The 144,179-nt window shown below is 42.9% G+C and overlaps 1 protein-coding gene across 2 annotated transcripts; it reads right to left on the bottom strand.

The window, feature by feature from the left end:
- Nucleotides 1-1,006: 1,006 nt before the first annotated feature.
- On the bottom strand, nt 1,007-108,526 carry TMA16 (translation machinery associated 16 homolog). Of its 2 annotated transcripts, none has more exons than XM_056561362.1 (7): nt 73,954-74,018; nt 58,454-58,563; nt 56,849-56,886; nt 49,883-49,967; nt 46,915-47,063; nt 24,516-24,558; nt 1,007-2,400 (listed from the first exon to the last, which is right to left on the bottom strand). In XM_056561362.1, the coding sequence occupies exons 1-7, from the start codon at nt 73,987-73,989 to the stop codon at nt 2,229-2,231; spliced, it is 633 nt and encodes a 210-aa protein (XP_056417337.1). In that variant the 5' UTR covers nt 73,990-74,018; the 3' UTR covers nt 1,007-2,228. The 2 variants fall into 2 exon arrangements, with proteins under 2 accessions (XP_056417337.1, XP_056417348.1); XM_056561373.1 differs by lacking the exon at nt 73,954-74,018 and adding an exon at nt 108,415-108,526 and having other exon boundaries at nt 1,009-2,400.
- Nucleotides 108,527-144,179: the final 35,653 nt, after the last annotated feature.

Here is a 144,179-nt window from a genome sequence, read left to right on the forward strand (position 1 = left end):
TACTCAGGATGTAGTTCGCAGTCTGTGCTTAGCATATATTTAAAGCATAATTCACATTGATATTGCATTTGAATACAATGACCACAGCATATATACCGGACACAGATTACACTAGCATAGCGTTTCCAATTATATGGCAATATTACGCTTTTCTATTCACATACTCAAGACGTAGTTCACACTGCTGATATCCATTGCGAATGCTGTCTTGTCAACCGTAGAGACTCTTCTTCATAGGGATGAATCTTGATATAATGCAACAGTAACGGAGCCCCATGATAAGTGGTGATACTTAAACCCTTAAAAACCACGGACGTAAATGTACGTCCTGGTGCGGCGGTACTTAACGCACCAGGACGTACATTTAAGCCCTGTGTATGACCGCGAGCATCGGAGATGTTATACAAAAAGTTTTTTAGATTTTTTTTTAAGCAGTACAAAAATATAATAGTATCTAGCCATGGGTATCATTTAAATCGTATTGACCCACAGAATAAAGAACACGTCATTATTACCGTTAAGTGTATAGTGTGAAATCAAAACCCTCCAAAATGTGCAAAATTGTGGTTTTCGTTTAAATTTCTTCCCTAAAAAAATAATTTTTGGGGTTCGCCGTACATTTTATGGTAAAATGAGAGGTTTCATTACAAACTACAATTGGTCACGCAAAAAACAAGCCCTTATATGGGTCTGTAGATGGAAATATAAAAGAGTTATGGATTTTTGAAGGCGAGGAGGAAAAAACAAAAAAGCAAAAATAAAACTGGCCTGGTCCTTAAGGTTAAAATGGCCTTGGTCCTTAAGGGGTTAAGGTGTGAACTTGTGTTGAGCCATATATATCTTACATTTGAAGTATCCATAGACTTTGGTATCACGAGATGGATGCATTGCTGTATAATTGAAAGATGGCTACCCCATGGCGACCCTTTCTGAATATTTTTTAAAGTTTTGCTATTTTTTCTTGACATATCATTGTTACTTTTATATTAGTATATTAAAAGCTACGTTTTAAAGGTTCCCTGTACATTCCCTATTTTTCTATTATATAATGTGCGCTGCAATTTACTGTGTGTACTGCAGCACACTGCAAACATTGAAAACAATGTTGCACGCATTGCTTTTGGAGCTCATTTTAACATGTTCTGTGCACCAAAATGACTCAAGAAAAATGATGTCTAAACACAGTCAAAGGATAGGTTTAAACACTGTATTTTAAATAGTATTTTAGGCAAAATAATGAAAAATCTCCTGTTTTTGGCTAAAAATACTGACCAAAATACTAAATGTGGACCCAGCTTAGGCTGCTTTCACACTATAAATTCATCCGTTTTAAAGACATGTTATAATGTTCCGTTATGAAAACCCTTAAAATCGTCCGTTACAAAATCCCTTACAGTGCATGCACTATTTCTCCCGTTACTTTCTCCCGTCACAAAATAACACCCGTTAATAATGGGCTATGACGGGTTAAAACGGATAATGTTAAAATCCCATAGAGTATAATGAGATTTTGTAACAGCCGTTTAACAGACGTTTTTAATGGTTTTATTGAAGGGTTATTATAACGGATCTTTAAAAAAGGCATTTATATAGTGTGAAAGCAGCCTTAAAAGTTAACATCAATAATAACAAAGTTCACAGACAACATATAGGTGATAATTAAAATAGAGTAATATATATTTATATATATTTCCTCTAAATTTCTGATTTATTTAGAGCACAGCATTTCCAACTTACTCCGTCAACAGTAACAGCACTTTTGGAGATGGATGTTGACGATATAACGTAAAGTTTGCCTTGATTTAAACATATGTCGGCAAGAGAAAACCACAACCACACAAATCCTTTTAAAATTCCTGCAGTGTCCTCGACTCAAGACACAAATTAATCCCAGCACATGAAGTGGAGCTAATTCTTATTAATATATTCTCACTTCACTTAATCATCTCACTTGAGACGCAGAGCTGTAGTCCTCAGCATTTCTAAACACAAAAATATCAAATATGTTTTCTTCATATCTCTGGCGTGAACAGCTCTCACCAATGTGAATTATTAACATGAAACAAGCTTGCGAAGACGACACTTATGAATTTCATTCTGCTAGGAATCATAGTTATGTAAGTTGTTCCAAATCAAAAGCAAGTTTCTTTATAGCAGAGTACGGCATCGCTGTCTGGGTTACTAGGTTCCTTTTGTTTTAGGTAAATTTAGCAGTCTCTTGGAACAATTCACTGGCTTTCATTGTCCTCAGACTCAGAAGACCTGTCTTTATCTTCCATTTTCTCTTCATCTTCAACCTCTTCTGCTGAAATGTCTTTCTTAATTTTAGGCAGCGAGTCACTGACTGCAAATTTGCGCATTTTAATATTTGGCAGCTTCTTCAGATCCAAATCCCATTCTCTGAAAATGAACAGCAAGAGGGGAAAAAACAGAAAATAGACATTTGTTAATTTATCAGAACTGCACAGATTTACCCTGAGGAATGCTAAAAAATGGTGCAATCAATCAAAAACACCTTTGATGCTGAAAACTGTACAGTAAAACGCACTAGAACAATGGTTGATAAATCATATGACGCAGAAGGGCAAAGCTCCAATCTTCACCACTACAGTTTATATTTTGCATTAGCATTAAAACAAAAGGCAGTGAAACCTAAGCTATATTTTGTCTTAAAATTCATGTGTCACATGAAATGCAGTATGTAAACCGGAGTTTTTTAGGCGTATTTCATAGGCTAAGGTATTAACATCTATTGCAGCCCCGTGGCATAGAGGACCCTGGGCCATGCCTCTCTGGCTGTCCCCCACTATTGAAAAAGTTTATCTTAAAGGAAATAAAGCAAGAAAATCTTACAAGAAGGCTATGTCTGGAATATAGATGTTAATACCTTACACATTGTGTGGCTGGTTTAGCAACTTAATCTCACTTAAATGAGCTACTGACTTGCATATAGACTATACAACAGTTATAACATTAACCCCATCCTGCACTAGGATGTCGATCGTGAGAAATGGCTGCTATGAGCAGCTAATGCCATGATCAAAGTTCATTGCGCGATGTAAAATATATAATTACTTGGGCTGGTGGATTTGGGGACTGATTAGGACCTCCACGGGGTAATCGCCGGATCCTGACCAGCTAGGATGACGGCAGGAGGTAACTCATACTCTACTTTGCCATCCGTTCAGTACTCCAGTGCTCCAGAAATACAGGAAGCCATGGCAGCCTGTATAGGTGGAGTGCCGACAACACTGATCAATGCTATGCAATTAAAAGATTGCATGTAATAGTCCCCCATGAGGATTAAAAAATAATGGAAAAAATTGTAAATAACTTAATAAATATGAATGAGCCCCTCCTCCCCTAATAAAGTTTAAAATAACCACATTTTCTAATCAAATAAAAATAAATATACGGTAATTGTACGTGTCATCATCACATGCAGAAATATTCCTACTATTTAAATATGATGTTAGTGAAACCACACCGTGAATGGCTTAAATGTAATAAAATATCAGAATTGCTGGATTTTGGTCAATTCATATACCAGAACATAATTAATAAAAACAAGCGATCAAAACATTCTATCAAAACAAAAATCAAAGTGAAAAAAAAAACATAGCTTACAAAGAAAAGTAAGCATGCATATGGCCCTGTATATGGAAAAATTTAAGAGCTATAGTGGACAGATTAGGACAATTTTAAGTATACTCATGTTCTTACAAAAAGTTTTATTGTTGTAATAATTCTGACCTACAGAATAAAGAGAACATGTAATTTTGACCATAAAGTGCACTACATAGGAACAATCCCCCTCAAAAGATACAATTTTTTTTCAATTTTTACCTCACAAATACATTTATATTGGTTTTTCCGTAGATTTTGTGATAGAATGAATAATGTCATTACAAAAGTACAATTGGTCTTGCATAAAACAAGCCCTCAAATGAGTCTGTAGGTGGAAAATGTAAAGCTTCATGGATTTTTTAAAAACAAAACGTAACATTGAAAACTGGCCAAAACCAAGGTAAGGTGACACTTATCAATGGTATCAGGCAATAAGTGAAATGCCAATTCTTGAAGTTAATAAGGCATATTGACTCTGACAAAAAAAAAAATGAAAAAAATGGGACAAAAAAAAATGAAAAAATGGATAGTGCAGCTCACAATTAATTGCCAGTTGTACACCTATACCTTAGCTGGTAAAGATAAATCCATAAAAAACTATCATAAACCATAAACCTTAACCATAAACCTCAAGGATAACACCAGGGTTACTGGCACATGATATATAATAAAAGAGACCGTGCTTCAATTACGGTAAGAATTAATTTATTACAACAATATAGTAAAATATAAAATGTGAGTCCTGTTACAGGGCCCTTGTGGCAGGATTTATCAAATAATCATTAAAAACTATTTAAATAATAATATAATATTAAGAACAAGTTAGGCGATCCAATGATGGTAAAAAGGTCATAGAATAGGATTTCCCCTGTATGAAGTACTGGCAGATGTCTAATGCAGTTATGGACACATTACCTGCAAGTTCAGACGCTGGCATGTAGGATCTGTTAAGGCTGTGCGTTTTTGGAAATGATGGTGCACGATGTGTGCGTTAGCTAATGCTGCTACAACAGGCCTAGGAATTCTGTGCGTAGGAGCGCTGGCAAGCACTGCTGCGGCTGGTATTAAAGCAAGGACCCTGTATTACCGGGGGTGGATGAAGCTCCGGCAGATGAAACTGTGTCAGTTGCGGCAGAGTCTGTGACAAAGGCTTGGGCTTGCGTTGTTGTTCCAGCAGCAGTAAATCTGGTTGGTACAGCACTTGGGAAAATGGATGCAGCATGCACATCAGGTATGGAGGATCCTCGTGATTTCAGCATCTGACGTTGGCAGTGATCTCAGAATCGCCAGATGAAGTTCAAATACATGGATAGCTGGACCACACTGGATGCTAGATGAAGTGGTGGTAGCAGTGCGGCTGTATTAATAATTCTAGACGCGTTTCAGGGTACTGACATGTATTAATTGACCCTTTCCTCAGTAGATCCTCCATACCTGCTGTGCATGCTACATCCATTTTCCCAAGTGCTGTAGCCAGCGCTCCTACGCACAGAGGAGGAGATTTATCAAAATCTGTGCAAAGGAAAAGTTACCCAGTTGACCATAGCAACCAATCAGATTGCTTTTTTTCATTTTGCAGAGGCCTTGTTAAAAACTAAAGAAGCAATATGATTGGTTGCTATGGACAACTGGGCAACGTTTCCTCTGTCCAGGTTTTGATAAATCTACCCTAAAGTTCCTAGACCTGTTGCAGCAGCACTAGCTAACGCACACATGGTGCACTATCGTTTCCAAAAACGCCCAGCCTTAACAGATCCTACATGCTGAACTTGCAGGTAATGTGTGTCCATAACGGCATTAGACATCTGCCCTTACTTTATACAGGGGAAACCCCATTATGCCCTTTTTTCCCATCATTGGATCGCCTAACTCACTGGATTGAATTGTAGCAGTGTGTATTATATTGTTCTTAATATTATATTGTGCTTTAAATTGTTATAAATTATTATTTGATAAATCCTGCCACAAGGGCCCTGTGACAGGACTCACATTTTATATTGTGCTATATTGTTTTAATAAATCAATTCTTAATTGAAGCAAAGTCTCTTTTATTATATATCATCATGTGCCAGTAACCCTCGTATTATCTTTGATTTTTATGGAAATTTACTACTGAAAATGCACTAGAAATCTGGCCGCAGTGGATGACGCTGTACAGCTTCAGCACCCCAAGGGGCACCTGATCCCGGTCTCCGCAACTTGTCCCCGTCCAATTGGCTGGGTTGACCGTAAGAGTGGTGGAGCAGGGAGTCTTGGCCAGTGTGAACTGATCCTGAATAAACTCTAAATGGCGCATGGCAGAAAAAAAAAAAAAAAAAAGCTTATTCTACCAAGGACCAACCTGCCATACCAGGGGTACTCAACTACATTTAGTAGGGGTTCACTTATCCAGGTCTGCTATCCGGTGAAGGTCCGAGCTAAACGCTAAGACCTGGTTCACACCTAGCGGCCGCAGTGCCATGCAAGCAACAGGCACTGCTTGTTGTAGAACATTATTAGTACTCTAATAATAAGTCATAATTGTTTCCCAACTGCAACACACTGTGCTCCTGGTATAATACTGCCACATGCCATAACCCTGAATATAATACTGCCACATGCTGTGTACATAAATAGAATGCTGTAAGACACCGTGCCCCTGATATAATCCATCTACACACCGAGCCCGAGTATAATACTGCCCCACACTGTGCCCCTAAATATATTACTACCACATTCTGTGCTCCTGAGTATAATACTGCCACATGCTGAGCCCCCTAATATTATTGCCACTGTACCCTGAACTGAATTATACCAATGTGTCCCTTATAACAACGAATGAGGTGTCTGTGCCCCCTCAATGAATGATGCAGATTATGCCTGCCCCCCATATGGACTTTGCCACAATGCCTTCTCACCCATATGAACTGTGCTAGTTTTCACCCCCATATAAAGTGTGCCACTATACCTGCCCCCCCCCACATATGAACTGTGCCACTATGCCTGCCACCCCCCTCATATGAACTGTGCAACTATGCCTGCCACCCCACCCATGAACTGTTCCTCTATGTCTACTCCCCATATGAACTGTGCCACTATGAGCTGTTCCCCATATGATAGAAGAAAAATAGAAAAGCTCAACTATCACTGAATACCACTGATAAGACCGAGCAAGCTAACCTAGTATTTATACCCAAGGTGAAAAGGAAAACCAATAGAAAATTTAAATATTGGCTGCTGAAGAAAGAACCAGTTCTGAAATGTGTCAAGCCATTATAAGCTATGCCACCAGTACATCTCTACAGTTATACAGTCATGGCCCCCTTACATTTTTCTAGAAAATGAAGTATTTCTCACAGAAAAGGATTGCAGTAACACATGTTTTGCTATAAACATATTTATTCCCTTTGTGTGAATTGGAGCTAAACCAAAAAAGGGACGAGGAAAAACAAATTGGACATGTCACACCAAACTCCAAAAATGGACTGGATAAAATTGCCATCCTTTACTTAATATTGCACACCCTTTGGAGAAAATAACTGAACTCAATCGCTTCCTATAACCATCAATAAGCTTCTTACACCTCTCAGCCGGAATGTTGGACCACTCTTCCTTTGCAAACTGCTCCAGTACTCTCTATGGCTGCATTCACATCTCGTTTTTGCAATACGGTTCCTGTATCCGGTTTCAGTGTAAAAACCGTATGGAACTGTATTGCAAATCGTATGTATAGATTGAAAACCATTTGCCAAAACGTAGCATCCGGATGTGTAACTTTTACACCATTTTCGGTTTTATCAGTTTTTTTTCCCGTACACAAAACCAGAGTCTACTACGGTTTTATGTCCGGGTGAAAAACCGGATACAACCAGTATAAGTTTTTTTTTAAAATGGTGGTCAATGGGAACCGTACAGAACCGTATGTGCGTACGGTTCCATCCGGTTTGCACAATACGGTTTTGCAGTTTGCACATGCGCAGTGCACGCTGAAAGTTCTTCCCACAAAAAGAACAAAAAGAACTTTAATTAAGGACAAACAAAACCGTATCAGTTTTTTTTTCAAAAAACATATCAAACTGTTGCAACTGGACATCCGTTTTCAAACTGAATACAGTTTAAAAGCGTACAGAGGTATATACGGTTGTACACGGTTGTATATGGTCAAGTCCGGTTTTGAGACACACTTGCGGGAACCGCATTGCAAAAACAAGATGTGAATGCAGCCTTATTAGAGGGCCCCTTTATCAAACAGTAATTTTAAAGGGGTACTCAGGCCCTAAGACATCTTTTACCCGATCCAAAGGATAGGGGATAAGATGTCTGACCATGGAAGTCCCGCTGCTGGGGACCCTCGCCGCGGTGCCAGCTCAGAATCTGCCGTGTGACGACCACGACACCGGAGTATCGTGATGTCACGACTCCGGCCCCTGTGACATCATGCCCCGCCCCCGCTATGCAAGTCTATGGGAGGGGGCAGGTCTATAGATAGGGGATAAGATGTCTTAGGGCCAGAGTACCCCTTTAAGATCTCTCCACAGGTGTTCAATGGGATTTAGATCTGGACTCATTGCTGGCTACTTCAGCACTCTGCAGCACTTTGTTACCATCCATTTCTGGGTGCTTTTTGAGATATGTTGGAAGACCCAAGATCTCGGACGTAACCTAGCTTTCTGACACTGGGTTGTACAGTGCGACCCAAAATCCATTGGTAATCCTCAGATTTCATGATGCCTTGCACACATTCAAGGCACCCAGTGCCAGAGGCAGCAAAACAACCCCAAAATATAATTGAACCTCCACCATATTTCACTTTAGGTACTGTGTTCTTTTCTTCATAGGCCTCATTCTGTTTTCGGTAAACAGTAGAATGATGTCCTTTACCAAAAAGCTCTATCTTGGTCTCATCTGTCCACAAGACGTTTCCCAGAAAGATTTTGGCTTACTCAAGTTCATTTTGGCACAATGTAGTCTTGCATTTTTATGTCTCTGTGTCAGCAGTGGGGTCCTTCTGGGTCTCCTGCCATATCGTTTCATTTCATTTAAATGTTGATGGATAGTTCGCGCTGACACTGATGCTCCCTGAGCCTGCAGGACAGCTTGAATAACTTTGGAACGTGTTTGGGGCTACTTATCCACCATCTGGACTATCCTGTGTTGACACCTTTCATCAATTTTTCTCTTCCGTCCACACCCAGGGAGATTAGCTACAGTGCCATGGGTTGCAAACTTTTTGTTAATGTTGAGCACTGTGGACAAAGGAAAATCTAGATCTCTGGAGATGGACTTGTAACCTTGAGATTGTTGATATTTTTCCACAATTTTGGTTCTTCCTCAGACAGTTCTCTTCTCCTTTTCCTGTTGTCCATGCTTAGTGTGGCACACACAGACATACAATGCAAAGACTAAGTGAACTTCTCTCCTTTTATCTGCTGTCAGGTGTGATTATTTTTTTTATATTGCCCACACCTGTTACTTGCCCCAGGTGAGATTAAAGGAGCATCACATGCTTGAAACATGTTTTCCACAATTTTGAAAGGGTGCCAGACCATTTTTGGAGTTTGGTGTGACATTATGTCAAATTAGCTTTTTTTCCTCCCTTTTTTTGGTTTAGTTCCAATACACAGAAAGGGAATAAACGTGTGTATAGCAAAACATGTGTTACTGCAATCCTTTTGTGTGAGAAATACTTCATTTTCTAGAAAAATGTCAGGGGTGCCAACATTTACGGCCATGACTGTATTTAACCCCTTATCTAAAGTGACATGCCCCCCCCCATTTCAGAAAAAAATTGCAAATGTGACTCCTTCTGTTCTGAGCATTGTAGTGTGCCTGCAGTGCACTTGATGTCCACACATGGGGTATTTCCATACTCAGAAGAGATGGGGTTACACATTTTGGGGGATATTTTCTCTTGTAAAAATAAAAATTTTGGGGAAAACCAGCATTTTAGTGAAAAAAAAAAAATAACCATTTACACATCCAACTTTAACAAACATTGGTCAAACACCTGTGGAGTGTTAAGGCTCCCTGTACCACTTGTTACGTTCCTTGAGGGGTATAGTTTCCAAAATAGTATGCCATGTGTTTTTTTTTTTTTGTTTTTTTTTGCTGTTCTGGCACCATAGGGGCTTCCTAAATGCAACATGCCCCCCAAAAACCATTTCAGCAAAATTCACTCTCCAAAATCCCATTGTCGCTCCTTCCCTTCTGAGCCCTCTAGTGCACCCACAGAGCCCTTTATATACACATGAGGTATTTCCTTACTCAAGAGAAATTGGGTTACAAATTTTAGGGAGATCTCTCTCCTTTTACCCCTGGTAAAAATTCAAAAACTGGGTCTACAAGAACATGCCAGTGTAAATAATGAAGATTTTTTTATTTTCTCCTTCACTTTGCTGCTATTCCTGTGAAACACCTAAGGCTAGGTTCACACTGCAGAATCTCTGGGCAGAAAGTTTCCGCATGGAGATTCCGAGTGCTGCCAGCATCTGGCGGGTGAGTCATACCCAGTATCATTTACTCTGCAAGCTGTTCTCTCATTATCAGAGTCGGACTTTGCTCCATAGTCACGGTATTATACAGACAAATTGTGTCCTAGCACTTAATTTAGAGTGATCAAATTATCAGCAAATTATTTGTGCTTTCCTGTGGATACGGCTGTTTAAAGAAATTTTCAGTTTGATCTTTACTACTGTTATATCTAGTAGACTATTCTTTACTATTACAGACATTACATGTCTTTCATGGTTCTCCACAGTGGACTTTATCCTTTTCACTACTGAAACATATTGAGATATACTTGTGCCTTTTTTTTTAGCATTTATTTTATTCCATTTTATCATGCCTTATAATTTGTCATGTTAAGGGGTGGCCTCACAAGGGCCCTGTGACTCACCTATTATTGTAATTTTATTCTATGTGCTTTTCTAATATAATACATTCATAATTATATTGTAGGTGGGATCCATTTATTTTTATAGACCTTGAGCGCCAACATTTCCGTTTTCTATTGTTCACCATATGAACTCCCATCATGCAGACAGAAGAGCAAGATGGGAGCTGTAGTTTTGAAACAACTGTAGAGATAAATGTTGTGAAAGACTTGTAAAATACTCCTCTGTCCCAGGTCTCAGTGCTGCTCCACTGCTCTGGCCTCTTCTAGTTAGGCCTATCCAGAGCAGATGATGAAGGCAGCGCTAATCGTGCTGCCTGCATCATAGGGGAAGCGCTGGCCGGGCAGGGAGCAGAGTGTTCCCTCGCTCCGGCAGTGCACAGCTATTCATTTGTATCTGTGTCTTAAAGACACCGATACATATGAATTCTGGGACAGCGGATGCCACCTCTGGTGGGTTCCCTGAACCGGCCGGAGGTCCGGATTATTGGCATTGCGGTCCGCCAGTTCAGTACCGCTGTGCTATACAAGGTACATAATAGAAATCTTGTTTTAACCCCCCTATAGCCCCAATATTTAAAATGGCTTGCACTTTACACAAACATTTTTTAGACATATTCTCAGACTGTGCAGAGACATCCAGAAAAGAGAATATTTAACATTACATTTAGCAGTAAGGGGATCACTGGAGATTTTAGAAAGTACGATCAGTGCAAGGTGTAGGGTGCAGCAGTCAGATCATATAGGATTATAAGAAGAGAGAGTTAGCAAAGAGATTAGATAAAACATTCCAGCAGTTCAACCATAAAAGTGGAGATTACAGATGGTTTGGGAGTTAGCGTCAGATGTGGAAAGGGAATCATTTTTTTTTACAGAAGTGAAAGAAATAAGTGAAGTGAAAGAAATAAAGAGGTTAAATCTTTTAGTCAGGTTAGTACTGATTGCTAGGGAGAGAGAAAAAGGAAGTGGGGAGAAAGACACCTGGAGACTTGTTCTGTTTTTGGGTTAAATGCAAAAAAATAAAATAAAATAAATAAAATAAAAAGTACAGGAGGTAAGAAGACAATCTAATCTACCTGAAACTGGACGATAACATTTAAAACATCAAATATAAACTAACTTTTAAATAGTTGTCCAAGTCTTCAGCAAGTGAGCTCTATGATAGGCACTTGCATTTGAAGGCTAAGAATGAAGGTAAAAGTACCAAAGAATTATTTTGGATTATTAGATATTGTGGACATCAGAGGGGTAAAATACCGTAGGCTTGTTTAGCAGGGTGAAAGGCTAAATTGAACATTTTCAGAAAAACTTGAAATACCTGAAATCTGCTGCCATATTTTATTTTCTCTTGTTCTCTTGCAAGGAAAAATGTGATGCCCTGTAGAGACCATTAACGAAAAATATGCTTTTTTCCTTCCTTTCAATGTCAATTCTAAAGCAATGTACTTGTATATGACCTTAAGATCAGTAAAAAAAAAATATTTCATGTCAGAGGTTTTATGTGTTTACAATGCTTACGGTCTGATGACATTTATTTATTGAAAATTTATTGAAGCACTGACCAATTTTAAAGATTTCATGTTTTCTTGTATACAAATTATAAAAAAAATAAAGGAACAAACAAGTGCCTTCAAATGTATAGTTGAAAAAGAAGAGGAAAAGACCAATGGTTGGAGGGTAAATTGAATACACAAACAATAAACCACTAGGGGTGGTCAAAAAAACCTTTGGTTCCCAACCATTTAGGAAAATTACCGTATTTATCGGGGTATACCACGCACCGGCCTATAACACGCACCCTCATTTTACCAAGGATATTTGGGTAAAAAAAGTTTTTTACCCAAATATCCATGATAAAATGAGGGTGCGTGTGTGCGCATGTATACCCCGATATACCCCCAGGAAAGGCAGGGGGAGAGAGGCCGTCGCCGCCCGCTTCTCTCCCCCTGCCTTTCCTGGGGTCTAGAGCCCTGCTGCCGGCCCTTCTCACCCCCTGGTTATCGGCGCCGCTGCCCGTTCTGTCCCCCTGACTATCGGTGCCGGCGCCGATAGCCAGGGGGAGAGAAGCGGCGCCGACAGCCAGGGGGAGAGAAGGGGCAGCGGCACCCATTGCCGGCCCCGTTGCCTCCCCCCATCCCCGGTGGCATAATTACCTGAGTCGGGTCCGCGCTGCTCCAGGCCTCCGTCGTGCATCCCCAGCGTCGTTGCTATGCACGGCGCGGCGCTCTGACGTCATGCGCCGCGCCGTTCAGCGCATAGCAATGACGCCGGGGACGCACGACGGAGGCCTGGAGCAGCACGGACCCGACTCAGGTAATTATGCCACCGGGGATGGGGGGAGGCAACGGGGCAGCGGCGCCGGCAATGGGTGCCGCTGCCCCTTCTCTCCCCCTGGCTGTCGGCGCCGCTTCTCTCTCCCTGGCTATCGGCGCCGGCACCGATAGTCAGGGGGACAGAACGGGCAGCGGCGCCGATAACCAGGGGGTGAAAAGGGCCGACAGCAGCGCTCTAGACCCCAGGAAAGGCAGGGGGAGAGAAGCGGGCAGCGACGGCCTCTCTCCCCCTGCCTTTCCTGGGGGTGTATCGGCGTATAACACGCACACAGACTTTAGGCTAAAAATTTTAGCCTAAAAAGTGCGTGTTATACGCCAATAAATACGGTATATATAAAACTATTTACAGGACTTTAATATAAGGGTCCAAAAAGTGCACAAAATCATGCAAAAAATTAGGAAGAACACACACATTTAAAACCACTGTGTGCTATTAACCACCATGATGGTTGAAATAGTGGGCTCAACTGGCTCCATAATTACTGGTTGTATGTAGAGGACATCTCTGCAGTAACGTCCCTTCCCTACTTTTGGTATTGCACACAGCTAATTGAAACAAGAAAATGCCCCCCCTCAATGTTTCACCACCTAAGTGGCTTTGTCAAGAGGCATGTGGGCAATGAGGTCCAAAAACTCTGATAATGTCATTAGTATCTAAAACCAATCTAATCAGGTACCCATAATCCATTGTAGGATTCACACCAATAATCCTACTGTATTGCATGAATGGCATCTAGAGTCCAATTGCGATCCTACACTGCACTTACCTATCTGAGAATACCACGTCTATTTACCTCATTTGTGTCAGCACCAGATATCCAGTGATTACGTCAGATGAAAACAATGCCCAGGGCAAGCTGCGCAAAGGTGTTGATAACCACTCGGCATTCGGCTAGACTGTGCGCATGAGTCAATGAACGATAAGCGATCACTGCTGCACGAGTGCTGCACATGGCTGCTGTAGACTTAATGGTAGGAACTGAATAATATATAAGCAGCAATTGTGGTTACTATAAAAATATAAGGTATATTTGCAAGATGCTTTTTGTAGATCATAATTGGAGAGCATTATTATAATCTTGGCATCATGGGTAGATTGATATATAGGGGGAGATTCATCAAAAACTGTGCAAAGGAAAAGTTGCCCAGTTGCCCATAACAACCAATCAGATCACTTCTTTCATTTTGCAGAGGCCTTGTTAAAAATGAAAGAAGCAAGCTGATTGGTTGCTATGGGCAACTGGGCGACTTTTCCTGTGCACTGGTTTTGATAAATCTCCCCCACAGTCTCTGAAAATTAGGGTCGGCAGCAGAAGAAACAAAAAAGGAACTTATTCCAAGCGCCAGATCCCTCGAGATAGTCAGTCTAACAAAGTAGACCAATTTCCATAGAAGATAACATTTATTCCAAGCATAGATCAACGCGTTTCAGACCCGAAACGGGCCCTTCATCAGGACAGAATGCTTATACTAAAACAGTGAAACACAGGCAATAAATAGCTGTGGAGGGGTTTAGCACACAGCAGTTGTGTCAATTTAAAATTAGCATATTCACCAAGCACTGTTAGGTAAATGACTTAACTATCACAGAGTTTAAAATACATTAAAAACAACATATTCTTTAAAGAAACAGATAATTCTTACTTGCACTGATGTTATTTGAACAGGTAAAATACAATTCTTTGTAAATCTGATGAAAATTTGTTAAAGTATTAAGACTGTTTGTTAAAACAAGCGTATCTCCTCATGCACTTAGTAAAACACCGTAGGTGATACCCAAGTTCCGGTGGAAGCTAATAAAATATCGGTATGTACCTCTTCATTCATTGAAAAAATATGGACTGAACATTCCATAGTATTACAAGTAGTATAGGAGAACGTACCTACATTAACTGAAGTCACAGTTGGTGGACCGTGACTAAACTGGGCAATATATGTATAAGGGGAATGCGCTTTATTGCGGAGCATTCGGTGTTAGTAGCAGAGAGCAGGGGGGCGGAGCTACGGCGCAGCTGTGAATTAAACAGCGGGACGAAACAAGGAGATATATAAGGCCGTGCATGCTCGTCTTATGGAGCGCACATGAATATATTGGCCGAGACCATCCTCAATAATCACTGGCATATACTGGCCAATGATAACTTTCTCAAAGATATAGTACCCAACAAGCCCTGTTTAACATTCCGTAGAGCTCCAACTTTAAAAAACATATTAGCCCCAAGTCAAATAATACCTCATAAAGCTATGCCCCATAGCAGTGCAAAACCTGGAAGTTTTTGTTGTGGTAATAAACGATGTTTATGTTGCCATGAAATCAGATCCAAATGCAGTTCCTTTAAATCTACAGCCACTGGGGAAACTTTCCCAATCAAATATCATCTGAACGGTGAATCTGAATATGTTATATATCTAATTCAATGCTGTTGCGGACTCCAGTATGTCGGTCGAACTACTCAAAAATTAAGGAGCCGAGTAAACAAACATCGTTTTAATATTAAAACCAAAATATATGCTCCCTGGTCTCTCAAGACGTATCACTATTACTCACCCTGACGTTACTTCTAACTACTATTCCATAACTCCTTTTTGATTTTGTCCCCCCAAGTAGGTCCAATAGATTTGAACATCTTAAAAGGTTGGAGGTCTATTGGATCTACAAGGTTAACACATTACAACCTCTCGGTCTGAACGAAATTTCGGAGACCATTATAATTTGATACATTGTTTTTTTTGGTTTTCACATAACAATTCTTATATGTGTGTATTTATGGCACTTCTTTGCATTAATTTTATTAGTATTTAATTTTTTCGGGTTACCTCCAGAATTGATGTAATCATAGTTTTCAATTTTTATTTCTGATAAGATATTTGATTTTATCGAGTATGTATGGCAATGTAATTATCCATTTTTCTCTGTTCTTATTATTTTGGTTCCCTTCCCCTTTTCTCCTTTCCCCCCCCTTTTTTTTCCCCCTCCACCCTGTTTTTACTTTCTTGTTTTCCCTCTACTTCCCCCCTCCCTCTCTTTCTTCCTTCCTTTCTCCTCTTTCCCCCCTATTTTTCTTCCTAATTATTTTCCCATCGCTATCCCTTTTCATTTCACTTTCCTTTTGTGACACACTCTACAACCACCTGTACTAGACTATTCAATAGCTCCATAAATTATTATTCTTCTCACTCCCAAATTAGTAAGATTCATCTAGGCATACGGGGATACAGTGTTATATACACTGAAGTCATCACATAGTGAGTTAATGGCCCCGCCCATTTTTCACCTCTGCCACAGCATTATAGCGCTTGGAAACGAGCGCTTATGCTGGGATGGTCTCGGCCAATATATTCATGTGCACTCCATAAGACGAGCATGCACGGCATTATATATCTCCTTGTTTCATCCCGCTGTTTAATTCACAGCGGCGCCGTAGCTCCGCCCCCCTGCTCTCTGCTACTAACACCGAATGCTCCGCAATAAAGCGCATTCCCCTTATACATATATTGCCCAGTTTAGTCACGGTCCACCAACTGTGACTTCAGTTAATGTAGGTACGTTCCCCCTTTTTTCTTTCCCATTCACATAGCATAGCACAGAGCAGTGCCTTAGTCCCGCCCCTTTTGCCCTCCGCCACCACTGTATAGCGCTCCATACCACAGTCTGATTTCATATATAATACATATAACTTTTTAAATTATAACCATCCTATACTACTTGTAATACTATGGAATGTTCAGTCCACATTTTTTCAATGAATGAATGAAGAGGTACATACCAATATTTTATTAGCTTCCACCGGAACTTGGGCATCACCTACGGTGTTTTATTAAGTGCATGAGGAGATACGCTTGTTTTAACAAACACTCTTAATACTTTAACAAATTTTCATCAGATTTACAAAGAATTGTATTTTACCTGTTCAAATAACATCAGTGCAAGTAAGAATTATCTGTTTCTTTAAAGAATATGTTGTTTTTTATGTATTTTAAACTCTGTGATAGTTACGTCATTTACCTAACAGTGCTTGGTGAATATGCTAATTTTAAATTGACACAACTGCTGTGTGCTAAACCCCTCCACAGCTATTTATTGCCTGTGTTTCACTGTTTTAGTATAAGCATTCTGTCCTGATGAAGGGCCCGTTTCGGGTCTGAAACGCGTTGATCTATGCTTGGAATAAATGTTATCTTCTATGGAAATTGGTCTACTTTGTTAGACTGACTATCTCGAGGGATCTGGCGCTTGGAATAAGTTCCTTTTTTGTTTCTTCTGCCGCCTACACTAATACCGGACCAGACGCTGCCTGGGATCGGGGGAATCAAGCTGCAGGATCCCATTTTATGATATATGTGATATTAAATGTTGCGCTCTGAGCACAACACCACAGGGTGAGTGTTTATACCAGCATCTCTCTACCTGTTCCTAACGTACTTCACCAGGGGCGCTATTGTGTTCCTTTTTTTCTCTGAAAATTAGGGTCGGCTGTGTAAAAACTTCCATGTTAATTAATACAAAGCATGATGGTAATTATATTTAGTATTAGTGTTAGCAGGTATGTAGGATTCAATGAACGTAAAACCTTCATTGAGTCCTTTAGGACTCAGACTTTGTAACTTGTAAATCCATCTTGCCTCGGTGTGCAGCAACAACTTATTCAGGTCTCCTTTCATGGGACCCAGTTTACATTTAATAAATCCCCAGAATTGTAACTGGGATAAGTCTTCATTGTGGATTTCCCACATATGTCTGGCTAATGGTGTATCGCCTTTATTCTTGATCATGCCGAGATGCTTAGATATTCTTCTGCGAAATTGCTGGATGGTTTTCCCAAAATCTATTTTATGACAACTACATTACGTAATATATACCAGTGGTTCTCAATCTTTTTGGCGACTGTACCCCAAAGGCTGAAAGTATGTCCACGGGTACCTCTCGCGCGGAATTTTCACACGAGGGGTACCCACAGACAAAAGGCATGTGCCTACCTTTAAATTAATGTGATACTTAATCCCCTTTTGGCCATTATTCCCCCTCCCTCTGATCCCCTTTTGCCATTATTTCCCCCTCCCTCTTAATCCCCTTGTGCCATTATTATCTGATATGGCAAAAGGGAATAAGAGGGAGGGGGGGGGGGAATGATAGCACAAGGGGATTAAGATGGAGGGGGAATAATAGCACAAGGGGATTAAGATGGTAGGGGGGGGGGCGGGATAATCAACCCCAACCTCCATATTAATCCCCTTGTGCCATTATTAACCGATATGGCAAAAGGGGATCAGAAGAAGGCACAAGGAGATTAAGATGGAGGGGGGGGGGGGGGGGGGGGGAAATGGTGCAAGAAGATCAGAGGGAGGGAGGAATAATGGCACAAGAGATTAATCCCCTTGTGCCAATATTCCCCCCTCCATCTTAATCCCCTTGTGCTATTATTATCAGATATGGCAAAAGGGAATCAGAGGGAGAGGGGAATAATGGCACAAGGGGATTAATATGGAGGGGGGATAATCATCACCCCCTCCATATTAATCCCTTTGTGCCATTATACCACTCTCCCTCTGATCCCCTTTTGCCACACAAAAATACAACATGATTTTGGTGTAGCAGTGGTCCAACACTTTCTTTGCACCAGAGGCACACAATAAACTGAGCCCAATTATTTTATTCTATCACTATTACAATTTTTGCTCACTCATAATTACTTTTATGTTTGATAGGCACTTTTATTTTCAGAGAAGAGGCACAGCAATGGGCATGGCGTGTGCACCAAACTATGCGTTCTTCCTAATTTTTGCATTATTTTGTGCAATTTTTGGACCCTTATCATAAAGTTCTGTAAATAGTTTTACATATAATTTTTCTAAATGGTTGGGAACCAAAGTTTTTTTTTTTTTTTTTTTTTACCACCCCTGGTGGTTTATTATTGTGGATTCAAAACGTATAGTAATCCCTTAATGACCAGACCTACAAGGGCCATAATGGGCATTGTTGCTTCAAACAACTTCTCTCCAACTTCTAACCCCTTCACTGCTGCTGTTTCTTTCTGTTTACACTTGCAAATACAGTGATCAGTACTCCTTCCCAAAAATCATAACGTCTTTAATTTTGCACCTACAGACCCATATGAGGGCTTGCTTTTTGCTTCACCAATTGTACTTTGTAATGACATCAATCATTTCATAACAAAATCTATGCTAATTATGAAATATTAAAACGTAACCCCACACCTAAATATAGTTCTAAATTACAAACCCTGTTAAGGTCCTATGTCAAAAAGGAATCATCAGCAATAAAACAGCTTGCAAACTGTTCCCTAAACATCCAAAATTCCCCTGTTGGTATTTCTTGCCAAAAGTGCATAAGGCTCTGGATTCCCCCCCCGCGGACGCCTCATTGTGTCCGGGGTGGGATCTATTATGGAGCCAATATCAAAATATATTGACTGGCTACTTCAGCCTTTACTGAAAGATGCACTGGTAAGAGATACCAACGACTTCCTCAATAGAATTCAAGATTGTACGTGGAAGGAGGGGTACCTCCTTGCCATGATCGATATCGAAAGCTTATACACCAATATTCCACAGATCCTCAGTATTCAGTGTATCCGTAACATCTTAGCCCTCTCCAACAAGAGTTCTACCTGCATTGACTTTATCTGTGACGCCCTCACCCTCATCCTGACCAGTAATTCATTCCAATTTGATCAGGTTTGGTATAAACAGATTAGCGCGGTGGCCATGGGGACTCCCGTGGCCTGTACCCTTGCTAATCTGTTTGTCGCGGTTTTTGAGAAAAATTATGTGTTTTCCGCGTCTAATCTGTACCGTAAATTGATCATAAATTATCATAGATTTGTTGATGATGTATTCATCATATGGCAGGGTCTGAGTGAGGGCTTCACATAATTTGTCAATCACATCAACAAGCATGAATTTAAAGTTCACATATAAAACCAGTATTGTGGAGCTGGAATTCTTGGATGTTATGATGAGACCAGAAAATGGCAAATTGACCACTAGGTGTTTCAGGAAAACGACTGCAGGGAATGCCCTTTTGCACTTCCAAAGTTATCATCCAACCCATGTAAAGACAGCTGTTCCGTATGGACAATTTTTGCGATTACGGCGGATTAACAGCTCGGATGATACCTTTGTTAGTCAAGCCAAAGATTTAGCCAACCGCTTGGCCTTAAGAGGTTACCCAAAAGAAGTAATCAATACAGCATTTGTTAAAGCAGCGAAGAAAAACAGGGAACTTTTGTTAAAAGGCAGTGCCAATAAAAAGAGAGCTAGAAGATATCCCCAGTATGATACGGGGGGCTCTGTGGAGGAGGAGGTCAGTTCGAATCAATTCTCTTTTGTGTTCCATTTCAGTCCGATGTCGAACACTATCAGGAAAGCCATAAATGACAACTGGTCTCTCCTCCAGAGAGACCCTCTATTGACAGAAGCAACAAGAGAGAAACCAGTCATAGCCTTCAGAAAAGTACAGAATTTAGGCAACTTACTTACAAAAAGTGGGTTTATGTCAAATAAAAATAAAGGCATCGACTGGCTGGGGAGTACAGCCCCAGCAGGTAATCATTGTTGTGGTAGCTGTAATTGGTGTCCTTTTCTAAAAAAAAGGCAAAAACTATACAATTGAAGGACAAGAGGTGGTAGTTAAAGAACTGATCACCTGTCGCACAGATCATGTAATCTAAGCAATTGAGTGTGTAAGTGGCCGCTTCTATATAGGAAGCACTATACGGTCTATGCACACTCTATTCCGTGAACACATGAGATCTATTAAAACATTGAAAGGATGCCCAAGATTAATAGAACACGTTAATAAAGAGCAAGGAGGAAATACCTCTGTGTTAAAATTCTTTGGCGTTGAGAAGATTCATTCTGTTGTCAGGGGAGATAGGAGAAAGTGTCTGCTGCAGAAAGAGGCCAGCTGGATTCTGCGCATGCGTGCGCAGGGCCCGGACGGGATGAACGACAAGGTGGATTTAAGCATTTTTATATAACGGATCTAATATATCAGTCTGAATTCATTGTGGTTTTGTATGTTTTTAACCATTTTTTATTATTGTGCATAAGGATTTCACATAATTCACATAAGGATATTATTGGACAGGTGCATGGTTACCTACATACGCCCACTGACGTCATGTGCAGGTGTATTTATACCTCCACTGACAACAGTGGAGGAGTGGCCTGAAGAAGTGTGCCCAGCGCACAAAATAGCTATAGCTCTCCTGGCATCCCTCTCCCCGATGCTGTAACCTGCCGATGCTTGAATAAACTACACAGCTTTCCACAGTGGCGAGTGCCATCGTGTTTTCTTCATCTTTGTAGACTCATATGAGGGCTTGCTTTTTGCATCACCAATTGTACTTTGTAATGACATCAATCATTTCATAACATAGCAGATTTTTTTTTTAATTTTCGGTTTTGCTATGTTGTAACTTTTGGGGGCTTACATTTCTACACAGTGCAATTTCCGGTAAAAATTACACAGAGGCCCTCATTTACTATTGCAAACCCGACATGTATTGTCGGGTTGTGCGCCAGATTCTGTCGCATTGTGCCAGAAATTCTGTCTGCGCCAGATTTTGCGCTAGATTTTGCGCCAGCATTGAAAAAACCCCAACTAACTCTGCATTTTGCTACAAAAACCCGAAAAAGGGATGTGACCGCTGGGGAAAGGGGCGTGGTCTCCAAAAAGGGGTGTGTTCCCGACATTTTCACAAAAACCCAACATATTTACTAAGGTTTCCACATAAAAAGTGGTGGATTTGAGCTGAGGAAAACCCTACAGATCAGAGCATGTGTAAAAAAAGCAAAGTGTAGGGAAAGTGGAAAATGTAGGGAAACCTTAGTAAATACCGTGGAAAATAAATTGTAGGGAATTAAAACCCACAAAGAAACCTACACTCCACTCCACTGAGGGCCAATATCTTTATTCTGTACAGTCACAAGGATACCCAATTTATATAGGTTTTATTTTATTTTACTACAAAAAAAAAATGCACCAAAATTAGTATGTTTAAAATTGTCATCTTCTGACCCCTATACGGGGCTATATAAGTGCTCATTTTTTGATTTGCAGTTTTTATCAGTACCATTTTTATTTTGATGGGACTTTCTGATTGCTTTTTTTTTATTATAGTTTTTATGGTATATGAAGGGATCAAAGATGCACAGTTTTGGACTTTTTTTTTTACATGTAAGCCATCGACCGTGCAGATTAACTACCCTTATATTTTAATAGTTCGGACATTTACGCTGGCAGTGATACCACATAAGATTATGTTTATTATTGATTACATTATTTTATTTAAAAAATGTGAATAAGGGGATGATTCAAACTTTTATTAAGAAAGGGTTTAATTAACTTTTATTAAATGGGCACTGTCACCAACTTTATTTTTTGATATGTTGTAGTACTTATGTATGTTTTCATTAAAATGGTTTAATTTACATTTAAAAACTGGCCACTAGGGGTCACCCTCCTAGTGGCCGGCTGCAGCCTGGCGTGATGTCACGCCTGAAAAAGGACTGATTTTGGTCTGGCAATCAGTCCTTTTTCAGTTAGGCTGCACTCGCTCCCTGCCTGTCAATCAGACAGGCGGGAGCGAGCGCATTGGCTCCCCGGCCACTGGCTGGGAGGCCACTCCTCCAGCACATCACCGCCGCCTCGTCGCCGCTGCTGTCCCTGCACGCCCACTGCTGGACTCTGCAGTAACTGTAAGTGTAATGAGGGAACAGGGTATGCGGGAGGGGGGGGTTGTGATGGAGGGAACGAGGTATGCGGGGGGGGGGGTTGTGATGGAGGGAACGGGGTATGGCGCGCGGGGGGGGATTTGACGGAGGGAACGGGCTAGCGCTGTAGCGCCGCTTGTAACTAACTAATAGTTTATCTACACAGGGTGCCTCCAGCTGTTTCAATACTACAACTCCTAGCATGCCCTGACAGCCAATAGATGTCAGGGCAAGCTGGGAGTTGTAGTGGTGAAACAGCTGGAGGCACCCTGTGTACATGAACTAAGGGCAGAAGTCCCCCCAGCAGGCATCAGTGACGTGGTGCCTGCTGGGAAGTCTGCCTGGTGGTGAGCACACTACCAGGCAGAAAAAAAGTTATTTTTAATATAGTAACATAAAAATTAAAAGCAGGGAGGGGGTTAGGGATAGATTGGCAATAGGCAGGGATCGAAAAAAAAAAAAATAGGATGGTGGGAGCCACCCTTAAACTTTTTTTAAGTCCCTATAGGGGGCTATACCATGCAGTCTTTTGATTGTACGCACTGTTCAATGCAATGCCATAGCATGTGTTATTGGTGCTCTGCTGCTCCAGCCTGCATGGCTGGCTGGGAGCAGCAAAAGACCGAAAGGACGCGAGGAGGCAGGTAACGGCCCTCTCGCCGTCCACTCAGCTGATCGAGACCCGCGATGTCACCGCGGATGTCCTGATCATCTCCACTGAGCTTATTGGCACCGTTAACCATTTTAAACGGTGCAATCAACTTTGATTGCAGCGTCTAAAGGGTTAATGCCGGGCATCGGCCAGACTGGCAGTGTCGGCATTAACCGTGGGTCCTGGATGCTCATAGCAATCAGGACCCACTGGGTTTAAAGCGTTCTCCGCTTGAGAGAATGGTTTAAACCCTGGTAATGGGACAAGGGCGTACAGGTATACCCTTGGTCCTTAAGTACCAGGACACAAGGGCGTACCTGTATGCCCTTTGTCCTGGATGGGTTAAAGGAGTACTGTAGTGTTTTTGTTATAATCCCATTGTGCCCGGGCTGCAAAAAGGAAAAAAAATAAACTAACTCCCCTTTCGTTGTGCCGATATAGCTCTTCTGTCCCAGTCTACTTTCTGCGTCTCCGTGCACTGAACATCACACTGCGGTCAGCATATCGCTGGCCGCAGCGATGTCCCGCCTCGGCCAGTGACAGGCTGAGCACACTGCTGCCCTGGCCGGTTACATGACACTGTGCTCAACATATCACCGGCCGAGGTGGGACATTGATGCGGCCGGCGATACACTGATCGCAATGTGACGTTCTGTGCACCTGGAAGCAGGAAGAAGACCAGGACCGAAAAGTTCTATATCGGCACAACGGGGGGGCCTAGTGTAGGGGGGACGGTGATGGAAGGTGAAAGTTTTTTTTGTTTTTTTCCCCTTTTTTCAGCCCGGGCACAATGGGATCATTTATAAAAAGAAAAACGAACAGACAAAAAAAAAAATCGCTACACCACTAGTTTAAGTCGTTAAAGCAAGAGCAGTTAGAAGAGCTGCGGACCGCACTCAACTGTTGTGACACCAAAATATGTCACTTGCATTAAGTCTATGGGAGCGGGCATGGTATCACAAGGGGGGCGGGGCCGTAATTGCACAAACTGCTGGCCCCTGAATTGTGAGTCATCAGGCAAGGAGCAAACTCTCAGACATCTTATCCCCTCTCCTTGGATAAGAGGTCTAGGGGCGGAGTACCCCTTTAAATACATTACTTGACAATTTACATAATACATTAAATGCATTACTTGACAATGTATTATTTTTCTCAACAGTTTTGTGCAATTTTCTAGTTTACCATTTTGTTTCTCTTTCCAGGAGATCCATAACTGACACTTATCTCCTGTTTATGATAGCATAATCTTATCCAAGAGGAAGCGTTTGTTCCAAGGTATCAAGGAGAAACTTACCTAAAGGTTTTCAAGTGTTTTGTATTCGCAATGTCTGGTATCTCTGAAAAATAGCAAAGCCAAATACAGTTTTATGCAGCAGTGTTTGTTAAAGAAAACATATCAGTTTTAGTCCTTACATAATTTTTCTTTTAAGCTATACAAAGATATGCAAAGCCCATTTTAGGGGTTGCTAACTGCACCCCCCCCCCCCTTTAACAAAAATGTAATCTCTTAGTTTTCATACAACAAAAATCTATCATTACATTCACAGCATTACCTCACTAAATCAGTTTCTAAGCCAGAATACACACAGTGGAAATTATAAAATGAATATCTCATAGTCCTATCGACCAGCAATCACTATGGTGACGCTTTTTCCATTTACACAGCCAAGTGATGAGAAAAAAGATTCTAAGTTGTTTATGCAATATCCTATAACAATAATGCCTTAAAACAGAGAAAATAAAAAACTCATCTAGAAAAGGAATATCATAAAATTTAAAGGATATGCTAACTTTTGTGACAGCTTTTTTTAATTGATTCAAGAAAGTTTTAAAATAACCTGATAAAAACATTTCTTTGCAACCAGAGGAATTATTTGCAGCATCTACTTCAGCTATGTGCAGAAAAGCAATTAAAAAGAAAATTATAAAAGGATTTGGGAGCAGTTTTAAAGGGAACCAATCAGCATATTTTAGCATATATAACGCTTGGCAATGCGTTATATATGTTAAAATCATTATCCTCACCATCCCCGGGGGACATTTGTGCCCCCAGAGATGGTGAAGATATTAAGTTATAAAGTCCCGGCCGCCTGGCAAGTATTCCCCTGGGCGGGGACTTACACTTACCAGCTCCGTTTGCTGGGGCTGTGGCCCCGCCCTGACAGCTTTAATGACTGTTCGCGTCATTACTCTACTCCCTAAGCAGACGGGGCAGAGCGGTGATGTGAGCAGTCATCCAAGCCAAAGGGGGTGGGGCAACTGCACCACTATTCCTCTATACAGGTTTAGCTAACTTCCCCCCATGACCCTAAACATACAAGCTACAATCAAATGGTTTAGATAGGAGCACGTTAATCTCCTAAAATGGCCCAGTCAAAGCCCAAAGCTGTCACTTAAAATAGGCTTGTGAAGCTGCGCAGACAGCACTAGGTATTCACAAGCCTATTCTAGACATACCTGTATGGATAAGTTAGGCTTCTGTATACTTCAAATTAAGTAAAAAAGGGTCCCGGCTCCCGTCTGGTCCGGAGCCACACCGCCTCTCTTCTTATATTGTGCAGTTGCCATGTGCGCAGCAGAACTACTCAGAGCCGCCACAGGCAGGTATGTCAATCAACTGTGTGACGTAGCCAGAGAGAGATGGTGCGGCCCCGCCACTCCGACTGTTGGCCAGACTCCTGAAAGAATTATAAAGCAGTTATTTGTACACATACAGAAGCCTAATTTATCTGTACAAGTATGCCTAGAGTAGGCTTGTGAAAACATAACACACTGGCCCTTATTTACTAAGAGTGTTGTGTAGGTTTCTTAGTGCGTTCTAATTCCCTACAATTTATTTTCCACCGTATTTACTAAGGTTTCCCTACATTTTGCACTTTTCCCTACACTTTGCTTTTTTTTTTACACATGCTCTGATCTGTAGGGTTTTCCTCAGCTCAAATCCGCCACATTTTCTGTGGAAACCTTAGTAAATATGTAGTTTTTTTTTTTTTTTGTGTGTGAAAATGTTGGGAACATGCCCTTTTTTGGAGACCACACCCCTTTTCCCGGCAGCCACGCCCCCTTTTTCTGGCGCAATGCAACAAAATCTGGCGCACAACCCGACAAAACATGTCGGGTTTGCAATAGTAAATGAGGGCCTATGTATGTACAGCTTCACAAGCCTTTGCTAGATGACCGTTTCATTTTACGTTTAGACCACTAATAGACTCTGCCTATCTTCTAAACCATTTTTAGTCTATACAGCAAAGCTGCTAAATTTAGTGGGTGCGCCGTTTTTTTTTTGTGTGATAAATGGAATATTTCCAGACTTGTTAATGTCTAAAATCTGCATGAAATAAATTCTTATTTTTACTTTTAGTGGTGACTGCTTTCCAATACAACACAGGTCTAAGAAGTCAAAACAAAATATGAAAGGCAAGGAGGAAAAGTGCCGGTGCTACTAAGATTGTAAACCATGTTTTAGTCTAGTAGAGCAAGCGAGGGGAAAGCATGCAGAGATTACCTTCAATCCTGAAGGCATAAAAGATTACAATGTTAGAACAAGGGTATCACACAAAATTTTTTATCTTTTTTATGGTTTGTTGGATAAATAAAATGAATATATGTGGCAGGATTTCAATTAGGGGCATTATTTAGATCTGAATATCGTCTAACACTTATAATCAATTACAGTGGTCCCTCAAGTTACAATATTAATTGGTTCCAGGATGGCCATTGTATGTTGAAGCCATTGTATGTTGAGCCCATAACTCTATGGAAACCTGGTAATTGGTTCTGAAGCCCCCAAAATGTCATCCAAAAATAGGAAAAGGTGGGAATTAAAGAAAAATAAGTAGATAACTAATATAGATAAAGCAAATCCTTACATATAAAAGTAAGAAAGATCTGCTGGAAGCTGTAATCACAGTCTAGGTCAGTGTTTCCTAACCAGGGTACCTCCAGCTGTTGCAAAACTACAACTCCCTGCATGCCCGGACAGCCGTTGGCTGTCCGGGCATGCTGGGAGTTGTAGTTTTGCAACAGCTGGAGGCACCCTGGTTGGGAAACAATGGTTTATGTAGAGGACAGGAGCTTCTTCAGGGTCCTATACAGTACACACACAGTGTCCCAAATGGAGCCGCCCTTCCTTGGTGTCCAAAAGAGCAGCTAACCCTGGCACATGTAAGGAGTAGTACAGAACTGTTAGTTCCTCCCTGTACTGTAGGGGGCGCTACCAGACAGCCAGTCCATGCTTGCACTTCAGTAATAGAGGCGATTTACCAGTAAAAAGCCCATTCTGATTGGTCAAATCCTCCAGCCGTGACACGTTTCACAGATCTGGACTGTTTGTAGCATTGTATGTTGAGTCTGGTTTCAAGTTACGATGGTCCAGAAAAAAACATTGTATGTTGAAACTATTGTATGTTGAGGGATCACTGTATACAATATGTCCTTAATACTGCTCATATATAAGTCAGAAACATAGACTGTGTCAGCAGATAAGAACCATTTGGCCCATCTAGTCTGCCCAATAATCTGAATCCTATGAATAGTCCCTGGCCCTATCTTATATGAAGGATCGCCTTATGCTTATCCCATGCATGTTTAAACTCCTTCACTGTATTTGCAGCGACCACTTCTGCAGGAAGGCTATTCCATGCATCCACTACTCTCTCAGTAAAGTAATACTTCCCAATATTACTTTTAAACCTTTGCCCCTCTAATTTAACTAAGTATTCAGTATTAAGAGCAAATAACATTTCTATATGCCCAATGCTTTATGAAATAATAGTATTTTTCATCATTTTAAAATATATTCAATGCGAGACATTTTTTTTCTTTTAAATCACAGACAACTTATTGTACAGCGTCAGCAAATGAGCTGAGAAACAAAACAAAGCATCTAAGCGAGATCCCTGAAGTGAGATTTTGTAGACGAGAGCTTACATTAAAGATTCTCTTCTGGGTTATATTGGCTTTTTTAGCTGAAAGCAGATGGATGACTACATTAACAAGACTTCATGAAAGGTCAGGATTGGATAACATATTTTGTGAGTCATTTTCTTTCTACGCTCACACACTGGGTGGAATTCCATTAAACTAAAGCAGAATGTGTTTTGTGCTTTACAGAGTGAAAAGGTATGGATTTATCTATAAAGTAATAAGGTCTCTAGTTCAGAGATATTTATTGCAACAACTGTAGGACTGTTATTAACAAAAAAACGTGTAACATAAAAAGCTTAACATAACCTGGACACTGTTATAATATGAAATATAAATTGAAGTGTACCTGGCAGATCTCACAAAAAATAAATAATGTTACTCAGGCCCTACTCCTGACTACGTACATCTACCGTATTTATCGGCGTATAACGTGCACTTTTTAGGCTAAATTTTTTAGCCTAAAGTCTACCTGCGTGTTATACGCCGATAAGCCGCTGCAGTTCAATGATTTAAAGCGGGCGCTTTAAATCAATGAACTGCAGCGGCTTTGCAGGTGCAGAGACCTGCCGTCGCTGCCGGCTTCTCTGCCCCTGCCTGTCCTGGGGTCTAGAGCCCTGCTGCCGGCCCTACTCTCCCCCTGGCTATCGGTGCCGCTGCCCGTTCTCTCCCCCTGACTATCGGTGCCGCTGCCCCATTGCCGGCGCCGATAGCCAGGGGGAGAGAAGCGGCGCCGGCAATGGGGCAGCGGCGCCGACAGACAGGGGGAGAGAAGGGGCAGCAGCACCCATTGCCGGCTCTGCTGCCCCGTTGCCTCCCCCTTCCCCGGTTGTATAATTACCTGTTGCCGGGGTCGGGTCCGCGCTGCTTTAGGCCTCCGGTGTGCGTCCCATGCGTCGTTGCTATGCACTGCATGGCGCGGCACAATGATGTCACTCATCATTGCGCCGCGCCGTGCAGTGCATAGCAACGACGCAGGGGACGCACACCGGAGGCCTGAAGCAGTGCGGACCCAACCCCGGCAACAGGTAATTATACAATCGGGGATGGGGGAGGCAACAGGGCAGCGGCGCCGGCAATGGGTGCCGTTGCCCCTTCTCTCCCCCTGGCTATCGGCGCCGCTGCCCCATTGCCGCTTCTCTTCCCCTGGCTATCGGCGCCGGCAATGGGGCGCCGGCACCGATAGTCAGGGTAAGAGAACAGGCAGTGGCGCAGATAGCCAGCGGGAGAGAAGCGGCAGCAGCAGGGCTCTAGACCCCAGGAAAGGCAGGGGGAGAGAAGCATGCAGCGAGGGCCTCTCTCCCCCTGCCTTTCCTGGGGGTGTATCGGGGTATACGCATGCAAACACACGCACCCTCATTTTACCAAGGATATTTGGGTAAAAAACTTTTTTTACCCAAATATCCTTGGTAAAATGAGGGTGCGTGTTATAGGCCGGTGCGTGATATACCCCGATAAATACGGTAATTATTATGCCTATGTCACCTATATTTATTATAAAATACCTCTTTTCATTAGCTCACAGTGTTAGAAATCCTCTCAGGGGAAGGGAGCGTGTCCTTCCCTAGTGGTGGTGGGAGGTGATTGGGGTGTCTACAACCTTGTCCATGAGTTATCTCTTGTCCATGACTCATGGACAGGCTGATGCAGCTGCAGGACTGGTTAGTATCCCAGTAGTTACGGAGATCCCTAGTGGTGGGATTGTCAGGTGCCATTTTCTTTATTAAATATTAAAACAACCATATTACAAAAGATCTTTACATTTTCATTAGTAACAACATATAAAAAGGTTTTTAGATCTGACAATGCCCATTTAATATAAAACTGATTTTTGTATTAATACATATGAATTTAAAGGGGTACTACCGTGCTGACAACTTATCCCCTATCTAAAGGATAGGGGATAAGTTGCCCGATCGCACGGGGTCCCGCCGCTGGGGACCCCCGCGATCTCGCACACAGCACCCCGCTCTCATCAGGCCCCGGAGCGAACATTGCTCCGGGTCTGAGGACTGCCGATCACGTGGCCGGAGTATCGTGATGTCACGGCTCCGCCCCCATGTGACATCACGCTCCGCCCCCTCAATGTAGGTCTATGGCAAGGGGCGGGACAGCGGTCTCGCCCCTGCCATAGACTTGCATTGAGGGGGCAGAGCGTGACGTCACAGGGGGAGGGGGGGGGGGGCGGAGCTGTGACGTCACGATCACTGGCCCCGTCATCAGACCGGGAGGGATGTTCGCCCCGGGGCCTGATGAGAGCGGGGTGCTGTGTGCGAGATAGCGGGGGTCCCCAGCGGCGGGACCCCGTGCGATCAGGCAACTTATCCCCTATCCTTTAGATCGGGGATAAGTTGTCAGCACGGTAGTACCCCTTTAAGTTCGGTAATTAAATATACTGTATAGCAATAAAAATAGACTTCTCAGTGGTGAACTACACCACTTTGGTTGCCTGCTGAATGTAATGGCAAAGTATAGGATGTTGTGTTTACGGACACTGATTTATGCCTTTTTTTTATTTCATTGTCCATTTATCAAGTTCTTATTCTACAGATTTATGAACTAGTCTTCATAGGACACATTTCAATTAAAATGCATATACTACAAAGGGTTATTAGCACAGATTGCAAAACCAAAATTATACAAACAATAGAAAGGACAGTCTGACCTGAGAAATGGCAAAACAAGAATATCGTTAAACGGCTGCACATATGCTGTGTAACAATTGTACTCCATGTGCACAAACTAGAATTGCCAAAAAATGAATACAAAAATAAAAAAACAGATGGAAAATAATCTGGATAGTTATCAGTCAGAAAGATAATACTATAACATTAGGATTTAGCTAAAAAGAGGGAGAATGCATAGAAATGTACTATGAGCCATTGTGACAAATAATGTGTGCGCCATCACACAGCACAACAAGGATGAGAAATATTTTCTTATGCAAGCAGAACAATTACAAATTTTCCGCTTTACTAAGCCAGTCTGACTTTGGATCGTTAGATCAAACCAACAAAAAAAAAAAAAAAATAATAGATCCATTGTTATAAATCCCTTCCCCTCCATGATCAATGTGCTAAGGAAAATAAGAAAAAAAATATATAGATAGGTAGTTTTATGTAAAATAATTTCCGACGTGACTAAAACTCTAAGGAATGTGTTAGGCATATGTTGCTAAAGCTATCTATAGACATATTTTCCTAGTCTGTAACTTATCATTAGTTGGACACTTCATCTTTTTAATGGCCTGTGCATAAACCAGATATTATTTAAAGGGGTACTCTGGGACCTAAACCCATAGCCCATCCTTGCCCTCTCATCAACCTATAAATGACTAAATATCATTCATTAGCTATACATAGCAGTTTTCCTACTTTGGTTGTCAGTTACATGCATTAAGTGAGGCAATTACATCCTCCAGCCATCCACATTGTCTTTGTCCAAATCTCTCTCTGAAAGCAGCCCCCACCCTCCTGAGAGAGACAGACCATGTGGTTTCTGTTCTGCACTGATAAGTCATGTTCCCTTTAGTGCGGAGAACTGGGAGATGTGTATGATCTCAGCCAATCACACACTTTCCTCCTCTCTGCTCACAGAGCAGGAGGGTGGGGGCTGATCTCAGAGAGGGAGCTGAAAATTTAGCATTTTTTCTAACTTTGAAGCTCTCTGCTTGTAAGGAAAATAGACATTCCAAATAAATTATATATTGATTCACAAATACAATATGTCTACTTTATATTTGCATCATAAAGTTGACATGTTTTTACTTTTGGAAGACATCAGAGGGCTTCAAAGTTCAGCAGCAATTTTCCAATTTTTCACAAAATGTTCTAAATCGAAATTTTTCAGGGACCAGTTCAGTTTTGAAGTGGATTTGAAGGGCCTTCCAATTAGAAATACCCGATAAATGACCCCATTATAAAAACTGCACCCCTCAAAGTATCCAAAATGACATTCAGTAAGTTTGTTAACCCTTTAGGTGTTTAACAGGAATAGCAGCAAAGTGAAGGAGAAAATTCAAAATCGTCATTTTTTACACTCGCATGTTCTTGTAGACCCAGTTTTTTAATTTTTTACAAGTGGTAATAGGAGAAAAAGCCCCCCAAAATTTGTAACCCAATTTCTCTCGATTAAGGAAATACCTCATATGTATATGTCAAGTGTTCGGCGGGCGCAGTAGAGCGCTCAGAAGGGAAGGAGCGACAATGGGATTTTGGAGAGTGAATTTTGCAGAAATGGTTTTTGGGGGGCATGTCACCTTTAGGAAGCCCCTGTGGTGCCAGAACAGCAGAAAAACTCCCACATGGCATACCATTTTGGAAACTACACCCCTCAAGGCACGTAACAAGGAGTCCAGCGAGCCTTAACACCTCACAGGTGTTTGACGACTTTTCATTAAAATCGGATGTGTAAATGAAAAAAAAAAATTTTTTTTCACAAAAGTGCAGTTTTTTCCCCAAATTTAGCATTTTTACAAAAGGTAATGGGAGAAAATGCCCCCCAAAATTTGTAACCCCATCTCTTCTGAGTATGGAAATACCCCATGTTAGGACGTAAAATGCTCTGCTGGCGCACTACAATGCTCAGAAGAGAAGGGCTTTTGGAAGGGCTTTTCGTTTGGAATGGTAGTCAGGGGCCATGTGCGTTTACAAAGCCAGAACAGAACAGTGGACCCCCCCATATGTGACCCCATTTTGGAAACTACACCCCTCACAGAATTTAATAAGGGGTGCAGTGAGTGTTTACACCCCACTGGCGTTTGACAGATCTTTGGAACAGTGGGCTGTGCAAATGAAAAATTTACTTTTTCATTTTTACAGACCACTGTTTCAAAAATCTGTCAGACACCTGTGGGGCGTAAATGCTCACTGCACCACTTAATACATTACATGAGGGGTGTAGTTCCCAAAATGGGGTCACATGTGGGTATTTATGTTTTTGCGTTTATGTCAGAACCGCTGTAAAATCAGCCACCCCTGTGCAAATCACCAATTTAGGCCTCAAATGTACATGGTGCACTCTCACTCCTGAGCCTTGTTGTGCACCCACAGAGCATTTTACGCCCACATATGGGGTATTTCTGTACATTGCGTTACAAAATTGCGTTACTAATTTTGGGGGTCTTTTTTTCCTATTACTGCTTGTGAAAACAAAAAGTATGCGGCGCCACCAGCATGTTAGTGTAAAAAAAAAGATTTTTTTTTTTTTTTTACACTAACAGGCTGGTGTAGCCCCCAACTTTTCCTTTTCATAAGGGGTAAATGGAGAAAAAGCCCCCCAAAATTTGTAGTGCAATTTCTCCCGAGTACGGAAATACCCCATATGTGGCCCTAAACTGTTTCCTTGAAATACGACAGGGCTCTGAAGTGAGAGAGCTCCATGCGCATTTGAGGACTAAATTAGGGACTGCATAGGGGTGGACATAGGGGTATTCTGCACCAGTGATTCCCAAACAGGGTGCCTCCAGCTGTTGCTAAACTCCCAGCATGCCTGGACAGTCAGTGGCTGTCCAGAAATGCTGGGAGTTGTTTTGGAACAGCTGGAGGCTCCGTTTTGGAAACACTGCCGCACGATACGTTTTTCATTTTTATTGGGGGGGGGGGGGGGGGGACACAGTGTAAGGGGGTGTATATGTAGTGCTTTACTCTTTATTATGTGTTAGTGTAGTGTTGTGTTTTTAGGGTACATTCGCACTGGCGGGTTACGTTGAGTTTCCCGCTAGGAGTTTGCGCTGTGGCGAAAAATTTACCGCAGCCCAAACCTTGAAGCAGGAAACTTACTGTAAACCTGCCTGTGTGAATGTACCCTCTATGTTCTCATGGGGGGGGGGGGGGCAAACCTCCAGCTGTTTCAAACTACAACTCCCAGCATGTACTGACTGAGGAGTTGTACTTGTGCAATAGCTGGAGGCACACTGGTTGGAAAACCTTCAGTTCTGTTACCTAACTCAGTATTTTCCAACAAGTGTGCCTCCAGCTCTTGCAAAACTACAACTCCCAGCATGTACTGATCGCTGAAGGGCATGCTGGGAGATGTAGTTATGCAATAGCTGGAGGTACGCAACTACAACTCCCAGCATGCAGAGACAGCTGTTTGCTGTTTGGGCATGCTGGGATTTGCAGTTTTGCAACATCTGGAGGGCTACAGTTTATAGACCACTGCCCAGTGATCTCCAAACTGTGACCCTCCAGATATTGCAAAACTACAAATCCCAGCATGCTCAGACAGCAAAGAGCTGTTTGGGCAAGCTAGGAGTTGTAGTTTTGCAAGATCTGGAGGGAAACAGTTTAGAGACCACTGTATAGTGGTCTCAAACTGCAGTCCTCCAGCTGTTGCAAAACTACATATTCCAGCATGCCAAACAGCTGTCTGGGCATGCTGGGAGTTGTAGCTGTATAATGGTCTCAGACTGTAACCCCCCAGATGTTGCTAGGCAACTTACCGGCTTCTGTCAGATCCAGGGAGCCGTCCTCTTCTGCCGCCTGCCGAATAGGAGGGGTGGCACCCCTGCCACCTCACTCCTATCGCTTCAGGGGGATCGTGGGTGTCTTAGACAACCGCGATCCCCCTTATATTCCGGGTCACCATAGACCCGTAATGACCTGGAATCGGAGCAAATCGCAAGTGTGAATTCACTTGCGATTTGCGCCAATCGCCGACATGGGGGGGGGTCTGATGACCCCCCCTAGGCATTTGCGCGGGGTGCCTGCTGATTGATATCAGCAGTCACCCCGGTCCGGTCCCTGCCCGGCACGCGGCGGGGACCGAAATTCCCATGGGCGTATGGATACGCCCTTCGTCCCCAACAGGTTACATTTCCTTACACAATTTTTTTTTTGGGGGGGGGGTTACCATACATTACAATGTACAACTGACCACGCAAAAAACAAGCCCTCATATGGGTCTGTAAATGGAAATATAAATGAGTTATGGATTTTAGAAGGATAGGAGTAAAAAAAGGAAAACAAATATAATTGGTTGTGTCCGTTTTCAAATCAACTGGTGCCAGAAAGGTAAAAAGATTTGTAAATTAATTCTATTAAAAAATCTTTATCCTTCCAGTACTTATTAGCAGCTGTATGCTAGAGGAAATTCTTTTCTTTTTGAATTTCTTTTTTGTCTTGTCCACAGTGCTCTCTGCTGAAACCTGACACCTGTATCAGGAATCCCCATTGCAAACCTATGCTGCTCTGGACAGTTCCTGGCAGGGACAGAGGTGTCAGCAGAGAGCACTGTGGACAAGACAAAAAAGATATTCAAAAAGCAAAGAATTTCCTCTGTAGCATACTGGAAGGATAAAGATTTTTTAATAGAAGTAATTTACAAATCTAAAATATTGTGTAGAGGAAGGTGTCCTGGCACTGTTAATGATCCACTGTATCGCGCAGTGTGTCTCCTGCTGACAGGCAGGAGACCCGAAGCCCAAATTATATGCAACAAGTGTCTGTGGTGCTACATGATGGCAGGTGAAGTTCAAACACAACAGCAGCAGAAGAAAATGTTCATCGCAGCACTCACCTCGGACACCAGGAATATTGTGCAGAAAAGATCTTTATTTCATCTTTCCGAAGTAAGATACAAAGGCAGGGAGGAGGAGATGTACAGGTGCGGGTGGACTGCAACCGCTGGGCGACTGTCCGTTATCGCGACTTAGCGATTCGTCAGGCCCCGATGAACATTTTCTTCTGCTGCTGTTGTAATTTACAAATCTGTTTAACTTTCTGGCACCGGTCGATTTAAAAAATAAAAAATTTCCACTGGAGTACACCTTTAACCCCCTAAGGACTCAGGGCGTAGTATTTGTCTCACTTAGAATGCTCTTCTCCCAGCTCATTCTAGTGATCAGTTGGGGTCTGAACACTCTGACCCCAAACAATCAACTCTTGACATGTTTCCACAACATATGAAATTATAGTAGTGGAGGAATGTACACCATTTATGCCTATTGGGCACAATCCTATAATGCAGGAATTTTATAAGCTGGAGGGATTTGGAGTATAGGAGAAGGAAGAGATAAAAACAATCATTTAACTCACAATGTTTACAGACGTTTTCAACCATTAAATGTACATGTTGTTAACAAAAACTTTTCATACAATGTAGATAATACTAGAGATGCACCGAAAGGGAAATTTTGGGGCGAAACCGAAAATTTTGACTGTGCTTGGCTGAAAACGAAAATACATTGCCCCACCCCTTTTAAATATAGTTTTTGCTATATTTTAAAACTTTTTGGGGATGTGATGTGACCAAAATCAGCAATTTTTGTGTTTGAGATTTTTTTTTGTGTTACGCCGTTCACAGTGCAGGATCAGAAACATAATAAATTAATAGTTGGGACAAATATGCACGTGGCGATACCAAATGTGTTTATTTTTTTCATATTTTTTATTTGGTAAATGGGAAAAGGAGGGTGATTTAAACTTTCAATATGGAAGGCGTTATTGGGTGTTTTCTAAACTTTATTATTATTATTATTATTATTTTTTAAACACTTTATTAGTCCCTTTAGGAGACTTTTAGAAGGAACCATTAGATTCCTCATACAGATCAATGGTGTTCCATAGAACTCCATTGATCTGTGTGACCTGTGCTCATTTGGTTGAGCCTGCTTAGCCAGGCTCCATCAAATGAAAAGCCACAGACCCCAGGGAAGCAGAGGTAAGCCCTCCGGCTACCGGCTAAAGGGGCATTTTTTGTCCATTTCAGTGCAGCACTAGATAGCACTATTACAGTGCCTTGCAAAAGTATTCACCCCCTTGAATTTTTCCTATGTTGGTGCCTCACAAACTGGAATTAACATGGATTGTTTGAGGATTTTGAGCATTTAATTTACAGAACATATCCACAACTTTGAAGATATTTTTATTTTATTTATTGTGAAGCAAACAACAAATAGGACAAAATAACAGAAAAAGTCAATGTGCATAACTATTCACCCCCTAAAGTCAATACTTTGTAGAGCTACCTTTTGCGGCAATCACCGCTCCAAGTCGCTTTGGATAAGTCGCTATAAGCTTGCCACATCTTACCACTGGGATTTTTGCCCATTCCTCCTTGTAAAACTGATCCAGTTCCTTCAAGTTGGATGGTTTGCACTTGTAAACCATAATCTTTAAGTCTGACCACAGATCTGGGCTTTGACTAGGCCATTCCAACACATTTACATGTTTCCCCTTAAATCACTCAAGTGTTGCTTTAGCAGTGTGTTTGGGATCATTGTTCTGCTGGAAGGTGAACCTCTGTCCTAGCCTCAAATCATGAACAGAGTGGTACAGGTTTTGCTCAAGAATATCCCTGTATTTAGCACCATCCATCTTTCCCAGTCCCGGCTGCTGAAAAACATGGATGGTGTTCTTTGGGTGATGTGTTGGGCTTGCACCAGACATAGCGTTTTCTTTGATGTCAGAAAAGTTAAATTTCAGTCTCATCAGAGCAGAGCACCTTCGCCCATACATTTTGGGAGTCTCCCCATGCCTTTTCGCAAACTCACAACCTGCTTTTTTGTTTTTAGCTGAAAGTAATGGCTTTCTTCTGACCACTCTGCCATAAAGCCCAACTCTACGGAGTGTACGGCTTCTTGTCGTCCTATGTACAGATACTCCAGTCTCTGCTGTGGAACTCTACAGCTCCTCGAGGGTTACCTCAGGTACCTGTGCTGCCTCTCTGATTAATGCTCTCCTTGCCCGGTCCGTGAGTTTTGGTGGACGGTCGTCTCTTGGCAGGTTTGCTGTTGTGCTATACTCTTTCTATTTGGTTATGCTAGATTTGATGGTGCTCCAGGGGATCATCAAAGATTTGGATTTTTTTTATTTTTTTATAACCTACCCTGACTTGTACTTCTCAACAACATTGTCCCTTACTTGTTTGGAGGGTTCCTTGGTCTTCATGACAGTGTTTGGTTACTGAAGCCTCTTGTTTAGGTGTTGAAGCCTCTGGGGCATTTCACATGACAGATCATGTGACACTTAGATTGCACACAGGTGGACATCAATTCACTAATTATGTGATTTCTGAAGGTAATTGGGTGCACCAGAGCTTTTTATGGGCTTCCTAACAACGGGGGTGAATACATACGCACGTACATACGTTTTATTTATATATATGTCTCATTTCCCTTCACCAACTTAGACTATTGTGTTCGGACAGATCACATAAAATTCAGATTAACAAAACATTGAACTTAAGGCTATAGTGTAGCAAAATACAAAAAAAGTAAATTTTTTATATTTTTGGGGGGAAAAATGCTGTCTCTGCAGCTATTGCCTGTGTGTCTCTTTGAGAAGACCAAATACAGGAAGTGAGGGCAGGACAAGCAGGGCCCTGTGCAGGCTCCTGTCTTGTCAATCATCCTGCTGTGTGAGCAGGGAGCGTGTTATAGAGCCTCACTGCACAGAATCCTGCTTGTCCTGAGTACAGGGAGCCCTGCTTGCCCTCAACGCGCAGAGCCCTGCTTGCCCTCACCGCGCAGAGCCCTGCCTGTCCTCAGCGCGCAGAGCCCTGCCTGTCCTCAGCGCGCAGAGCCCTGCCTGTCCTCAGCGCGCAGAGCTCTGCCTGTCCTCAGCGCGCAGAGCCCTGCCTGTCCTCAGCGCGCAGAGCCCTGCCTGTCCTCAGCGCGCAGAGCCCTGCCTGTCCTCAGCGCGCAGAGCCCTGCCTGTCCTCAGCGCGCAGCGCCCTGCCTGTCCTCAGCGCGCAGCGCCCTGCCTGTCCTCAGCGCGCAGCGCCCTGCCTGTCCTCAGCGCGCAGAGCCCTGCCTGTCCTCAGCGCGCAGAGCCCTGCCTGTCCTCAGCGCGCAGAGCCCTGCCTGTCCTCAGCGCGCAGAGCCCTGCCTGTCCTCAGCGCGCAGAGCCCTGCCTGTCCTCAGCGCGCAGAGCCCTGCCTGTCCTCAGCGCGCAGAGCCCTGCCTGTCCTCAGCGCGCAGAGCCCTGCCTGTCCTCAGCGCGCAGAGCCCTGCCTGTCCTCAGCGCGCAGAGCCCTGCCTGTCCTCAGCGCGCAGAGCCCTGCCTGTCCTCAGCGCGCAGAGCCCTGCCTGTCCTCAGCGCGCAGAGCCCTGCCTGTCCTCAGCGCGCAGAGCCCTGCCTGTCCTCAGCGCGCAGAGCCCTGCCTGTCCTCAGCGCGCAGAGCCCTGCCTGTCCTCAGCGCGCAGAGCCCTGCCTGTCCTCAGCGCGCAGAGCCCTGCCTGTCCTCAGCGCGCAGAGCCCTGCCTGTCCTCAGCGCGCAGAGCCCTGCCTGTCCTCAGCGCGCAGAGCCCTGCTTGTCCACAGTGTACAGAGCCCTGCTTGTCCTTAGCGCTAGTTTTGTCTAACGACGGGCACACTTTAAAGAAAGAAAAGTGTGTGTCCCTCAGGAAGTCTTTTACCGTATTTGCAGATAAGACGTCTCGAAAATTTGGGTACGCAAATTAGATCTGTTGTTGAAGTTCTGTGGATCTCAATGAAAGTTAGCAGAAGATACAGAACAATATCATGGTAGAAAACTAAAAAAAATGAATAAAACTAAAGGCAGGTGGTGATTTGCCATCATGGGTGGGGGGGGGGGGGGGGGGGTAATTGGAAGGATTTAAAAAAATTATCAAGCTCAAGACAGGTACTCCTGAAGATTCAACTTCCCATCATGCCATTGGTGTGTTCTCTAGGCTGTTATGGGAACATTGGGTAGAGGCAAAATTACCTACTGTGAGAGAGATAGCAGATAACGTGACTTTGTTAATCAGGTTATAACTACATAAACAAAGGAATGCTTTGAGTAAATATGAAAGAATATGGGAAACTTGAAACAATATTTAGCCATCATATTCCTAATATGGAATAACTGACATGCTATTTCCATTGTGTGTGCCGGATTGGCGAATGGACCAGTAGAAGGGGGTAGGGTTGAGTGTAAAAGTTACTGGTGTAATATTAATGCAATGCTGTATAAGTAACAAAACTTTTCAATAAAAGTTATGCTTACAATAAAAGAAAAGTTATATTTCTTTACATAATTAAGAAATATATATATTTCACTGCTTAATATCATAAAAGGATAAAAAAAAAGAGAATAAAAACTTTAACAAAAAGGTCTGGATGAATAGAGTAAATACCATATACAAGGTAACTGTAGCTCAAAACTCTTCTTCTACAATGCTTGAATAAATGCAAACAAAGGATAGAGTACTTAAATAATAAACTAGGAAAAAGCCACTGATCTTATACTATATGTAAAATGTACAAACTGTCCTCTCTTAGATCATCTAAAAAAATAAGATTTGACCTTCTTCCACATAAAAGTCTGGCACGTGGGCAATTTCTGATGCTCATCTGGTCCCCACTGATCTCCTCTTCCTGGGCTCTCTGTACATTGAGACTAAAAAATGTTGTGTAGCATTTTCCTTACATACAATGGGCAATAACTAAAGAATAACTGATGTGGAGAAGGATAATGTTACTCATGTAGTGCTTTCATATCTCAAGACTATATATTTATTCAAATTCAATTCACTGTACAAGTATAAATACATGGGTAACTAGCTAGATGTTTTTCTGTTAACCTGTAAAAAAAAAAAAAAAAAATTAAATTAAAAAAAAACACTTCATTTATATAGTATGAGGGAAAAAAACTCAATAAAAATAGTGATAGAGAGGAAGGCAAAACAAGCACCCTGTTGGGTAGGGCAAAAAAACATCCACATGCATTCAGTAAATGAACAATCAGCTACAGTCTACTGTCTTACTGCATTTAGGATATGTACATTTAAAATATATCTGCATCTATATAACTATATACAGTCACCGCCATAAATGTTGGCACCCCTGAATTTTTTCAAGAAAATGAAGTATTTCTCACAGAAAAAGGATTGCAGTAACACATGTTTTGCTATACACATGTTTATTCCCTTTGTGTGTATTGGGACTAAACCAGAAAAGGGAAGAAAAAAAGAAAACTGGACATAATGTCACATCAAATTTAAGATCTCTCCACAGGTGATCAATGGGATTTAGATCTGGACTCATTGCTGCCCACTTCAGAACTCTCCAGCACTTTGTTGCCATCCATTTCTGGGTGCTTTTTGACGTATGTTTGGGGTCATTGTCCTGCTGGAAGACCCAAGATCTCGGACGCAAACCCAGCTTTCTGACAGTGGCCTGTACAGTGCAACCCAAAATCCATTGGTAATCCTCAGATTTCCTGATGTCTTGCACACATTCAAGGCACCCAGTGCCAGAGGCAGTAAAACAACCCCAAAACATCATTGAACCTCCACCATATGTCACTGCAGGTACTGTGTTCTTTCCTTTGTAGGCCACATTCCATTATCGGTAAACAGTAGAATGATGTGCTTTACCAAAAAGCTCTATCTTGGTCTCATCTGTCCACAAGATGTTTCCCAGAAGGATTTTGGCTTACTCAAGTTAATTTTGGCAAAATGTAGTCTTGCTTTTTTATGTCTCTGTGTCAGCAGTGAGGTCCTCCTGGGTCTCCTGCCATAGCATTTCATTTCATTTAAATGTCAACGGATAGTTTGTGCTGACACTGATGCTCCCTGAGCCTGCAGGACAGCTGTGATTTATTTGGAACTTTTTTGGGGCTGCTTATCCACCATACAGGCTATCATGTGTTGACACCTTTCTACAATTTTTCTCTTCCGTCCACGCCCAGGGAGATTAGCTACAGTGCCATGGGTTACAAACTTCTTGATAATGTTGTGCACTGTGGACAAAGGCAAATCTAGATCTCTGGAGATGGACTTGTAACCTTGAGATTACTGATATTATTCCACAATTTTGGTTCTCAAGTCCTCAGACAGTTCTCTTCTCCTCTTTCTGTTGTCCATGCTTAGTGTGGCACACACAGACACACAATGCAAAGACTAAGTGAACTTCTCTCCTTTTTATCTGCTTTCAGGTGTGATTTTTATATTGCCCACACCTGTTATTTGCCCCAGGTGAGTTAATAGAGCATCACATACTTGAAACAATCTTATTTATCCACAATTTTGAAAGGGTGCCAATAATCTTATCCAGACAATTTTTGGAGTTTGTTGTCACATTATGTCCAATTTGCAATTTGTCCAAATCTCTGTGTGTGTGTGTGTGTGTGTATGTTCCAGCATCACTTCCAAAAGATATTAACATGAAACTTGGTACGCATGTTACTAATAAGTCAACTGCAAATATAGGATAGGTAATTTAACCCTTACTCACCCCCATTTGTGAGAGTCAGGGGTTTTGGTTTTGTCCCATACAAGTCTATCTATATATATAAAACTCAACGTGTGTATGTATGTGTGTATGTTCCAGCATCACATCCAAACGGCTAAAGATATTAACATGAAACTTGGCACACATGTTACTTATATGTCAACAACAAACATAGGATAGGTGATTTAACCCTTACTCACCCCCAAAGTCCCATACAAGTCAATGGGAAATATATGTTACTGCATAACTTCCAAACGGCTTGAGATATTTCGATAATACTTGGTCACATGTTACTTATATATGTCCACTTAAAATATAGGATAGTTAATTTAACCCTTAACTACCCCCATTTGTGAGGGTCAGGGTTTTTGTTTAAAGTCCCATGCAAATCAATGAGAAATGTATTTTCCCACATAACTCCCGTATGGCTGGAGATATTTCAATAACTGGTACACATATTACGGGTCGGGATAGGAGGACCGGGATAGGAGGACCGGGATAGGAGGACCGGGATAGGAGGACCGGGATAGGAGGACCGGGATAGGAGGTCGGGATAGGAGGTCGGGATGTGACAACAATATATGAGGACGGGCTATGAAGTCAACAGCTTCATCCTTTGTTTATTTTCCTCCCCAACAAGGATTAGGAAGTAAAAACCGGGCAACGCCGGGTACTCAGCTAGTAGTAAATATATGTTACTGCATAACTTCCAAACAGTTGGAGATATTTAGATAATACTCAGTCACATGTTACCTATATGTCCACTAAAAATATAGTATAGTAAATGAAACCATAACCTACCCCCATTTGCAAGGGTCGGGTTTTTTGTTTAAAGTCCAATACAAATTTATGGAAAATGTATTTTCCAGCATAACTTCCATATGGCTGGAGATATTGCGATAATACTTGGTCACATGTTACTTATATGTCAAATAAAAATATATAATAGTTAAATTAACCATAACCTACCCCTTATGTGAAGGATAGGTTTTTGTTTCCAGCCCCACAAGTATATAGGATTTCCTGTACCTTACTCCACAAACTCCGCTCTGCATCTCCTGATGAATGAGTCAGTCTGGTTGGCAAGCCACACCCTCCCCACATTCTTGCAAAGACATGCCCACCATTTAAGCCACACCCCTTTTATTTCCAGCTTACAATATCTTCATCACAACTCAGCCCCACCTGAGGATGGGATATGAGGATTAGAAATGCAGATTAGATGTGAGCACAGGATATGGGGATGGAATATGAGGATGGGATATGAGGTCGGGAAATGAGCATATGTGGTTGGGATATAAGGTTGAGATATGAGGTCATGATATGAGAACAAAATATGAAGACGGGATATGAGGTCAGAATATGAGAAGGGGATTTGGGGACAGGATATAAGGATGGTATAGGAAGTAGGGAAACAAGGTCGGGCAAAAAGGTTGGGCTATGAGGACGGGCTATGAGGTCGGGCTATGAGGTCGGGCTATGAGGTCAGGATTTGAGGACTGCATATAAGGATAAAAGCTACCTCCTTTGTTGCTTTTCCTCGCCCCACAAGGATTAGGTAGGAGAAACCGGGCAGCGCCCGATACTCAGCTAGTTATTTGATAAAATCTAATTTGCAGAATGTCACAAGGCATGTATACTATATATATATTTTTTTAAAGTTTTGTAGATGTTCTGCACATTGTTACCAAGGATCTAACTACATTGGCTTGGAGGATGCAAGATAAAAAGGGCATTATGATTACTTTTTAGGAGGTTAAATTAATATAATTTTGTGTACTCACCTAGGCATGTGGCATGGAGGCCAGCTGCATAGCACTGAATCAAAGATGTATTCTCCTCTAATGCAGCAGGCTCCATGACATCTGACCCTTCAAAAGACAACTGTTAACCGAAAAGCAGGTTTAAAAAATAAAATAAAAAAAATAATATAAATATATATATATATATATATATATATATATATATATATATGTATTCATTTAAGAGGGGGTTCTATTTTGTGTAATAAAGTTTATAAGGATGGTTACATACTACCTAACCTACATTCAGAAGGTTTCCAAAATAGATGACAGATAGGCCTGCATAGCAACCAATATAATCTTCGGGGTATGTTAAAACCCCTTTGTTGTATTTCCTTTTTTTCTTTGTTTCCCCTCCCCTTATATTTTCCTTTTCCTGTATCCCACCCTTTTAACTGTGAAAAATAAACACTTTAATAAGAAAAATCTTATGGTCTTCACCTAACAATCTCAGTTCGTGTACATGTACAACTTGCCAGAGACACTGTTAAGACACTAATCTAGACACTAATCATTTATTGCCTTAATTACTATAACTCACTAATACCTGGCATAACACTAGCACAGGGGCTTTGCTTCCATCCATCATGAAGGCAGAAGTCAGCTACCGTATTTTTCGCCGTATAAGACGCACTTTTTCTTCCCCAAAACTGGGGGGAAAAAGGTCGGTGCGTCTTATACGGCGAATACACCCCTATGGCTGCGGTCCCTGCAGCCATCAACGGCGGGACCCACGGCTAATACAGGACATCACCGATCGCGGTGATGCCCTGTATTAACCCTTCAGACGCGGCGATCAAAGCTGACCGCCGCGTCTGAAGGGAAAGTGACACTAACCCGGCTGTTTGGTCGGGCTGTTCGGGACCGCCGCGATTTCACCGCAGCGGTCTCGAACAGACCGACTGAATAGCCGGGTTAGTGCTTACAGGACACCGGGGGGGACCTTACCTACCTCCTCGGTGTCTTCTCCGTTCAGGGATCCCCTGTATGGCCGGCGCTCTCCTTCCTCGTCATCACGTCGTCGCGTACGTGCGTCGGCGTGCGTAACGACGTGATGGCGGCGACGGAGAGCGAGGATACCCGGCCGGCAGCAGAGACGTTCCGGAGCGACGGGGACACGGCAACAGCGATTGAGCAACATCCAGGGCAGCGGTGACGGAGCGGCGGGGACACTCGAGTATTACCTCCTCCTGCAGTGGTCTTCAATCTGCGGACCTCCAGATGTTGCAAAACTACAACTCCCAGCATGCCCGGACAGCCAACGGCTGTCCGGGCATGCTGGGAGTTGTAGTTTTGCAACATCTGGAGGTCCGCAGGTTGAAGACCACTATTGGGTTCAAAATCTTTTTTTTTTTGAGATTTTGTCCCTAAAAATTGGGTGCGTCTTATACACCGGTGCGTCCTATAGGATGAAAAATACGGTAATCTATCTTCTCTGGTGGTTATACTGATTTATGTCTGTCTCTTATTACACTTTTAACCGGTTTCTTTAAGAAATAAATTCTAACCTCTCCTATAAGTCTGCAACAGCATACATCTCTGCTCATATCTCTGTCTTACAACCCACCATGTTCTTCACTCGGCCAATGACCTACGACTTTCACCATCCCTAATAGTTTTGCTTTTATAAAGCAATGCCAGCAGAGTTAAGCTTTTTCCATCATAAGATTACTGTACCGTGCCAGGTATAAAAATGACAAGTCCTGAAATGCAAATCATGGAAGAACTGCAAGATCTGTGCAGAACTAAGATAGCAGGAAATGAAAGCTCTAGGCTATAACAAGTAATACAACAAAACTACAAACATTTTCTACTATTAAATCATAAATATTTGAAAACAGTAATGTGGCATTTATAATGGTGGACATTCGGGTAAGGCAATGAATATATAAAAATATTCAGTTTTGCAATTTAAAGAGCCACTTCTAGAGTATTTTACTCAATGGCTACTTGCAGAGTCTGCCCAAAATTATGTCAGATCCCTGTGGTACAGTCTGGATGTAAAGCTTCAGCAATTAGTCAAGATCGCTTTGGCAAAACATATATAATTAGATCCTACCAGAGGATACATTAAGAATGCGGATAGTCTTTAAAAAAAAAGTCATTTGAACAAACTTTGCATAAATCAATAGTACAAGTGAATATAAGTCACTTATTAGACAAAAATCTCCTGTTCTCAAACATTCCTGCTGATCAAATCTACGTCTCTAAATATCAGCTCAGCTTCGTCCTGTGTCTGCAAGCTCCGTCCACCATATCTAGGAGAACTAAAAATTATAGATGAAGCCTGCAGAGCAGAAATCTGGTAAAAAATACCATATACAAGTTATATAATGGCCAGTAATAGTGCTGCTCCTCATGTGTAGACAATAAGGCAGTTTATCCTAATCTCCCTGTAATCTCCAGGTCGCTCGACCACCGACATCACATACACGGCTGTATGAACTAGCATTCTGAACATAAATGTTCAGAATGCTAGGGTGCTGGACCCCTTGTGATCAGACCTCTTATCCTCTAGATAGGGGATAAGATGTCTAGGGGTGGAGGACCCCTTTAAGCCGTTACCATATTGTATAAAATTACTCATCATTTTAATTGCGATGAGAAGATTAAAAACAATGTGTCATATACTCTGCTAATTGTAATTAACAAAATGTAAATTCCTGGTTGGTGATTATTTGGTAGGAAGAAGTTTCAGCATAAGAAATACAACAATGTAGTAACACATAAAGGTTCTTTAAGGATGGAAAACAGAAATAAATCATAAGTACAAAGCAAAAAATATTACCCATTCCATATCCATTGTACAGCCTTCTTTCGTGCTCTATGGTCTGTTTAATGGCAGTCTCTCGGGAGCCATGCTGTCTCGCTTGTCTGCCTTTGATGCTGTTATGCAATTCAATTTGTTCCAGTTCTGTATCAAACCGATGCAAATAGCTGAAAATGCAAGGAAATTCACATATATAATGGCCACAATATCTATCATATAAACAGCACTAATAATTTTTATCAGCAAATAGTATTGCAATGGATATTTTTTGTTTTGCACAGCATATTCAGAGCAAGCTTTACAAGGGCCATATATCTTGTGCTGCATTAATGAAGACTTTTATAAAGAGCATATGAGAAGTATGAAGGCTTTACAGCTGTGTGGTGTACAAAGTAGCGGGGAAGGCGGCTGCGAAGACCATTCATCACCAGCTGCAATAACACCAACCTGCCCTCTATTTAGTGCAGTGTCACATGTCAATGTAACCATTTAAAAAATATACGGAAATATAGATTGTTTTCAGTTTTATACCGATTTCACTGTAGAACACACAGTTACAGCACAAATATTAGAACTAGTATCGCCAATGTTTTTATATGTAGGTTACAAAGTGCAGCTTTAATTAGATTTTTTTTTTTTTAGAAATCCTTACCCATACTCCCTACCAAGATGTATGGATAATACAGAACATGCTTCCCTGATTCAGACTACGCTTTAATAACCCAAACATGGCCCAGCCATGCATTACAAAAGCTTTAGCTCAAACAAGTCTATTACCGTATATACTCGAGTATAAGCCGAGTTTTTCAGCACGATTTTTCGTGCTGAAAACACCCCCCTCGGCTTATACTCGAGTGAACTCTCCACCCGCAGTGGTCTTCAATCTGCGGACCTCCAGAGGTTTCAAAACTACAACTGCCAGCAAGCCCGGGCAGCCATTGGCTGTCCGGGCTTGCTGGGAGTTGTAGTTTTGAAACCTCCGGAGGTCCGCAGGTTGAAGACCACTGCGGCCTTCGACATCATCCAGCCCCCTCTCACCCCCCTTTAGTTCTGTACAGTACTCACCTCCGCTCGGCGCTGGTCCGGTGCTGCAGGGCTGTCCGGAGAGGAGGTGGTCCGGTGGGATAGTGGTTCCGGGCTGCTATCTTCACCGGGGAGGCCTCTTCTAAGCGCTTCGGGCCCGGCCCCAGAATAGTCACGTTGCCTTGACAACGACGCAGAGGTACGTTCATTGCCAACGTACTTCTGCGTCATTGTCAAGGCAACGCCTCTATTCCGGGCCGGAAGCGCGGAGAAGAGGCGCCCCCGGTGAAGATAGCAGCCCGGAACCACTATCCCACCGGACCACCTCCTCTCCGGACAGCCCTGCAGGACCGGACCAGCGCCGAGCGGTGGTGAGTACTGTACAGAACTAAAGGGGGGTGAGAGGGGGCTGGATGATGTCGAAGGCCGCAGTGGTCTTAAACCTGCGGACCTCCGGAGGTTTCAAAACTACAACTCCCAGCAAGCCCGGACAGCCGATGGCTGCCCGGGCTTGCTGGGAGTTGTAGTTTTGAAACCTCTGGAGGTCCGCAGGTTGAAGAACACTGAGGGCGGATGATGAGAAGAGGATGATGAAGGGGGGGGGGGGGTGTGGGATGATGACAAGAGGATGATGAAGGGGGGTGGGGATGATGAAGGGGGGGTGTGGGATGATTACAAGGGGATGATGAAGGGGGGTGGGGATGATGACAAGGGGATGATGAAGGGGGGATGTGTGGGATAATGACAAGGGGATGATGAAGGGGGGATGTGTGGGATGATGACAGGTGATGATGATGAGGGTCTGGATGATGACAGGCGGTGATGATGATGAGGATGTTGGATGATGACAGGGGGGGAATGATGTATTTCCCACCCTAGACTTATACTCGAGTCAATAACTTTTCCTGGGATTTTGGGTTGAAATTAGGGGTCTCGGCTTATACTCGGGTCGGCTTATACTCGAGTATATACGGTAATAGAAAAATTTAAATGAATGGGAGTCGAATATGTTGATGCTAAACTATTTTTTTCCCCCGTTTAGTTCTTTGGAAGACGTAGTACATAATGAAAATGATATTAACTTGGCATGAACATAATATTACTGATCCGAAGAATAAAAAACAAAACAAAAACAATGATGGAATCATTAGTGGCTTTTATTGACAACATTCTAACAGTATATAAATTATTATGTATAGTAGGGATGTCCCGATACTGATATCGGTATTGGGACAGATACTGGACATCTGCAATCGAAGTTGATCGTAGAGGTTAAAAGTCTTGAAATTAACTGCCGGTTAGATCAGGGATTACTGAGGTGAAATTGCGGTTACGATCAGCTGAGAGTACAGGCAGTAAGCCGCTAATTTTTTCCATAAAAAAAAAAAAACCTGTCACGACTGAAAAAAAGGATTGGTAATTGGTAAGGGCGAGTGCTTAAAAAAATACTGGCACTCGTACACAGCCTTACAAAAAATGGTATCGGGACATCCCTAATGTATAGTATTAATTTTTATAGGAACCATTGTTGTACACAGTTTACAGCAAGTTTCTGTTTCCATTGGGACATTGGGATTGGGAAGTGTGAGATAAAGCCATGTTAAAATGTTGCCCTTGGCTAGATTTAATCCCAGGACCCCAGTACTGCAAGGCAAAAGCTACATGGCAATCCATGTGATAGCCCCTAGTACAAATTGTTATCAAAGATTAGAAAAAACTAAAAAAAAAAAAAAAAAAGCACCACACACGTCCTCAGGATGTGTGTGGTATTGCAGCTCAGTTCCATTGAAGTAAATAGACCCAAATTGTAATGCAACACAAAACCTTGGCACAGGTGTGGTACTGTTTTTGGAAGAAATTTGATCTGTTTTTCTATTCCTGGATTACCCCTTTAATATTTGCAGAGAAGCCAGTTGTCAGTATATATCTTACAAATGTCTATGTAATTACATAGATTTCTTACCTTTCAATGAGCTCACATACTTCCTTCTTAGTGTACTCTGTTTTGTTAGGATCCAGATTACTTTGAAACCACTCAAGTTTTTCCCCTGTGTAAAACAAACAAACAAAAAACATTTACATTAAACACTGACCGGACCAGAGATTTTCACCCAAAACATGAATTGGCCCATTACTTGTGGTAGTACCGGCACTTGGCTATTGACAGTTAAAGACTATAGACAACTTTGTATTGAAATTATTAATATTGTTGACTACCGATTGCTCTACTGCTTCCATTATAGATTTGCTCCTGGCTGTGTAATCTCTCTCTCTGCTTTCTCCACCTTTGTCACATTGTTATATGGCACTCCCTATTATACTCTATATGTCACTGCTCAAAGTAACAGCCTATTACTAGGTCTGACCAATGCGTGGGGAGGGCAGCTAGGAAGGTAGGTAAATCCCCCCCCCCAGCTTTCATCATTCAGATGTGCTGACTTTTATGCAGGTCAGAAAATAAGCAAATCAGTTGACAAATGAGTGTTTGCTCCATGTAATAGGTTCCTTAGAGATCGCGTCAGGAAGAGGAGAAGATTGTACATGGACAAATCAGAGTAAGAAGTCTTTTGAGAAGATACATCACACATGCTGTATTGCATCAGTAGCTAAGAAGAAAAGCCCCAACAATGCAGCATTCAGGGTGAACTGGAGAAAAAGAAATCACACATATTCTGTGTAGAAGTAAAAAAAGAGAAAGGAAAGCACCCACAGTTCACTTTATGAAGGAAATTAGACGAAATCCATGTCTGTAAGTACAAGGAATCAGAAGACCCTCATGCACTGTGGAAGACAAACTCATGTACACAGATGAAGCCGATAGGTCATGAAACCTTGTAACGGCAGCAGAACAGCATACTAGATGTATAAAGCACAAGCATGCATTGGGATGGGAATGCCCACATGACTAAAATCTGAAATGAGGAAACTGCATATCACAGGATCTAATAATAAAAAAGAGGAAATGAGGATAGCAGCCTGAAATCTAATACAACTGAAAGAAGTCCCATGCCAAAAACCTATCCCCTATCCATAGCATAGGGGATACATTTTTAGATTGCGGGGATCCCAGCAGTTGGGGCCAACATTGGCCACACTAATATAAATTTGATGTGTTTTTATTATGGACTCAAATATAATGGAATAACAATGGAATGCAGTGGAATTTCATGGATGGAATGGGTGTAGGGTGTCGGCAGGACTGGCTCCAGGAATGGTGGTTGATGCAAAGAGCTGATTAGACAACCATTTGCTTTTATCCTGGTCAAAGCCATATGATAAGCCTGGCACCTGAGTAATAAGAATGGAGGTGAGCTACAGTTCCTGTTACCTCCTATCATAAAGCCATAAAACCAGCCCCTGCGGTGTTGAACACAATGGACTGTCATCCTGTCAGTCCACCAAGGTGTGGTTCTCGAGGAAACTTGGATGAACATCTGTCAACACAATATGGGACAACAAAGAGGATCCCCCACTCCAGATGACATCAAAGAACAAGAACTGATTGCAATGCAAATAAACCACCTACAGGACAACATTCAAAAACCTCAAACTGTTCTGATTGGCCAGGGAGATGTCTTGGGATGGGCAATGTATGGGTTATGTGTGTGGATGACTGCTATATATATGTTACTTATAGGATGATGAGTTAGAGAGAGCACTTCCTACCCCCTTCCTTTCACCTTCCCCTCTTCCATGCACCCTATCCCTTAATTAGTTAGGTTCTCCCTTTGTATTGATATGTATAGCTTATAATAAACCCCTATAAAGATCCAGTTGTCCTCAATCAATTAGAAAAGCACCCCAAAAACAAAGCAGTTTCTACACCCGCGAGCTCCTGTACAGGGCCCTGGCTCTCCCCAGGAGTGGCGCGTCACGACCCCTGCACGAAGTGGGGGACACCACGCCCATCCATATATCTCTGTAGGAGAGCTGATCATTTTACTGAGAAGATCACTGTGCATGTTGTAGATATGTGACCATGTCTGTTTTTTTCTCCATTTAAATTCACATTTTCTTGGTTATAATGCCACAAGGATTGTACAGATTTGGGGATTTACAGCCATTCTTCTCTGCAGATACTCTCAAGATCAGGTTGGAAGAGGAAGACATTTTCAGGTCCCTCCAGAGATGTTCGATTGGGTTCAAACCAGGGCTCTGGCTGGGTCACTCAAGAACATTTACAGAGTTGTCCCTAAACCACTCCTGGGTTGTCCTGGATGTGTGCTTAAGGTCATTGTTTTGTTCAAAGCTAAAAACTTTCAGCCCAAGCTGAGGTCCAGAAAACTCTGGATCATGTTTTCATTGAAAGGGTAATCTAGCACATTCCACAGGATAGGGGATAAGTGTCTGATCCTGACTGCTCTGATCAGGAGAGTAAATGCCTTCAGAACCCCTACAATCAGACACTTATGATTGGGGTTACGTTTTTAACTTTAATATTATTTATGTACTTTGCTCTTTTTAGTTTTTTTCTCAACCCTGGCCCAGCTGCTGAAAAAGCAACCCACCCCCATGCTACTACCACCTTGCTTCACTGTTGGGATGGTATTGGTCAGATAATGAGCAGTGCCTAGTTTCTTCCAGAACTGATGCTTAGAATTGAGGCCAAAACATCAACCTTGGTTTCATCATATCAGAGAACCTTGTTTTTTTTTACAGTTCGATTGCAAAAAAAAAAAAAAAAACACACAAAAAAAAACCAAACTCCAGGTGGGCTTTTAGTTGTGTCTTTTACTGTGAAAAGGCTTTCTTCAGGGAACTTTAAGTACAGTAGACATTTTTAGTACCCTTCTCCAGATCTGTGCTTCCACACAGTCTCCTGTCTTGTTTTTTGCTCTATACATGGTCATATACAGGGGTGTGTCTTTCCAAAGTTTGTCCAATCAGCTGAATTTAGTTGACAATAATCAAGGTATAGAAACATCCTAGAGATGATCCAAAAAAATGGAAGGCCCCCCGGAATCTGAATATTTATGTCCATGTACAATTTTAGTTTAATTTTCATTAAATTGGCAAAGATTTCTAACAATGGGGGAGATTTATCAAAACCTGTGCAGAGGAAAACTTGGCCAGTTGCCCATAGCAACCAATCCAGCTTGCTTCTTTCATTTTTATGAAGGCCTGTGAAAAATGAAAGAAGCAACCTGATTGGTTGCTATGGGCAACTTGGCAAGTTTTCCTCTGCACAGGTTTTGATAAATCTCCCCCATTGGGGCTATGAGTGCTGAATGATGGGGAGAAACTGAACTGAAATGATGAGGAGAATAGTTTTAGCACAAGGCCTCAACATAACCAAAAGTGAAAAACGTGAAAGACTTTGTGAATGCATCTTATATACCGGGTAAGATCCTCCATGATAGGTCGGTTTATCAGAGTTGCTTCTTACATTTCAAAGGCGGGATCGTTTCTACGAAGACAGAGATTTTGCTTCCAATCTAATAGCCCTGCATATCCTTTGTTTAACCTATGTACTTGGTATCCAAGGCTGGTCATATTGTGTGCTACCGAGATATATCAATTTATGGTTTCATGAATAGTTGATCCATCTCTTTAGATAATATTTAGGCATCAATGTTCTAAGGGCTTAAAACAGGAAGCACTAGTATGGTGGATTGTGCACCAGTCAACGTTATAAGGCTAACATTGACTGGTTTAAAATTCCTACTTCCAGTCTACAGCCCTTTAAAGTCTATGGGGGAGATTCATTAAAACCTGTGCAGAGGAAAAGTCACCCAGTTGCCCCTAGCAACCAATCAGATGACTACTTTCATTTTTAACAAGGACTCTGCCAAATGAAAGCAGCGAGCTGATTGGTTGCTATGGGCAACTGGGCGACTTTTCCTCTGCACAGGTTTTGATGAATCTCCCCCTATATCCCTGATGGGATGTGCCATTGTGCACATGGCACAGCAACATTTTTGGGGATTTGGTTAAGGGGTGGTATTTGGATTGATTTGACTTTATATTTGATACTAAACTGAAAGGGAATTGCTCTGTGGTGCTTTTGCCATTTCGGCGGATGCTATCTCACACATATGGACAGATGTAACACATATTGTATTAGTTTTTGTTTTTCTGCTATTCATTTATGCTATGGTAGTTGGTAGGTCAGGACCTATAGATAAAAATCATTGGAGCATAGGGACAGAGGGGAGGTTCATGGGCGGGATCGCCCTTATTAGGGTGGGAGTCCTGCTTTGTTAGGCAGGCGGATAACAGCCAGGTAGGGCCAACCTAGGCCCCCCCTAGACTTAGACAATTATTGTGTCACTATCCCTATTATTTATGTACTGCCCATCTCCATAGTGACCACACATGTATACCCCCTAGTATATCTTGGCAGCATCAGCATACTTTGTTATTTTGTGTAGTATATTATTATTTAGTTTTTATTCTTAATAAAGATTAAGTTTTAGGATATACAGTTATCCCTCAACTTACAATGGCCTCAACATATAATAGTTTCAACATACAATGGTCTTTTCTGGACCTTTGTAACTTGAAACCAGACTCAACATACAATGCTAAGGACAGTCCAGATCTGTGAAACGTGTCAATGGTTGGAAGAACTGACCAATCAGAATGGGCATTTTACTGGTAAAACAACTGTATAACTGAAGAGCATGCACTGAATTCATGTCCGATAGCGCCCCCTACAGTACAGGGAGGTATTACATGTTCTGTACTACTCTTAACATATGCCATGGTTAGCTGCTCCTTTGGACACCAGGTAAGGGCGGTTCCATTTTACTTTTCAAGGACATTGTGTCTACTGTCCAGGACCCTGAAGAATCTCCTTTCCTCAACATAAACAGTGGCTTACAGCTCCCAGCAGCTTTTTCTTACTTTTATATGTAAGCACTTGCTTTATGTATATTAGTTATCTACTTATTTTTCTTTAATCCTCACATTTTCCTATTTTTGGATGACATTTTGGTGGCTTCAGAACCAATTATCAGGTTTCCATAGAGTTATGGTCTCAACATACATTGTTTTAAACATACAATGGTCGTCCTGCAACCAATTAATATTGTAACTTGAGGGACCACTGTATTAGAATTTCTAATTCTATATGTTGGGTGGCAATGCTCTGTTTCCTACAGGTTCCTACAACTAAAGTGCACACCTATAAAAACAAAAAAAGAAAAAATAAATAAAAAAAATTCACTATTGTTTAGGTTTCTCACTACAGTAACACAAATGAGAGCATACAAGGTACGGCTAATAGGATGATATTAAAGATGATGCAAGGCTGACAATAATATGTCTTAATGGTGTCCTTCCCTTCTATTCTGTAATTGCTGCCCCAGTAGTAACTGCTTTCCAACACAGCTGAACTGCATGTAAGTAGCCTTAGGGTCTTTAAATGGCATGTGTTTTTTAGAGAATACTTAGGAAGCTTATTCCATAATAGTGCACAGTTCATAATGACCCTTTTACCAATCTTACAAATCTACCAAATGGCACAAATATTTGTTCTATTTCTGTCGCAACATCATGTGAAAGAAGATTCTCTCCTAAAAAACAAAGCCATAATACAGCCATGTGCATCAGGACTTATACTAGTGTGCACACATGTATATGTATTTGATATATATGTATTTCAGAAATGCTAAGGAGCTAATAGATGCCCTTTACCTATGCTACATGAAAACTTCAGGCCAGCAGCTTGAGAATATCCAGGGTCAGTAATAACTTTGTTTTGTCTATGTGGTTGGTGCGTTTTACTTGCATTATTTATTGAAATAGTACAACCCCTTCAATTGTAAATAGGTAACATTACAACAATTGACAAGTAGTTTTTTAGTACAGTAATGTTGTATCCTCCAACTTACTTTTGTAATGGGAATCTATATGACTCCAATGCAATGAAGGCTCCACCTAAAAGGTCTTAAAGGGGTATTCCAGGATTTTTTTTTTATTTGACTATGCTACAGGGGCTGTAAAGTTAGAGTAGTTCATAATATAGTGTCTGTACCTGTATGTGATGGTTTTCTCACAATTCTTTTGTGATTTTCATCCCAATATTTATGTTTAACAGCATACAAAATGGTTGTTATCCCAGATTTTCCCCAGCTTGCAATGCGTCCGAGACCTGACTCACTAGTCAGCTGATGACAGGGAGCCTGTCTGCTTCAATGGGTGGAGTGATCGCTTGGTGGGAGAGATCAATCTGCAACTAATGCAACAGCTGTAGGCACCCTGATTGAAAACCACAGGTCTCTTGAATGGATGCAGCTCATTTATGTTTCAATGGGTGGGGTGGCTGATGTGTGGGAGGGAGGAAAATGGAATTATGGGATTTGTAGGCAAAGAAGGAAATTCAAACAGGAAATACCAGTTCACAAAAAGCTAGACACAGTGTTATGGTAATCTCACAACATAGCCATTTAGCCCCAAGACAAGCACAGATCCTTCCTATGCATGCCCATTTCTGCCTGCCAGGTACGTACTAAAATAACTTTATGGTGGTTAACCCCTTTAATGTAGAGTTAAAGGCAGCCATACACCAGTGTTTCCCCAACCAGAGTGCCTCCAGCTCCCAGGAAGTGAAACAAATGGTTATACACGATCAATGACATTAGGCAAATAAGGAGCAATTTTTCTGGCAATATTCTGTGAACTTTCTGATAACATTAGTTTCCAAAAGATAGTTTGCGAACAATCTTTGATCCGACTATCGCATGAAAATATTTAATATGGCCAACGTCTTTTCAGACGATAACAGTCTGTCATTGGTTAGCTAAGACAATTGTTAATTGTTAAATATCACCCGACCAGCGATCATTTTGTTTGAAATCATCCACATTCATCAACTTTAATCTAAGGTGTATGGGCACCTTTATTTTAACATCATAGGGAAACCTGAATGTATGCCTGCATAGATTATACCAGTAGATTTGACAAAAATATACGTTATATTACTTACGAAGAATGCTTAACTTCAAGGCTTTTTCGTTTTTCACCCTTGAGGAAAAGAACATATAATTCATTAAGGTTCAACATTTAGACATGTAAGGAGTAAAAACTAACATAAAGTGAACAAACTTCTTTAGGGATGCACCAAAATTTTGTCTGCTGAAAAGTATCAGCTGAAAATGGGGTTACTTGTTTAGTGGCTTGCGGCGGGAGCATAGCTTGCCCCGGGAGGCGAGTTCAGATGAACAGACGCACTCACCCAGGGCAGAGGCGGAAGCAGAATTTCATCGGAAGGCGGAAGTATTTCATCCTGTGATGAGATTGCAGCTGAACGACCTGCGATGATGTCATACAGTAGGTGGTGCTGAGCTGTGATGAGACTGTGACTGAAGGACCTGTGATGATGACACAGAGTAGGTTGTGGCTGAAGGACCTGCCATGATAATTGCAGAGGTATAGGAGAAAAAAGCTGCGATGGCGCTCCCAAGGAAGTAACCTGAAGTCGTGGGTATTGGTGCAAAATAATTTATTCTTACAGCATAAGAAATCAAAGAAAATAATATAAAGCAAGATGCGTTTCGGGAGTCACAGCTCCCTTTTTCAATTGCAGGTGGTTGCTGTACAGCAACCCCCTGCAATTGAAAAATGGAGCTGTGACTCTCGAAACGAGTCTTGCTTTATATTATTTTCTTTGCTTTCTTATGCTGTAAGAATAAATTATTTATTATTTTGCACCAATACCCACGACTTCGGGTTACTTCCTTGGGAGCGCCATCGCAGCTTTTTTCTCCTATACCTCTGCAATACTCTACGGACTCTCCTCTAGGCTCCATCCTCACGCTGCTGGCCTGCATACCAAGCTACCATCACCGGCAAGGAATACGCTACCCCCACCTGGGTACTCACCTACACCGGCTAAAGACCTACACCGCACCCGGCACTACCTCCGCTTTTTTTCCTCCATTTATTGCTCTGCCATGATGATGACAGAGTAGGTGGGGCTGAGCTCTGAGAAGATGGCTGAAGGACCTGCCATGATGATGATTACATAGAGTAGGTGGAGCTGAGCTTAAGGGGGCTGTACGCATCTAAAAGAAAGGACAATATTGTACAAAGGGGCTGTATTATAGGTTGCAGTTCACTGCTCTATAGCAGTGCATGCACAAAGTTTATTCATGTGTAAGTGGCAGTAACACTTGAATAGACTTTTTGCATGTACTGCTGTAGAGCAGTGATCTGAAACCTGTGGCTCTGCAGTTGGTGCAGAACTACAATTCCAGCATGTCCTGACAGCCAAATGCTGTACTGTAGAGGACATGCCCCTTGCAATGCATTGCTGTTAGTTAGTGCCTGCTGGGAGTTGTACTGCTGTATTAGCTACAGAGTCACAGGTTGCAGATCACTGCTCTATAGCACAACATGCTGGGAGTTGTTGTTTTGGGTTATTTTCTGTTTTCAGGCAAGCACTTCCTAAATTTTTGGTTCCGGTCCAAAAATTTCATTTTGATGCACCACTATTTATTATAGCATATACCATATGGATTAAGGATAAAAGGAGTGTGTGTTAAATAATTACAGAATAAAGGAAATTGTTTCATTAAAACCCATCACTTACTTCTCCCTTCTGTCCTGCTTGTGGCCTTCTCGAGCTAACTGGGCAGCTTTTCTACTGTAAGGATGGATGACCTTCTTTTCCTGTTTACCTTTATTCTGAGGTACTTTAGGCTGCAATGTAAAATCCACCAACAATTACAATAGCACAGCGATTGACAAGGGTAAAGAAAACAATTGTCTACAAAAAAATGGCAATGGTAATCCACATTTTGTTATACAGTGACCTCCCCGACTTATGATGGCCCCGACATACAATCATTTCAACAGACGATGGCCTCTCGGAGGCCATCGCATGTTGAAGGCAGCATCAACAGCCATTTTGTATGTCGGGGCCATCGCATAAACGGCTATCCGGCAGCACAGACTGCTTCAGCTGCCACCGGATAGCAGTTTACGGTGCCCCATGTGGTCCACTGACGATCACTTACCTGTCCTCGGGGCTCCGGCGCATCCTCTTCGGGATCCCCTCCATCGTCATCATCACGTCGCTGCGTACGCTGTCCCGCCATCCAATAGGAGCGGCGTGCGTAGCGGCGTGATGGTGGCGACAGAGAGCGAGGATTTCGGGGAAGCAGAGGCCTTGCCGGACACCCCAGGGACGCAGTGACAGCGATGGAGGGCGACATCCAGGGCAGCGATGACGGTCCAGAGCGGCGAGGACAGATGAGTACAACTTCCTATACCAGTGGTCTTTAACCTGCGGACCTCCACATGTTGCAAAACCCAGCATGCTTGGACAGCCAACGGCTGTCCTATACTTTACATTGTACGGATCTCTCAACATACGATGGTTTCAACAAACGATGGTCCATTTGGAACGGATTACCATCATATGTTGAGGGACCACTGTATTTTCCTAAAAATACTCTCGTCATGTTCTTGACCGCTTCCATAAGAACAATAAGCAATTCTCCAAGTACTTGGATGGCTGTAGACTAAGCGTCTACAACTGTAAATATTACTTACAGTATATTATTTAGCTTTTTTTTTTTGCTTTTATAAACGTTCTCAGAGGTTGTGCACATTTAATCAAATATTCTTTTGAAGGAGGACAGAGCTGTAAAGGGTTCTCATTTGATCCTTGGCTAAACAGCCGCATTTCTTATTCCTAATGAAGTGTATTATTTCAATTCTTCAGTCTTGCAGAAAAGGGTCCCGCGATCCTGTGGTTTTAAATTGGAAGTGAACCCTCCAGGCAGCAAACTTGCTTGTGTGTGCAATGCATGTGTGAAAATGCGCATTTCTTTGATTTAACTTACTTGTTGGCTGCTAAAATTAGAACTTAGACAGATTTCCATGGCAACACCTTCTGATAGACTTAAATGGATACCCTTTATCTGTACTACATGAAAACTTCAGACCAGCTGTTGGAAAACGCAAGGTTTCTATGACCACAAGAATCGAAGAGCAGAAAAAAAAAATCAAAAACATTTAAGGTCCTGTACACAATGGTTGAGCCGCGGTACCTGCACTTGGTTCAAAGCCAATTGCTGTGGTTTTGCACGTACAGGTGAAACGAAGCATTTAGCGGTAAATCAAGTGTAGGTACTGATGCTTAGCCGCATTGTGTATGGGGAAGCTAACTTTATATTCTTATGATTCTTCTTTAGTAAATGATAACTATTCTACATGTGATTTGGTCTAGGGCTAGGCGGTATGACCAAATGTGTGTATCACGGTATTTTTTAAACTTTTGGCGGTTCCACAGTATATAACTGTATTTCCTAGCCTCCCCCCCATATTAATTATCAGCCCACATCCCCATCGGGGTAAATACTCACATATCCCCTGCATGCGCTGCCCTCCTGTTTGTTGCGGCCGCCGGTGCTGGCACTCTACTGTACGCTGTATCCCTATGCCCGGGCTGCAAAAGGTAAACAAAATAAACTTAAACGCACCTACGTCGGCCTTATGCTGGGGACGGGAACGTCGGAGAGCCATCAGCCTATCACTGGCCGCAGCGATGTTCCGCCTCGGCCGGTGATAGGCTCAGCCCACTGTCATGTAAGAAGCTGGCTTCTTACATGACAGTCGTCTCAGCCTATCACCGGCCGAGGCGGAACATCGTTGCGGCCGGTGATAGGCTGATGGCTCTCCGACGTTCCCGTCCCCAGGAAACAAGTGAGGCCGGTACCGGACCAACGGAAGGGGAGTTTAAGTTTATTTTGTTTATTTTTTGTAGCCCGGGCATAGGGATACCGCACAGTATAGAGCAGTGGTCTCCAACCTGCAGACCTCCACATGTTGCAAAACTACAATTCCCAGCATGCCCGGACAGCCGTTGGCTGTCCGGGCATGCTGGGAGTTGTAGTTTTGCTACATCTGGAGGTCCGCAGGTTGGAGACCACTGGTATAGAGTGTCAGCGCCGGCGGCCGCAACAAACAGGACGAGGAGGGCAGCGCAAGCGGGTGACATGTGAGTAGTACCCTTCATTCCCGAGGGGGAGGGGCCAAACCGGTATTGCGGTATGGGTTAAAATTCATATTCGGTATGAACCGGTATACCGCCCAGCCCTAATTTGGTCCTGCCAGTCAATTATGTGGAGAATTGTTTCTCTGTATTCTAGCAATTTCATGGCATCAATGTTATATATCATTGGAAACATGCTGAGCATTTCTTGTTCCATTTCTAGAACGCATGACTTTATATCATATCCCTGACATTACACTGCTAAGTCTTATATAACAAGAATAAAACATAATAGATGCAATGTGACAGTCAGCAAGCAGTGACTTCCCACAGGCACACTAATGTAAAGTGACATTTATCAGGCCATTAACAGCGGCAGAAGACGTCTGATGAATGATGAAGTACTGATGAGCTGCATAGAGGCACATTGACTAACTGGCTCCAACCATTAGTCCAGATGACCAAAATATATATGTTCGCAATGACGAGTTTGGAGCTTTTCAGTCATAACAAAGCTATTTTTTGACCTATGTATAAGATCTGATTTAGAAAAAAAAAATGAAGAGTCAAAAGTGACCTAATAACTAATATTAAAGGGATACTCCGCCCTTAGACACCTTATCCCCAGGGGATAAGATGTCTGAACGAAGAGGTGAGGTCACTGGGACCCCCGACAACAGCCGTCACCCCCCCCCCCCATTCATGTCTATGGGAGGAGGCGTGACGGCTATCTACTAGCTGACACACCCCCTCCAGTAGACACGAATGGAGGGGCGTGGCATGACGTCACGAACACAGAAGCACCAAGCTTCCGTGTTCATTGCTTCTGCGGTACCGGGTTGAAGATCAGACATCTTATTTGCTTAGGATAATTTGCTTAGCGGCGGAATACCACTTAAAAACCACTAAGAAGTGAAGTAAATAAAACTGATTTTCTTACGGCACAGTCAAGAAAGGATATATTATGTTCAGCTTAAAATAAATATGTAAAAAATTGGAAAAAAAAGACTTTTAAGGGTCAAACTGTGATGGCTAGATGACTGGGTCAGAGGTAGGGACTACAAATAGTGTAAGGATGGGACAACAGGTAAACTAACAGTAAATTCAAGGGTGACCAAAGCTTAATGACGTACATAGGGGTGAAGGCTTGCCCTTATAGTTCAAACCCACAAAAGAGCGACTGTAGCACAAATTGCTTAAAAATAAACAAATGAAAAAAAATTATGCCGACAATGGCAGAAAGGCATGAGAACACAGTACATGACAAAGAGTTTTGACTGTTCTCTAAATCCTTCAGATCTTAAAGGGGTACTCCGGCGAAAACCTTTTTTCTTTTAAATCAACTGGTGGCAGAAAGTTAAACATATTTGTAAATTACTTCTATTAAAAAAATCTTAATCCTTCCTGTACTTTTTAGCTGCTGAATACTACAGAGGAAATTCTTTTCTTTTTGGAATGCTCTCTGATGACATCAGGACCACAGTTCTCTCTGCTGACGTTATTATAATAATAATAATAACACTTTATTTATTGTTGTCCTTAGTGGGATTTGAACCCAAGTCCCCAGCACTGCAAGGCAGCAGTACTAACCACTGAGCCACCATACTACCCATAGCATACATCTGTTATGCATGGTTGCTAAAATGGACAGAGATGTCAGTAGAGAGCACTGTGTTTGTGATGTCATCAGTGTTCCAAAAAGAAAGGAATTTCCTCTGTAGCATTCAGCAGCTAATAAGTACTGGAAGGATTAAGATTTTTTAATAGAAGTAATTTACAAATATGTATAACTTTCTGCCACCAGTTGATTTAAAAGAAAAAAGGTTTTCACTGGAGTACCCCTTTAACTCACACAAACATCCAAGGCTAAGTTTACATCTGTGTTGGAGCTCTGTTCAGGAGCTCCAATGCAGAGTCTGTTCCAGAGACAAACAATGGCGCTGAGCAGACACCAATGGCTCCCACTGACTTTGAATGGGGACTGCCTGGTTTGAGCAGAGAATAAAAAATGACTGGCAGTAAATTTTTCTCGGCTCCACTCCCATCATTTTAACAGAATCTGTCAACAGAACAGAAAAGAATGTGAATAAGCCCCAAGGGAACTGCTATAAAAATAAATAAAAAAAATTCCCATCTTTGGTAAACCCACAAGCCAAATATAAAAAGGACTTCAGATATTGACAAGTCACAGCAGTGGCATGAGGGGGACCCACACGATATTGGGCAGGTGCTTTTATGTTATGGCTAATCAGTGACCCAACTACAAGTAGAACCTTTAACTTTCTGTATTAGTCAAGCAAGCAGCTTCGGTATTAGTAAAGCAAGCAGCTTCGGTATTAGTAAAGCAAGCAGATTCTGTATTAGTAAAGCAAGCAGCTTCTGTATTAGTCAAGCAAGCTGATACAGTAAACACATCCAACAGAGACCATTGGGTGTGTACATTTATAATCCTCTCCTCTATGTCACATGTAGAGCTTTCTGCAAGTTTACAGTGCTATACACAAATTCTAACAACAACAATAATAATAGTAATGACCACAGAATGTAGTTGAGAAAAACCAACAGGAAATAAAATAGAATAGTGCTAAGCAAAGGATTTGTGGTCCTTCAATCTCAAGTTTCATACCAAGAGAATCATTTTTTGTTTGTTTGTATATAGTAGAAATACAGTCATGGCCATAAATGTTTAAATTTTTCAAGAAAATTAAGTATTTCTCACAAAAAAAGGATTGCAGTAACACATGTTTTGCTATACACTTTTATTCCCTTTGTGTGTATTGGAACTAAACCAAAAAAGGAAGGAAAAAAAGCAAATTGGACATAATGTCACACCAAACTCCAAAATGGTCTGGACAGAATTATTGGCACCCTTTCAAAAATTGCGGAAAAATAAGATTGTTTAAACATGTGATGCTCCTTTAAACTCACCTGGGGCAAGTAACAGGTGTGGGCAATATAAAAATCACACCTGAAAGCAGATAAAAAGGAGAGAAGTTCACTTAGTCTTTGCATTGTGTGTCTGTGTGTGCCCCACTAAGCATGGACAACAGAAAGAGGAGAAGAGAACTGTCTGAGGACTTGAAAACCAAAATTTTTGAAAAATATCAACAATCTCAAGGTTACAAGTCTATCTCCAGAAATCTAGATTTGCCTTTGTCCAGAGTACACAACATCATCAAGAAGTTTGCAACCCATAGCACTGTAGCTTATCTCCCTGGGCGTGGTCGGAAGAGAAAAAAATTGATGAAAGGTGTCAAAGCAGGATAGTCCGGATGGTGGATAAGCAGCCCCAAACAAGTTCCAAAGATATTCAAGCTGTCCTGCAGGCTGAGAACTATCCGTTGACATTTAAACAAAATGAAACGCTATGGCAGGAGACCCAGGAGGACCCCACTCCTGACACAGAGACATAAAAAAAGCAAGACTACATTTTGCTAATATGAACTTGAGTAAGCCAAAATCCTTCTGGGAAAACATCTTGTAGACAATGAGACCAAGATAGAGCTATTTGGCAAAGCACATCATTCTACTGTTTACGAAAAACAAAAAGAAAATAAAACAGTATCTACAGTGAAATATGGTAGATGTTCAATGATGATGTTTTGGGGTTATTTTGCTGCCTCTAGCACTGGGTGCCTTCAATATGTGCAAGGCATCATGAAATCTGAGGATTACCAACGGATTTTGGGTCGCATCCGAGATCTTGGGTCTTCCAGCAGGACAATGACCCCAAACATATGTCAAAAAGTACCCAGAAATGGATGGCAACAAAGCGCTGGATAGTTCTGAAGTGGCCAGCAATGAGTGGCCAGATCTAAATACCATTGATCACCTGTAGAGAGATCTTAAAATTGTTGTTGGGAAAAGGCACCCTTCCAATAAGAGAGACCTGGAGCAGTTTGCAATGGAGTAGTGGTCCAACATTCCGGCTGAGAGGTGTAAGAAGCTTATTGATGGTTATAGGAAGCGACTGATTTCAGTAATTTTTTCCAAAAGGGTGTGCAACCAAATATTAAGCTAAGGGTGCCAATAATTTTGTCCAGCCCATTTTTGGAGTTTGGTGTGACATTATGTCCAATTTTCTTTTTTTCCTCCCTTTTTTAATTTAGTTCCAATACACACAAAGGGAATAAACATGTGTATAGGAAAATGTGTTACTACAATCCTTTTCTGTGAGAAATACTTAATTTTCTTGAAAAATTTCAGGGGTGCCAACATTTACGGCCATGACTGTACACAGTGGGGGAAAAAAAAACACTTAAAAATTGTTAGCCTTTGTCACCTTTATTCTAATATAGCAGTAAGTAGAAAACATTTCATACACATCTCTGCCACCACAATAGCATAACCTTGCTTAGCATGCAGGCAAGCAGATTAATGGATAGACGCAACAGGGCTATACTGAGTCACCTTCACTCGTAAATGGCCCTACTTTGCCTACAACTGGCAGGTTTATTAAACGTTTTTTGTTGAAAGTCAACTAAATTGATGGCACACAAAAGGAAGCATACAAAAAAAAAAACTAAAAGCAATGTACATAAAAGGGTAGCTAACGGAAAAGTTTACGGACAAATACAATTCAATTCAACTTGAATGACAACAGCGAGAAACAGAGTTTTGTTTTACCCTCTCTGAGCCATGATGTGAGTTGTGGACACAATCAAGTCCAGTTCTGTATAAACAACATTATTTTATTATAGCATATCAATAGGGTTTTTCTATAGATCTAGCACCACACATAAGTGACAAGGCTTCAGTAGTTAAGTGTTGGAATGGTACGGTCATCCAGAATTATAGCAATTCACAAAGAATTAAATTGCTTTTCAAAATGGGAACTGCTTGACAAGTACATGTTACTTAAGAAAGTCTTTCCAGTGCATAAAGTTTAGGGATTTATAAAAGTTTTGAGATTTTGTGCCTTTCAGCAAGAAGTCACGGCTTGTTCTCACAATGTCCCCTTTTCTAGAACAGTCATCAGCATTTTTATGCTCAAAATACACTCATTTACACTAAGAGATATAGTTCCAATGCAAGCAATTTCTTATCAGCTGTATAGTTACAAAGAACACAAATCTAGAAAAAACACGATGTCCATGAGAAAGAATAATGCAAAGAAAGACTTGGATAGCTGTGTTCTCATTATTTTGGACTGGGTCCCAATCCCCCAAGGTAAATGATTTGGTCCCCAGGTCATCAGCAGGATCAGCAAGTCATGATGGCAGTATGATCCTCCTCGGGAGGATCATACTGCCCGCACACCATTGATAACATCACAGCACTCGCAGAATATACCATCTTCGGCCCATCGCAGTACGGGACCAGCTGTGACGGTGAGAAAACGTATATCCATTCTTCTATAGACTAACCTAGAGACTGAATTTTTACCTGATTTTTCATTCCACATCCAATTTTCCAGATTAGCAGTATATTCCGGATTATCGGCATTTATCAATATTATATTGCTAGCACTTTTTCAAATCGGCTGTTTCCAATCAATTTCCATTGTGTATCCAGCAGGGTGATGTTCTTGAGGTGTGGTATAAATAATTTTTCTAGATTTGTAAGTTACCGTATTTATCGGCTTATAACACGCACTTTTTAGGCTAAAATTTTTAGCCTAAAGTCTGCGTGTTATACGCCGATAAGCCGCTGCAGTTCAATGATTTAAAGCAGGCGCTTTAAATCAATGAACTGCAGCGGCTTTGCAGGTGCAGAGACAGCCACCGCTGCCGGCTTCTCTGCCCCTGCCTGTCCTGGGGTCTAGAGCCCTTCTGCCGGCCCTTCTCTCCCCCTGGCTATCGGTGCCGCTGCCCGTTCTCTCCTCCTGTCTGTCGGCGCCGCTGCCCCATTGCCGGCGCCGCTTCTCTCCCCCTGGCTATCGGCGCCGGCAATGGGGCAGCGGCACCGATAGCCAGGGGGAGAGAACGGGCAGCGGCACCAATAGCCAGGGGGAGACAAGGGCCGGCAGCAGGGCTCTAGACCCCAGGACAGGCAGGGGCAATCGGTGCCGCTGGCCCTTCTCTCCCCCTGGCTATCGGTGCCGCTGCCCGTTCTGTCCCCCTGACTATCGGTGCCGCTGCCCCATTGCTGTTGCGTCCCCCATCTCCGGTTGTATAATTACCTGTTGCCGGGGTCGGGTCCGTGCTGCTTCAGGCCTCCGGTGTGCGTCCCATGCGTCGTTGCTGGCTATCGGTGCCGCTGCCCCATTGCCGGCGCCGCTTCTCTCCCTCTGGCTATCGGCGCCGGCATCGATAGTCAGGGGGAGAGAATGAGCAGCGGCGCAGATAGCCAGCGGGAGAGAAGCGGCAGCAGCAGGGCTCTAGACCCCAGGAAAGGCAGGGGGAGAGAAGCGGGCAGCGACGGCCTCTCTCCCCCTGTCTTTCCTGGGGGCTTCTGCATGGTCAGAAACAGTGTATCGGGGTATACGCATGCACACACACGCACCCTCATTTTACAAAGGATATTTGGGTGAAAAACTTTTTTTACCCAAATATCCTTGGTAAAATGAGGGTGCGTGTTATAGGCCGGTGCGTGGTATACCCCGATAAATACGGTACTTCAATTTAAAAATTCCAGTACTTATCAGCTGCTGTATGTTCCAGAGGAAGTTCTTTTCTCTGAAACTAAATGGTTGAGCTCCTTTACAGCAGCTTAAAAGGCAACAGTGTGTACCAATTTGTGGGAACACCATTGCAAAATGGTTAATAGGTGGTATTTCACGCCCAAAAAAAATTATCATTAATATTTCCCCATTTATCCCCTATGTGTTGGAGAGATTGCGGTGGCCAGGGATCCTTAAAACACATCTTCCTCACATGCCCTATTATTTTCCAATTTATTACAGAAGTTAAAAATAGGATATCAAGATTAGCCCCCCAAGGCTTTCACATTAAAGATGAATTATTACTGCTATTGCTGGGGATAGAAGAAGATCTTCCAAAAATAATTTAAACTCCGGTAACCCACATATGCCTAACGTATAGAACCATATTAGCATCCAAATGGAAATCCAAAGATTCTCCTCACATTAGAGAACTAATAAATACTTTATTAATCCACTACACCCATGAACTGGTTTTAGCGGGTCAGAGAGGCAAAAGGGAAGAGTTTGCCTCATCTTGGGAAACATGGTTAACTCTCTACAAACCTCCATGACACAGTGAAATGCTGTTCAACAGATAGCTACAATTAAACAACAAACAGTGTAGATGAGGAAAGCCACACATCCCTATAGGGAGAAGATGAAGTCGACTACTCGGGCGTACCCACGAGAATGAGATCTACAGAGTGATTAAACCTAAAGTAACAGTGCTAGTTGCACACAAGTCCTTTATTTTATCTTTACTTGTTTTGATTACTATATTTCCATCGTTACTCTAGTCCTACCTTGGACTCAATAGTTCCTTGTTGTTCTACATAACTTACTATTGAAGGGTTGATTGTCGCATACGCGTAATCTTGCAATAATATCCTTGCAATATGCATGTATATTATATTATGCGACGGAACCCCCCATGTAAGAGATGTCATGACTGTTTAACTCTATGTTATAAATGTCTGCTACGTTTATGTTTTGAAAAACCCAATAAAAAGATTGTAAAACAGAGGAAGTTCTTTTCTTTTTGAATTTCCTTTCTGTCTGACCACAGAGTGCTCTCTGCTGGCACCTCTGTCCATGTCAGGAACTGTCCAGAGTAGGAGCAAATCCCCATAGCAAACTTCCTGTGGAACATACAGCAGCTGATAAGTACTGGAAAGATGACATATGACCAGTTAAACATATGATGAATATTTATTAATAGATATAGTTCTGACAGGGCCCATGCCAGAAACACACATAACATATAACTTATTAAAATGATGTATATTATACTCAAAGATTGTATGACCACATATACAAAAAATGATAAAATGTATCTATCCATAGGTGGTCATTTTTATCATTTTTTGTATATGTGGTCATACAATCTTTTATAATATACATCATTTTAATAGGTTATATGTTATTATGTGTGTTTCTGGCATGGGCCCTGTCAGAACACCATTTTAATCGCTAATATATCAATAAATATTCATCATATGAATAACTGGTTATTTTTTTAAATACCTCAAGGGCTGTTTTTACATTATATTTATTAACCCTTTCTTGGCAAGAAGGGTACGTGCAACACAGGCTACCTTGGTATATAAATACATTTAGTGGTGTGAGCCTCCCAACTCTTCTCATTTTCATAATTTACAAATCTGTTTAACTTTCTGGCACCAGTTGATTTGAAAGAAAATGTTTTCCAGGAGAGTTCCCTTTTAATACAATGTACATAGGGCTCACATTGATTCCCTGTGGAAGGCAAGGCAGGAAAGCATGTTCCTGCTAGGATCACCGATAGCAGTGATCTAATGTATCTGTTAAGGATGCGCCAATGCCGGAATCCAGACCTACCAGACATTTGCACAATACCTATTCCAGTACCTACTGCCGCAACTGCTGATCATTTGCGCTACAATCTCAGTTTAAAGAATTGGACACAGTGTGAGGGTCCAGGATCGGAGCCTGACCTCTGCCCTGGCGCAGGTGGTGACGTAACTATTGTCCCCAGGAGTTACAAAACAAGCAGATGAACATTATAGGAAATATTCTCCTCAGACTGAGTGCATACACCACTGACTGGGGGGTGGAGGCAACACTATGGGGGAGATTTATCAAAACCTGTCCAGAGGAAAAGTTGACCAGTTGCCCATAGCAACCAATCAGCTTACTTCTTTCATTTTTAACAAGGCCTCTGAAAAATGAAAGAGGCAATCTGATTGGTTGCTATGGGCAACTTTTCCTCTGGACAGGTTTTGATAAATCTCCCCCTATATGCCTAATGGAGAGAAATACCTGCCTTTTGTAGGCATCCACCAGGCGACATGTCTAATAAGGAGAGATACCTGCCTACTGAGAAAAGTGTGTGTGTGTGTGTGTGTGGGGGGCTACCTGGCTAATGGGAGACTACATGCCTAATAAGGAGAGCTACCTGCCTACTGAGAAAAGTGTGTGTGGGGGGGGGGGGGGGGGGGGGCTACCTGGCTAATGGGAGACTACATGCCTAATAAGGAGAGCTACCTGCCTATTGAGAAAAGTGTGTGTGTGTGTGTGGGGGGGGGGGGGGGCGCTACCTGGCTATTGGGAGACTACATGCCAAATAAGGAGAGCTACCTGCCTACTGAGAAAAGTGTGTGTGTGTGTGTGTGTGTGTGTGGGGGGGGGGGGGCTACCTGGCTAATGGGAGACTACATGCCAAATAAGGAGAGCTACCTGCCTACTGAGAAAAGTGTGTGTGTGTGTGTGGGGGGGGGGGGGGGGGCTTAGCCATTAGCCTGGTGGATGCTACATGTCTATTGGGGAGATATGCCTGTCTACTGGAGGGAAGGGTTGGACTAGGGACTACCAGGTTAATGGGGTGCTATTTGACTAATGGGTCACATAACATGACAAAAAGAAGTGCTTGAATAAAAAAAAATATGAGGATATATGTATTTTGGCAAAATGCCTGACCTTACCGTGGGATTATTGACCTGAACCCACAGTGCCATACATCCCCATAATGCTGAGAGTTTAGGTGGTCATATTGGGACATCTGTCCATAATATGGGACCAGAAATTAACCTGTAATATTCCAGAGCGAAATTGGCCTAATTCCAGTCATCAAGTGCAACTTTGAATTTCTTATATGCACTGGATACTGAACCCTCCTGCGATGGGATAATATGTCTAGGGGAGGAGTACCCCTTTAGGTCTGTGCTTTGTCAGGTCAGAGCTGTTCTGGTGGCGCATTAGTCTGGTCGATTTATATAGGTTATTCAGGATTAGGAAGAAAAAATATATATATAAAAAAGGGATGATCTCTTCAAAAAGCAGCGGCACACCTGTGGTGTGGTTTTGCAGCCCAGTCCTATTGAAGTGAAAAGGACCAAGTTGTAATACCACACAACCGGGCGGGGTTCTTTTTTTTTTTTTTAGAAAATAGTACAGTTTTATTTTACTAAATAATCACAAATAAACACAATTATACACAATTATACACAATTACAAACAAATATACATCCCTAGATTTCTGAAATACAAATATGTTGCACATTTAAAAACAGTGTCTTTGTAGACAGGCTGATTTTCTGTTCTTATTCAGTTTCTAGCAAGACATTGTCATATTGATTTATTATCAAACATGAAGAAACTCATTACCTATGAGGGAATTTATTACAAGGCCAACCTGTTGTCAACAAAGTGCAAATGGTTCCTCTGCCAAAGAGATGCCAATAACCTCGCTATTACCGTTAAGCACAGTGTATTCATTAAATCATATGATGGGGAGTCTTTTTTGCTTCCGTTTTCTTCCTCCTCACATTCTAAGACCCATAACTTTTTTTTATTTTTCCACTGACAAAGTTGTATTAGGGCTTATTTTTTGAGAGACAAGTTGTACTTTTGATTGGCTTACCGTATTTTTCGCCGTATAAGACGCACTTTTTCTTCCCCAAAACTGGGGGGAAAAAGTCGGTGCGTCTTATACGGCGAATACACCCCTATCGCGGCGGTCCCTGCGGCCATCAACGGCCGGGACCCGCGGCTAATACAGGACATCACCGATCGCGGTGATGCCCTGTATTAACCCTTCAGACACGGCGATCAAAGCTGACCGCCGCGTCTGAAGGGAAAGTGACACTAACCCAGCTGTTCAGTCGGGCTGTTCGGGACCTGTGCGGTGAAATCGCGGCGGTCCCAAACAGCCTGACTGAATAGCCGGGTTAGTGGTTACAGGACACCGGGGGGGACCTTACCTGCCTCCTTGGTGTCTTCTCCATTCAGGGATCCCCTGTCCTTCCTCGTCATCACGTCGTCGCGTACGTGCGTCGCCATGCGTAACGACGTGATGACGGCGACGGAGAGCGAGGATACCCGGCCGGCAGCAGAGACGTTCAGCAGCAGAGCGACGGGGACACGGCAACAGCGATGGAGCGACATCCAGGGCAGCGGTGACGAGTCCGGAGCGGCGGGGACACGTGAGTATTACCTCCTCCTGCAGTGGTCTTCAATCTGCGGACCTCCAGATGTTGCAAAACTACAACTCCCAGCATGCCCGGACAGCCAACGGCTGTCCGGGCATGCTGGGAGTTGTAGTTGTGCAACATCTGGAGGTCCGCAGATTGAAGACCACTATTGGGTTCAAAATCTTTAATTTTTTAGATTTTGTACCTAAAAATAGGGTGCATCTTATACACCGGTGCTTCCTATAGGGCGAAAAATACGGTACTTTATTTTATTGTATAATGGAGCCAGAAAAAATTTATGTAAGGCAAAATTGAAAAAAAATACTGTTTAATTTTTTTCCCATCTACAGAGCTTAGGGTTTATTATGTGTGCTGACTCTGATCACTTTTTTTTTTTTGAGTGTTTTATTTTAAAAAATGGGAAAAGAGGGGGGGGGGTGATTACAAATGTTATTAGAGAGGGGTTTATATATATTTTAAAAAATTTTTACTTAAAGGGGTACTCCAGTGGAAACCATATTTTTTTTTTTTTTATCATCTGGTGCCAAAAAGTTAAACAGATTTGTAAATGACTTCTATTAAAAAATATTTACCTTCCAGTACTTATTAGCAGCTCTATGCTACAGAGGAAATTATTTTCTTTTTGAATTTCTTTTTTGTCTTGACCACAGTGCTCTCTACTGCCCTCTGTCCGTGTCAGGAACTTTCACTTTTGACGGGGCGATCAACTTTGTTTGCCGCGTCTAAAGAATTAATGCCAAACATCTGCCTGAACTGCGATGTCCGACATTAGCCACGGGTCCTGTGCGGGTATATAACCCTCCCGTGCCGCAGCACCATTTAGAAACATCGTTTTGCAGCACAGTGTTAATGTACAGTGCAACCAAATATTTTTGTGGAAAAATGTAAAAAGAAACCCGCAATTTTGCAACTTTTAGGTGTTTCATTTTCACACTGTACACTTTACAGTAAAACTAAAATGTTGTTTTAACCGTATTGACTAGACATGAGCGAACTTACAGTAAATTCTATTCATCACGAACTTCTCGGCTCGGCAGTTGATGACTTATCCTGCAAAAATTAGTTCAGCTTTCAGGTGCTCCTGTGGGCTGGAAAAGGTGGATACAGTCCTAGGATACTCTTTTCTAGGAATGTATCCATCTTTTCCAGCCCACCGGAGCACCTGAAAGCTGAACTAATTTATGCAGGATAAATTCAGCCGAGCCGAGAAGTTTGTGACGAATCGAATTTACTGTAAGTTCGCTCATCTCTAGTATTGACCCACAGAGTAAAGACAATATCCATGGTTACATGCTTTACTATTATTGTACTGCTTTAAAAAAAAAATCTAATGTTTTTTAACAAAATGTGTATGTTTCATTGTACGGGACAGTTAACATTTTATTTTAATAGTTCGGACATTTACACCAAATATGTTTTTTGCACATTTCTTTTGTAAAATGGGAAAAGAGGGGAATTCAAATTTTTATTGGGAAAGGTGCATATTTATTTTAAAAACTTTACTTCAGTTTTTTTTTCTTTCTAAAAGGCAGACCAGAGGAGAAGAACGCAGCAGTCACCCAGTGCATGTGAGCAAGGCCCTGGCGGTCATCTAAAGCGGACCCGTCAGATCACTCAAAAAAACTAAACTGTTGTATGTTGCACAGTATCTCATCCTGATCATGTACATGTATTTTGTATGTGTCTGTGACCGACATTTCTCTCAGAATTAGCTTTATTTCTGAAATACCTTAATTTTATTCCCCAGAAGCAGGGGGGTGGGTACTCACTGTGATAGTCACTCCCCCTCCCTCTCCTCAGTCCAGTGCTTCCCAACCAGGGTGCCTCCAGCTGTTGCAAAACTAAAACTCCCAGCATGCCTGCACAGCCAAATGATGTATGGGCATGCTGGGAGCTGTAGTTTTGCAACAGCTGGAGGTAGTCCCCCTTTATTACACACACACACACACATAGGCTTCATATATTCTTACACATACACATTAGATAGACACACTGATATACACACACACACACACACACACACATGCTTGGACACTTACTTTTTCGTCTGCAATGCATGTTTCTGCCTCTCTCATTGATGTCTGCTGTGTGAGAGTCGGCAGCAGTCTTCCTGCCCCTCCCCCTCCCTTCTCTTCACATGAGTCTCTGCAGTGTGTACAGCCCCTCCCCCCTCCAAAACGTCCCAGAGTCCAGGACAAAGCAGTGTTCACAGAAGGCATATCTGACAGTGCCCATTTAACACATTGGACCCCCACGACTGTACCGCGGATGGTCCGATGTTTGTTTGTATGCCCACTAGAATACTTCAAATACTGTGCCAGCGGAATTCCAACTGCTGGCGTCCCTGCAATCTCCTATGAGGGGTTCAGGCATTTACTATATGGGGTTTGGCACACTCTTGTCCCCACCTTTCGAGACAAGCGGGAGTGACTGTCTGCTCAACAAAACACCGGCTGAAACGGGAGTTTTGCCTTAGCCATTAATTTGCTGACCGGTCATCACTCCCGCTCGTGGGGGACAGATCGCTCCGAAGATGGGTAAGAGAGGTGGCAGCAGTTGGATCCATGATCAGACACTTATCCCCTAAGGGGATAAGTTTTAGTTACCTGGTGTACCACTTTAAGGTTGGATTCACACTGTGCATTTCTTGTTTTGGTTGATAAACTCATTGAGGGGCATTTACTAATCTTTTACCCTGTTTTTTTCTACTTCTTTTTTGACTATGTGCAACAAATTTACTAAATTGTTGCACGGCATTAATAAATTTGGCACACATAGGCAAAAGTGGGAAATGTACTTAATGTAGTAGAAAAAATAGTCTGTTCCTCTTTCCTGATGTCTGAATAGGTTTGGCTGCTAGGTTTCCTTCTGGATCTTTTGTTTTTGAGTTTTTTTTTAGCTTTTTCACCACATCTAAATAATTCAATAACTAAATTGTAGTCATGGCTCAGAATAGTGGTAAACTGCGTTTAGTGTGTGTGTGTGTGTGTGTGTGTGTTTATTACATTTTTTTAACACAGTTTTTTTCTCCCTAAATGTACTTATACTTTTTTTTTGTTTTGGTTACTTCTTCTACAGATCCGTGTATCCTGTGGACTCTTTCGGATTTGGTGGACTACTTCGACGACCAGCGTTTTTCTTTGCTTGATGTTAATAAAATGGTTAACGAGGGCTTGTGGGGGAGTGTTTTTTTGTAATAATTTTTTTAAACCTGTTGTGTTTTTTTTTTTTTTTACTTTACTAGACAGGCTTAGTAGTGTAAGCTGTCTTATAGACGGAGTCCATTACTAAGCCGGGCTTAGCGTTAGCCACAAAAACAGCTAACACTAACCCCCATTTATCACCCCGGTACCAAACACCACAGGGGTGCCGGGAAGAGCCGGTACCAACAGGCCCGGAGCCTCAAAAATGGCGCTACTGGGCCTAGGCGGTAACAGGCTGGCGTTATTTAGGCTGGGGAGGGCCAGTAACAATGGTCCTCGCCCACCCTGGTAACGTCAGGCTGTTACTGTTTGGTTGGTATTTGGCTGAGAATAAAAATAGGGGGGACCCTATGTTTTTTTAAAATATTTAATTATTTATTTTAAAAAAACAAAAACAAAAAAACGCATAGGGTCCCCCCTATTTTCATTCTCAGCCAAATACCAACCAAACAGTAACAGCCTGACGTTACCAGGGTGGGCGAGGACCATTGTTACTGGCCCTCCCCAGCCTAAATAACGCCAGCCTGTTACCGCCTAGGCCCAGGAGCGCCATTTTTGACGCTCCAGGCCTGTTGGTACCAGCTCTTCCCGGCACACCTGTGGCGTTGGGTACCGGGGTAATAATAGGGGGTTAGCGCTAGCTGTTTTTGTGGCTAACGCTAAGCCCAGCTTAGTAATGGACTCCTCGTTAACCATTTTATTAAAATCAAACAAAGAAAAATGCTGGTCATCGAAGTAGTCCACCGAATCCGAAGGAGTCCACAGGATACACGGATCTGAAATGAGAAGAAAAAAAAAAATGGGTTAGTACATTTATTATCACCTGCTCACACATCTCCCGCCCCGCACGACTACAACTGCCAGCATGCCCTTACAGTAAGGACATGCTGGGAGTTGTAGTTGTGTGGTGCAGGAGATGTGTGGGCAAGTGACAAGCTTGTCCCCTGCCCCCAGCTGCAGGACTACAACTCCCAGCATGCCCTTACAGTAAGGTGGGGCGGAGGTGGGGCACAGTGTTTCCCAACCTGGGACTTGTAGTTTTGCAACATCTGGAGGCACCCTGGTTGGGAAATACTGTTTTAGGCCAGTGTTTCCCAACCAGGGTGCCTCCAGCTGTTGCAAAACTACAACTCCCAGCATGCCTGGACAGCCAAAGGGTGTACAGGCATGCTGGGAGTTGTAGTCTTGCAACATCTGGAGGCACCCTGGTTGGGAAGCTTGGGCAACTTACCGGCTTCCGTAGGATCCAGTGCCGCCCGATGATCTCCGTCACCGATCGTCGCTGGAGCCTCGGAAGGGTAAGTGATCGTCTTCGCTGGTCCCCTTCAGCTGTTTAGTTTTGCAACAGCTGGAGGACTACAGTTTACAGACCACACACCAGTGGTCTGAAAACTGTGGCCCTCCAGCTGTTGCAAAACTACAACACCCAGCATGCCCTGACAGCCTTTGGCTCTCAGGGCAGGTGCCCGGGCTGAGATTACAGTGCAGCCGCCCGGGCTCCTCATACGGCCTCCCCGCTACCCCCCCCCCCCCCCCCCCCCCTGTCTCCCGCCCGGGCTCCTCATACGGCCTCCCCGCTACCCCCCCCCCCCCTTGTCTCCCGCCCGGGCTCCTCATACGGCCTCCCCGCTACCCCCCGCTGTCTCCCGCCCGCGCCGCTCAGCTCCCGCTGCTACAAGACTACAACTCCCAGCGTGTCCTCACTGTAAGGGCATGCTGGGACTTGTAGTCTTGCAACAGCAGACAGATGGAAGTTATGTGGTGCTGGCAGGTGAGGAGGGGGGGGGGGATGTAAATCACTGTAGTGTCCCGGTAGCGCAGTGAGGGTAGCGGGGAGAAAGTATGTCGGAGCCCGGGCGGCAGTAGCTTTTCCTGCTCCATGTTGGAGCTGGAGTAAATTTAGTCATTTTTTACGGCCGTTGCGACAGTTTATTGCGCAACTGCGACTGTCTCAGTTAATAAATACCTGACCACTGCAAGTAAAAACTGAAAACTTGCGTTAATTAAGCGGGACGAAAAATTTTACTTTCTAGCTCTTGCTAGAGAAAGTCGCACAAAAAATAGGGTAGGCGCAATTGCGACAATTTTGCACCAAAAATAATCAGAAAAAAATGGCTAAACCCCTTAGTAAATGCCCCTCATTGAGAGTGTGTGCACAACATTTTATTTTTTTTTAACCATAGGGGAGATTAATCAAAACCTGTGCAAAAATAAATAAATGCTGGATCTGTTGCCCATAACAACCTATTAGATTGCAGCTTTAATTTTTCAGAAGCCTTTATTTTTATTTATTTATTTTTATTTTTTAATCAAAGGAGCAATCTGAGCAACTGCTCCATACATCCTTTGCACACGTTTAGATAAACCTTCCCCCGTGCGTTTTTTTCCATATTTCCCACTGAAATGAATGGAAGATTTTTTTTTTACGTAAAACCACATGGCTTTTAAAAGGTAGAACTCTGTGCGTGTTTTCTTAATGCCAAAAACCATAAAATTTTTTCACAATATAGACATACCCTGGGAGGCATGGGATTTTATCCACCAAAACCAAAAGATGCACGGTAAAGGGATGCTCCACTGGAAAACTTTTTTTTAAGTCAACTGGTGCCAGAAAGTTAAACAGATTTTTAAATTACTTTTATTTAAAAAAATCTTAATCCTTTCAGTACTTATCAGCTGCTGTATGACCCACAGGAAGTTCTTTTCTTTTTGAATTTCTTTTCTGTCTGACTACAGTGCTCTCTGCTGACACCTCTGTCCATTTTAGGAACTGTCCAGAGTAGGAGCAAATCCTCATAGCAAACATATCCTGCTCTGGACAGTTCCTGACATGAAATAAAAAAGCACAAACGGATGCGCTCCGTAGTGTAACACCAAAGGTGAGTTGGTAACGCTAAGTGTGAATTGCGCTTACCACATGAAGTTGTACTCCAACCAAGTACAACAATGGAACAGGGCGTATCATCAAAGGGTCTCTGCAGCTTCGTCCCGCTGAAATAGAATCACGATAAAAACAAGCAATCTCCAGGTAGCAGAGCGAGATCAATGGAAGCGCTGAGACTAGATAAGAAGTTAAAAGGATTTATTTCCCATAATGCAACGCGTTTCACGGGTGCCTGAGGAAGCGGGTGACCGTGAAAGGCGTTGCATTATGGGAAATAAATCCTTTTAACTTCTTATCTGGTCTCAGCGCTTCCATTGATCCCGCTCTGCTACCTGGAGATTGCTTGTTTTTATCGAGTTCCTGACATGGACAGAGGTGTCAGCCGAGAGCACTGTGGACAGGCAGAAAGGAAATTCAAAAAGAAATTCCTGTGGATCATATAGCAGATGAGAAGTACTGGAAGGATTAAGATTTTTTTAATAGAAGTAATTTACCAATCTGTTTAACAATTTGTTTTTCCAGTGGTGTACCCCTTTAAAGGTCACATAATGAGTATATGCAGCATATTTCATACGTGCAGCAGGAAATACGCTGCATATTCGCCTATGAGCAGACTCACAGGGCTACTAGATTTTTGCTCCTACTCTGGACAGTTCCTGACACAGACAGAGGTGCCAGCAGAGAGCACTGTGGTCAGATTGGAAAGAATACTGGCGTTACCGCTGTAGAAGATCCAAACTGAGGAAAAACTCCCAGGTTGATTGCAGGGCGCACTCTGCTATCAGTATATCCACTATAGCACCCTGGGTTAAAACTTTTTTTTTTTTTATTTAAGTATAACACAGACAATGCGTTCCGAGCGTGTCCACTCTATTTCTCAAGTCTCTTCAACCAACAGACTTGAGAAAGAGAGCGGATGCTCTTGAAACACGTAGTCTGTTTTATCCTTAAGGGTGCGTTCCCACAGGGCATATATGCAGCGCAAAATTTACGGCAGCAGCGGGAAATACGCTGCGTATTCCTTGCTCACTATACACACAGGGCTTTCCGGCGGCAGCCCTATATGTGTAGTGAGTTTTAGAGGCGGGGCCGTGTGCCGCCGTGTCTGTGACACGCGGCTCCGCCTCCAAAACTCACTACACACATAGGGCTGCCGCCGGAAAGCCCTGTGTGTATAGTGAGCAAGGGATACGCAGCGTATTTCCCGCTGCTGCCGTAAATTTTGAGCAGCGTCAAATACGCTGTGTATACGCCCTGTGGGAACGCACCCTAAAGGGGTATTCTGGGATCTAAGCTTTTAGCTGGAGAGGGGATACAATGTCTGATTGCGGGGGGGGGGGGGGGGGGGGGGCGGTGTTCCAGCTGTGGGCCCCCCGCGATGAGTCATTGTATCCCCTATACTCTGGATAGGGGATAAAAGCTTAGATCACGTAATATCTCTTAAATAAAAAAAAGTTTTGGATTTACTGATAGCGGAGTGCGTCCTGCAATCAACCTGGGAGTTTTTTCCCCCGTTTGGCTCTTCTCCAGCGGTAACACCAGTATTCTCCTGCCATCTCCCCGCAGGTGGATCCATGTCTGTGGCAGCCTTTTAAAATCCATATATTATATTATATTATATTATATTATATATATATATATATATATATATATATATATATATATATATATAGCAAAATTGAAACAATAATAAAAAAAAAAATAGGGGGCTTAGTGTCTACAAAGCACTTTATGGTTTGGTTAATATAATAAATTGTTATCTTTATTCTGTAGGTCAATACTATTACAACAAAACCCAATTTATATAGGTTTGGTTTTACTTTACTGCTTTAAAAAAAAAAAACAAAAAAAAAAAAAAACTAACTTTTGACAAGAAAATGGGTGTGCTTAAAATTGTCCTCTTCTGACCCCAATAACTTATTTTTCTGTATATGGGGCTGGACGAGGGCTCGTTTTTTGCACCATGGTATGTACTTTACATTGGTTAAAAAATTTTTCTTGATTGGACTTTTTGTTAATTTTTTTTTCTGGTAAAAAAATTCCAAAGTCCAAAATAGTGCATTTTTATCACTTTTTATACCACAAAAAGTGATCAAAAAGTCTGATCAGAACAAAAATGGTACCGCTAAAAACTTCAGGTCACGGCACAAAAAATGAGCCCTCATACCGCCCTGAACACAGAAAAAAAAAAAGTTATAGGGCTCAGAAAATAACAATTTTAAACGTATACATTTTCCTGCATGTAGTTATGATTTTTTTCTGAAGTACGACAAAATCAAGCCTATACAAGTAGGGTATCATTTTAAACGTATGGACCTACAGAATAAAGATAAGGTGTCATTATTACCGAAAAATGTACTGCGTAGAAACAAAAGCCCCCAAAATTTACAAAATGGCCTTTTTTCTTCAAGTTTGTCGCACAATGAATTTTTTTTCTGTTTCGCCGTGGATTTTTCGGTAAAATGACTAATGTCACTGTAAAGTAGAATTGGTGGCGCAAAAAATAAGCCATAATACAGATTTTTAGGTGCAAAATTGCAAAGGGTTATGATTTTTAAAGGCAAGGAGGAAAAAACGAAAATGCAAAAACGTGAAATCGCTCAGTCTTTAAAGGGTAGCTCTCACCATCATGTTTTTTTTTCCTGCCCCTGCCTATTGCCCTTCTATCCCTAACACCCTCGCTGCCTTTATTTTTTTATTTTTACTATTTTAAAAATGGCATTTAGTCTGCCTGGTAGTGTGCTCACTACCAGGCAGACTTCCCCAGCAGGCACCACTGATGCCTGCTGGGGGGGCCAACTTCCGCCCTTAGTTCTCCTAACAGGGTGCCTCCAGCTGTTTCACCACTACAACTCCCAGCATGCCCTGACATCTATTGGCTGTCAGGGCATGCTGGGAGTTGTAGATGTAAAACAACTGGAGGCACCCAGGAAAGGAGCTTCATGGGGGAAGGATTACCGGGAGCCGATGTGGGAGGGACGGGTGCGGGGGAGCCTCTTCCTGCCGCTCGGTGAATAACACCCAAACCCCCCCCCCCCCCACCCCCTGTACCCCCGTCGGCGAGTGCGGGGAGCCGATGCACAGCCCTGGATGTTCCTGCGCCTGTGCAAAATTTCGACTGATGCCGTGCAGGTATCAGTCGGAATTTTGCAGTGACGTCACTCCGCACTGCATTCGGCCCCTAGTGGCCGAATTTCAAATTGCTTTTAAAATGTTTTAAAAGCATTTTTTTTTTATAAAAGTATATTTCATTACTTAAGTACTACAACATATAAAAAATTATTTTTCATGACAGTGCCCATTTAAGGGGTTAATTCCCCACAATTTATTTTCCACGGTATTTACTAAGTTTTCCCTACACTTTGCTTTTTTTTTTTACACAAGTTCTGATTTTATGTGGAAATCTTAGTAAATATGTTGGGTTTTTGTGAAAATGTCAGGAACACGCCCCTTTTCCAGGCGGCCACGCCCTTTTTTCGGGTTTTCTTAGCAAAATGGAGAGTTAGTTGGAAATCTGGCACACAACCCGACAAAACATGTCGGGTTTGCAATAGTAAATGAGGGCCAATGTGTTTCAAATGTTCTTTTTTTTATTACTGTTATACTCTATGACTGTTTGACCCTTTCTTTGGCTCCTTGCCTGTGCAATTTGTTCTTTTGTATGTTTGCAAGTAACATTACCTTGTATTTTGTACAGGTTATTTGAAAAAGTTTTCAATAAAAATATTGAAATAGAAGTACATACAATTTGGCTATGCTTAGTCCTGCAGCTCAGAATTTTGTATTAGGACAACTTCAGATAACATCATGTGCTCATATTTGTCATATACATCAGATATATCCATAACTCCCATCCAAATGAAATAGGAACTAAAGAATGACATTTTGCCCGTCGGGCTTGTATTCATTGATATACATTTTGTTTTAAAGACTTTTTATTATTGCTTTCTACTAAAAACACACAAAACATTTTCTCCATAGGCCTGTATTCAAAACATTGCTTCCTTTTGCCCCTACAGTGTTCTACATTATTTCTATTCTCGCTTTATGCCTACAAGATTCTCCCCTGCACACTTTCATTGTGTGCTCTCCTCTTTCTCCCCAACCTGTGTGAGTTGTCTTCTAGGGTTTTTTTCTCTCTCCCCCTGTCTATTTGAACTGCTCTGTAGTGTCCCCCCTGCCACTATCTCTAACACTGAGAGGTCCAGGAATTTTTATAAACTATAATAATAATATAACAATACTATTGGGATTCACTATTGGTCTTGTGTTTAACCCCTTAACATTTTTTTATGTGACTATGCTACAGGGGCTGTAAAGTTAGTGTAGTTCATAATATAGTGTCTGTACCGGTGTGTGACGGTTTTCTCACAATTCTTCTGTGATTTTCATCCCAATATTTATTTTTACCAGCATACAAAATGACTGTTGTCTCAGATTTATCCCAGCCAGCAATGCGGTCGAGACCTGACTCACTAGTCAGCTGATGACAGGGAGCCTATCTGCTTCAATGGGTGGAGAGAGCAGTCTGCAAGTAATGCAACAGCTGGAGGCACCCTGATTGAAGACCACAGGTCTGCAGCTCATTTATGTTTCAATGGGTGGGGTAGCTGATGTGTGGGAAGGAGGAAAATGGTATCATGGGATTTGTAGGCAAACAAGAAAACTGAAAACAGGAAATACAAGTTCAGAGAAAGCTAGCCACAGTGTTATGGTGATCTCACAACATAGCCATTTAGCCCAAGATAAGCGCAGATCCTTCCTAAGCATGTCCATTACTGTCTGCCAGGTACGTACTAAAATCACCTTATGCTGGATAACCCCTTTAAGGACGTAGGGTTTTTCCTTTTTGCACTTTCGTTTTTTTCCTCCTTACCTTTTAAAAATCATAACACTTAAATTTTGCACCTAAAAATCCATATGATGGCTTATTTTTGGCACCACCAATTTTTACCCAAAAATCTATGGTGAAACCAAAAAAAGAATCATTGTGTGACAAAATTGAAGAAAAAACATAATTTTGTAACTTTGGGAGCTTCCGTTTCTATGCAGTGCATTTTTCAGTAAAAATTACACCTCTTTATTCTGTAGGTCCATACAATTAAAACGATACCCGACTTATATAGGTTTGATTTTGTCGGACTTCTGCAAAAAATCATAACTACATGCACGAAAATGAATACATTTAAAATGGTCATCTTCTGACCCCTATAACTTTATTTTTATGTGTACAGGGCGGTATGAGGGCTCATTTTTTGCGCTTTGATCTGAAGCTTTAGCGGTACAATTTTTATATTGATCGGACTTTTTGATTGCCTTTTATACATTTTTTCATGATATAAAAAGTGGCCAGAAATACGCTATTTTGGGCTGTGGAATTTTTTTGCGCGTTCGCCATTGACCGTGTGGTTTAATTAACAATATATTTTTATAGTTCGGACATTTACACATGCGGCGATACCACATGTTTATTTTTATTATGGTTACAATAAAATTGGGAAAAGGGGGTGATTTCATAAGGAAGGGGTTTTTTTGTTTTTACTTTTTATTCAACTTTTTTTTTTATTACACTTTTAGTCCCCTTAGGGGACTTTTAGGAGGAATAATTAGATTCCTCATACAGATCCATGTGGTTTCATAGAACCACATTGATCTGTGTGCTCTGCACTCGACTGAAAGCCTGGACCCCACTGGACCACCAGGGAACATTTAAATGTCCCTTTAGACGCCGCTTAATTGGTCACTTCATTTATACCTGGCACTATATCACATTTGTATGCTTGAAAATGGCCGCAACTGGCGACCAAAACGTTGTCTGATGGAATAAACCACAAATTTTTACTGCATGCTACGGAGTGCTGCAGAGTTATGCTCTACTTTGTCTACAGTGGACCGGGCTTTTATCTGCTTGCACCCTTCTGATTTTTTCAGTACCTCAGGAGTGCTGCTCCACCACAATTTTGTATAATATATATATATATATATATATATATATACACACACACACACACACACACACACACACACATAGAAAAAGGCAAACTAAAATTAAATATACTTCAATACCATATAAAAAGTGCATTAAACATAATAATTTGAATAAAAGGAGAGCCCCAAAGACCATTGACCCGGTTAAAGTCCATTAAGTACACCCAATGTTCTAATGCTCCTAAACGCCAAATGTAGGTAAATTGCTTTAACCCCCTAATGACAATGGATGTATATGTACATCATGGTGCCGTGGTACTTAACGCACCATGGCATACATTTATGCTCCGGTGCTCGCGTCATGCACGGCAGGTCCCGGCTGCTATCAGTAGCCAGGGACTCGCCGGTAATGGCGAAAATCCGCAATCGAGCGGATGTCCGCCATTAACCCCTCAGATGCTGTGATCAATACAGATCGCGGCATCTGCGGCAGTGCGCTACTCTGAATGGATGATCGGATCGCCCACAGTGCTGCTGCGGCAATCCGATCATCCTGCATGGCGGCCGGAGGTCCTCTCGCCTGGCTCCGGCCATCTCCCGTGGTCTTCTGCTCTGGTCTGAGATTGAGCAGACCAGAGCAGAAGATCACGATAATACTTATCAGTGCTATGTTCTATGCATAGCACTGAACAGTATTATCAATCAAATGATTGCTGTAGATAGTCCCCTATGGGGACTATTAAAGTGTAAAAATGAAAGTAAAAAAAAAAAAAAAAAAAAAAAAAAGTAAAAATAAATAAAATTTGAAAAATCCCCCCCCCCCCCCCATTTTACCCCAATAAAGTAAAAAAAAAAAAAAATGTATACACATCTTCGGTATCACCGCATGCGTAAATGTCCAAACTATTAAAATATAATGTTACTGATCCCGTACGATGAGCGGCATGAACGTAAAAAAAAAAAAAAAAAAGTCTGCTTTTTTGTCACATTTTATTAAAAAAAAAATGTATAAAAAAATTATTAAAGTTTTATATACACAAATGTGGTATTAATAAAAAGTACAGATCATGGCACAAAAAATAGGCCCTCATACCGCCGCTTATACGGAAAAATGAAAAAGTTATAGGCCATCAAATTAGAAGGATTTTAAACATACCAATTTGATTAAAAAGTTTGCGATTTTTTTTTTTGTGCAACAATAGAAAAGTATATAATCATGGATATAATTTTAATCGTATTGACCCACAGAATAAAGAACACCTGTCATTTTTACCTTTTTAATTTCCCCACACAAATATTATTTTTTTGGTTGCGCCATACATTTTATGGTAAAATTCATTATGTAATTACGCAGGACAACTGGTCGCGCAAAAAAACAAGCCCTCATACTAGTCTGTGGAAGAAAATATAAAAGAGTTACGATTTTTAGAAGATGAGGAGGAAAAAACGAAAATGCAAAAATAAAATTGGCCTGGTCCTTAACCCCTTAAGGACCAGGCCATTTTATACCTTAAGGACCGGAGCGTTTTTTGCAATTCTGACCACTGTCACTTTAAACATTAATAACTCTGGAATGCTTTTAGTTATCATTCTGATTCCGAGACTGTTTTTTCGTGACATATTCTACTTTAACTTAGTGGTAAAATTTTATGGTAACTTGCATCCTTTCTTGGTGAAAAATCCCAAAATTTTATGAAAAAAATGAAAATTTAGCATTTTTCTAACTTTGAAGCTCTCTGCTTGTAAGGAAAATGGATATTCAAAATATATTTTTTTTGGGTTCACATATACAATATGTCTACTTTATGTTTGCATCATAAAATTTATGAGTTTTTACTTTTGGAAGACACCAGAGGGCTTCAAAGTTCAGTAGCAATTTTGAAATTTTTCACAAAATTTTCAAACTCACTATTTTTCAGGGACCAGTTCAGTTTTGAAGTGGATTTGAAGGGTCTTCATATTAGAAATACCCCATAAAAGACCCCATTATAAAAACTACACCCCCTAAAGTATTCAAAAAAACATTCAGTAAGTGTATTAACCCTTTAGGTGTTTCACAGGAATAGCAGCACAGTGAAGGAGAAAATTCAAAATCTTCATTTTTTACACTCGCATGTTCTTGTAGACCCAATTTTTGAATTTTTGCAAGGGATAAAAAGGAGAAAATTTTTACTTGTATTTGAAACCCAATTTCTCTCGAGTAAGCACATACCTCATAGGTCTATGTTAATTGTTCAGCGGGCGCAGTAGAGGGCTCAGAAGGGAAGGAGCGACAAATGGTTTTTGGGGGGCATGCCGCATTTAGGAAGCCCCTATGGTGCCAGGACAGCAAAAAAAAAAACACATGGCATACCATTTTGGAAACTAGACCCCTCAGGGAACGTAACAAGGGGTAAAGTGAACCTTAATACCCTACAGGTGTTTCACGACTTTTGCATATGTAAAAAAAAATTTTTTTTTTACCTAAAATGCTTGTTTTCCCAAAATGTTTCCATTTTTAAAAAGGGTAATAGCAGAAAATACCCCCCAAAATTTGAAGCCCAATTTCTCGCGATACAGAAAACACCCCATATGGGGGTGAAAAGTGCTCTGCTGGCGCACTACAGGTCTCAGAAGAGAAGGAGTCACATTTGGCTTTTTGAAAGCGAATTTTGCTCTGGGGGCATGCCGCATTTAGGAAGCCCCTATGGTGCCAGGACAGCAAAAAAAAAACACATGGCATACCATTTTGGAAACTAGACCCCTCGGGGAACGTAACAAGGGGTAATTTGAACCTTAATACCCTACAGGTGTTTCACGACTTTTGCATATGTAAAAAAATATATATTTTTTTTACCTAAAATGCTTGTTTTCCCAAAAATTTTACATTTTTTAAAAGGGTAATAGCAGAAAATACCCCCCAAAATTTGAAGCCCAATTTCTCCCGAGTACGGCGATACCCCATATGTGGCCCTAAACTGTTGCCTTGAAATACGACAGGGCTCCAAAGTGAAAGCGCCATGCGCATTTGAGGCCTAAATTAGGGACTTGCATAGGGGTGGACATAGGGGTATTCTACGCCAGTGATTCCCAAACAGGGTGCCTCCAGCTCTTGTAAAACTCCCAGCATGCCTGGACAGTCAACGGCTATCTGGCAATACTGGGAGTAGTTGTTTTGCAACAGCTGGAGGCTCCGTTTTGGAAACAGTGGCGTACCAGACGTTTTTCATTTTTATTGGGGAGGGGGGTTGTATAGGGGTATGTGTATATGTAGTGTTTTTTACTTTTTATTTTATTTTGTGTTAGTGTAGTGTTTTTAGGGTACAGTCGCACGGGCGGGGGTTCACAGTAGTTTCTCGCTGGCAGTTTGAGCTACGGCAGAAAATTTGACGCAGCTCAAACTTGCAGCCGGATACTTACTGTAATCCTCCGCCCATGTGAGTGTACCCTGTACGTTCACATTGGGGGGGGGGGGGGGGAGGGGGGAATCCAGCTGTTGCAAAACTACAACTCCCAGCATGTACGGTCTATCAGTGCATGCTGGGAGTTGTAGTTTGGCAACCGCTGGAGGCTCCGTTTTGGAAACAGTGGCGTACCAGACGTTTTTCATTTTTATTGGGGAGGGGGGCTGTGTAGGGGTATGTGTATATGTAGTGTTTTTTACTTTTTATTTTATTGTGTGTTAGTGTAGTGTAGTGTTTTTAGGGTACAGTCACACGGGCGGGGGGTTCACAGTAGTTTCTCGCTGGCAGTTTGAGCTGCGGCAGAAATTTTGCCGCACCTCAAACTTGCAGCCGGATACTTACTGTAATCCTCCGCCCATGTGAGTGTACCCTGTACGTTCACATTGGGGGGGGGGGGGGGACATCCAGCTGTTGCAAAACTACAACTCCCAGCATGTACGGTCTATCAGTGCATGCTGGGAGTTGTAGTTTTGCAACAGCTGGAGGCACACTGGTTGTGAAACACCGAGTTTGGTAACAAACTCAGTGTTTTGCAACCAGTGTGCCTTCAGCTGTTGCAAAAGCTACAACCCCCAGCATGTACGGACAGCGGAAGGGCATGCTGGGTGTTGTAGTTATGCAACAGCTGGAGGCATACTACTTTGGCTGGGGATGCTGGGGATTGTAGTTATGCAACAGCTGGAGACACACTGGTTTGCTACTTAACTCAGTGTGCCTTCAGCTGTTGCAAAACTACAACTCTCAGCAGTCACCGACAGCCAACGGGCATGCTGGGAGTTGTAGTTATGCAACCACCAGGTGCACCACTACAACTCCCAGCATGCACTTTAGCTGATTGTGCAAGCTGGGAGTTGTAGTTACACAACAGCTGAAGGTACACTTTTCCATAGAAAGAATGTGCCTCCAGCTGTTGCAAAACTACAAGTCCCAGCATGCCCATAAGGGCATGCTGGGAGTTGTGGTGGTCTGCCTCCTGCTGTTGCATAACTACAGCTCCCAGCATGCCCTTTTTGCATGCTGGGAGCTGTTGCTAAGCAACAGCAGGAGGCTGTCACTCACCTCCAACGATCCTCGCCACACAGGTCAGTCCCTCGTCGTCTCCGCCGCCGCCGCCGCTGCTGCTTCTCCTGGGGCCCCGATCCCAACAGGGGCGCCGGGGATCGGGGTCCCCAGCACCCGGGGTCGTCTTCCCGCACCCGCTCACGTCCTCCGGAAGAGGGGCGGAGCGGGTTGCGGGAGTGACACCCGCAGCAGGCGCCCTGATTGGTCGGCCGGTAATCCGGACGACGAATCAGGGCGATCGTGAGGTGGCACCAGTGCCACCTCACTCCTGCAGACTCTGGCTGTTCGGGGCCGTCTCTGACGATCAGCCAATAATTCCGGGTCACCGGGTCACTGGAGACCCGATTGACCCGGAATCCGCCGCAGATCGCTGGACTGAATTGTCCAGCGATCTGCGGCCATCGCCGACATGGGGGGTCATAATGACCCCCCTGGGCGATATGCCCCGATGCCTGCTGAACGATTTCAGCAGGCATCGGGGACCGGCTCCGCTCCAGATGGTTGCGGGGGGCCGGTAAAACACATGACGTTCTCATACGTGATGTGTCCTTAAGGACTCGGAAATGGAGACGTATGAGAAAGTCATGTGTCCTTAAGGGGTTAAAGGACAACTGCAGTGGTAAACATTTATATATGCCTGTGCCTCAAAAATAAAACAAAATAAACTCATACATACCTTCCTACGAGTTGGTCCGACACAGGCCTCACGGTCCGGCAGTGCTGACGTCATTCCACTTCCTGGGGACGGGGACGCCGCAGAGCCGTCGACGTATCACCGGCCTTAGCGATGTCCCGCCCTGGCCTGTGATAGGCTGAGCCCACTGTCATGTAAGGAGCTCTGGCCGGCTTCTTACATGACAGTGGGCTCAGCCTATCACAGGCCAGGGTGGGACATCGCTACGACCGGTGATACGCTGACGGCTCTGCGGCGTCCCCAGGAAGTGGAATGACGTCAGCACTGCCGGACCGTGAGGCCTGTGCCAGACCAACGGGGGCTTGTAGGAAGGTTTGTATGAGTTTATTTTTTTTATTTTTTTAGGCCCAGGCATATATAAATGTTTACCACTGCATTTGTCCTTTAAGGTCAAAATGGGCTTGGTCCTTAAGGGGTTAATAAAGGGCCCTTAGGCCCTGTGTTATTGACTAACTATCTATCACTAACTTATCATAATCAAACTTTGTAACTGCAAACGTGAATGGCCCTAGAGGTTGGGCGCAGGAAAGTGATGCATACAGGAATGGTTATAAATATATACTGCCATATTGACACCATCATTGCCACTCTTGCCTCTTGAGAACGCCGTGATGATGGCGAAACATGTAGAGGAGACAATTGAGTGAAATTTTAACATACCAGAACAGAATACAATACTGAGGCTTCTGCAGGGCCACGTGATTCTATATGATGGAGTGTTAACTCCCTATATCATTACAGCTGACACTGGCCGTTCAGGCATCTACTTTAATATATTGTTGGGGATTATAGATTTTAAGAGTTACGTTTTAGGAACTGTTTTTTTTTTTTTTTTTTTTTTTTTTTTTTGCCCAACCATAATTCTTACATTTTTAAACAAGGGTACAAAAAATAAAAAAAAATAAAATGAGGCGTCTTAGAGACAGATATACACCTAAAGGAAGAAATGTGAATGTGTCAGTAATTTGTTTTTTTTCTCCCTAAAGGAAGGCTGAACTAACCTTCTTAGATTAATATTATTTTTGACAATTGAACCCTCAAGATGAAAAAGGCAGGGCAAGAATTCTATAGAATAAATATATATATATATATATATATATATATATATATATATATCACTATTATTATTATAATCAGTGATTAACTTGTGTGCCTTGTATACAATAATACACACTTACAAACAATCACAAGTAAAGAGGCAAGAAACAACCAGTCTGTATGCTACAAACAAGATCTGCAGATAAGCTGTATACATACTACTTACATACAGTTAAGCAGTCTAGAGCAGTTTCACCTTTGGCAAGGGCAGAGAAGGTCATTTGATGCATAAAAATGCATATACATCCACTATTACAGATCATCCCTGTAGCAAACTACAGTAGCTTGCCTTTTATTTGGAAATACCCTAGTTGGATAACCAGTCAAGGTTATGGGATATTCATAAAAAGCAATATGACATTAAATTAATACAAGCTTTATTAAAGGAATGTTCACATTGGCCCTGATTTACTAAGAGTAGAAAGTAGTTTTCTTTAATGTTTTTTTCACGGTATTTATTAAATTGTTGCTTTCCCTACTTTTTTTTCTTCAAACAATTGCTCTGAGCTGTCGGGTTTTCCAGCACTCAAATCCACCACATTTTGAGAATAGTAAATATGTTGTTTTTTTGTTTTTGTTTTTCTAAACTGTTGGGGCCACGCCACTTTTCAACAGACCTACCCATTTTTACTGTTGGCCATGCCCCTCTTCCGAGTAAAATGTGGAATCTAGAAATGCACCGAAAGGGAAATTTTGGCTGTGCTTGGCCGAAAACCAAAACCAAAAACGCATTGCCCCGCACCTCTTTTTTTTTTTTAAATAAAGTTTTTGTTACATTTTATTACTTTTTTGGGGGGGATGTTATCTGACCAAAATCAGCAATTTCTGCGTTTGGGATTTTTTTTTTTTTTTGCGTTTATGCCATTCAGAGCAGGATCAGAAACATAATAATTCAATAGTTGGGATGGACACACACGTGGCGATACCAAATTGGTTTATTTTTAATATTTGTTCATTTTTTTTCATATAGAAAATGGGAAAAGGAGGGTGGTTTAAACTTTTAACATGGAAGGTGTTAATGGGTGTTTTTTTAAACTTTAAATTCCCCCCCCCCCCAACTTTATTAGTCCCCTTAGGGACTACCTCCACAGTGGATGCAACTCCCCCACAATCACTCTGTGGAGGGGCGATCCACCCCACTGGACCACCAGGAAGCATTTACATTTCCCTTTAGACTCCGTTGTCAACTTTGACAGCGGCGATCTAAAGGGTCAATAGCCAGCCGCATGTTGGTTATTAGCGGCGGCTCCCCGCTACAAGAATTAGCAGGGGGCTGATGGGTATGGGCGATGACGGAAATCGGAGCAATCTCCGATGTCGGTCATTACAGGCAGATGTCAGCTGCTGATAGCAGCAGGCATCTCCTGTGTATGACGCGGACTTGACCTAAAGAGGCATTTTCGGCCAAAATTTCAGTGTATCACTAGTAGAATCGGTTGGTTTTTTTTGGTCGCAAACTCTGTTGAACAAAGCATGCAACAATTTAGCTCAAAATGTGTCAGGGTCAGGTTAGTAAATTATCCCTTATGTTTTTGTCTCCATTTCACTGATTCCGTTATAGTATGTTCAATTTATCTGTATGCAAAAAGGTATCAAGCACCAATGTGTAATCCAAAGACAAGTATATGTTAGGCCTCTCTAATTATTATAATAGAAATCTCACTCCCAGGGATGTAGAAATCCTATCGCCAGATGCACCAGAAATGCAGTTACAGGTTAATTTTTCATGCATTTAGCCCTGTTTTGGGAAAGCAGGGCCGGACCAACAACCTCCTCTGATTTTAATATGGCGGCGCAGTACAGGTGCTCAGGGTGTATGGAGTGGGCTCTAGCTCCATACCAGACGGACCCAGCTGATTCCTGTAGCTGGGGGCTGCTGCTAATAGCTGGCATGCAGCTACGGCCGTGGCCATCTATTAACCCTTCAAAGCTGACAGCGGCGTCTAAACGTACCTTTTAACAATCCCTGGTGGTCTAATGGGGTGGATGCCCCCCACCCCCGCAGTGCAATTCAGGGGAGCAGATCCACTGTGGAGGTAGACGGAGGGCTTACCTCTCATACCATTACTGCTTTGGATCTGGATTTCATTGAGCCTGCCTGAAGCAGGCCCAACCAAATGAGCACAGATGACACAGATCAATGGAGTTCAATAAAACTGCATAGATCTGCATGAGGGATCTAATTAATCCTTCTTAAAGTCCCATATGGGGACTAATAAAGTGTATATAAAAATAAAAAAAAGTTTAATAAAAGTAAAAAAAACTTTTTCCCATTTTCTATACAGAAAACATGTAAACAAAATCAAAACAAAACTTATTTGGTATTGGCACGTGCATAATTGTCCGAAATATTAAAATATAACATTAAACATCCTGTACAGTCAATGGCGTTAAATACCAAACCCCAGAATTGATTTTTTTTTTACAACATCATATCTCAGAAAAAAATTTGTAAAAAGCAATCAAAAGTCTGCTCAATACCAAAATGGTACCAACCAAACAGCAGATTACAGCGTAAAAAATTTGACCTCATACAGCCCAGTAAACGGAAAAATAAAAATTACGTTTAGACATTTTTTTTAATTAGTAAAATATGACGGAAACTAAACTAATTTGGTATTGCTGTAATCAGCCTAAGTACCAAAATAACATGTAAGATTGACCACAAGCTGAATTGTGTAAAAAAAAGATAAACAAATCTGCAAAATAGATTTTTTTTTTCAATTTTACCTCACAAAAATTATAATTTTTTTGCTTCAGAGCATAAGTTACAGAGGAAAAAATGAAATAAATAAACTAAAAAAGATCTTATTTAGTTCCTTGGACAAGTATTTGTCTGCTGAAATCATTGAGGATCCCCCATATCGGCGATCGCCGCACATCGCCGGTAAATACTAACCGGTGGTCTGCGGCGGTTCCGGGTCATCTAGGTCACATGTGACCCAATGACCAGGATAATGATCGATGGTGTAATATACACCACCAATCATCATCCGTACAGTACTGGGGGGCGGCACTGTTGCCACCCCCCAGTACAGCAGTGATTGGGCGGCCGCAGTTACCGCACTGCAGTAGAGGGAGGGGGAGGGGGTGTTCAGGAGCACACTGCTCCGTTCTGCCCACCATTTCCTAGAGATCTGGTGTGCCGGAAGGAGCCCTGTACTGCCATCTCCCCCCTCAGTTCAAAAAAACCTTTAAAAAAAAAGGGCCCCCTTGCTGTGGCAATACAGGGGCCGGAGCATCGTTACGTCGTGGCCCCGCCCCGCGTGCCATCACGGCCCGCCCCCTCAATACAAGTCTATGGGAGGGGGCGTGGTGGTTGTCACGCCCCCTGCCATAGACTTGCATTAAGGGGGCTGGCAGTGATGTCACGAGGGGCAGAGCCGCAATGTAACGATGCTCCGGCCCCTGTATTGCTCGTCATTACGCGCAGAGCGAACTCAGTAATGATAGTGTGGTGCCGCAGCGGCGATCCTGGGGGTCCCCAGCAGCGGGACCCCAGCGATCTGACATCTTATCCTCTATCCTTTGGATAGGGGATAAGATGCCTAGGGGCGGAGTACCCCTTTAAGTAGGGACAGTTAGGGGTTAAAAAAAATATTTATTTTTTTCAGCGTACTATTCGTAGGTGTCTTTAGCTGCGTGACCCCGGCCCTACATGGTCGCTGCGGTCTACCCCCAGAGTTTTTTTTTTTTTTGCTAAACGTGTGGCGATCTGCCCCCAGTGGTTTTTTGGGGCGCAGACCTTTTTATTTTTTCTAAACGTGTGCGGGCCCACAGCTATAAAAGAGCGGTCCGCCACCATTAGCTAAAGCCCACTCGCCGCTGATCAGTCCCGTAGTACTGATCAGCATTTTTTGTGATGAAGGCGCTTTTTCGGGTATTAAAGCATCTTTTATTTTATGCACCTATAGGCGGTCCGTGCCACCAGTAGCAGGCCTGTGCTGTGTGGACGGACCGTACCTGTGTGTGGACCGTACCCGTGTGTGCCACCTGCCCCACCACTGTCAGTGATTTATCACTGATCAGCGTTTTTGGGTTCAGGCGGGTGCTTTTTTTTGGGGTTTTAATCTTTTTTTTTATTTTACTTTTCGTGTTTTTTGTGTGGGGGTCTGTGTACGTGCCACCAGCCACTGTTCTGGGCTGAGTGGCTAGACCCCCCACTGACTTCTGCGCCCCCTTCCGCCAACAAGCGCTAATCAGTGTGAACACCACTGATTAGGTAAATGCTTTTTTGGCGCAGAGTCTTTTGCTCTAGAAGTCTTTTTTAATTTTTTTAAGTTTCTTTTTCTTTTTTTTGTTTAGTTTCATTTTATATTTTTATATCTTTGTTCTTAGGGCGGGTTAGTTAGGTTAGGTAGTATCGCACCACACCACAAACACCAATAAAGTTTCCCCTCCACATATATACACTTCACCCCTCATTAGAGTAGGGAAATGGCCCGCAGGGCGTTTTCAATGGAGGAGGCATATGTCTTACTTGCCACCGACTCTGAAAGCGCCACAGAGGATGACCCCCACCTTCCTTATTTCCTCATCCTCCTCATAATCTTCTGATGATGAGCCACCAAGACGGTGGAGACGATGCCGCCATGCGAGGCCGCAAATCTCCTCTGCTCCTGACCCTGCTAGCATGAGTCCCCCTGGTGCTCATACTAGTCAAGCCCCCCCAGCCAAGTTTACTGGCGCCCCGTACCGGCAAACTTGTCTGGACTCAGCCAGCGGACCAGGAGCCCGTGATTCCTGAGTTTGTTGGCGACTCAGGAATCAAGGTTGACATCGTCGGGTTCACTGAAATGGCCTATTTCAGTTTTTTTTTTCAGGGACTACTTTGTCAATATGGTGGTTGACCAGACCAACCTGTATGCCCAACAGTTTGTCGCCACAAACCCGGGCTCATTTTTAGCTAGACCCAATGAGTGGTTCCCAGTCACTGCAGCCGAAATAAGCACATTTTGGGGCTTCGAGCTGCATATGGATCTAGTTAAAAAACCCAGTGTCAGGCAATACTGGAGTGCGGACATCTTTTACCAGACCCCGCTCTACAGTATGGCCATGGCACGTCCCCGGTTCGAGGCCATTTGGAAATGTTTGTATTTAATGCTGATAATGCGGCATTTACCCGCCGAACTGATCCCGTATATGACCGACCACCTGTATAAAATCAGGCCGGTCATCAATCACTTTGGGGACAAATTTTGGGAGGCCTATGTCCCGGAGCAGGAGTTCGCTATTGATGAGTCTCTCATCAGCTTTAAGGGGAGACTCAGCTTCTGGCAATACATCCCAACCAAGCGAGCGTGGTATAGCGTGAAGATGTATAAACTTTGAGAGAGTACCTCAGGGTACACTTACAAGTTTATGGTTTATGGACGAGATTCCCGTATTGAACCCCCAGAATGTCCCCCCACTCTGGGTGTTAGCGGGAAAATCATTTGGGGTTTATTGCACCCAGTGGTAGATAAAGGTTACCACCTTTACATGGATAACTTTTCTACTAGTATCCCTCGCTGTCAGATCCACAGTTGCTTTTGGGACAGTACGGAAGAATCAAAGAGGCCTTCCGCCCCATCCCCTACATGCTTCTGCCATGCAGAAAACACGGGCATGATACAAAAAAGTTGCGGTCTACATGGTATAGGTTGCCATGTACAACTATTTTGTACTGTCCCAGTATGCTGGCAACACAGGGACATTCCTGCAGTTTCAATAGGTAGTTCTAAAGGCACCTATCTTTGGTGGCTGCCAAGGAGCTGGTCAGAGCACCTCTGGAACTGTGGGCCCCCGGATTGTCCCCGGCCAACACTTTCCAGGTGAGGTCCCCTACACTGGAAAGAAGGAACGATCCCAGAAAAAATGCAGAGTGTGTCACAGGATGGGGATTCAGAAGGACACCACCACTCAGTGTGACACTTGCCCTGATCATCGGGGCCTCTGCATTAACCCCTTAAGGACCAAGCCCATTTTCACCTTAAGGATCAGGCCAATTTTATTTTTGCGATTTTGTTTTTTCCTCCTCGTCTTGTAAAATCCATAACTCTTTTATATTTCCATCTACAGACCTCTATAAGGGCTTGTTTTTTTGCATGACAAATTGTACTTTGTAATGAAACCTCTCATTTTACCATAAAAAGTATGGTGAACGCAAAAAAAAATTTTTTAGGGAGGAAATTTAAATTAAAACCACAATTTTGCACATTTTGGAGGGTTTCCTTTTCACACTGTACAATTTACGGTAGAAATGACATGCATTCTTAATTCTGTGGGTCAAAACGATTAAAATGATACCCATGGCTAGATACTTTTATATTAAAAAGCAGCATTTTTGGAGCACTACATTTTTTTATCCTTTTCCCTAATCATAATCCGCCAGAATTCGACTCCAATGTACCAGTCCAGAGTAAATGGTCTTCCAAATTTTAAAACCAAAACACTCCCCCCCCCAAAAAAAAAAAACATAACCTCTTTCCCAATACCCCTGATATCTTACCAACACCCCCCCCCCCCCCCCAAAAAAAAAAAAAAAGAAAAAAAATATGGGTGATCATGGGACACAGAGCCGACAGCATTGGGGGTTTGCAGTTGCCTCAAATGCGCAGTGCTCTCTCCCCACCTGAGTGGGATGCGCATTTGAGGTAACAGGTTAGGGACGGCCACACACATCACATTCACAGAATGATAATTCAGATCATATGGTTTTGGGCGGGCATAATTTTTACTTTCGGCTATCCTCTGGGTCATCATTCTGGGAATTGGCATATTAGTACTAAAATTAAAATTTTCATCCCCCCCATAGTACACTTCATCCATTACTGGAAAATAAGCTTAGGGAACACCCGTCTGTTCCAAATCTCCACTTCACCCTTCCTTCTTTAGGGGGTGTACGGTTTGTACTAGGCTCACATGTGGGTGTTTCTTTCTTGTATTTCCCTCTGAATGTATGTAACTGTTAGGTCCGTAAGAAACATCAGCCTCCAATGCGAAGAGTTCTCGCTCATGAGCTCTGTCGTATTTCCAGGCAACAATTCGGAGTCACATGTTAGTTGTTCCCAGAAAGATGAAGCAGAGCATAGGTTGAAAATTTAAATTGTCAAAAGCTACCCTTCATCCATTCCAGGAAAATAAATTTAGGAAACACTGATGCGTTCAAAATGTCCTCTTTACCCCTATAACCATACCTCATGGTGGGTACTTTCTGTAATGTTGTCACATGTGGGCATTTCATTTTTGTATTTTCCTCTAAATGTATGTAACCGTCACCTACTGATATGCCATAGGCCACAAATGCAAACAGACCTCTATGACTTCTGAGCCTTGTTGTGCGCCCGCCCAGCACGTTACCCCATATGTGGATGTATTTCCATAGTCAGGAGAAAAAGCCCTCAAAAATTTGTAACCCAATTTCTCCAATTACCCCTTGTGAAAATGTAAAAAATTTTAGTGTAAAAAATTTTTTTTTCATTTTACGGCCCACTGTCCAAAAACACTGCAAGGTATAAGTACTCACTGTACCCCTTGTTACATTCTTTGAGGGGTGTAGTTTCAAAATTGTGGTCACTTGCGTTTTTTTTTTTTTTTTTTTAGATTTTACGTCAGAACCTCAACCATTGCAGTGCAAACCACCACTTTAGGCCTCAAATCTCATCGGTGCTGTCTCACTCCAGGGATGTGTAATTCCTATCGCCCGACGTCCGGGACATGTAGTTCCGGGCACCGGGCAGGTACATTTTTCCGGCCCTTAGCCCGGCTTCGGGCAAGCAGGGCCAGTGTGAGGTGAACAAATGAAACCCGTGAAAACATCGGACCGCTCCTCCCCTTCGCGCTCTCCGAAGTTTGCCGAAGCTAGAGCAGGGAGGAGCGAGTGCAGAGCCATGGGTTTTTTCACCGCACGTCTGCAGGAGATAATTGAGCCACGCCCCCTCCCGGAGGATGGAGAGCACAGCTTTGCATAATACAAGAGGACAGTGCAGGGGGAGAATGAGGACATACACAGCTCCTCCCCTCCCCCGTACACAGCTTCTCCCGTCCCCCATAAACAGCTCCTCTCCTTCCCCAGCTCTGTCTACACAGGACCTCATTTATCAAGGGGAGGTTTCAAGTTTTCACGGGGGAAACACAGTGCAGGGGGAGGGGAGAGGACGTGCAGTCTGTATGGAGCGTGCTCCCGACTCGTGCCCGCTCTGCACACTGCTGCCCCCGGCTGTAAAAACTTGCGTCCTCCGAATGCAGAGCAGGGGGAGATAAGAAGCTGTGTACATCCTCTCTCCCCTGCTCTGCCTTCCTTCTCCCCGTGCAGACCTGCGTCCTCTGCCTTCGCTCCACACAGCTCTAGCTTCGGAGAGCTGAGAGGAGGAGCTGACGCAAGTCTGCATGGAGCACAAGTTTCCACCTCACACCGCCGCTAATATCCAGCATGTGGCGCTCAGCAGTCTGTATGGAGCGGGCTCTGGAGTCGTGCTCGCTCCATACTCTTCAGCCCCCGGCTGTTTTCAGTAGCCGGGGGCCGCCGCTAATAGCCAGCATGCAGCGATCGCCGCGGCTGGCTATTAACCCTTTAGATCGCCGCTGTCAAAGCTGACAGCTGCGTCTAAAAGGGACATGTGTATGCTCCCTGGTGGGCTAGTGGGGTGGATCGCCCACCCGAAGCGCGATCGCGGGCGGTCGATCCACTGTGCAGGTAGCCGGAGGGCTTACCTCTGCTTCCTGCTGTCCTGTGGCTCTGTCACTGATAGAGCCTGGCTGGACTAGGTTCTATCAATGGATTCGCCGAGCACACAGATCAAATGAGTTCAATAGAACTCTATTAATCTGTATTATGAATCTAATGATTCCTCCTAAAAGTCGAATTAAGTGAAAAAAAATTTAAATAAAAAGTTTTAATAAAAGTTTAAAACGCACCTCAACCCCTTCCATGTTAAAAGTTAAAATGACCCCTTTTCCTATATAAAAACATGCAAAGATAATAAAAAACATTTAGTATCGCTGCGTGCGTAATTGTACGACCTATTAAAATATATCATTATGTATCCTGTACGGTAAATGTAAAAAAAAAAATACCAAACCCTAGAATTGCAATTTTTATAATATCCCAGAAAAAAAAAAGTTAAAAAGCGATTAAAAAGTCAGATTAATACCAAAATGGTACCGATACAAAAAAAACAGATTGTGGCGTAAAAAGTTAGCCCTCATACAGCCTGGTATGCGGGGGGGGAGGGGGGGGGGGAAGCTACAGGGGTCAAAAAATGGCAATTAAAAAAATGTGAAAAAGTTTTGAATTTTTTTTAATTAGTAAAACATGACGTAAACTATAAAAATCTGGTATCACTGTAATCAGGCCGGCCTAAAGTGTGAAACTAACATGTTATCTGACCACAAGGTAAAAGGTGTAGAAAAGAAAACCACCAAATCTGTGAAATTATCTTTTACTATTTCAATTTCACTTCACCGAGAATGTTATTGAAAAATTAAAAGGTATCATTATAGTAGGTAATTATGGCTATTATAGGGCGATGAGGAAAAAATGAGAGCGTAAAAGCGAAAATTGGCCGAGACAAGTGGATCGTCAGGAGGGACAAGTAGATTTTGCTCCATTTTAGTCCCGTGGACAAGTAGTTTTTTATAAAATGTCCACACTCCTGCACTCCTAAGCCCTGTTTTGCACCTGCATAGTGCTTTACTGCCATACATGGTGTATATCCTTATTCTGGAGAAATTGGGCTACAAATTTTGCAGAGCTTTTTTTTCTCTTACTACCAGCAATTTAGTATTAAAAATCAGATTTTTCACATTTACGGCCCACTGTTCAATAAACCTGTGAGGTGAAAGTACTCACTATAACCCTAGTTACGTTTCGGGAGGGGTCTAGTTTCCAAAATGGTGTCACATGTGGGGGGTTTCTGCTGTTCTGGCTCCATGGGAGGTTTGAAAATGCACATGACCCCCGACTTCAATTTCAGCAAAATGCTCTCTTCAAAAGACCAATGGCGCTCCCTCTGTTCAGAGACCTGTAGTGCACCAGCAGAGCACTTAACATCCACATTTGGGGCATTTTCTTAATCAGGAGAAATTGGGTTTCAAATTATGGGTCCAGTTTCTCCTATTAGACCATGTGAAAATGAAAAAATTGGGGTAACACCATCATTTTAGTGTTACAAATCATATTTTTCACTTTTACAGTCCACTGTTCAAAAAACCTGTGAGGTGTAAGTACTCATTGTAACCCTTGTTACGTTCCTGGAGGGGTCTAGTTTCCAAAATGGTGTCACATGTGGGGGGGTTTCTGCTGTTCTGGCATCATGGGAGGTTTGAAAATGCACATTGCCCATGACTTCAATTTAAGCAACATTCTCAAAAAGACAAATGGTGCTCCTTCTGTTCTGAGACCTGTAGTGCGCCAGCAGAGCACTTAACATCCACATATGGTGCATTTTTTTTAATCGGGAGAAATTGGGCTTCAAATTTTGGCATCTATTTTCTCCAATTACCCCTTGTGAAACAGAAAAATTTGGGGTAACACCATCATATTAGTAGTGACCGACCGATTATCGGTTTGGCCAATATTATCGGCCGATAATCACGATTTTGGACATTATCGATATCGGCAATTACCCCGCAAAAGCCGCTGCAGTTCGTTGATTTAAAGAGCCCGCTTTAAATCATTGATCTGCGGGGCCGCGGGGTGTAATAGCTGATAACAGTATAAGTTATCGGCTATCGGCCTGAAAGGTCGCAGATTATCGGTATCGGCCCTAAAAAAAACAAATAAAAAAAAAAACATATTGGTCGATCCCTACATATTAGTGTTAAAAATCTAATTTTCCATTTTCACGTCAGACTTCAATCACTTTTAAAAATGAAAAAAATGGGGCTACAAGAATCTGTTAGTGTAAAAAATGCAGATTTAGATTTTTCTCCTCCACTTTGCTGCTAAAGGGTTAACAAACTTTCTGAATGTCATTTTGAATACTTTGAGGGGTGTAGTTTCTATAATGGGGTCATTTATGGGGTATTTCTCACAGAAAAGCCCCTCAAATCCACTTCAAACTTAACCTCTTAAAGGGGTACTCCGACCCTAGACATCTTATCCCCTATCCAAAGGATCTCAGACCAGAGCAGAAGACGCTGGGAGCCAGAAGGAGGAAGGTGAGGGGACTTCCCTGCGGCGTTCTGAATGATCGGATCCCCGCAGCAGCGCTGCGGGCGATCCGATCGTTCATTTAAATCGCGCACTGCCGCAGATGCCGGGATCTGTATTGATCCCGGCACCTGAGGGGGTTAATGGCGGACGCCCATGAGATCGCGGGCGTCTGCCACTGCTGGCGGGTCCCTGGCTGCGATCAGCAGCCGGGATCAGCCGCGCATGACACGGGCATCGCTCCGATGCCTGCGGTTATGCACATGACGTAAATGTACGTCCTGGTGCGTTAAGTACCACCGCACCAGGACGTACATTTACGTCCTGCGTCCTTAAGGGGTTAAGGGGTTAAAGGGGTACTCCGGTGGAAAATGTTTTTTTTTTTTTTTTTTTTTTTTTTTTAAATCAACTGGTGCCAGAAAGTTAAACAGATTTGTAAATTACTTTTACTAAAAAATCTTAATCCTTCCAGTACTTATAAGCTGCTGAATACTAAAGAGGAAATTCTTTTCTTTTTGGGACACAGTGCTCTCTGCTGAATCACGAGCACAGTGCTCTCTGCTGACATCTCTGTCCATTTTAGGAACTGTCCAGAGCAGCATATGTTTGCTATGGGAATTTTCTCTTACTCTGGACAATTCTTAAAATGGGACAGAGATGTCAGCAGAGAGCACTGTGGTCATGATGTCCGCAGAGAGCTCTGTGTTCCAAAAAGAAAAGAAATTCCTCTGTAGAATTCAGCAGCTAATAAGTACTGGAAGGATTAATATTTTTTAATAGAAGTAATTTACAAATCTGTTTAACTTTCTGCCACCAGTTGATTTAAAAAAAAAAATAAAAGTTTTCCACCGGCATACCCCTTTAACTGGTCCCTGAAAAATTCAGATTTAGAAATTTTCGTGAAAATTGCTGCTATACTTTGAAGCCCTCTAAAAAGTATTCAAAAAGTAAAAACATGTCAACTTTATGAGGTCAACAAAAAGAAGACATATTGGGGGAAATTTATCGAAGGAGTTAGACTGGCCTTTCCTATCTAGAATTGGCGCACAGAAAGTCGCAGTATAAATATGTGCAAATTTTTTGCGACTTTTGCTTTAGAGGATTTTTAGAACATGATACATCCTAGTCTATTTTAGATGGAAAAATGCATTGGTGCTGAATTTATTAAAAGCGACTTTTTGGCGACAAGTCGCATCGGCTGGAAGTACGCTGAAATGTCAGACCATGCTGGAGCAGGTTTAAATACAGTCTAAAGCATAGATCCCGAAGTCTGTGCACAGAATTTATCTAGAGCCGTGCACCTTTTGATAAATTAGGCGCACAATAGACCGGCCTAACCCTCTGTAGATTGGTCTATATTGATGCGGGACATAGACAACTTTGATAAATATCCCCCATTGTATTTGTGAATCAATATAAAAAGGTATTTGGAATATCCATTTTCCTTAGAAATTTTCATGAAATTTGAGGATTTTTTTCCCAAGAAAGGATGCAAAGTAACGACGAAAATGTAACACTTTGTTAAAGTAGAATATGTCACGAAAAAACTCTCTCGGAATCAGAATAATCTGTAAAGGCATCCCAGAGTTATTAATGCATAAAGTGACAGTGGTCAGAATTGCAAAAAAGGGCTCAGTCCTTAAGGAGAAAAGGGGCTCAGTCCTTAAGGGGTTAAAGGGGTTATCCACCATAAGGTGATTTTTAGTATGTACCTTGCAGACAGTAATGGACATGCTTAGGAAGGATCTGCGCTTGTCTTGGGGCTAAATGGCTATGTTGTGAGATTACCATAATACTGTGGCTAGCTTTTTTGTGCACTGGTATTTCCTGCTTGAGTTTTCTTTTTTTTACTACAAATCCCCTAATTACATTTTCCTTCCTCCCACACATCAGCCACCCCACCCATTCAAACAAATGAGCGGCATCCATTCAAAAGACCTGTGGTTTTCAATCAGGGTGCCTATAGCTGTTGCATTAGTTGCAGATTGATCTCTCCACCCATTGAAGCAGACGGGCTTCCTGTCATCAGCTGACTAGTGAGTCACATCTCGGCAGCATTGCAGCCTGGGAAAAAGTCATCCACTACAGACACATCTTCAATCTTATTTTAGCACTTCCTTCCACCACTGACACATGTATTACAGGGTATATGCCTCCTATTCACCACAAACACATGTACTATAGAGAATATAGGGTAGATTTATCAAAACCTGTGTAGAGGAAAAGCTGACCAGTTGCCCATAGCAACCAGATTGCTTCTTTCATTCCGAAAAAGGCTTCTGAGAAATAAAAGAAGTGATCTTATTGGTTGCTATGGGCACCTAGTCAACTTTTCTGCTAGACAGGTTTTGATAAATCTCCCCTATGCCTCTAATTCCACACAAACATGTACTATAGATGCCTCTAATTCCCCCACAAACACATGTACTATAGGGTATACACCTAATTCCACCACAAACACATGTACTATATAGGGTATACTCCTCTAATTTCACCACAGACACATGTACTATATAGGGTATACTCCTCTAATTTCACCACAGACACATGTACTATATAGGGTATACTCCTCTAATTTCATCACAGACACATGTACTATATAGGGTATACTCCTCTAATTTCACCACAGACACATGTACTATAGGGTATACACCTTCAATTCCCCCACAGACACATGTACTATAGGGTATACACCTCTAATTCCAACACAGACACATGTACTATGGGGTATACACCTCAATTCCCCCACAGAATGTGCTATAGGGTATACACCTTCAATTCCCCCACAGAAACATGTGCTATAGGGTATACACCTTCAATTCCCCCATAGACACATATACTATAGGGTATACACCTCCAATTCCCCCACAGACATATGTAATATAGGCTATATGCCCCTAATTCACTCAGACACATGTACTATAGGGTATACACCTCCAATTCCATCACAGACACATGTACTATAGGGTATACTCCTCAAATTCCCCCAGAGACACATGTACTATAGGGTATACACTAGGGATCGACCAATACAGATTTTTTAGGGCATTATCGGCAAGGTAATTGCCGATACCGATAATATCCAAAATCGTGAATATCGGCCGATAATCGGTCGATTCCTAGTATACACCTCCAATTCCACCACAGACATATGTACTATGGGGAATATGCCTCTAATTCCACCGGACACATGTACTATAGGGTAAATGCCCCTAATAATCATATAGTTATGGGGGTTTATAAACAAAGGGGGAAGTCTAATCCAGGGTTTGTAATTATTAGCGTGTCAGTTTGTACATGCAAGGGGGGCTGATCTGGGTTCAGTATACATGGGCGTCTGGTATGGGGTCTATATACGGAGGGGTTGTGGCCGATGGATGATATACATGGGTGCGATTGGTTCTGTACAAAGGGGGTTCTGACCCAGGGTTTAGGAGTACTTCTGAGTTCTTGTTGTCGTCTGCTAAACGGGGGTCATGTACTTTCTTTAATTGAAATGCTGTAGTTTGGGAGGGGTCCATGGAAAGGATTATGCACAGCAAACTACTGCATCGTGCACTATTTTTATGGTCAAATCAGAAGAGACTGCTGAAGCAGGCACAGGACACAGCCTGTGATACCAGTGTGAACAATGCTTCATTTAATTACCGAATATAAATGACCGCTTATTTAGGCTATGTTCACACGGGAGAATTTCTGTGTAGAAATCTACATTGAATTCAGTGGGATTCTGTTGAGCGGTTTACATTCAAATTCACTGGAAATTAGAATTCCAGTGTACTCAGACAGAAAAGACATGTCCATTCTTTCTGCAGACTCTGGACGTAATGTATTGCTATCTATGAGATTCCCCAGCGGTCCCAGTGCTGGCATGTTATGCTGGCACACCGCCCGCATTCGGGGCAATGTCTGCACTGAGATTTTCCATACTGACATTGCCCTGTGAACATAGCCTTAAGGGTATTTGATTGGAACTTCTTGTCACTAAAGAAAACTTGACATGGGGTCTATTCACACGGCAGAATTTTCACACATTGCAATATTGGTGCGGAATTCGCATGCAGAAATTCAGAAGTGTGAATTGGAGTGCATAATCCCATAGAAGTCTATTTGGCTTTAATTTGAGGAGGAATCCGCATGCAAAATCTGTGCAGAATTACGCATGTGGAAATTCTGTAGTGTAAATAGTCTGTATTCACAACAGGCTGCCTTCACATAACGTTTTGTAGTTACGGTGACTGGATCCCACTGGGAGTGTGAAAAACCAGCCGACTGGAGTCACTTTCTGACACCGGTCAGCTCATTCAAATTAATGAGATGCGGTCCGAGTCCAGCTGGGATACAGGAGCGCCCAGTTTTCACTTCCCCAGCCGAGTGCGGTCATCGTAACTACAAAACGTTATGTGAATGCAGTCTTCAAAACATTGGTCTACGTACAGTTACAACCACAGGCACGCACAGTCTATCTATGCAACTCTAGCTACAGTCATCCACCTGTACAGTCTATACTTCGAACTTGAGCCACTGATCTGACACATGTACAGTCTCATCTAACTACAGTCACTGATCAGATACATGTACAGTCACTAATCAGACACATGTACAGTCTACACCTCTAACTACAGCCACAGATCAGACACATGTACAGTCTATACCTCTAACTACAGCCACTGATCAGACACATGTACAGTCTATACCTCTAACTACAGCCACTGATCAGACACATGTACAGTCTATACCTCTAACTACAGCCACTGATCAGACACATGTACAGTCTATACCTCTAACTACAGCCACTGAGCAGACACATGTACAGTCTATACCTCTGACTAAAGTCACTGATCAGACACATGTACAGTCTATACATCTAACTACAGCCACTGATCAGACACATGTACAGTCTATACCTCTAACTACAGCCACTGATCAGACACATGTACAGTCTATACATCTAACTACATCCACTGATCAGACACATGTACAGTATATACCTCTGACTACAGTCACTGATCAGACAAATGTACAGTCTATACATCTAACTACAGTCACATGTACAGTCTATACATCTAACAACAGTCACATGTACAGTCTATATATCTAACTACAGTCACATGTACAGTCTATACATCTAACTACAGTCACATGTACAGTCTATACATCTAACTACATCCACTGATCAGACACATGTACAGTCTATACCTCTAACTACATCCACTGATCAGACACATGTACAGTCTATACATCTAACTACATCCACTGATCAGACACATGTACAGTCTATACATCTAACTACATCCACTGATCGGACACATGTACAGTCTATACCTCTGACTACAGTCACTGATCAGACAAATGTACAGTCTATACATCTAACTACAGTCACATGTACAGTCTATACATCTAACTACAGTCACATGTACAGTCTATATATCTAACTACAGTCACATGTACAGTCTATACATCTAACTACAGTCACATGTACAGTCTATACATCTAACTACATCCACTGATCAGACACATGTACAGTCTATACCTCTAACTACAGACACTGATCAGATACATGAACAGTCTATACATCTAACTACAGTCACTGATCAGATACATGTACAGTCTATACCTCTAACTACAGACACTGATCAGACACATGTACAGTCTATACCTCTAACTACAGTCACTGATCAGACACATGTAGTCTATACATCTAACTAATCACTGATCAGACACATGTACAGTCTATACCTCTAACTACAGCCACTGATCAGACACATGTACAGTCTATACATCTAACTACATCCACTGATCAGACACATGTACAGTCTATACCTCTAACTACAGACACTGATCAGATACATGAACAGTCTATACATCTAACTACAGTCACTGATCAGATACATGTACAGTCTATACCTCTAACTACAGACACTGATCAGACACATGTACAGTCTATACCTCTAACTACAGTCACTGATCAGACACATGTACAGTCTATACCTCTAACTACAGCCACTGATCAGACACATGTACAGTCTATACATCTAACTACAGTCACTGATCAGATACATGTACAGTCTATACCTCTAACTACAGACACTGATCAGACACATGTACAGTCTATACCTCTAACTACAGTCACTGATCAGACACATGTAGTCTATACATCTAACTAATCACTGATCAGACACATGTACAGTCTATACATCTAACTAATCACTGATCAGACACATGTACAGTCTATACATCTAACTACATCCACTGATCAGACACATGTACAGTCTATACCTCTAACTACAGACACTGATCAGATACATGAACAGTCTATACATCTAACTACAGTCACTGATCAGATACATGTACAGTCTATACCTCTAACTACAGACACTGATCAGACACATGTACAGTCTATACCTCTAACTACAGCCACTGATCAGACACATGTACAGTCTATACCTCTAACTACAGTCACTGATCAGACACATGTACAGTCTATACATCTAACTACAGCCACATGTAGTCTATACATCTAACTACATCCACTGATCAGACACATGTACAGTCTATACATCTAACTACAGTCACATGTACAGTCTATACATCTAACTACATCCACTGATCAGACACATGTACAGTCTATACATCTAACTACAGCCACTGATCAGACACATGTACAGTCTATACATCTAACTACAGTCACTGATCAGACACATGTACAGTCTATACATCTAACTACAGCCACTGATCAGACACATGTACAGTCTATACATCTAACTACAGTCACTGATCAGACACATGTACAGTCTATACATCTAACTACAGTCACATGTACAGTCTGTACATCTAACTACATCCACTGATCAGACACATGTACAGTCTATACATCTAACTACAGTCACTGATCAGACACATGTACAGTCTACACACGTGTATAGCCCGTATAGCAGTGTATGGACACACGTGCAGTCCTTGTCATTATAAATCACAAGTGTAAACCGGGCAAATAAGTTACTTTTTAATATTCTCTGCTGCTCCGCGATGAAAGAACATAAGGAGCACTTACCATTGTGACGTCACGATCACTTAGGACACAACTCTAATAGGAAGAATATCTCCCGAAGTAGATGTTATAGATGTAAAGAGCAAGCAAGCTAAAGGACCTTTGATGATGTCACTGTCATGTGCTTGATCACATGATAGAGGGGGAGGAGTCCGAATCAAAGCTGTGCTGCTGGAGTACTGTGTGCGCTGCCTGTTCCATACAATTCCATTGTATTATACACAGCTCATTAAACACACACACAAACACACACACAAACACACACACAAACAAAACTCTACACAGTGCTCATTACATACACACAACTCTATACAGTGCTCATTACATACACACAACTATACAGTGCTCATTACATACACACAACTCTATACAGTGCTCATTACATACACACAACTCTATACAGTGCTCATTACATACACACAACTCTATACAGTGCTCATTACATACACACAACTCTATACAGTGCTCATTACACACACAACGCTATACAGTGCTCATTACATACACACAACTCTATACAGTGCTCATTACACACAACTCTATACAGTGCTCATTACATACACACAACTCTATACAGTGCTTATTACATACACACAACTCTATACAGTGCTCATTACATACACACAACTCTATACAGTGCTCATTACATACACACAACTCTATACAGTGCTCATTACATACACAACTCTATACAGTGCTCATTACATACACACAACTCTATACAGTGCTCATTACATACACACAACTCTATACAGTGCTTATTACATACACACAACTCTATACAGTGCTCATTACATACACACAACTATACAGTGCTCATTACATACACACAACTCTACACAGTGCTCATTACACACACAACTCTATACAGTGCTCATTACATACACACAACTCTATACAGTGCTCATTACACACACAACTCTATACAGTGCTCATTACATACACACAACTCTATACAGTGCTCATTACACACAACTCTATACAGTGCTCATTACATACACACAACTCTATACAGTGCTCATTACACACACAACTCTATACAGTGCTCATAACATACACACAACTCTACACAGTGCTCATTACACACACAACTCTACAGTGCTCATTACATACACACAACTCTATACAGTGCTCATTACATACACAACTCTATACAGTGCTCATTACATACACACAACTCTATACAGTGCTCATTACATACACACAACTCTATACAGTGCTTATTACATACACACAACTCTATACAGTGCTCATTACATACACACAACTATACAGTGCTCATTACATACACACAACTCTACACAGTGCTCATTACACACACAACTCTATACAGTGCTCATTACATACACACAACTCTATACAGTGCTGATTACACACACAACTCTATACAGTGCTCATTACATACACACAACTCTATACAGTGCTCATTACACACAACTCTATACAGTGCTCATTACATACACACAACTCTATACAGTGCTCATTACACACACAACTCTATACAGTGCTCATTACATACACACAACTCTACACAGTGCTCATTACACACACAACTCTACAGTGCTCATTACATACACACAACTCTATACAGTGCTCATTACATACACACAACTCTATCCAGTGCTCATTACATACACACAACTCTACACAGTGCTCATTACACACACAACTCTATACAGTGCTCATTACATACACACAACTCTACACAGTGCTCATTACACACACAACTCTATACAGTGCTCATTACATACACACAACTCTATACAGTGCTCATTACATACACACAACTCTATACAGTGCTCATTACACACACAACGCTATACAGTGCTCATTACATACACACAACTCTATACAGTGCTCATTACATACACACAACTCTATACAGTGCTCATTACATACACACAACTCTATACAGTGCTCATTACACACAACTCTATACAGTGCTCATTACATACACACAACTCTATACAGTGCTTATTACATACACACAACTCTATACAGTGCTCATTACAAACAACTCTATACAGTGCTCATTACATACACACAACTCTATACAGTGCTCATTACACACACAACTCTATACAGTGCTCATTACATACACACAACTCTATACAGTGCTCATTACACACAACTCTATACAGTGCTTATTACATACACACAACTCTATACAGTGCTCATTACAAACAACTCTATACAGTGCTCATTACATACACACAACTCTATACAGTGCTCATTACACACACAACTCTATACAGTGCTCATTACATACACACAACTCTATACAGTGCTCATTACACACAACTCTATACAGTGCTTATTACATACACACAACTCTATACAGTGCTCATTACACACAACTCTATACAGTGCTTATTACATACACACAACTCTATACAGTGCTCATTACACACAACTCTATACAGTGCTTATTACATACACACAACTCTATACAGTGCTCATTACACACAACTCTATACAGTGCTTATTACATACACACAACTCTATACAGTGCTCATTACACACACAACTCTATACAGTGCTCATTACACACACAACTCTATACAGTGCTTATTACATACACACAACTCTATACAGTGCTCATTACACACAACTCTATACAGTGCTTATTACATACACACAACTCTATACAGTGCTCATTACACACACAACTCTATACAGTGCTTATTACATACACACAACTCTATACAGTGCTCATTACACACAACTCTATACAGTGCTCATTACATACACACAACTCTATACAGTGCTCATTACACACAACTCTATACAGTGCTCATTACATACACACAACTCTATACAGTGCTCATTACACACAACTCTATACAGTGCTCATTACATACACACAACTCTATACAGTGCTTATTACATACACACAACTCTATACAGTGCTCATTACACACACAACTCAATACAGTGCTCATTACATACACACAACTCTATACAGTGCTCATTACAAACAACTCTATACAGTGCTCATTACATACACACAACTCTATATAGTGCTCATTACACACACAACTCTATACAGTGCTCATTACATACACACAACTCTATACAGTGCTCATTACACACAACTCTATACAGTTCTTATTACATACACACAACTCTATACAGTGCTCATTACACACAACTCTATACAGTGCTTATTACATACACACAACTCTATACAGTGCTCATTACACACAACTCTATACAGTGCTCATTACATACACACAACTCTATACAGTGCTCATTACACACAACTCTATACAGTGCTTATTACATACACACAACTCTATACAATGCTCATTACACACACAACTCTACACAGTGCTCATTACATACACACAACCGTATACAGTGCTCATTACACACAACTCTATACAGTGCTTATTACATACACACAACTCTATACAGTGCTCATTACACACACAACTCTATACAGTGCTCATTACATACACACAACTCTATACAGTGCCCATTACATACACACAACTTTATAAAGTGCTCATTACACACACAACTCTATACAGTGCTCATTACATACACACAACTCTATACAGTGCTCATTACACACAACTCTATACAGTGCTTATTACATGAACACAACTCCATACAGTGCTCATTGCACACACAACTCTATACAGTGCTCATTACATACACACAACTCTATACAGTGCTCATTACATACACACAACTCTATAGAGTGCTCATTACATACACACAACTCTATACAGTGCTCATTACACACACAACTCTATACAGTGCTCATTACATACACACAACTCTATACAGTGCTCATTACATACACACAACTCTACACAGTGCTCATTACACACACAACTCTATACAGTGCTCATTACATACACACAACTCTACACAGTGCTCATTACACACACAACTCTATACAGTGCTCATTACATACACACAACTCTATACAGTGCTCATTACATACACACAACTCTATACAGTGCTCATTACACACACAACGCTATACAGTGCTCATTACATACACACAACTCTATACAGTGCTCATTACATACACACAACTCTATACAGTGCTCATTACATACACACAACTCTATACAGTGCTCATTACACACAACTCTATACAGTGCTCATTACATACACACAACTCTATACAGTGCTTATTACATACACACAACTCTATACAGTGCTCATTACAAACAACTCTATACAGTGCTCATTACATACACACAACTCTATACAGTGCTCATTACACACACAACTCTATACAGTGCTCATTACATACACACAACTCTATACAGTGCTCATTACACACAACTCTATACAGTGCTTATTACATACACACAACTCTATACAGTGCTCATTACAAACAACTCTATACAGTGCTCATTACATACACACAACTCTATACAGTGCTCATTACACACACAACTCTATACAGTGCTCATTACATACACACAACTCTATACAGTGCTCATTACACACAACTCTATACAGTGCTTATTACATACACACAACTCTATACAGTGCTCATTACACACAACTCTATACAGTGCTTATTACATACACACAACTCTATACAGTGCTCATTACACACAACTCTATACAGTGCTTATTACATACACACAACTCTATACAGTGCTCATTACACACAACTCTATACAGTGCTTATTACATACACACAACTCTATACAGTGCTCATTACACACACAACTCTATACAGTGCTCATTACACACACAACTCTATACAGTGCTTATTACATACACACAACTCTATACAGTGCTCATTACACACAACTCTATACAGTGCTTATTACATACACACAACTCTATACAGTGCTCATTACACACACAACTCTATACAGTGCTTATTACATACACACAACTCTATACAGTGCTCATTACACACAACTCTATACAGTGCTCATTACATACACACAACTCTATACAGTGCTCATTACACACAACTCTATACAGTGCTCATTACATACACACAACTCTATACAGTGCTCATTACACACAACTCTATACAGTGCTCATTACATACACACAACTCTATACAGTGCTTATTACATACACACAACTCTATACAGTGCTCATTACACACACAACTCAATACAGTGCTCATTACATACACACAACTCTATACAGTGCTCATTACAAACAACTCTATACAGTGCTCATTACATACACACAACTCTATATAGTGCTCATTACACACACAACTCTATACAGTGCTCATTACATACACACAACTCTATACAGTGCTCATTACACACAACTCTATACAGTGCTTATTACATACACACAACTCTATACAGTGCTCATTACACACAACTCTATACAGTGCTTATTACATACACACAACTCTATACAGTGCTCATTACACACACAACTCTATACAGTGCTCATTACATACACACAACTCTATACAGTGCTCATTACACACAACTCTATACAGTGCTTATTACATACACACAACTCTATACAATGCTCATTACACACACAACTCTACACAGTGCTCATTACATACACACAACTGTATACAGTGCTCATTACACACAACTCTATACAGTGCTTATTACATACACACAACTCTATACAGTGCTCATTACACACACAACTCTATACAGTGCTCATTACATACACACAACTCTATACAGTGCCCATTACATACACACAACTTTATAAAGTGCTCATTACACACACAACTCTATACAGTGCTCATTACATACACACAACTCTATACAGTGCTCATTACACACAACTCTATACAGTGCTTATTACATGAACACAACTCTATACAGTGCTCATTACACACACAACTCTATACAGTGCTCATTACATACACACAACTCTATACAGTGCTCATTACATACACACAACTCTATAGAGTGCTCATTACATACACACAACTCTATACAGTGCTCATTACACACACAACTCTATACAGTGCTCATTACATACACACAACTCTATACAGTGCTCATTACATACACACAACTCTATAAAGTGCTCATTACACACACAACCCTATACAGTGCTCATTACATACACACAACTCTTTACAGTGCTCATTACACACAACTCTATACAGTGCTTATTACATAAACACAACTCTATACAGTGCTCATTACACACACAACTCTATACAGTGCTCATTACATACACACAACTCTATACAGTGCTCATTACACACACAACTCTATACAGTGCTCATTACATACACACAACTCTATACAGTGCTCATTACACACACAACTCTATACAGTACTCATTACATACACACAACTCTATACAGTGCTCATTACAAACAACTCTATACAGTGCTCATTACATACACACAACTCTTTAGAGTGCTCATTACATACACACAACTCTATATAGTGCTGTTACGCCGAGCACTCTGGGTCCCCGCTCCTCCCCGGAGCGCTCGCTACACTCTCGCTCCCGCAGCGCCCCGGTCAGATCCACTGACCGGGTGCGCTGCGATACCGCCTCCAGCCGGGATGCGATTCGCGATGCGGGTGGCGCCCGCTCGCGATGCGCACCCCGGCTCCCGTACCTGACTCGCTCTCCGTCGGTCCTGTCCCGGCGCGCGCGGCCCCGCTCCCTAGGGCGCGCGCGCGCCGGGTCTCTGCGATTTAAAGGGCCACTGCGCCGCTGATTGGCGCAGTGGTTCTAATCAGTGTGTTCACCTGTGCACTCCCTATGTATACCTCACTTCCCCTGCACTCCCTCGCCGGATCTTGTTGCCATTGTGCCAGTGAAAGCGTTCCCTTGTGTGTTCCTAGCCTGTGTTCCAGACCTCCTGCCGTTGCCCCTGACTACGATCCTTGCTGCCTGCCCCGACCTTCTGCTACGTCCGACCTTGCTTCTGTCTACTCCCTTGTACCGCGCCTATCTTCAGCAGTCAGAGAGGTTGAGCCGTTGCTAGTGGATACGACCTGGTCACTACCGCCGCAGCAAGACCATCCCGCTTTGCGGCGGGCTCTGGTGAATACCAGTAGTGACTTAGAACCGGTCCACTAGCACGGTCCACGCCAATCCCTCTCTGGCACAGAGGATCCACTTCCTGCCAGCCGGCATCGTGACAGTAGATCCGGCCATGGATCCCGCTGAAGTTCCTCTGCCAGTTGTCGCCGACATCACCACGGTGGTCGCCCAGCAGTCACAACAGATAGCGCAACAAGGCCACCAGCTGTCTCAACTGACCGTGATGCTACAGCAGCTACTACCACAGCTTCAGCAATCATCTCCTCCGCCAGCTCCTGCACCTCCTCCGCAGCGAGTGGCCGCCTCAGGCCTACGACTATCCTTGCCGGATAAATTTGATGGGGACTCTAAGTTTTGCCGTGGCTTTCTTTCACAATGTTCCCTGCACTTGGAGATGATGTCGGACCAGTTTCCTACTGAAAGGTCTAAGGTGGCTTTCGTAGTCAGCCTTCTGTCTGGAAAAGCTCTGTCATGGGCCACACCGCTCTGGGACCGCAATGACCCCGTCACTGCCTCTGTACACTCCTTCTTCTCGGAAATTCAAAGTGTCTTTGAGGAACCTGCCCGAGCCTCTTCTGCTGAGACTGCCCTGCTGAACCTGGTCCAGGGTAATTCTTCCGTTGGCGAGTACGCCGTGCAAATCCGTACTCTTGCTTCAGAACTTTCCTGGAATAATGAGGCCCTCTGCGCGACCTTTAAAAAAGGCCTATCCAGCAACATTAAAGATGTTCTGGCCGCACGAGAAATTCCTGCTAACCTACATGAACTCATTCATCTAGCCACTCGCATTGACATGCGTTTTTCCGAAAGGCGTCAGGAGCTCCGCCAGGATATGGACTTTGTTCGCACGAGGCGTTTTTTCTCCCCGGCTCCTCTCTCCTCTAGTCCTCTGCAATCCGTTCCTGTGCCTCCCGCCGTGGAGGCTATGCAAGTTGACCGGTCTCGCCTGACACCTCAAGAGAGGACACGACGCCGCATGGAGAATCTCTGCCTGTACTGTGCCGGTACCGAACACTTCCTGAAGGATTGTCCTATCCGTCCTCCCCGCCTGGAAAGACGTACGCTGACTCCGCACAAAGGTGAAACAGTCCTTGATGTCAACTCTGCTTCTCCACGTCTTACTGTGCCTGTGCGGATATCTGCCTCTACCTTCTCCTTCTCCACTAAGGCCTTCTTGGACTCCGAATCTGCAGGAAACTTTATTTTGGCCTCTCTCATCAACAGGTTCAACATCCCAGTGACCAGTCTCGCCAGACCTCTCTACATCAATTGCGTTAACAATGAAAGATTGGACTGTGCCGTGCGTTACCGCACGGAACCCCTCCTAATGTGCATCGGACCTCACCACGAAAAAATTGAGTTTTTGGTCCTCTCCAATTGCACTTCCGAAATTCTCCTTGGACTACCCTGGCTTCAACACCATTCCCCAACCCTGGATTGGTCCACAGGGGAGATCAAGAGTTGGGGTCCCTCTTGTTTCAAGGACTGCCTTAAACCGGTTACCAGTACTCCTTGCCGTGACCCTGTGGTTCCCCCTGTAACCGGTCTCCCTAAGGCCTATATGGACTTTGCGGATGTTTTTTGCAAAAAACAAGCTGAGACTCTACCTCCTCACAGGCCTTATGACTGTCCTATTGACCTCCTCCCGGGCACTACTCCACCCCGGGGCAGAATTTATCCTCTCTCTGCCCCAGAGACTCTTGCTATGTCTGAGTACATCCAGGAAAATTTAAAAAAGGGCTTTATCCGCAAATCCTCCTCTCCTGCCGGAGCCGGATTTTTCTTTGTGTCCAAAAAAGATGGCTCCCTACGTCCTTGCATTGACTACCGCGGTCTTAATAAAATCACGGTAAAGAACCGCTACCCTCTACCTCTCATCTCTGAACTCTTTGATCGCCTCCAAGGTGCCCACATCTTTACCAAACTGGACTTAAGAGGTGCTTATAATCTCATCCGCATCAGAGAGGGGGATGAATGGAAAACGGCATTTAACACTAGAGATGGACACTTTGAGTATCTGGTCATGCCCTTTGGCCTGTGCAACGCCCCTGCCGTCTTCCAAGACTTTGTTAATGAAATTTTTCGTGATCTCTTATATTCCTGTGTTGTTGTGTATCTGGACGATATCCTGATTTTTTCTGCCAACCTAGAAGAACACCGCCAGCATGTCCGCATGGTTCTCCAGAGACTTCGTGACAATCAACTTTATGCCAAAATGGAGAAATGTCTGTTTGAATGTCAATCTCTTCCTTTCCTAGGATACTTGGTCTCTGGCCAGGGACTACAAATGGATCCAGACAAACACTCTGCCGTCTTAGATTGGCCACGCCCCTCCGGACTCCGTGCTATCCAACGTTTTTTGGGGTTCGCCAATTATTACAGACAATTTATTCCACATTTTTCCACCATTGTGGCTCCTATCGTGGCTTTAACCAAAAAGAATGCCAATCCTAAGTCATGGCCTCCTCAAGCGGAAGACGCCTTTAAACAGCTCAAGTCTGCCTTTTCTTCAGCTCCCGTGCTCTCCAGACCTGACCCATCTAAACCCTTCCTATTGGAGGTTGATGCCTCCTCAGTAGGAGCTGGAGCGGTCCTTCTACAAAAAAATTCTTCCAGGCATGCTGTTACTTGTGGTTTTTTTTCTAAGACCTTCTCTCCGGCGGAGAGGAACTACTCCATCGGGGATCGAGAGCTACTAGCCATTAAATTAGCACTTGAGGAATGGAGGCATCTGCTGGAGGGATCAAGATTTCCAGTTATTATTTACACCGATCACAAGAACCTCTCCTATCTCCAGTCTGCCCAACGGCTGAATCCTCGCCAGGCCAGGTGGTCTCTGTTCTTTGCCCGATTTAATTTTGAAATTCACTTTCGGCCTGCCGATAAGAACATTAGGGCCGATGCTCTCTCTCGTTCCTCGGATGCCTCGGAAGTAGAGCTCTCTCCGCAACACATCATTCCTCCTGACTGCCTGATCTCCACTTCTCCAGCCTCCATCAGGCAAACTCCTCCAGGGAAGACCTTCGTCTCTCCACGCCAACGCCTCGGAATCCTCAAATGGGGTCACTCCTCCCATCTCGCAGGTCATGCGGGCATCAAGAAATCCGTGCAACTCATCTCTCGTTTCTATTGGTGGCCGACTCTGGAGACGGATGTTGTGGATTTTGTGCGAGCCTGCACTGTCTGTGCCCGGGATAAGACTCCTCGCCAGAAGCCCGCTGGTCTTCTTCATCCTCTGCCTGTTCCCGAACAGCCTTGGTCTCTGATTGGTATGGACTTTATTACAGACTTACCCTCATCCCGTGGCAACACTGTTGTTTGGGTGGTCGTTGATCGATTCTCCAAGATCGCACATTTCATCCCTCTTCCTGGTCTTCCTTCTGCGCCTCAGTTGGCAAAACAATTTTTTGTACACATTTTTCGTCTTCACGGGTTGCCCACGCAGATCGTCTCGGATAGAGGCGTCCAATTCGTGTCTAAATTCTGGAGGGCTCTCTGTTACCAACTCAAGATTAAATTAAACTTTTCTTCTGCTTATCATCCTCAATCTAATGGGCAAGTAGAAAGAATTAACCAGGTCCTGGGTGATTATTTACGGCATTTTGTTTCCTCCCGCCAGGATGACTGGGCAGATCTTCTACCATGGGCCGAATTCTCGTATAACTTCAGAGTTTCTGAATCTTCTTCCAAATCCCCATTTTTCGTGGTGTACGGCCGTCACCCTCTTCCCCCCCTCCCTACTCCCTTGCCCTCTGGTGTACCCGCTGTGGATGAAATAACTCGTGATCTTTCCACCATATGGAAAGAGACCCAAAATTCTCTCTTACAGGCTTCATCACGCATGAAGAAGTTTGCTGATAAGAAAAGAAGAGCTCCCCCCATTTTTTCTCCCGGAGACAAGGTATGGCTCTCCGCTAAATATGTCCGCTTCCGTGTTCCCAGCTACAAATTGGGACCACGCTATCTTGGTCCTTTCAAAATTTTGTGCCAGATTAATCCTGTCTCTTATAAACTTCTTCTCCCTCCTTCTCTTCGTATTCCTAATGCCTTTCACGTTTCTCTTTTTAAACCACTCATCATCAACCGTTTCTCTCCTAAACTTATCTCTCCCACTCCTGTCTCCGGTTCTTCAGACATCTTTCCTGTAAAGAAGATACTGGCCTCCAAAAAGATCAGACGAAAAACCTTCTTTTTGGTTGACTGGGAGGGCTGTGGTCCTGAAGAGAGATCCTGGGAACCTGAGGACAATATCCTAGATAAAAATCTGGTCCTCAGGTTCTCAGGCTCCAAGAAGAGGGGGAGACCCAAGGGGGGGGGTACTGTTACGCCGAGCGCTCCGGGTCCCCGCTCCTCCCCGGAGCGCTCGCTACACTCTCGCTCCCGCAGCGCCCCGGTCAGATCCACTGACCGGGTGCGCTGCGATACCGCCTCCAGCCGGGATGCGATTCGCGATGCGGGTGGCGCCCGCTCGCGATGCGCACCCCGGCTCCCGTACCTGACTCGCTCTCCGTCGGTCCTGTCCCGGCGCGCGCGGCCCCGCTCCCTAGGGCGCGCGCGCGCCGGGTCTCTGCGATTTAAAGGGCCACTGCGCCGCTGATTGGCGCAGTGGTTCTAATCAGTGTGTTCACCTGTGCACTCCCTATGTATACCTCACTTCCCCTGCACTCCCTCGCCGGATCTTGTTGCCATTGTGCCAGTGAAAGCGTTCCCTTGTGTGTTCCTAGCCTGTGTTCCAGACCTCCTGCCGTTGCCCCTGACTACGATCCTTGCTGCCTGCCCCGACCTTCTGCTACGTCCGACCTTGCTTCTGTCTACTCCCTTGTACCGCGCCTATCTTCAGCAGTCAGAGAGGTTGAGCCGTTGCTAGTGGATACGACCTGGTCACTACCGCCGCAGCAAGACCATCCCGCTTTGCGGCGGGCTCTGGTGAATACCAGTAGTGACTTAGAACCGGTCCACTAGCACGGTCCACGCCAATCCCTCTCTGGCACAGAGGATCCACTTCCTGCCAGCCGGCATCGTGACAAGTGCTCATTACACACACAACTCTATACAGTGCTCATTACATACACACAACTCTATACAGTGCTCATTACATACACACAACTCTATAAAGTGCTCATTACACACACAACTCTATACAGTGCTCATTACACACAACTCTATACAGTGCTTATTACATAAACACAACTCTATACAGTGCTCATTACACACACAACTCTATACAGTGCTCATTACATACACACAACTCTACAGTGCTCATTACACACACAACTCTATACAGTGCTCATTACATACACACAACTCTATACAGTGCTCATTACACACAACTCTATACAGTGCTTATTACATACACACAACTCTATACAGTGCTCATTACATACACACAACTCTATAAAGTGCTCATTACACACACAACTCTATACAGTGCTCATTACACACAACTCTATACAGTGCTTATTACATAAACACAACTCTATACAGTGCTCATTACACACACAACTCTATACAGTGCTCATTACATACACACAACTCTATACAGTGCTCATTGCACACACAACTCTATACAGTGCTCATTACATACACACAACTCTATACAGTGCTCATTACACACAACTCTATACAGTGCTTATTACATACACACAACTCTATACAGTGCTCATTACACACACAACTCTATACAGTGCTCTTTACATACACACAACTCTATACAGTGCTCATTACACACAACTCTATACAGTGCTTATTACATACACACAACTCTATAGAGTGCTCATTACACACACAACTCTATACAGTGCTCATTACATACACACACCTCTATACAGTGCTCATTACATACACACAACTCTATACAGTGCTCATTACACACAAGTCTATACAGTGCTTATTACATACACACAACTCTATACAGTGCTCATTACACACAAAACTCTATACAGTGCTCATTACATACACACAACTCTATACAGTGCTCATTACACACACAACTCTATACAGTGCTCATTACATACACACAACTCTATACAGTGCTCATTACACACAACTCTATACAGTGCTTATTACATACACACAACTCTATACAGTGCTCATTACACACACAACTCTATACAGTGCTCATTACACACAACTCTATACATTGCTTATTACATACACACAACTCTATACAGTGCTTATTACATACACACAACTCTATACAGTGCTCATTACACACACAACTCTATACAGTGCTCATTACATACACACAACTCTATACAGTGCTCATTACACACAACTCTATACAGTGCTTATTACATAAACACAACTCTATACAGTGCCCATTACACACACAACTCTATACAGTGCTCTTTACATACACACAACTCTATACAGTGCTTATTACATACACACAACTCTATACAGTACTCATTACATACACACAACTCTATACAGTGCTCATTACATGCACACAACTCTATACAGTGCTCATTACACACAACTCTATACAGTGCTTATTACATACACACAACTCTATACAGTGCTCATTACACACAACTCTATACAGTGCTTATTACATACACACAACTCTATACAGTGCTCATTACACACACAACTCTATACAGTGCTCATTACATACACACAACTCTATACAGTGCTCATTACACACAACTCTATACAGTGCTTATTACACACACAACTCTATACAGTGTTCATTACATACACACAACTCTATACAGTGCTCATTACATACACACAACTCTATAGAGTGCTCATTACATACACACAACTCTATACAGTGCTCATTACACACACCACGCTATACAGTGCTCATTACATACACACAACTCTATACAGTGCTCATTACATACACACAACTCTATAAAGTGCTCATTACACACACAACTCTATACAGTGCTCATTACATACACACAACTCTATACAGTGCTCATTACACACAACTCTATACAGTGCTTATTACATAAACACAACTCTATACAGTGCTCATTACACACACAACTCTATACAGTGCTCATTACATACACACAACTCTATACAGTGCTCATTACACACAACTCTATACAGTGCTCATTACATACACACAACTCTATACAGTGCTCATTACACACACAACTCTATACAGTGCTCATTACATACACACAACTCTATACAGTGCTCATTACACACAACTCTATACAGTGCTTATTACATATACACAACTCTATACAGTGCTCATTACACAAAACTCTATACAGTGCTTATTACATACACACAACTCTATACAGTGCTCATTACACACACAACTCTATACAGTGCTCATTACATACACACAACTTTATACAGTGCTCATTACACACAACTCTATACAGTGCTTATTACATGCACACAACTCTATACAGTGCTCATTACACACATAACTCTATACAGTACTCATTACATACACACAACTGTATACAGTGCTCATTACATACACACAACTCTATACAGTGTTCATTACACACACAACTCTATACAGTGCTCATTACATACACACAACTCTACACAGTGCTCATTACATACACACAACTCTATAAAGTGCTCATTACACACAACTCTATACAGTGCTTATTACATAAACACAACTCTATACAGTGCTCATTACACACACAACTCTATACAGTGCTCATTACATACACACAACTCTATACAGTGCTCATTACACACAACTCTATACAGTGCTTATTACATAAACACAACTCTATACAGTGCTCATTACACACACAACTCTATACAGTGCTCATTACATACACACAACTCTATACAGTGCTCATTACACACACAACTCTATACAGTGCTTATTACATACACACAACTCTATACAGTGCTCATTACACACAACTCTATACAGTGCTTATTACATACACACAACTCTATACAGTGCTCATTACACACACAACTCTATACAGTGCTTATTACATACACACAACTCTATACAGTGCTCATTACACACAACTCTATACAGTGCTCATTACATACACACAACTCTATACAGTGCTCATTACACACATCTCTATACAGTGCTCATTACATACACACAACTCTATACAGTGCTCATTACACACAACTCTATACAGTGCTCATTACATACACACAACTCTATACAGTGCTTATTACATACACACAACTCTATACAGTGCTCATTACACACACAACTCTATACAGTGCTCATTACATACACACAACTCTATACAGTGCTCATTACAAACAACTCTATACAGTGCTCATTACATACACACAACTCTATACAGTGCTCATTACACACACAACTCTATACAGTGCTCATTACATACACACAACTCTATACAGTGTTCATTACACACAACTCTATACAGTGCTTATTACATACACACAACTCTATACAGTGCTCATTACACACACAACTCTATACAGTGCTCATTACATACACACAACTCTATACAGTGCTCATTACATACACACAACTCTATAGAGTGCTCATTACATACACACAACTCTATGCAGTGCTCATTACACACACAACTCTATACAGTGTTCATTACATACACACAACTCTATACAGTGCTCATTACATACACACAACTCTATAAAGTGCTCATTACACACACAACTCTATACAGTGCTCATTACATACACACAACTCTATACAGTGCTCATTACACACAACTCTATACAGTGCTTATTACATAAACACAACTCTATACAGTGCTCATTACACACACAACTCTATACAGTGCTCATTACATACACACAACTCTATACAGTGCTCATTACACACACAACTCTATACAGTGCTCATTACATACACACAACTCTATACAGTGCTCATTACACACAACTCTATACAGTGCCTATTACATACACACAACTCTATACAGTGCTCATTACACACACAACTCTATACAGTGCTCTTTACATACACACAACTCTATACAGTGCTCATTACACACAACTCTATACAGTGCTTATTACATACACACAACTCTATACAGTTCTCATTACACACACAACTCTATACAGTGCTCATTACATACACACACCTCTATACAGTGCTCATTACATACACACAACTCTATACAGTGCTCATTACGCACAAGTCTATACAGTGCTTATTACATACACACAACTCTATACAGTGCTCATTACACACACAACTCTATACAGTGCTCATTACACACAACTCTATACAGTGCTTATTACATACACACAACTCTATACAGTGCTCATTACACACACAACTCTATACAGTGCTCATTACATACACACAACTCTATACAGTGCTCATTACACACAACTCTATACAGTGCTTATTACATACACACAACTCTATACAGTGCTCATTACACACACAACTCTATACAGTGCTCATTACACACAACTCTATACATTGCTTATTACATACACACAACTCTATACAGTGCTTATTACATACACACAACTCTATACAGTGCTCATTACACACACAACTCTATACAGTGCTCATTACATACACACAACTCTATACAGTGCTCATTACACACAACTCTATACAGTGCTTATTACATACACACAACTCTATACAGTGCCCATTACACACACAACTCTATACAGTGCTCATTACATACACACAACTCTATACAGTGCTTATTACATACACACAACTCTATACAGTACTCATTACATACACACAACTCTATACAGTGCTCATTACATACACACAACTCTATACAGTGCTCATTACACACACAACTCTATACAGTGCTCATTACACACAACTCTATACAGTGCTTATTACATACACACAACTCTATACAGTGCTCATTACACACACACAACTCTATACAGTGCTCTTTACATACACACAACTCTATACAGTGCTCATTACACACAACTCTATACAGTGCTTATTACATACACACAACTCTATACAGTGCTCATTACACACACAACTCTATACAGTGCTCATTACATGCACACACCTCTATACAGTGCTCATTACATACACACAACTCTATACAGTGCTCATTACACACAAGTCTATACAGTGCTTATTACATACACACAACTCTATACAGTGCTCATTACACACACAACTCTATACAGTGCTCATTACACATAACTCTATACAGTGCTTATTACATACACACAACTCTATACAGTGCTCATTACACACACAACTCTACATAGTGCTCATTACATACACACAACTCTATACAGTGCTCATTACACACAACTCTATACAGTGCTTATTACATACACACAACTCTATACAGTGCTCATTACACACACAACTCTATACAGTGCTCATTACACACAACTCTATACAGTGCTTATTACATACACACAACTCTATACAGTGCTCATTACACACAACTCTATACAGTGCTTATTACATACACACAACTCTATACAGTGCTCATTACACACACAATTCTATACAGTGCTCATTACATACACACAACTCTATACAGTGCTCATTACACACAACTCTATACAGTGCTTATTACATACACACAACTCTATTCAGTGCTCATTAAACACACAACTCTATACAGTGCTCATTACATACACACAACTCTATACAGTGCTCATTACATACACACAACTCTATACAGTGCTCATTACACACACAACTCTATACAGTGCTCATTACATACACACAACTCTATACAGTGCTCATTACATACACACAACTCTATAGAGTGCTCATTACATACACACAACTCTATACAGTGCTCATTACACACACAACGCTATACAGTGCTCATTACATACACACAACTCTATACAGTGCTCATTGCATACACACAACTCTATAAAGTGCTCATTACACACACAACTCTATACAGTGCTCATTACATACACACAACTCTATACAGTGCTCATTACACACAACTCTATACAGTGCTTATTACATAAACACAACTCTATACAGTGCTCATTACACACACAACTCTATACAGTGCTCATTACATACACACAACTCTATACAGTGCTCATTACACACAACTCTATACAGTGCCCATTACATACACACAACTCTATACAGTGCTCATTACACACACAACTCTATACAGTGCTCATTACACACAACTCTATACAGTGCTCATTACATACACACAACTGTATACAGTGCTCATTACATACACACAACTCTATACAGTGCTCATTACACACACAACTCTATACAGTGCTCATTACATACACACAACTCTATACAGTGCTCATTACATACACACAACTCTATAGAATGCTCATTACATACACACAACTCGATACAGTGTTCATTACACACACAACTCTATACAGTGCTCATTACATACACACAACTCTATACAGTGCTCATTACATACACACAACTCTATAAAGTGCTCATTACACACACAACTCTATACAGTGCTCATTACATACACACAACTCTATACAGTGCTCATTACACACAACTCTATACAGTGCTTATTACATAAACACAACTCTATACAGTGCTCATTATACACACAACTCTATACAGTGCTCATTACATACACACAACTCTATACAGTGCTCATTACACACACAACTCTATACAGTGCTCATTACATACACACAACTCTATACAGTGCTCATTACACACAACTCTATACAGTGCTTATTACATACACACAACTCTATACAGTGCTCATTACACACACCACTCTATACAGTGCTCATTACATACACACACCTCTATACAGTGCTCATTACATACACACAACTCTATGCAGTGCTCATTACACACAAGTCTATACAGTGCTTATTACATACACACAACTCTATACAGTGCTCATTACACACACAACTCTATACAGTGCTCATTACACACAACTCTATACAGTGCTTATTACATACACACAACTCTATACAGTGCTCATTACACACACAGCTCTATACAGTGCTCATTACATACACACAACTCTATACAGTGCTCATTACACACAACTCTATACAGTGCTTATTACATACACACAACTCTATACAGTGCTCATTACATACACACAACTTTATACAGTGCTCATTACATACACACAACTCTATACAGTGCTCATTACATACACACAACTCTATACAGTGCTCATTACACACACACAACTCTATACAGTGCTCATTACACACACACAACTCTATACAGTGCTCATTACATACACACAACTCTATAGAGTGCTCATTACATACACACAACTCTATCCAGTGCTCATTACATACACACAACTCTACATAGTGCTCATTACATACACAACTCTATACAGTGCTCATTACATACACACAACTCTATACAGTGCTCATTACATACACACAACTCTACACAGTGCTCATTACACACACAACTCTATACAGTGCTCATTACATACACACAACTCTATACAGTGCTCATTACATACACACAGCTCTACACAGTGCTCATTACATACACAACTCTATACAGTGCTCATTACACACACACACAACTCTATACAGTGCTCATTACATACACACAACTCTATACAGTGCTTATTACATACACACAACTCTATACAGTGCTCATTACATACACACAACTCTATACAGTGCTCATTACATACACACAACTCTATACAGTGCTTATTGCATACACACAACTCTATACAGTGCTCATTACTCATTACACACAACTCTATACAGTGCTCATTACATACACACAACTCTATACAGTGATCATTACATACACACAACTCTATACAGTGCTCATTACATACACACAACTCTATACAGTGCTCATTACATACACACACACAAAACTCTACACAGTGCTCATTACATACACAACTCTATACAGTGCTCATTACATACACACAACTCTATACAGTGCTCATTACAAACACAACTCTATACAGTGCTCATTACATGCACACAACTTTATACAGTGCTCATTACATACACACAACTCTATACAGTGCTCATTACATACACAACGCTATACAGTGTTCATTACACACACAACTCTATACAGTGCTCATTACATACACACAACTCTATACAGTGCTCATTACATACACACAACTCTATAGAGTGCTCATTACATACACAGAACTCTATACAGTGCTCATTACATACACAACTCTATACAGTGCTCATTACACACACAACTCTATACAGTGCTCATTACATACACACAACTCTATACAGTGCTCATTACATACACACAACTATACAGTGCTCATTACATACACACAACTCTATACAGTGCTCATTACATACACACAACTTTATACAGTGCTCATTACATACACACAACTCTATTCAGTGCTCATTACATACACACAACTCTATACAGTGCTCATTACACACAACTCTATACAGTGCTCATTACATACACACAACTCTATACAGTGCTCATTTCACACACACAACTCTATACAGTGTTCATTACACACACACAACTCTATACAGTGCTCATTACATACACACAACTCTATAGAGTGCTCATTACATACACACAACTCTATACAGTGCTCATTACATACACACAACTCTATACAGTGCTCACAACATACACACAACTCTACACAGTGATCATTGCACACACAACTCTATACAGTGCTCATTACATGCACACAACTCTATACATTGCTCATTACACACACAGCTGTATACAGTGCTCATTACACACGCAACTCTATATAGTGTTCATTACACACACACACAACTCTATACTGTGCTCATTACATACACACAACTCTATACAGTGCTCATTACATACACACAACTCTATACAGTGCTCATTACATACACACAGCTTTACACAGTGCTCATTACACACACAACTCTACTCAGTGCTCATTACACTCAACTCTACAGTGCTCATTACATACACACACAGCTCTACACAGTGCTCATTACACACACAGCTCTTGCACAGTGTCAATTACACACAGCTCAATAACGAGCTCATTACACACAACTCTATACAGTGCTCATTACATACATACCAACACACAAACACACAGCTCTACACTGTGCTCATTACACACAACTCTATACAGTGCTCATTACACTCAACTCTATAGTGCTCATTACATACACACACAGCTCTGCACAGTGCTCATTACACACAACTCTGCACATTGCTCATTACACTCAACTATGTGCATTGCTCATTACATACACGCACAGCTCTACTCAATGTTCAATACAAATAACTCTATAAAGTGATCATTACATACTGTTCTATACAGTGCTCATTACATACACATCTCTATACAGTGCTCATTTCACACAGCTCTGTACAGTGCTCATTAAATTCACACACAGCTCTACACAGTGCTCATTACACATAACTTTGTACAGTGTTCATTACATCCGCACACAGCTCTACACACTGCTTATTACACACAGAACTCTGCACAGTGCTCATTACACACAACTCTGTACAGTGCTCATTACACACAACTCTGTACAGTGCTCATTACATTCACACACAGCTCTACACAGTGCTCATTACACACAACTCTGTACAGTGCTCATTACACACAACTCTGTACAGTGCTCATTACATTCACACAACTCTATACAGTGCTCATTACATACACACAACTCTATACAGTGCTCATTACATACACACAGCTTTACACAGTGCTCATTACACACACAACTCTACTCAGTGCTCATTACACTCAACTCTACAGTGCTCATTACATACACACACAGCTCTACACAGTGCTCATTACACACACAGCTCTTGCACAGTGTCAATTACACACAGCTCAATAACGAGCTCATTACACACAACTCTATACAGTGCTCATTACATACATACCAACACACAAACACACAGCTCTACACTGTGCTCATTACACACAACTCTATACAGTGCTCATTACACTCAACTCTACAGTGCTCATTACATACACACACAGCTCTGCACAGTGCTCATTACACACAACTCTGCACATTGCTCATTACACTCAACTATGTGCATTGCTCATTACATACACGCACAGCTCTACTCAATGTTCAATACAAATAACTCTATAAAGTGATCATTACATACTGTTCTATACAGTGCTCATTACATACACATCTCTATACAGTGCTCATTACACACAGCTCTGTACAGTGCTCATTAAATTCACACACAGCTCTACACAGTGCTCATTACACATAACTTTGTACAGTGTTCATTACATCCGCACACAGCTCTACACACTGCTTATTACACACAGAACTCTGCACAGTGCTCATTACACACAACTCTGTACAGTGCTCATTACATACAACTCTGTACAGTGCTCATTACATTCACACACAGCTCTACACAGTGCTCATTACACACAACTCTGTACAGTGCTCATTACACACAACTCTGTACCGTGCTCATTACATTCACACACAGCTCTACACAGTGCTCATTGCACACAACTCTGTACAGTGCTCATTACTAAGGATGAGCAAATCGAATCTGCCGAATCCGAATTTGTTACAAATTTCAGTAAAATTTTGATTCGCAACAAATGCGAATATCATTGCTATTTGCTTAATTAAACTCCATTTAGTGTGGTCCAGGCTCCAGGGCATCTAAAATAACAGATCCACGTGTGAGGACATGGGGCAAGGAATCCTGGGAAGGCGGGAACAAGGGTAGGCGGGATGACCCTGAATCACATGCAGCATGCAGCCTAATAGCAGCCAGTCACCCCTGTGATGTCACAGCCCTATATGATCGGCAGCCATATTACGGCCAGTCACTTTAGCCTTTCACTGCAGAGAGATAGGGACAGACAGCGCCGTGTGTTGGCCAGAAAAGCTTTTTTTCCAGCAGCGATACACCTCCTAGTCACATCAGCATTCTGTTGCATAGGGGGAAAGAGAGCAGTGTGTTGCACAGTGTGTTGCACAGAAAAGCATTCTTACTGCAGTGATTCACCTCCCAGTCACTACTGCGTTCTATTACAGAGAGGGACAGAGAGCAATGTGTTGCACAGTATTTTGCACAGAACAGCAGCGATTCAGCTCAAGCACAAATCCTGCCTAGAAGCACTGATAGGGAAGGGAGTGAGATTGAGAGAGAGATTTTGCAATTTTAGGTGTAGTACACAGTGACTGTGTGCTGCTGCACTGGTGTGTACTGCTGATGTACACAAATACTTTTTTTCAGCGTACTGGAGCGCATTGTCCTCCCCTCATAAGTGCATACCACATACATACATCTAAGTGGTGTACCATGTTGTTCCTGTTAAAGTCTCAAGGGTCTAGATACCATGAAAGGCCAGGCAAAAGTACACACCGGTTGGTGTACACAAAAATTTTTTTTAAGTGTAGTGGAGTGTATTGTACTGCCCTCATATACGCACAAAGTATGTCAGGCAGAGAAGTGCCAGGACATGCACAGAGGAGTGGCAGAGGCCTAAATTCATCAGGCAGAGGTTGCAGCAGACTAGGGGCGAGTGGCAGCAGGAGTCGCAGCAAGAGGCCTTAGCTCCCGGTATCAGCTAGCGGTCGTGTCTCGACCAGCAACCTATCTGCCATCATCGATTGGTTAACACGGTCATCCACTTCATCACAAGTGACATCTGACACCCCCAGTCAACAGTCGGTGGGTTTCTCACACACAACCCTCAGTTGGCATGGCCCGGGAGCAGTCCCTGTCCTCCTATAGCCTCTGTTCTATGCTGTTCCCTCCCCCACAGAAGTATCTGTGGGTTCAGCTCCACTATTTAGTGAGGACGATCTAGAGGACAGTCAGCATCTACTGCCCAGCCAAAATGTGGAAGAAACATCCGCTGCTTCCTCCGCTAGGCAAGCAAGTAGTGAGGAGGAGAGTGGCGTGGAAGGTGGTGTTTCGAGCGTTTAGGCTCCTGAAGCAGACACTGTTGAGGAACCTGAGGAGGACATCAGTGACGTGCAGACACAACTCGATGATGAAGCAGATCACACTTGGGAGCCGGGTGCAGAAGGGGCTTCATCATTATTAGGAGAAGAGGGTTGCAGGTTGCCTGTGAGGCAGCAACTGAGCCAGCAAGGTGGTAGCATGGTTGGCAGTCAGCTTGGCTTAAGAAGTGGAAAGTCTGGAGCCAAACATTCCCGGGGTGGACCACCTGCTTTGCGGCAACCTACCTTCCTGGGAAGTAGTCAAATAGGGATTCCTGGAGTCGGTGGCAGTAGCAGTCAGTCAGTGCGGACTGTTGGTGGGAAAGTCAGCTACTCGGCGATGTGGCAGTTTTTCATCAAGCATCCATAGGAGGTTAACATGGCCACATGCAAGATGTGTCGGCAGAAGATGAAGCATGGCCAGGGTCCCAATGTTAGCACCACGGCCCTGTGTCAACATATGCAGCGTCCCCATAAATGCGTGGCTCCAATGTGGGGGTTCAGCCTGCTGTATCATACAGTGGCACGCTGCACCCTGTTTCAGCCAGCCGAGACTCCACCACCTCAGCCGAAGGGAGCTGTGTGTCATACCCATCTTCTGTCGCTCCAGATGCTCCTGCTCCTTCTACTTCGAGTCAGTCATCCCGCCAGCAATCTATCGGCGAAGCCATGTCCAAGAGACACCAGTATGTGCCCACTCATCCAACGGTGCAGAAGCTGAGTGTGCTCCTGTCTAAGTTGCTGGTGCTGCAGTTTCTCCCTTTTCAAATGGTGGACTCTGCCCCTTTCAGAGAATTGATGGCTTGTGCTGAGCCGAAGTGGAGTGTCCCAAGCTGTAATTTCTTTGTGAAGAAGGCAGTACCAGCCCTGCACAATTTTGTGTAACAGAAGGTGGGCCAGTCCTTGCGCCTGTCGGTGTGTACCAAAGTGCACAGCAGCACCGACGTACGGGCCACTGGAGGAATATGGTTCCTGCACAACCACAACAGCAACTTGGACAGGTCACGCCGTTTCCGCCTTCACGCTCTAAGGCCGTTGGTCCTGTGACAGTGTGCGACTCCGCCTCCTCATCCTCCACCTCAGCCTCCACTGCAAGGACAAGTCTCAGTGCCCCTCCAGCATACCATATGGGAGCAGGGCACAGCGGTGTCACACTGTTCTTCACAAGGTTTGCCTTGGCGAACAGAGTCACACAGGGGAGGAACTGCTAAAAGTTATTCATAAAGAAATCGAATCATGGCTTACTCCTCGAAAACTGAAAATTGGTGACCGACAACGGGAAGAACATCTTGTCTGCGCTGCAACAAGGAAGCCTGAGCCATGCACCCTGCATGGCACACGTGTTCAATGTGGTTGTCAAGCAGTTTCCCCAATCTGCAAGACATCCTAACAATGGGAAGGAAACTTTGCATGCACTTCAGCCACTAGTAAACCACGAAGAACACCGTCCCTGAGCTGCAGCATTAGAACGACATCCCCCAACATAGTCTGATTTGCGATCTTTCCACACCTTGGAATTCCACCCTCCATATGTTGGACCGACTATACGAACAGAGAAAAGCCATCACCGTTTTTTTAATGATCCAAGCGAATAGGAGGACTCCCCTGTGCAACTTCAATATCAATCAGTGGCAGCTCATACGTGACACCTGCCGTTTGCTCAGGCCCTTTTGAGGAAGCCACATTATTAGTCAGGCACCAGGATTACGGAATGAATGACGTCATTCCACTGCTTCATCTGCTACAACACGTGTTGAAAATAATGGCTGGTCAGGGCACTGGAGACATGGCACTTACATCTCATGGTCACATGAGCCCTCTGGGGGCTGAACTGGAGGAGGAGAGGAAGTGGCACAGCGGAGCACAGTTTGGGTTTCGCTAGATGGGCGGTTTTTCAAGTCATCTAACAGAAGAGGAAGAGGAGCTAGAGGGTTATGAGGAAGGCGAGACACAGGACCCAGACACACCATGGCAGTATGCAGTGGAGACAGAGGCAAGGAGTCCCTCCGAGTCCCCTGCACAAATGGCACGATGCATGCTCACTTGCTTGCGTAGTGACTGCCGAATTGTTACCATTCGGCAGCGGGATTACTTCTGGCTCTCCACCTTTTTTGGACCCTCGCTACCGGCACAAAATGAGGGCCTTTTTTACACCCACTGAGAGGGAGGACAAACTGACCTACTACAGAGACATCCTACATAGTCAGTTGGCTGATGCCTGTCTGCGCCATCGTCCATCCTCTCACAGGACTGACTCGGGGGGCCCTCTGCGATCACCTATCATGGCTGTTGGGGAGGGGTGGGGTGGCAGGAGCAGTACCAGCTTCATCAGCAGCAGCCTGAGTCTACAGTCGCTGACGAGTAGCTTTCTTCACCCGCATAGTGAAGCAACTCATCAGCAGCAGGTAGACCTGGAGCAGGACCTGAACCAACAGGTTGTGGCATACCTTGACATGACTGTGCCAACACATCTTGAAGATCCACTGGACTTCTGGGCAGCCAAACTTGATTTGTGGCCGCAACTAGCAGATTTTGCCCTGGAAAAGCTGTCCTGTCTGGCCATTAGTGTGCCATCAGAGCCGGTGTTTACTGCGGCGGGGCCATAGTAACCTGAAGGAGAATTCGTCTGTATACGAAAAATGTGGAGAGACTGACATTTGTGAAGATGAATCAGCCGGGATTTCCACCCACCAATGCCTGGTGCGTCAGAGTAGATTGACCATGGTGCCGCACCAACACTTCACAAATATGGATAGTGCAAAACATGTTTGAGGTACTGCTCCCCAGTTACAGACATTCCTCGCCATCAGACCACAAGTAAGTATTGAGGATATGCTTTAGCTAAAACTTAACTTTTCTTAGGATAAAATATATGTACTCAAATTTTTTGGGAAATTAAACAAAAGGAAAGGTGTGCAAAAAACATCATGTGCCACCTACACCACCAAGTATTGATGTGATGCAAAGACCTCTGAAAGGTGGAAGGAAACAACATATGGTCCATTGTAACCTGTGGGGGTAAAAACTTCCCCGTAAGGCCCTACTCTAGCATTATTAACCACTTAAGGACCAAGGACGTACGCGTACGTCCTAGCTCCCTGGTACTTAACTCCTTGGGGACGGAGGGCTTATGCATACGCCCTCGCGTCCCGTCACTTAAGGACGGAGGGCATATCCATACGCCCTCCGTATTTCCGATCACCGCAGCTCACCGGGCAATGATCGGAATGGGATGCCTGCTGAAATCATTCAGCAGGCATCCCGTGACATCAGCCAGGGGGATCATGAGACCACCCCATATCGGCGATCATTGCAAATCGCTCGTCAATTCAGACGAGTGATTTGCAATGATTTCGATCTCCGACGCTCGCCGGGCGGTGATCGAAACGGGATGCCTGCTGAAATCATTCACCAGGCATCCCAGCCCATCGCCGAGGGGGGTCCTGAGACCCCCCAAAACTACGATTTCCGAAAATCACAGCTACGACCTACCTCAGTGACTTGCAGCCTTCTCCGGCCATTCAGGGTCTGTGACCCGGACGTAAAGGGTCACGTGTGCCGTAGCACACGTGACTTAGCTGGCCTCAATGTTAGCTGTGAGAGGAATCAGTGATGATCCTCCCACAGCCCTTTGATTGGATGGTCGGTACGACCATCAAATCAAATGTATTGGCGGGAGGGGAGCACCCTCCCCTTGCCCTCCAGATGCCCCCAAATCCCCTGAAAAGTCCTGCCCAGCCCACCAAAAGCTTGTAGTTGGTGAGCTGAGCAGAGACTGAGGTGAACTACAAAATCCCCCCCATAGTGTGCCTTTAGAACCCCTCTGTAGCCCCCTGTAGCCCCTTGTCCTGTGAGGGAAAGTGGTCTTAGGTAGGGACAGCATCTTATATGTACATAAAAGTTAATAAAAAAAAAAAATATACATTTGTGAAATTCCCCCCCCCCTTATTGTGCCCTAGGAGCCCCCCTTTAGGTCCCCTGTAGCCACCTGTCCCCTTGTCCTGTGTAAAAAAAAATGTAAAAAAAACAAATTTACAGTGTCCTCTGTCTGCGGGTGTTTTTTTTTTGCATGCCCCAGCCCTTACAGGGGCGCTGCGGCTTAACCCCATATATTTTTTCTGGGGTGTAAGCTTTTTTTTTTGTTCCCCTTATTCGCTTTCCCCCTTATTCGCTAACTTTGGCCGGACCCTCTTCCCTATAAAGAGCATCCGGCCACTGTTAGCGAAACGCCCACCCCACTGCGTTTTTTTTTGGGTGCAGCATTTTTTTGGGTTAATAAGAGTTTTTTTTTTCTTTTTTTTTATAGCACTTTTTTTGGGGATTTGCGGTCCGTGCCACCAGCAGCAAGTCCGTGCTGTGTGGACGGACCGTACCCCTGTGTGCGCCTGCCCTGACCGCTGACAGTAATATATAACTGATCAGCGTTTTTTTTAGGGTTCAGGCAGGTGCTTTTTTATTCCCCCACCTTTTTGGTGTCTTCTGCGCCCCCTGCTGCCACTGAGCCCTAATCAGTGGTGCACACAACTGATTAGGTATACACTCTTTGGCGCAGTTTTTTTTTGCATTAGAAGCAAACGCTTTTTTTTTCTATTCTAGGTTTGGTATAAAGTAGAACCCCCCCACACATATATACACAAAGTAAAACACTCACACACACATATACACTCCCCCCCCCTTCCCATAAGTGTTAGGCGATGGCTCGCAGGGCGTTTTCAGTGGAGGAGGCATATGCCTTACTTGCCTCCGACTCTGAAAGCGTCAGTGAGGGCGAGGAAGACCCCACTTTCCTGGTCTCTTCCTCGCTCTCCTCATCATCTAGTGATGATGAGCCCCCAAGGCGGCGGAGACGCCGCCGTGTGAGACCACAACCCCCCCATGCAACTGACCCTGTGCCCCATACTAGTACTAGCGATCCTGTCACCAGCACTAGTATGGCAGCCCACCAGGCAAGTCCACTGGTACCCTCTACCGGTGAACTTGTCTGGACTACCCCAGAGAACTTTGAGCCCGTGATTCCTGGGTTTGTTGGCAACCCAGGAATCCAAATTGACATCGCCGGGTTCACTGAAATAGAGTTTTTTAGTCATTATTTCAGTGACGACTTTGTCAACATGATGGTGACACAGACAAATCTGTACGCCCAACAGTTTGTCGCCACTCACCCGGGCTCGATTTTGGCCAGGCCCAATGGCTGGTCTCCAGTCGATGCAGCCGAAATGAGGACCTTTTGGGGCCTTGTGCTGCATATGGGCCTGGACAAAAAGCCTAGTGTCAGGCAGTACTGGAGCGGGGATATCCTATACAAGACCCCGCTTTACAGTATGGCCATGGCACGGGAACGTTTTGAGGCCATAAGGAAATGTTTGCATTTCAATGACAATGCAGCATGTCCTCCCCAAGGTGATTGTGCCTATGACTGCCTGTACAAGATACGGCCGGTCATAGATCACTTAGTGGCCAAGTTTTTGGAGGCCTACATTCCCCAAAGGGAGGTCTCAATTGATGAGTCTCTTATCGGTTTTCGGGGGAGACTCGGGTTCCGCCAATACATCCCATCCAAGGGGGCGAGATATGGCGTGAAGCTGTATAAACTCTGTGAGAGTACCTCTGGGTACACTTACAAGTTTAGAATATACGAGGGTCGAGATTCCCGTATTGAACCCCCAGAATGTCCCCCCATTCTGGGTGTCAGCGGGAAGATCGTGTGGGACCTTTTGCACCCACTACTAGATAAGGGTTACCACCTTTACGTTGATAACTGTTACGCCGAGCGCTCCGGGTCCCTGCTCCTCCCCGGAGCGCTCGCGGCGTTCCTCTCTCTGCAGCGCCCCGGTCAGACCCGCTGACCGGGAGCGCTGCACTGAAATTGCCGTCGGGGATGCGATTCGCATCCCAAGTCACTTACCTGTCCCGGCCCCCGGCTGTCATGTCCTGGTGCGCACGGCTCCGCTCCTTAGGGCGCGCGCGCGCCAGCTCTCTAAGATTTAAAGGGCCAGTGCACCAATGATTGGTGTCTGGCCCAATTAGCCTAATTAGCTTCCACCTGCTCCCTGGCTATAATACCTCACTTCCCCTGCACCCCCTTGCCGGATCTTGTTGCCTTGTGCCAGTGAAAGGGTTTAGTGTTGTCCAAAGCCTGTGTTTCCAGATCTTCTGCTATCCACATTGACTACGAACCTTGCCGCCTGCCCCGACCTTCTGCTACGTCTGACCTTGCCTCTGCCTAGTCCTTCTGTCCCACGCCTTCTCAGCAGTCAGCGAGGTTGAGCCGTTGCCGGTGGATACGACCTGGTTGCTTCCGCCGCAGCAAGACCATCCCGCTTTGCGGTGGGCTCTGGTGAATACCAGTAGCATCTTAGAACCGGTCCACCGACACGGTCCACGCCAATCCCTCGCTGACACAGAGGATCCACATCCAGCTAGCCGAATCGTGACAGTAGATCCGGCCATGGATCCCGCTGAGGTGCCGCTGCCAAGTCTCGCTGACCTACCCACGGTGGTCTCTCAGCAATCGCAGCAAATTGCCCAACAAGGACAGCAGCTGTCGCAGTTGACCGCCACGTTACAGCAACTTCTGCCACTGCTACAGCAGCAACCATCTCCTCCGCCAGCTCCTGCACCTCCTCCGCAGCGACTGGCCGCTCCTAGCCTCCGCTTGTCCCTGCCGGACAAATTTGATGGGGACTCTAGACTCTGCCGTGGATTTTTGTCTCAATGTTCCCTGCATATGGAGATGTTGTCGGACCAATTTCCTACAGAACGGTCTAAGGTGGCGTTCGTAGTGAGTCTTCTATCTGGAAAGGCTTTGTCTTGGGCCGCACCGCTCTGGGACCGCAATGATCCGGCCACAGCTACAGTCCAGTCCTTCTTCGCTGAAGTCCATAGTGTCTTTGAGGCACCAGCCCGAGCTTCTTCTGCGAGAATGACCCGGTTGAACCAGATCCAGGGTAATTCTTCAGTAGGCGAGTACGCCATCCAATTTCGTACTCTCGCTTCCGAATTATCTTGGAATAACGAGGCTCTCTGCGCGACCTTTAAAAAAGGCCTATCCAGTAACATCAAGGATGTGCTGGCCGCACGAGAGATTCCTGCCAACCTGCAAGAACTTATCCATTTGGCCACCCGCATTGAAATGCGTTTTTCTGAGGGACACCAGGAGCTCCGCCAGGAAAAAGACCTTGATCTCTGGGCACCTCTCCCCCAGTATCCTTTGCAATCTATGCCTGTGCCTCCCGCCGAGGAGGCTATGCAAGTGGATTGGTCTCACCTGACCCATGAAGAGAGGACTCGCCGTAGGGAAAAAAATCTGTACTGCGCTAGTACTGAACATTTCTTGGTGGATTGCCCTATTCGTCCTGCACGTCTAGGAAACGCACGCACGCACGCACCCAGCTCACGTGGGTGTGGTGTCCCTTGATACGAAGTCTGCTTCTCCACGTCTCACTGTGCCCGTGCGGATTTCTCTTTCTGCCAACTCCTCCCTCTCAGCCGTGGCCTGCTTCTGGAAATTTTATTCTGGACTCTTTGGTGAATAAGTTCTGCATCCCGGTGACCCGTCTCGTCAAGCCGCTCTACATTTCTTTGGTCAACGGAGTGAAGTTGGACTGTACTGTGCTTTACCGCACAGAACCCCTCTTAATGTGCATTGGACCCCATCACGAAAAGATCAAATTGTTCGTCCTTCCCAACTGTACCTCTGAAGTCCTCCTCGGTCTTCCATGGCTCCAGCATCATTCTCCCACCCTTGACTGGACCACCGGGGAGATCAAGAATTGGAGTTCTGCTTGCCTTAAGAAATGCCTCACCTCTGCTCCCAGTCCCGTCTGTCGGGCCTCAGTGTCTCCTCCTGTGCCTGGTCTCCCCAAGGCCTATCGGGACTGTGCCGTGCCTCCTCATAGCCCCCGTCCTGGTGACACCCTGCCCCGTGCCAAGCTTCACCCTCTGCCCCCCCTCCCCATTCCCACTCCTGCTGTGCTGCCTGCCTTTGAGGAAACCCTACAATCGCTCCCAGTGTCCTCGTCCCATGTGAAGCAATTGCCGGACAAAAAAAGGGGGAGACCTAAGGGGGGGGGGTACTGTTACGCCGAGCGCTCCGGGTCCCTGCTCCTCCCCGTAGCGCTCGCGGCATTCCTCTCTCTGCAGCGCCCCGGTTAGACCCGCTGACCGGGAGCGCTGCACTGACATTGCCGGCGGGGATGCGATTCGCATAGCGGGACGCGCCCGCTCGCGAATCGCATCCCAAGTCACTTACCTGTCCCGGCCCCCAGCTGTCATGTCCTGGCGCGCACGGCTCCGCTCCTTAGGGCGCGCGCGCGCCAGCTCTCTAAGATTTAAAGGGCTAGTGCACCAATGATTGGTGTCTGGCCCAATTAGCATTTTCCCATGAAAACCTGTTGCTGGTCAAGTATAAGGACAAGAGGGATGTCCTTATGCTCACCACAATTCATGGGAACGGCAGCACCCCTGTCCCTGTGCGAGGTACCACGGCACCTGTCCTCAAGCCTGATTGTATTCTGGACTACAATCAGTATATGGGGGGAGTTGATCTTTCTGATCAAGTCCTCAAGCCATATAATGCCATGCGCAAAACCCAGGCATGGTACAAAAAGATTGCAATCTACATGGTCCAGGTTGCCATGTACAATGCATTTGTACTTTACCGGAGCGCTGGCAACACAGGGAGATTTCTCAAGTTCCAGGAGGTGCTCATAAAGGCCCTGATCTTTAGTGGTCAGGGGAGAGCGGCCCCGAGCACTTCCGGAACTGGAGGTGCCAGGATCGTCCCTAGCCAGCACTTTCCAGGTGAGGTCCCCACACTGGAAAGAAGGGGCGATCCCAGAAAAAATGCAGAGTGTGTCGCAGGAGGGGGATTCGTAAGGACACCACCACTCAGTGCGACACTTGCCCCGATCATCCGGGCCTCTGCATTAAAAACTGCTTGCGGGAGTATCACACTTCCATGGAGCGTTAAATTTTAAAATCATCTTTCCCCATTTTAATTCCCCTTGATTTAACCCCAATGTACCTGTCCAGAGTACATTGTCCTCCAAATTTTAACCCCCCCTCCCCAAAAATGAAAAAACCCAAACCCAATAAAATAATACCCCTGATAAGACCACTGGTGGTATTGGGTGATGTGTCAGAGTCATTTGCATCGGGGGTTTTCAAGATGCCTCAAATGCGTAGCGTTCTCTCCACACCTGAGCGGGGTGCGCATTTGGGGTAACAGAATAGGGACGGCCACACACATCACATTCCCAGAATGATGAATCAGAGTATAGGGTTTGTATAGTATAGGGCATAATTTTTACTTTTGGCTATACTCTGGGTCATCATTCTGGGCACCCAATTTGCAAATTATTATGAAAATTGCAATTTTCATTTATCAAAAAACTACCCTTCATCCATTCCTGGAAAATAAATCTAGGAAACGGCCATCCATACAAAATATGGTCACATGTGGCTGTTTCTTTCTTTATTCTCCTCTGAATGTATGTAACCGTCAGGCTTCAAATGCGCAGTGCTCTCTCCTCCCCTGAGCGGTGTGCGCATTTTCAGGTAACCGTTTAGGGATGGCCACCCAAAAAAAACATTCCCATAATGATGAAGCAGAGCATAGGGTTTGTGACGGGCACACGTATTACTTTTGCCTATGCTCTGGGTCATCATACTCAGTACACAGATAGCATATCAGTTGTAAAATTGCAATTTTCATTTTTCCAAAAATACATTTCATCCATACCTGGAAAATAAATTTAAAGAGTACCCGACCGTTCCAAATGTCCACTTTACCCCTATAAAGATTCCTCAGGTTGTACTTTCTGTAATGGTGTCACATGTGGGTGTTCCTTTCTTTTATTTTCCTCTGAATGTATGTAACCGTCAGCTACTGATATGCCATGAGCCTCAAATGCAAACATTGCTCTATGAGTCTTAAGCATGATATGTGCCTGCACAGCATGTTATGTCCACATATGGGTTTTTTTTTTTTACTCAGGAGAAATTGGGTTAAACATTTTTGGGGATTTTTCTCTGATTAACCCTTGTAAATTAGCAACATTTTTGATAACAATAGCATTTTAGTGAAAAATAACACACTTTTCGGTTTTACAGCCCACTAATGCAAAAACCTATGAGGTGTAAATACTCACTGTACCCCTTGTTACATTCCTTGAGGGGTGTCATTTGAAAATTCAGGTCACTTGCCAGGTTTTTTATTTTAATTTTAGGTCAGAACCTCTGCCATTGCAGGGCAAATCCCCACCTTAGGCCTCAAAGGTGCTCGGTGCTCTCTCACTCATTAGCCCAGTTGTGCACCCGCACAGCACGTTACATCTACATATGTGGTATTTCCTTACTCGGGACAAATTGGGCTCCAAACTTTGAGGGGCTTTTTCTCCTATAATTACAAAAATAAAAAATTGTGTGTAACAGTAGCAATTCACTGTAAAAAATCAGATTTTTAAGTATTACGGACCACTGTTCTAAAAACCTGTGAGTTGTAAATACTCACTGTACCCCTTGTTACGTTCCTTGAGGGGTGTACTTTCCAAAAAGATGGCACAGTATGGGAGGATCCTCTGTTCTGCCACCATGGGGGCTTTGAAAATGCAAATGGCCCCCAACTACAATTCCAGCCAAAACAGCGCTCCTTCTCTTCTGAGACCTGCAGTGAGATCGGCGAGCAATTTACGTCAACATATAAGGTATTTACTTATTCATGAGAAATTGGGCTACAAATTTTGGGGGGATTTTTGTTCAATTACACCTTGTTAAAATGAAAAATTTGGGGTAACACAAAAATGTTACTGTTAAAAATCAAATTTTTCACTTTTACAACCCACTCTTCAATAAACCAGTGATCTATAAGTTCTTACTGTAATGCTTATTACGTTCCTCGAGAGGTGTAGTTTCGTAAATGGGGTCACATGTGGGGGGTTTCCGCTGTTTTGGCACCACGGAGGCTTTGTAAATGCACATGGCCCCCAACTTCAATTTCAGCAAAATTCTCTCTCTTACAGCCAAACAGCGCTCCTTCTCTTCTGAGACCTGTAGTGCGCTCGTCGAGCAATTTACATCTACATATAAGGTATTTACTTATTCATGAGAAATTGGGCTACAAATTTTGGGGGGATTTTTGTTCAATCACACCTAATTTTTCACTTTTACAACCCACTGTTCAATAAACCAGTGAGGTATAAGTTCTTACTGTAATGCTTGTTACGTTCCAGGGGTGTAGTTTCCAAAATAGTATGTCATGTGATTGTTTTTTTGCTGTTCTGGCACCATGGGGGCTTCCTAAATGCGACATGCCCCCCTAAAACCATTCCAACAAAATTTTCTCTCCAAAATCGCAAAGCTGCTCCTTCCCTTCTGAGCCATGTTGTGCGTCCGCAGAGCACTTAACATCCACATATGAAGTATTACCATACTCGAGAGAAATTGGGCTGCACATTTTAGGAGTCTTTTTTTCCTTTTACCCTTTGTAAAAAGTCTAAAAATGGGTCTACAAGAACATGTTAGTGTAAAAAAAATTAGATTTAGATTTTTTTCCTCCACTTTGCTGCTATTCCTGTGAAACACCTAAAGGGTTAACAAAGTTTCTGAATGTCATTTTAAATACTTTGAGGGGTGCACTTTTCCTAATGGCATCCATAATGGGGTTTTTCTCACAGAAAGGCCCCTCAAATCCACTTCAAACTTAATTGGTCCCTGAAAAAATCATATTTTGAATTTTTCATGAAAATTTGGAAAATTGCTTCTAAACTTTGAAGCCCTCTAATGTCTTCAAAAAGTAAAAACATGCCAACTTTGTGATGGAAACATAAAGTAGACATATTGTATTTTTATTTGGAATGTCTATTCCATGTCTATTCTAATTTATTTGGAATGCCTATTTTCCTTACAAGCAGAGAGTTTCAAAGTTAGAAAAATGCAAAATTTTCTAAATTTTCATGAAATTTTGGAATTTT

Source organism: Hyla sarda, chromosome 1, assembly GCF_029499605.1.
Source record: "Hyla sarda isolate aHylSar1 chromosome 1, aHylSar1.hap1, whole genome shotgun sequence".
In the NCBI taxonomy this organism is placed as follows: Eukaryota; Metazoa; Chordata; class Amphibia; order Anura; family Hylidae; genus Hyla; species Hyla sarda.

Coding starts and splice junctions, on each gene's coding strand:
- TMA16 (XM_056561362.1), bottom strand. CDS start 73,989: ATGAGAGAGGCAGAAACATGCATTGCAGACGAAAAA. Junction 24,559..46,914: donor GTACAATGGATATGGAATGG/GTAATATTTTTT, acceptor GCTATTTTTCAG/AGATACCAGACATTGCGAAT. Junction 2,401..24,515: donor AAACACTTGAAAACCTTTAG/GTAAGTTTCTCC, acceptor GTTCATTTTCAG/AGAATGGGATTTGGATCTGA.